At 46.0% G+C, this 121,639-nt stretch overlaps 1 protein-coding gene across 1 annotated transcript; it reads right to left on the bottom strand.

Moving 5' to 3' along the window:
* Positions 1-34,537: 34,537 nt before the first annotated feature.
* On the bottom strand, positions 34,538-106,315 carry LOC120844742 (nicotinamide N-methyltransferase). Its single transcript, XM_040216672.3, has 5 exons — positions 106,068-106,315; positions 90,016-90,108; positions 76,420-76,580; positions 67,067-67,274; positions 34,538-35,188 (listed from the first exon to the last, which is right to left on the bottom strand). Exons 2-5 carry the CDS (start codon positions 90,102-90,104, stop codon positions 34,762-34,764), a joined length of 885 nt encoding a protein of 294 aa, XP_040072606.2. The 5' UTR covers positions 90,105-90,108; positions 106,068-106,315; the 3' UTR covers positions 34,538-34,761.
* Between the last annotated feature and the right edge of the window lie 15,324 nt (positions 106,316-121,639).

Genomic DNA, 121,639 nt, shown 5'->3' with positions numbered 1-121,639 from the left:
AATAATGGCGTCGAGCACAGGAAAGAACACGTACACACATACGAAGCTCCTTCTTTTTCGTCCCATAGGAACATTCATTTTCCCAAGTTCGGTCAATTTGCCTTAAAATTATTTTTCTTCGAACGTCAGGTGTCTCGACTTCATTCGTCTTGCAAGTCGAAGAAGCTTCTGAAAACATCTTCGCAAAAACTGTTTCATCTGGTCTCATGTTTGGCAGTACCGTTTGCAAATGTCTGACTTCACTGAGTACAGTAGTGCGGTTGGTGTTAGAATCCTGAAGAGCCCTGCTAACCTTCAAAATGAGCTGTAGAACTGGTTGAGTTATTTCCTTGCGTTCTGCTGTCGTTTCCGGGTTCTTCGTTGAATTCACGACCTCAGTGACCGCACCCTACAGTTCAATGTAGCTCTTTCGAAAGACCTGTACAGCTTTAGTACAACATGCCCACCTAGTCGTGGACAAAGACTTCAATGTTTTCAGTTTTGTGCCGAGTCTGACTAATCCGCTCGAAGACAGCATGGCGCAGGACGCTACTTTCAACGAAGTTGTACGGAAGTTGCACAGTGCCAAAAAAAAAAAAAGAACATTATCTTTTTTTGCGTGTGACAAACATCCATCTGCAAGCACCAGGTTTAAGCAGAGGCCATAGCAGTGAACGTACAAATTTTATTGTTCTGTTTTTTGCACTTAGCGCTAACAGGAAAAACTTGTCCTGATATAGTAGGGGCCCCGTCAAAATAGACCGAGCTCACGGAATCCCAGAAAACCTTGAAGTCATGGGAACTGCTTGCAACATGGAAAACACCGAGTCATTGTCTAAAGTAATACGCCATTTCAAAAGCAAGGAGCAGCTTTACTGGCCTGTTCTTGATGTCGCAAAAATACCGCATGACAACGGAGTGGCGCTCGTGATGACCGCAGTCACTCGTATCGTCACACACGAGTGAGATATTTTTTCCCTTGAACGCGCTGGATTATCGAAGAAGCCGTAGCTGCATGCAGTGGCTCTATGATGCCATTTTGTGTTCTGTTGCTGATGCAGGAGGCGTTCCTGGGACGTAACCTTAGGTGATCGCGGTAGACGGGATCATATTTCTTTCGGAGATTAATACCCCATTCACGCGGTCGTAAACCTACCTTTAGCTAAGGGACCTTTATGGCCAGAGACGAATAAGTTCGCGATCCTCACGCGTGACAAGTGTTCATGACCCAAGAGAACGGGTCGATTCGTCGACTGCAAAGGGACTTACATTAAAGGTATTCTTTTGCAGTCCGTGGAAATAGGGTATAACTATATATTAGGACGAGACCCTGTTCAGCCTTTCCCTCATTTGCAGTGTGCCCCCTTTCGCGAGAACTATGTCAGTTAGCCGCAGTGGCGTAACTAGATAAGACGGCGCAACGGCAAATGAAATTTCGCGCCCCCCAAAATGGCAGCGCGTAGCCCCGCTGCCATTTTTTTTCATCAGGCACATGTTGGGTGGGCTCGGCTCGGCGCCCCCTCCCAAGTGGCGCCTGGGGCACTTGTAACCCCTTCCCCCCCCCCCCCCTAGTTACGCCACTGGTTAGGCGCTTCAACATCTCTTGGTTTTGTTTCCGTTTTTCTTCAATTTGAGGCGCTCGTCGTTCAACGCTTTCATCCAGCATAAAAGGAATTGTTTTGCTTGCTTTGGAGCAATTCCAGGAGACGACAGTGTTTACATGACCTTCAGAATTTTCATGCTGATTAAATCTTTCCATAGATTTTTTTCTACGTTCAAAATCCCGTCGGCACAAATGACGGGTCCGGGTTCTCTTTTGATATACCTCTTCCCAGCGGAAATTCTCGACAAGAAAAGCAAAATGCAGAGCCTTTCGTTAAGCTGTAGTCAAGCAAGCAAAACATTTTGAACCAGTGTGCACAAAATCGGCGCTTTCGAATATTGTTTCTGCTTTGGCATAGCTGCTGAGATGAGGCTGGAAAGGTCCGCGGGCTTGCCTGTCTTGCTTGTCTATGTCATTAGTCGGCATTTTCAACAACGGATCTTGGCCCGTTTTAACACTTGCAACCGAGTAGGACCGACTGAGACAAGAGCGGTTTTTGAACCTCTTGCGACGCCGTAGTGCTGGATGCGCTGTTGGGGAGCAGGTCCAGGGCCGGCTGTCAGCCGTTCCGACACGCGCTTCTGGTTGATTGACGGCGATGAAATTGGCACTTGGAGTTCATCTGGTGCGTCACCACCTGTGTCCCTGGACCTCGTGGTACTGTCAACAGCTTGCTGCTTCCAGGACAGCTTTTCCTGGGCGCTTGGTTTGTGTTGTTCTCCGCTTCTGGTAAACTAGGCTGCAAACAGATGAAAGAAAAAGAATATAGAAAACTATCAATCATTTGGTACGGTTATAATCATTTGGTACGGTTATGCATGGCTACTCCACCAGCGACTTCTCCTGGTACACAATAGAAGTGTACCCTTCCCCTACCTAGCCCAAGTGGACGCATCAAAAGCTTACAAACACATCACAAACTATCGGTGAAAAGTCAAACCCTTTCAAAATCTTTCTTTTTCTTTTTATTCTGTTAACCTTCCTTGGTCTTTTCTAGAGTAGTCTTTCCCTTTGCCAAGCGAAGAACCGACGTGTTCCACAGAGAGGGCCACCTTTCTATTCACCCCAAAATAAGACGATTATCAAATTTGAGGCCGAAAACGGATAAACGTCTTATTTAAAAAAGTGTGCTGCTTGTATGCTTATACAGTTTTAATGTTGACACGCCTCAACGGGTGACCTGTTTCTTAGCTGTAGTTGATAAATTTAGCCAGCCCAGTACAACCGCTAACCTGGGGTTTTGGAGATGCATTACGCAGGAGTGATACGCGAACGCGTGCCGGTACGAAACTCATCCAGATCGAAACGGGCAGGGGATGGGGATCGAACCCAGGAGGTTATGCAGCGCAAGCTTTTGCTCAAGGCTCCGAGCCGGGACGCGTTAGCCCACTCGCCCACCGATTCCCCGAAGCGTCATACTTGGCACCATGCGCGGTTCTGCGGAACTACGTTTTTGTACCTTTGTACTTTCGTCAGCCTTACGCCTCTCCTTGGGTATCAGTGGACTGTGTTTGCTTTTTTTGTTTTTTGTCTAAATTTACTATCCGGGATTGGAATGTGCTGCCGGAAGAAGTCATTAGTATTGCCAATGAAGATCTTTACGATACATTTGATATACATTGTAGAGTGAGAAATGAGTTTTTTTTTTGTTATGTGCATGTATATTTCTACGTTTGCAGTCATGTACTCTTCCCGCATATACCTAGCAAATAGAACGTGTAGATTTAAATAAGAAAAATTAAAAAAAGCAGAACGCGAATATCCTTAAATTTGTGTTTCTCAATGAACGAACTGGGTAGTGTGACCAAAAATAACTTTATTACGGTGCCAATATATAGCACCCTGTCCTTGAGTTATCTGCGTTATTTCCAGTTATCGTGAGGCGCACTTGAAATGCCAATCGAACAAAACCCGAAATAAAACCTCTTTTTTTTTCGAATGTGACGCTTAGGGATGCTGGGATCTGTGTAAAGAGACAGACTGCCTGCACGATGTAGGAGTGCGCCGAGGGCGGGGCCGCGGACACATCTAGAAGCCTGAAAGAGATTGCTGCTCGAAGCCCGCGGTTGTTTTCCTGCCTCTCGCAGCTATCCGAGCCGCCGCAGGTTTTCTTGGCGTAAAGATCCGCGTTTCCAGTCGCGGATTAGCGGAATATCCGCTGTGTGGGACACTGGGATAATCTCCTTCGCAGCGTTACAAGGCGGGCTTTCTTGGATACCCCGTCTGACCTTAACTTGGCAAACGACAAGGCGACCGTCCCAGCCAGCCAATCAGCGCGTCAGAAGGAGACACATGACTACACTCTATCTCACTAGTTTGGGCACTGCTGTCCAAGTCACGGCCGAGAGAAGGAAAAACCCTTCTTGTACGAATTTCGAGGGGGACAAAACCGTAGTCTGAGAAACGCAAAAGAGGGTTCGAGTAGGAGGGGAGTTTTTCTTCCCTTCTCCTGCAACTGCTGGGGTTTCGCTATCGCCCCTGCACTCTAGGTAAGTACGGCCGTGTTTTTGATTGGCTCGCGGCGGCCATAGCGTTCGCTCTCTGCCAAGTTACGGTGAAACGAAGTATAGCCGTTCTTGAGACGTGGCCCCCGCGGAGTATTACAGCCTCTGGCGCCTGTGGGCACCCTCGCCGCTTCCTCTTTTGGGTGTAGCTGCGGGATCTCGATCCGCTCGATGAACGAGGATTCGGATCAACCATCCCCACGTGCTCATTCCAATTATGGCCCCTCTTCCGAGTATTTCCTCGTGGTAGCCGCGCTGAGAACTTCTTCGAGTCGATTCGAAAGTCAGACGTCGTTGCCCAATTCGAGGTCGCTAAACGCATGCGCCGACTGGAATGACGTCATGCCACTTAATGTTCTGCTAAACGATCGTTTAAACACCGAGAGGTTTGGCCTACATACTTAAAACCACACGCCAAAGGAACCTCATACACCACGCCTACGCTACACGGCACCGACTTTTCCCTATGCGCCTTCTGACAGCCCCTCTGAACCGTTTCAAAAGGTGTCAATCTATCTAACCTAAAATCCGTGCTGAATACGACATCTACGCCATACTTTTTTGCACATGCTCTAAGATTGTGGGACACCTCGTGAAAATACGGAACCACAGCGTACCTATTCCTGATTTCTTGCGTCTTCCCCCTTTTCTCCCTGCACTGTAGGGCAATCTGCCTTTTGATGTACTCTTTCCCATATCCTCGGTGTTTAAACGATCGTTTAGCAAAACACAAAAGAAATGTTAAAAATAATGCAGCCACTTAATGTGATTGTCCGCAATCTGTCTTCACTATATGCTCGGTCAAATTCCGTTATCATTGGAGATCGGTGAAACATACTGTCACGTCAGTTTCTGATATAGAAAGTTAAATTAGTTGAATATGCATAGTCCTGATTGTCCTTATTACAGTCACCTCACACCCCACGCTGAGACTGTGGGCACTCCTAGAGCTACGTTTAGAGTATCTACGGCAGCACGGCAGCTCAGTACTTATTAGAAGATACGTGGATGACATATTGGTTTGCGTCCGTGACTCAGCCCTTGCTGATTCCATCGAAAATACCGTCTACAGGAAGGCACCGGAGTAGCAGTTTTCTATAGAATAGGCAGCCAACAACGTACTTCATTGTTTAGACCCCCAGCTGAGACTGGACCCCAGGTTGTGTTTATCGTATGGCAAAGTAAAGGCTAAACAACTACTTCCCTTAGTTGCCATCACGGTGTAGGAAGGCTCTTTAGGTGTAGAGACTCCGCTCTCCGCCGCGACCAGATAACGACACCCCGCGCACTTCGCTTTGCGGAGCCGCCCCCAGTTGGCGCCGTAAGTTTCAGGCCATCCGGCAGCGCACCGGGCCGCCTGTGCTAGCTGCCTGCACAGCGTGCAGCTTGCTTTCCGGTGGCCGCCGGTTCGCGTACATTCAACTATCATAACTCTCAGCACACTGAAGTTTTCATAACGCGAAGAATGGCAAACGGACAAACAAGAGTAACTCCCTAATACCAGCCGACGCGGCGGTCTACGAGTAAAAAAAAATCCGAAAATATCCGTTTCCTGTAGCTAATTTCTAGCCTAGCTTACATTCCGTCGTTTTTTTCCTCAGTAGCGCAATACTAACGTCGGTAAGCGTTTGTAAAATGAATAAACTCTGATTGTACCGCAGGTAAACGATAACTTGAGTGCGACCGAAAAAAAAGAGGATGCACAAAAATAAAGAATGATTAACACAAACCTTGTTAACGGATAACACGGAACCGAATTGTTTTAAGCACCGTCCACATGACTTTTCTAAAAAGAAATATTGGGTTCGCAAATTCCCGTTGATCCGACTGGACTATTAAATTTTTTTTCAACATATGGGGTAGCTAACGTGATTATTATTTTACATTTTAAGGCAGCCTTTGAGTCCTGCTAAATTAAACTGCTGGCCGAATTGGTACAAAGTTACACATTTTGCACACAGAGGTTAATGAAAACAGCAATTTCTTGAAAGGTTCACTTTGTTAGTACACTTACATTTGCTTGTAGCAGATTGCTGCAAAAGTTTATAGTAACCACACTCGTCAAGGAAAGCAAACCGGTTTTATTAATGGCGCTTCCGAAGTAAGTATAATAATAATATCATCACAAACTTCAACAAAAAGTTAAAAAAATCGCTTTAAAAAAAACGCTGTTAAAACATTGTTTAAGGCATGACACACTCTATAGTTGCCTTTTGTAGTTCTTTGCCACATTACGAGTCGCACAGTCGGGACTCTTTCTTCTTTTCTCGAGACTGCTTCTTTGCATCTCGGTATTTCCTTTGCGGTACTGTCGCATTCTCATGCAATCCGAACCCTTTTGCACGTTCGACCGAAACCGGAGAAGCGTCAAGCGTCTGCATTCCACGAGAACGCGAGACAGAATCCAACCCTGAACAGATGGGCAGTCTGTTGTGTCTGCGTCTACTGCATGCAAGACAATCCCCTACGAGGCTCCTTCGATTCGGAGAGAACAACGACCGAGCATCGGGGCCGAGAGGAGGTTGCTGAAGTCGAGGCCAGCTTTCGAATGCGGCACTAACCGACCAATGGCATGGCAGCTCCAGAACCCCGAGTTTTATTATATAAGAACCTGTCCTGCTGCCCGTTCGGTGCGCTCCTTTAGCCAATATGTTACACGATATAATCATGTGAGTAAACTAGTCTTCCGTCGATCCTGTTAAGTTTTCCCGATCTGTTTCCCCGACTGTCTGGTTAGGACGTTGTTCGTGAGAGAAGTTGGACGGCAGCGAGATAGCCATGCTACCCGAGAGACCAGGCTGGGCGTCGACTCATAACAAGACAAAACACAGAACGACACGGGCGAAGTCTCAAACGCCGCTACAAACTTTATTTGTGGCCCCCCTTGTTTTTCGCTTCCTTTTCCCAAAACCCCTAACTAGGGTACCTAACCTAACCTAACCCTACCCTTAACCCCTTCCCTCTTCCTTTCCCCAGGCCCTCCGTACATCCCAGTCAACGATAAGCTCAGACGGCGCCAACACAAAGCTGCCGACAAATCCCCTGTCAACACACGCACACCGCGACACCCCTTGGTCATCCCGGTTCTCCCAAACCAGTCAGCCGCAAAATTTTTGCGACCTCTGTATTTAAGTGGACGGACGTGTGACTGATGCATTCGGCAGACGTCTTTATCCTGATCGTCTCTTTTACTAATATTTTCATGTCGTTGTTTTCCGTTTGTAAAATGTTTCCGTTTCCCCAGGCTGGAAACAATCGGTGCATTAATTCAAATGTTTGGCTGTTTCCGAATTCGGATCTTTGGTTTTTACATTTCTTTTATGCTCAATTCACCATTGCAAAAAAAATAAAAATAAAAAAAAAATAAAAAAAAATAGTTGGAAACAATTAGAGGCGGCGTAAGCAATGGGTTAGCGCACGTTCCGGCGGAAAGCCGGCCACCGGACGGCCTGAACGTTTTGGCGCCCTCCAGGGGCAGGCGGAGAAAACATAGGAAAGGAGGGACGTGATGTGTTCGCCGTTCCGACGGGGTGAGGAGAGGAGTCTCCACAGCTAAAGAGCTTTCCTACACCGTGGTTGCCATTCAAAGCATGCCAAGGCAAGATTGGTTCGAAACATGATTAACAACGCGGTTCTTTTCCCCTGTCTTTCTTCTTCGACTCCGGTTCCTTGCTTTTACCACAGTCTCGGGTTTTCTACATTATGATCAAAAGTCACGTTGGCACTCCATTATGACGTCGATTCAGGTTGTGTTTTCCCAGCTTAATGTTGCAAAGCATCCTCAAGAACTTATTTCCAAGCAGCTTTCGTACATTGTTGCAAAAGACAAAAAAAAAAAAGAAATTGGGAAAATGTTTGAGCATGAAAAGTTTGTAGTCGAACCTTTTTTCGATAAGATTTCGCACAGCCTAAAATCAGTCGATGATAAGTTTGGTGTACGCATGGCGTTTAGCACAGATAGCAGTTTGAAATGGTTGATTCCGTTCGCTTCCGCCCAGAAAGGTTTTTTAAAAAAACACAGGGGAAAGTGTGTTTTTTATTACATTTTATTTATTTCGGCTCAGGAGAGACGGGGGTGCGGTAGAAAGGCCGAATGCCCATATCAGATTGCCTGCAACACCCAAACCAGGTAAAAAAAAAAGGGGGGGGGGAGAGGGGAGTAGATAAACAATAAACACTAGTAACAACAAAAGGGGGGTGGAAGGGGGTAGATAAACAATACAACTAATAACTATGCACAGTCGGAAACGGAAAGAAACGAGAACAGCAGGGCGGCGGCCTCCACCGCCACGCCGAAGCCCGGGAGCCGCCAAGGTAGGGCCGAACACATCCTACTCGAATGTGCCCAACCCCAGCCCAGCGCGCCCCAAGCCCCAGCGCAGCGCCGGCGGCACCACGAAAACCGTCGACCGACCACCCGCGCCCCATCCCGCCCCGACTGTACATACACAACAGGGATTATGACAGCGAGTGGCGGAGATGACTGGCCACCTCTCGACAGAAGAGTTCCATTTCTTCACGTGACGTGGGCGGGCACTGAGCGCCAGTGCGCAATGGCCCTCGCCGCGAAAGACTGATGGTGTCCCTCCGTCCTGGCAAACACTGGCTGCAAGATGCCCGACCGGTTTTGACGCAATGAGCCAGGGAGCAGATCCGGTTGAGTTCTGAAAATGTTAGCAAAGAGGCCACCGCTCGTCGTAGACCTAGAGGCTGTCCCGGCAACAGGCTACGTTGGAGTGCGTCTGCCTCTTCAGGATGGCAGAGGCAGCCCGACGTTGCACATTTCCAGCGCCACCAGAAGGTGCAATTGGTGCAGGTTCCATATGGGACTGCAGTAGTCCAGCTGTGGGAGCACGAGTGCAGTGAAGAGCTGCTGTAAGGCCTCGGGTCCAGCCCCTTAAGACACACGGAGACATAAACCCAACTGTCGGCGTGCTTTCGAAGTCACCTCCTCAATGTGAGCAGAGAAGCGATGCTGAGGTTCTGAAGTGACACCAAGCAGCTTCGCACTTGGCTTCCAGCTGATGTTAGCGCCGTTGAAATACAGGTCAGGGGGGGGGGGGGGGGGGGAGGGAGGCAGCGGACGTCGGGCTGAGGAGAGCATCATGAGGAGAGCATCACTTGTCAGCGTTTAGAGGTAGCCTATTCTTGCAGGACCAGCCGCATACCGCCTCAAGGTCGTGCTGGTGCTGCTGCTGGTGAATACGGTCGGGGATGGATGAGCGTGAGTTCGTCTGCCTAGAGCAGACAATTGCACTGCAGTGGTGCCACAACATCATTGATAAACACGTTCAAGAGGGTAGGACCAAGCACACTGCCTTGGGGCACACCAGACAAGACCCCAATTGTATCAGGCACAGCACCACAAAAAAGATCACGCTGAGTACGCCCATCTAGAAAGTCTGTTAATTAGTGAAGGAGTTCCCCACAAAGACCAAAGGCAGAGAGCTTGCTTATGAGGATCTTGTGGTCTACTCTGTCGAGCGCCTGCCGGAAGTCCAACTGTTACATGCGTTTCAGGTATAGTTTACAAGATCCCTTTCGATTGTGGTTTGTGCTATATAGGTTAAACGAAGTGTAGTCTTAATGATAGACTAGGCGAACATAAGCGATGTGTCAAAAACAAAGATCCATATTCCGAGGTATCCAGACATGGGTAAATTACTTTCAAAATGCAATTTAATTACAATTACAATTACTGTGCTTCAAAAGTAGTTTAACTACAATTACAATTACTACTACGTGAAAAGTAATTAATTACAATTACAAATTACTTTTAAAAAGTAATGCAATTACTTTACAATTACTTATTTCTGAGAGAGACCCGACTTGGGCCGTATAACTTCAAACGAGTTGCATAGAATGCAACCTATTTGTTCATTTCTTGCCCCAATGTGTGAGGCATGAATGCCACATGTTGTACTTTCCTTTTACGAATCTTAAATTCATGATGGAACTTGGCAGTTTGGAGCAGTAAAGCACTACGTTCTTATATTCTTTTATAAATAATAATAAATTAGGTTGTTTGCGGTAAGACGCCAGATCAAAAAAAAAAAAAAAAAAATTGGGTTGATAGAGTTTGGTTAGCCCGGAAATAAAAATGCGACAATTGGTCATTTATGAATATTTTACAAATGTTAATATAAAACTAAAATCCACACGCGCTAATACGACCGTATTTACATGCAAACATCATGGTATTGCACATTATTTACATTGAGTTGAAACTACAATGGCTCAGAAATATATAAGAACCAAATCGGGGCTCCCGAATCATTAATGACAATATTCACAGGCGCGAGATCAGTCTCCAAAATGCTAATGCAAAATATACGAAGTTAAACCAACTGGAAATAGACTTGAAAATAATACAAAGATACAAATATGCGACAGCACTAAAAGAGGGACGTAAAAAGTTGAAAAAAAAAAATAGAAAAAATAAACTTCATAGACAATTAAAATTTTTTAGCTCAACTGAAAGCTGAAGCTCAATTTTTTTCTTTCCATATTTTGGCATGTTTACGCTACTGTTTTCTGCTCGCACAGCAGACGGCGGAACACGGCGCCGTTGAGGTAGTCTCTAAAGAGGATTGTCTCTCAGCCCGCAGTGTAAGCGACAAAAAAAACAAACAATGCGACGCCATTTATGTTGTGCGTGTGTGTGAGTGCGTGTCTTTGTGTGAGCGTTTTACCGAAAGCTAGGCCGCTTGGGCGAGCACTGAAGCTTTCAGAGAGGTTTCGTCGGCGCCGCAAAGTTTTGCATAAGTAATTGTAATGGTGCCTGAATTTTCTCGATTACTGACGCTAAAAAGTAATTTAATTACTATTACAATTTCTTTTGGCCGATAGTAATTAATTACAATTACGAATTACCAAGAGAAGTAATTGAATTACAGTAATTAAATTACTCTAATTGCATTACTACCCAAGTATATTCAGGAATGTAGGAATTGCGGGCCATTATGAAACTCGAGAACCACAAATTGTAACAGAAAGAAACGACCACAAGCGCCTGCTGAAAGAGTCAATCGCGGTAACGAAGCATGGGAATGCAGTGAACAAGCCATCTTTGTTTTTAGAAGAGGAATGGAAGCGGTTTCTAAATCTTTAGTGTTAGCTTAAAGAAGCTTTCTTCCTTTTCTTGTGAATGATGTGTTATTTTTGGTGCCGGGAGTTGGGTTGTTGGTTTGGCCCCCTTTTTAGAGGTCCGGTGTCGTATTTTTTGTTGAGAAAGGTGGTGTGAAGATGGGTTCTCTTTCCTTTTTTAGTTTTTCAACCCTATATAAAGGGTTCTTTCCTCAATAAAGATTTAGCTGTCTTTGAGGCGTTGTCCTTCTCTTCCTTGTCGTCGTCTGTTAATACCTCAGTCTCGGGTTTTTTAGCAAAAAGTTTGATATACACCAGCTCACTTGCGCTTTTACGTTCTGCTTTACAATAGTAGTAGATTGAAGGAATATCATAACATTTCGTTTTGTTTCGACACTACAAAGGGGACGACTCTCAAGAGAAGGGCTTCCACGTCGCCGACGTGTTCCGTTTCTCTAATATAACATTAGGTAAAAATGTGATTGCTGGGAAATAATATAACATCACGGTCTGCCACCGAAAAGCAAGTGTACACGCGTTTCTCACCGAAGCCAAGCATGCGACAGAAGTGAGGATTGATCAAGATGTGCCCGCTGTGGTGCAGTTTAACTCTACGATTTTGATGTATGTATTATAATGAAGCGATATTGTCGAGGAAATAAGCTCTAAATGAGACTGGTACGCGCTATTTATCTCGTTATTGAGGTCTTCTGGCGATTTGTAGAAGCCCTCGAAGATCTCAATTCGGTCCTGTGTCAAGACGACGACGATGACGAAGACATAGGACGTGTGTGGACGCTGCTCCAAGACCATCTGTAAAGTAGTCCACTCGAGGCGTCGGGTGCGTCAGGCACGGAGGACCAAGGGTTTATTTGTACATGTACGTTGTGTACATGCTCTAGGTCGAGCAGCCGTAACCGAATGGGGGCACGCGGAAGGAGGCCTGGCTCGCGCAGCAGCCGGCGCTCGCGTGGACCGTCGCACTGTCTCGCGGCCGGCATGCCACCACAGACCAGTACACGACACACCTCCCCCTAAATGTAGTCTCAAAGATACCCCGGACGACGTTGTTCGCGTTGAGGCGTCCTGATGGAGCAGCGCCAGGATTAGGAAGATAGTAGGTCGATGTGGATTGACCTGCCTGGTGTTGCTCGGTTCCTTGGTCAGCAGTCGGAGCAGCTGCTAGACGGACGTCCGGGTCTGCATTCGGGCTTGACGTTGCGGAGCTTGTATCAGGAATCTGGACTTCGCAACTCTGGCTTGGACTGTCACTTGGCATGCTGCAATGCCGCGTACGGATATGGTCTATGTGTCGCCGCCACACACGACCGTCTTCAAGTTGCACTTGATACGAAAGCGGGTCCAAACGGCAAGAGATCACACCTGGCAACCAGCGGTTCCCGCTCGTGCCAAAATTGATTGCAAAAACTTGACTTCCGGGTTCCAATTGGCGAGCGGCTTGCCGATTGCTGGCCTCAAAGGCTTCTTCCTGGCGCCGGGTTACTGCCGCCTGCTGATTTGGATGTAGGTGATCTAGGGCCGACGAATCTGCCGTCCAAAAAATGAAAGCCGTTTACAACTCCCTGTAACGCCGAATTAGAGCGCAGCTCTTGGGGAGGAGGAGGGAAGGGTACTGAGGTTCACGTGTTTTCGGGGGAGGGGGTTAAGTGATCTCGAGGAGGGGGGGTGGTCACGTGACCTTGGTGAAGTCACATGACCCCCTCCCCAAAGTCACATATGGGTCACGTGACCTTGGGGGTCACGTGACCTGGGGGTGTCACGTGACCACGGGGGTCGCGTGACGTCGGGGGGTCACGTGACCCCCAGAGAAATTTTCCCGCTAGATTAAGCGGGAAATTTTGTTCACTAGATTTAGCGGGGAAATTTTTCCGCTAGATTTAGCGGTGAATTTTTTCCCGCTAGATTTAGAGGGGAAATTTTTCCGCTAGACGTAGCGGGGAAATTTTTCCGCTATTTAGCGGGGGAATTTTTCAGCGAAATTTTGCGGGGAAATTTTCCCGCTAGATTTAGCGGGGGAATTTTTCTGCTAAATTTAGCGGGGAAATTTTCCCGCTAGATTTAGCAGGGAAATTTTTCCGCTAGATTTAGCGGGGGGATTTTTCCGCCAGATTTAGCGGCGGAATTTTTCGGCTAAATTTAGCGGGCAAATTTTTCCGCTAAATTTAGCGGTAAAAAATTTTCCGCTAGATTTAGCGGGGAAATTTTTTCGCTAGATTTAGCGGGGAAATTTTTCCACTAGATTTAGCGGGGAAATTTTTCCGTTAGATTTAGCGGGGAAATTTACCCATAATGCACCGCGCGGTTACGCCGACGGCGACGCCGACGCCGCTCAAGCCGGAAACGGTCGTCTAAGAGCTGCGCTCTAAAAGAACCTCTGCGGGGCTCCTTCTAGTGGAAGTACTGGGAACGATATGTTGGTCGAAAAGAAACCTGGCAAGACGGGTTGACCAGTCTCCGCGAATGATTTTCTTCAGTGATTTCTTGGCCTCTTGAACCATCCTTTCGGCTTGCCCGTTCGAGGAGGGATGGTAGGGTGCCGCAAGGACTTGGCTGATGCCATTTCTACGAAGAAACTCTTTAAAATCCCCTGAAGTGAAAGCAGTACCGTTGTCCGACACCAAAACATCAGGCAATCCATGCGTAGCGAAAAGCGTACGTAGAGCTGCGATCACTGTCGAAACTGAGATGGACTTGACTCGTTGAACTTCCAACCACTTAGAGTGCGAATCTACTACGATGAAGAAAACTCCCCCTGGAAGGGGCCCGCGAAATCAACGTGTAGTGGATGGGTGCGCGGGCTGGCGCGCTTCGTGACTCCTGGCACAGAAAGCAGCAACGCACTCGTCGCTCTATGTCCCTTGAAAGGGGCCACCATATATAGCCCCTTGAAAGGCCCTTCATCCTCACCACGCCAGGGTGACCACCGTGAAGTAGGTCCAGAACTTCTTCTCGAAGAAGTGGTGGTACGATAACACGGCTGCCCCACAAGATACAACTGTTGTAAACGGACAGTTCGTCACGGCGATCGTAGTATGGCCAGAAAACTTTGGAAGGTTTCTCAGATGGCCAGCCATGCAGAATCCAACGCAGTACGAGGGCGAGAACGCGATCCTTCCTTGTTAGGAAAACTATCCTCTTTGAGTCGACAGGCACCTCGGGGGTTGATTCGATGAGCAAAACGTCATTAAGGGGAGGTACCTCGAAGTCCTGAACCTTCTGCGGAAGGCGGCTGAAAAGGTCAGCATTTCCCATCTGCCGGCCAGGTCGGTAAATGAGCTCGCAGTCGTACTGCGGCAACATCGGGCTCCAGCGCAAAAGGCGTGGTGACAAGACCTGGGGAATCGGGTTGTTGTGGTGCAGAAACCCCAGAAGGGGCTTGTGGTCCGTAAAAATCTTGAAATGCCGTCCGTACAGAAATTGATTAAACTTGTTCACTCTCGCTATGACAGCCAAAGCCTCATGATCCGTCTGTGAGTACTTTCGTTCTGCTTGTGTCATTGTCCTTGACCCGAACGCTACTGGAGATTCTTGACCCGACGGTGAGACATGGCTCATGACGAATCCTAAGCCATACGAAGAAGCATCACAGGCCGATACCAAGGGAAGGGCGACATCATAATGTGCTAGAACCGCGGACGACTGTAATAGATCTTTGGCTTGTCGGAAAGCTGTCGCTTCTTCCCTTCCCCATTTCCATGCAGCACCGTTGTCCAGCAACCGATGAAGAGGCTCCAAAACATGAGCGGCCCCTTTCAGAAACCGACCATAGAAATTTAAGAGGCCAAGAAAAGACTGCACATGCTGTTTGTCTTCCGGTTCAGGAGCGGTCTTGACGGCCAGAACCTTGTCGTCCGTAGGATGTATGCCTTCCCTGTCAACTTGGTACCCCAGGAACCTCACTTGAGGCACTCCGAACTTGCACTTGCCCTTGTTCAGGCGGAGACCATCATCACTGATTCTCTTCAGCACGGCGCGGAGGCGGGCTTCGTGTTCTTCACTGTTTCTACCACCAATCACAATGTCGTCGAGGAACACTAGAACACCATCATGTTCGGCGAGTCACTCCAGGGGGAGTGACGAACAGGCTCAAATATTCCTTGTTCCACCAGTTTATCGATGGCCTCGTCGACCTTTGGCAGCAGCGGAAGTGGCACCTGGCGGGCCTTAAAAAACTTGGCACTCACGGCGGGGTCGATATCTACACGAACCGGCGGCCCCTTGCTTCTCCCGAGTCCTGCTTGGAACAGCTCAGAAAATTCGTCCATCACATTATGGACTGTGGCTGCCTGAACATGCTGCAACGAGGCGTCGACATGGTTGACACCCTCCAGGGAAATGCCCAAGGACCGGAACCAGTCGCGCCCTAAGAGACTGACGCCAAATTCCTTTACAACCAGAAGCTTCAATTCCACGCTTTTGCCCTTGAAGGAAACGTCCGCTGTTGCTTTTCCGAGAATCCGAAGACTCTGCCGTGTATAAGAGCGCAGTTGGAAGATGCACGGCCTGAGGCTGCTTTTGGAAATGCGGAGCTGGCGCATCACACGCGGGTTGACAACCGTAAAAGCCGACCCGGGGTCAACTTCTATCCGCAGATTGCAGCCGTTGATTACCACCTCGCAAAATACGGGTGGCTCCACGGCGAAGACACAGTAGTCTCTCTTCAACCGGTCCATCGTCTCCAGCCTGTTGTTGCGGATTGCTGACCGTCGACGTTTGGCTCTCTCCTTTTGGCGGCACGCAGCGACAATGTGGCCCTTGTTATTACAGAAGTGGCACACCGCCCCAACGAAGACGCACGTTTTTGCGTCATGCGCTCCATTGCAACGCCAGCATGTACCTCGAACCTGGCTTCAGGCTGCCGTCCATGGTTTCAGCTGTGCAGCTGGATTCGGTAGGCGGAGAGCTTGACGCGCGCGGTGCGGTGCTTCCACGCGGCGACCTTGACGTTGCGTCGATCCCCACGCGATAGGTTTCTAATACCGCCGTAGGCTCCGCTTTAACAGAGGTACGGATTTCGATGGTCTGGAATTTGGCTAGTTCCGCTGCCTTCGCCATGTCTAGGGTATTGCACAGTGTTAGGTTCGGCTCGGCGAGTAGACGTCGCTGCAACGCGTCGTCTTGAACGCCGCAAACTACGCGGTCACGAAGCATGTCGTCAAGCATCTCACCGAACTCGCAGTGCTACGACAAACGTCGGAGATCTGCTACAAAGTCTGCCATAGACTCCCCAGAACGCTGGCACCGCTTGAAAAATTGGAATCGCGCGAAGGTTACCGGCGGCAGGGGAGCGAAGTGCTCATGAAGCTTGAGTATGATATCCTTGTATGGTGTTTCAACTGGAGCTCTTGGCGAACAGAGAGAGCGCAAGATGGCATATGTGGCTGAGCCACAGACGCTGCAGAGAACGGCTCGTTTTTTCTCTGGCGTGGTGATATCGTTCGCCAAGAAGTAAAATTTCAGGCGCTCGATATAACGTGGCCAGGACGCAGGGTCATATGGCGTAAACTCTTCGAAGGGTGCATGCGCAGTCATACTTGCTGCGGTGGAGCGCTGTCGTTGCCGAGACCTCACGTTTACCTCGTCGCCAGTGTAAAGTAGTCCACTCGAGGCGTCGGGTGCGTCAAGCACGGAGGACCAAGGGTTTATTTGTACATGCACGTTGTGTACGTGCTCTAGGTTAAGCAGCCGTAACCGAATGGGGGCACACGGAAGGAGGCCTGGCTCGCGCAGCAGCCGGCGCTCGCGTGGACCATCGCACTGTCTCGTGGCCGGCAAGCCACCACAGACCCGTACACGACACCATCCATGGACGGCAGCAATATATTGCGTGTACTGGGACCTGCAACTGCCGGTTCCACTGCAGATGTATGAATATTTCCGCTGCGGAGAATGAACTTCTCGTTCAGAACGGAGTCAGCACCTATGAGTGCTACGAGTGCACCAAACTGCCCGGCCTCGATTCGGCTAAGCTTGGCTCCGACGATGTACCCTGTTGTGTGGATCCCAGTAGTGATGCAGGCGAAGAACAATTTGACAAGGAGGAAGGACTTGGAGACAACGCAGACCTCTGCACGATCATCCTTTAGCTTTGCCGGAAGGTTGATGCTCTCTCATTTGAAGTACAGGCCCTGCGAGCAGACAATGAACAGCTGCACCTTCAACTGGCCCGTGATGCAGTACTCCTTCATAAGTCCCTATAGGCACTGGTCCTCCTCGCTCCGCTTTGTCAAATCAAGAAGCTGCACATGCAAGTCATATGTCAGCGACTCCAAGTACTACAACTAATGTGACGGAGACATCTTGTTCGACTTCCTCAAATTTCGAAGCTAGACCTACAAGTTACGCGTCCACGCTTCGGACCACTACGACTGGTGGCGACATGCAAGCAGGGAGACAAGTACGCCCCCTACCAGTTTAGAACCGTGCACCTAACCTGGAGCATGGGGACCCCTTGGTAGCTTTGACCGCCGGTATCCGCGGCAGTCCATCGACTACTGACGAAGACGGATACACCCTTGTACAAAAGAAGAGGAGGGTGAAGCCCGCCACGGGCACGAATTCTACAAGTAAGCTGACGGCTGTACCTCGACATCGGAGGAGTAGGGCGCTCTTTGTGTCTCGGCTTGACCCTACAACCACTGTTGACGACATCGCAGCAATACTCAGCAACGTCGTCAAAACACGTATCTGTACCCAACTTCCGTCTCGACATGTGATCTATGCATCGTTCCACATCGCTGTAGACTGGGACGATTTTGGCAAGGTGAATGACGCGAGTGTGTGGCCCATTGGCTGTCTCTTTAGGCAGTTTTTTGGGTTTTTGAGGACAAACGAAAAAGATGCATGATGAGTCTACCATTTATTATTAGAATGTACGTGGTTTGAGAAATAAGGACGGCGAGTTTTTTTTCGGAGGCTATGTCAAGCACGTACTCAATCATATGCCTAACAGAAACTTGGCTTTTCGATGAAATTTCTAGTTCTAATTCACCCAAGTATGAAGTATATAGACGTGATCGTGAGTATGTGAAAACTGGAAAGAGCTTGGGGGGAAGTGTATTGATTGCTGCAGATAGGAGCTTGAAAGTTCATCGGAGGAGTGATCTCAAGTGTTTTCCTAAGAGCGTGTGGATTGAAGTACTGTCTACCGATGGTAGAAACTTTCTCATTGGCAATTACTATTTTCCGCCGACGTTTGATCACATCATTTTCTGTGAGCAGATCAACTTCCTGGAAGAAAGAATTGACTTCTATAAATTTCGAGTGCACATGTATGGTGATTTCAACCTTTCTGGTTACGATTGGTAGTCAGGCAGATTGTTAGTCATACGAACACAAGGTTAAAGCTACTTTGTCTGTTAGACTTCGTTCGTTTCAGTGGCTTTGAACAACGTAATACTGTACGCAACTGTTGTGGAAACATACTTTACCTTGCCGTGGTCACTTCGGTGGTTGATATCAGTCTTGCCAAAGCTCTGGTATCTCGGGTGGATAACTATCATCAACCTTTTATTGTATCATTTTTCTTCCCCCTTGCCAAGCGAAGTTTCCATTCACAATCATGGTTTTCCTACTCCAACGGTGATTACTATTCATTGTATCAGTATCTTCGGGACTATAACTGGAGTAGTGTTCTAGCTGATCAGTGTGCTGAATCATCAACTTCCACACTTTTGACTATTGTCCAGGAAAGCATGCAACTCTTAATAGTCTGAGGTGTCTCATAAAAGTGACTATTCCCTAGGGTTCTCGAAGGAACTAAGACAATGCTTAAGGCGCAAGCTACACTATTATTGCCTGTACAAAAACAAAACAAAAACAAAACAAAAAAACTGGCAATGTCGTTTGGTACACGAGATTTAGTCAATGTCGTGCAGACGCGAAACAGGAAAGATGCTCATCACAATGAAGTTTATTGTCGTTACTTTAGATATCGCGCAGCGTTCATCCTGCACACTCTGAGAGGTTGTGGAAGGCTGGAAGGACCTTTGGGGGGGGGGGAGGCAGGCTGAGAACTTCTCGGGGGGGGGGGGGGGGTGCTTTTCTGCGCAATTATTTTTACATCGGCAAGTAGTTTATTTTAGGGGGTACATTTCACAGCATATGTATACCGCAATGTGTCCGTCGCTGTGTGTCAATGTCAATCACCGTGAGAGCATAGCCGTGTGTTCATCGCCGGTACCACGGTGCACGTGCCGACGAGCACAAATATGAAATCTTTAGTAGCGACTCCGTCGGAGTGGCTACTAAACGGACTTTTTGAACAGCTCCGGATGGAGCAGGCGCCCTCCATATGGACTTCCGGTTGTTTTGTTTATATTTTTTCTTTTTCTGGTGGGACATCGCAAGATGGCAGGCTGCTAAGGAAGCAGATCAAGCGGACGTAAAAGCGATCGATGCCGCGTTACCTTCTCGCCAGAACTGGAGATTGAAGCTAACGAAAGCACGCTGGGATTCCATTTCCTATGTATTCTGTCAATAAAGGCAAGGTGGGCGTTATTTTGTTTACATGTCACTACTAGAAGCTTGTTACATGGCACGTGAACAGCGTCTCGGTATGCTCGGTAAGGGTCATGGCCCGGGGGGGAGGGGGGGGGGAAAGGCTCTGCCCCCCTTGATCTCACCAGGGGGGGGGGGGCACGAGCCCCAATGCCTCCCCCCTCCCCCCGTAGTCTGCGCCTATGGGCTGGATCATGCCGTTAATATTTGAAAGGCAATAAATCAAGCCGCTCCAATGCGGTTCCAAAAGACATGTGTTTGCTTCCCCGCGGGGCACGTCATAGCCAGTAGTTCTATTGCAGTCTTTGTTTTTCTATTTGTGTTGTTCGCACATCAACAGTTCCCGCAACCGATCTTGGTGGATTTACAGTTCAAGTGCTGGCAACACTGGTCTTCGCCAACGATAACAAGTCCTCTACAAGAGCCCGCCTACCACGCCGGTCACTTGGGGCACGATGCCACGTCGATGATGGAGCACTCACGCATCTTTCTGCTACAGATCCTGCTTTTGACCACCGCCGGCGACTTCGACGACTACGTGCTCGGAACACTGGAACGTGTCCGAAACGCTACTGGGCCTGCTTTCCATGAGTCAGCGCGGGAAAATCAACAGTTCCCGCAACCGATCTTGGTGGATTTACAGTTCAAGCGCTGGCAACACTGGTCTTCGCCAACGATAACAAGTCCTCTACAAGAGCCCGCCTACCACGCCGGTCACTTGGGGCACGATGCCACGTCGATGATGGAGCACTCACGCATCTTTCTGCTACAGGTTAGTTATTTAGAAACCTCAAAATCAACGAATTCTTTCGTGTTAGTGGTATCGTGCCCCAACGATTGGTTGTGTCGTCTTCGTGCTGTGTGCTTTTGGTGTCGGGCGGCCATGTCCGCAGCTTTGAGAAATGCTCTGTTAACGTTGTCGGGCGATGTCGAATCAAATCCCGGGCCTTTCGATGAAGTCCAATTAGCAAGCATAGACGTCGTCCTCGCAAAAGTACTCGCTACCGTTCAAAGAATAGAGGAAGGGCAGAGCGCCGTGCTTGCCGAGGTAAAGGAACTCCGGGAAAAACAGAAAGCGACAGAGAATGATGTACGGCTGTTATACACGAGGGTTACTGCCATTGAAACTGAAACGTCTAAAAAGTCTAAAACAGTAGAAGCTGGAGCTAATGCCATACCAATTGAGAATTTGACAGCGGTTACATCTAAGCTTAACGACGTACAAGCCCGCTGCGACGACGCTGAAAATAGACTTAGGCGTTGTAATTTGCTGTTCTTCGGTATTGCAGATAATCCAAATGAATCGTGGTACGCACCCGAAGCTAAAGTCATCGAGTTTTGTATGAGGCAACTTGGTATTGATCTTACAACTGATCTTATCGACAGGGCCCATCGCTTGGGTAGGTTTGCACCCGGCAAAGATCGTCCCATTATCGTTAAATTTTTGCGGTCTAAAGACAAAGAAGGTATATTGAGCTCGGGGTGCAAATTAAAGGGCTCGTCTTTCGCCATCAGGGAAGATTTTTCTTTAACTGTGCGTACCGCAAGAAATGAACTGCTTGAATTCGCGAAAGTAAAACAGGTTCCTTTCAAACTTCGCTTTGACAAGCTAAGAATCGATAACAAGGTTTTTGAATATGACCCCGCTTCTGGTTCTGTCAAGGAATCCAGATAGCAACGCAAGTGCAACTCTAATCGCGCGCGCTGTACAAAGCCTTCTTTTTCTGCAAACACACGACGTGGGGAAAGCCTATCTATATCTTTCACTAACATACGCAGCGTTCTTTCCAAGCGAGACGAACTAAGCGCGTTCATAACTGATAGCAAGACAGATATTCTTGTACTAACCGAAACATGGCTGAAGCCAGAACACAATGATGACGAAGTACTCAATAGCAGTTTCAACTCTGAGATTTATCGTCGGGATCGATTAGATAAAAGGGGAGGGGGGGTGTTAATTGCGACAAAGAAAGACCTACGTACTAACAGTGTTCATGTAGATAGTCATCTTGAAATTCTTTGAGTCTCGGTATATTCAAACGTGACGATGTGTCTTCTTGGCGTTTGTTATAGGCCACCCGATTGCGATGGAACGTTTTGTGGTGAACTGCAGAAAGTGTTATCTGTTTTAAAAGCCGATTTTCCCAACGCCGATATTTTTCTCTTCGGCGACTTCAATTTTCCCAACGTCGATTGGTCTACTCTAAGTTCATCCTCCCAAGAAGCGCAGATGTTTGTCGATCTAACTCTTGATTTCAACCTTGTTCAGATGATAAATCAATCGACACGTGTAAACAATATTCTTGACCTTTGTCTGGCATCAGTCCCTGAGATAGTTAAGTCTGTCTCTGTCATCGACGGGTTTAGTGATCACAAGCTGATTCATATGACTGTATCACTTGCACCTAGCAGGAATATTACTGGTTCCAAATTTATATTGGATTACAATAAGGCGAATTTCGATAAGATTAATGCTGGTCTTTTGGAGTTTTTTGAATCTTATGTTATGGGCTTTTCTTGTCGTACAGTTGGTGACAACTGGAGTCTTTTTAAAAATAAGCTACTCGAACTTACTACTACCTTTGTTCCACGTGTTCGCATTCGTACCAACAGCAATAAACCATGGTATAATAAAACTCTGAACACAATGAGTAATAAAAATAAAAGACTGTTTAAGGTGGCAAAAAGTTATAATTCTGAAACTGCTTGGTCTAACTATAACGCCTCGGCCAAACTTTATATTAATAGTTTACGTTTCTTTAAAAACAAATTTTATAGCTGCGACCTCCCAACAATATTAAAGATCAACCCAAAAAAATTTTGGAAGCTTATTTCCCCTAATGAACCATCCCGTTCAATACAGTTGACAAGCATTGACGGTAATATTATCCCCGATGCCGAATGCCCCTCGGTTTTTAATAATTTCTTTTCATCAACGTTTACGAACGAGGATATTTTAAACGTACCTTCCGTACCAGAGCTCAATTTTAGGTATATGGAGCCTATCCTGATAACACCACCGGGGATTTCCACCTCTGCCGGAGTCGACGCAATTAATTCAAAGATATTAAAAAAATACTAAGGAAGTTGCAGGTGAAATATGCAGTCTATTATTCCAACAGTCATTATCCACCGGCTGCATCCCGCATGAGTGGAAAATTGGGAGGGTCGTTCCGATCTTCAAAAGCGGCGATCGTCATTCAGCGGAAAACTACCGTCCCATATCACTAACTAGTGTTGTATAAAAGTTGTTGGAACATATAATATTCTCTCATGTTGCATCACATCTTAAATCTAACAATTTCTTTTATGAATATCAGTATGGTTTCCGAAAAGGCTTCTCGTGTGATAGGCAACTGCTCGAATTCACTCATAACCTTCATGTTAATATGAACACTTACTCTCAAACCGATGCCGTATTTCTTGATTTCTCCAAAGCATTTGATCGCGTACCTCATTGTCGTTTAATATCTAAACTCTCCTTGCTCAATCTTGATTCTCTAACTCTCTCGTGGATTCGAAACTTTCTCTCTCTCCGTTCTCAGTTTACTGTCAATGGAGATTTTCGATCTGGCATTTCTAACGTAACTTCGGGAGTCCCCCAAGGCACCGTCTTAGGGCCTCTTCTGTTTCTTGTCTATATTAACGGCCTTCCTAATTCGCTGTCCTCTAACATACGTTTGTTTGCAGATGACTGTGTGCTATACCGAAAAATTAATCATCCAAATGACCATCTAATCCTTCAGCGAGATCTCGACAATATTCATAATTGGTGTGACAAATGGTTAATGCCCCTAAACACGTCAAAATGCAAATTACTTAATTCTACTCGCAAAAAAACCCCTTTCCTCATTCCCCAATTCTCTTGGTAACACGCCTGTTAGCGTTGCTTCTTCTTACAAATATCTGGGAGTTCACCTCACTTCTAACCTCTCATGGATCACCCACGTTAACAACGTAATTGCTAATGCTTCTCGAACCCTCGGATACATTAAGCGTAACCTCAAGGCAGCACATCCTCAACTCCGTAAACTAGCCTACGAAACTTACGTTCGCCCAAAACTTGATTATGCTTCACCAATCTGGAACCCCCATCAAGTCTACTTAACCAAACGTATCGAAGCCGTCCAAAATCGAGCGGCACGTTTTATAACATCGAGTTATTCGTATAACATAAGTGTTTCTTCTCTAAAAAATCAGTGTTCTCTCCCTCTACTCGAAAACCGCCGTAAAATTGCTCTTCTGTGCCTCATTCATAAGCTCTACTATCACGATAATAATATACCTTTTCTTGAGCCTCCTAACAGATCTTCCCATCGAACCACTAATATCACCTAACCGGTAAAACTAATGCGTTTATTAACTCCGCTGTCCCGCGAGGCATCCGCGATTGGAACGACCTTCCCAACACCATAGTCGACATTAGTGACACCGGCCTGTTCCGTGAGACGATTTCTACATTGTTTTCATAGTTGGCTACCTTATTTTTATATTTTATTATATATTTCTTACTTTGTTTTATTCTTTTAATATTATTTTTTTTGTCGAGTGCTTACATAGACGATATGTTGGTGATTTTTGACCTCATTTGTTTCTGTGTGGATTTTCCCTGCTATTTTTATAGCGTGTACAAATGTATAATTGATGGGTTTTTTTTCGCTTCTTGCGGTGTTTTGTATTTTTGATTTTATATTCTTTGCCCCCCCCCCCCCCCCTTATGTAATGCCCACTGGGCCTTTAAGGGTTGAATAAATGAAATGAACGGCATGCGATTGTCGTCCTGAATTAATATCTGTACAGCAGATATTCACTAAGCTGGAAGTTATGCTTCACGGGTAGAGAAATCGCTTTTCGGTCAACTTGAATACAGTCAAAACCGCGACTTGTGGCAGGTGTTAAGTGAAGAGCTACGCCATGGCGAGCTTGAAAAACGTCTAGCGCGCATCCCAGCGCGCCACTAGCTGTACAGTTTCTCCAGGAACCGTAGTATATTTAAACAACAAATAAAAAAGTTTTTTTTTTATTTTTTTTATTTCACCTATTATCGTTCCATAATGCTAAAATTCCAAACTGTAAATATACGTGCACGGAAACGATATTCTTTTATTTCTCAAGGCTCTTATGCCAAAATCACGCGCAGGGGACCGGTGCGGTCGACGGCGTCAACGGGAACGCAGACGTCAACGGGAGACCTGCGTCTCCCCGTTCAGTCCCCCTCAATCCCATCCGGAGTGGCGCAAACCACTTCAACCCCAAAACGAAATCTGGATCCTATCGCTTTGGGGTCCGTTCAAGCGCAGGGTTCTTCAATACCTTCGCCATCCAAAACCCAGGTGCCTCGAGGTCGAGGACTTCCTTCTAGTCCCTCTGAAGGCGCCCAAAAACCTGGTGAGCCGTCGGGGTCACAGGCCCTTAGAGGTCAGCCCGAGATGGCCCCAGATAGAGTTCCTGTATAGGCTCCCTACGGGAGCCAGAGTTGCGCATTTGTTTTCCCCGGGCCGCCACGCCGCTATTCGCCGAGATCCATCACGTGAGGAGCAATTAAAGCATCCTGCGCCATGCAAGAAAGCCACCTTTACGGTCGCTCCGCCGACGTTTCCCTTGCCCCGGCGTATGTTTCCCTGCTTTCCGCCTCCTTTTCCTCCTCTCCTGTTTTCCATGCACGGCGGCGCGCGCGGCGCCGCTATTTGCCAAATTTAGTCACGTGAGGAGCAAAGCATCCAGCTCGTGCGGGAAAGCCGGCGCTACGGCCACGCGCCGAGGCTGAATGCGCAACTCTGCTACCGTAGGTAGCATATACAGGAACTCTAGCCCCAGACGAGCCGATGGACGAGAGCGGGCCCAAGTCCAAGGACGACAGGCCCCACTCAAGCTCGGAGTCCTAAGCTTCGACCTCCTGTGGTAACACAGATAGGCCGAAGAACACATCTAAAAAGAAAAATACGCCCCGCATCAAAATTGATTTTAAGGTCTAGAATCTAGATGCATGGTCTTTCTTCTAATTCATGCATGATGGCAACATTCCTGCAGTGAAACTGTCAAGGAGGGCTTCGAAACTACGACGACGTGTACTCTCTGATAGACCAGCATCACCCAATAGCATTTTGTCTGCAGGAAACACACTTAAACAATAGTCACTCTAATATCCTAAGGTGCTTTCAGGTTTTTCGCAGGGACAGACCTCTTCTATCTCACAGTTCTGGTGGAGTAGCTACAGTTGTCCAGCCGTGTACTTTATGTGTTGAGGTCCCGCTGACTACCACTCTAGAAGCTGTGGCAGTTCGTGTTCTGCCGGACCGTTTAATAACCGTCTGTTCGCTTTACATTCCCCCAAGCTATCCTGTCTCCCGCAAAGAGCTTGAATCACTTCACGACCAGTTACCCCAACCTGCCCTAATTCTCGGTGACTTCAATGCTCATAATCCTCTTTGGGGTAGTAGAAGACGAGATACACGTGGCTCGATGATAGAGCGTTTTCTTTCCTCGACAGCTATATGCTTGCTGAACAAAGCAGTCTACTTATTTCAGTGCCCCCACTAATTCTTTTAGATCTATTGATCTCTCTTTGCGATCCAACATAATTTCCTTTGTTTTCCTGGGCTGTCGATCCCAATCCCTATGGGAGCGATCACTTTCTTATCATTCTGAACCGACTAAACCCACCTGTTACAGTGCCTACACGAACTCTCCGTTGGAAGTTTGATGAAGCAAACTGGTCTGTCTTCAGCCAGGCAACCCAGCTCGCTTGTACATCGCTTAACGAACTGTCCATCGATGAAATCACCAATTTGCTTAGCGCCCACATCCTCAATGCTGCAATTTTAGCTATCCCTATGACTTCATCTCGCTTACCTCGCCCTCCTAAACCATGGAGGAATGCCGACTGTGAAAAATCAAAAAGAAAGCAGAACAGAGCATGGGGCATATTTAGACGTTACCCAACAGTGACTAATCTCATCAGTTTCAAGCGGATGGAGGTTCATGCGCGATACATCCGCCGCATCTCTGAGCGTCAAAGTTTCTAAGGTTATGCTTCCTCTATTAACAGCATCGCCACCACCAAGGAAGTGTGGGATACAGTACATAAAGTCAATGGGCATTATCGGGCTTACTCAGTACCGCTTCTTCCCGAAAACGGGCTGTGCCCTGAGAGCCTAGAACAACAGGCAGATCTCATTGGAAAACACTTTGAACGTGTTTGTAGCTCTCAGAATTCTTGAGCTGCTTTTCTGAAGCATAAGAGACAAGCAGAACTTCAATCTGTGCGGACATCCGGCGGCACTAGAGAAGCTTACAACTTGCCTCTCACGCTGAATGAACTGGAACGGGTACTTCATGAAACTAAACCTACTGGACCGGATGGAACTCACTACCATATGCTTACTCACCTTCACCCTAACACACTCGAGATAATTTTCTATTTGTTCAATCGCATTTGGCAGGAGGGTACATTTCCATCATCTTGGAAGAGTGGCAACCGTCATTCCTTTCCTAAAGCCTGGAAAGGATGCATCGTGTGCATCCAGTTACCGCCCAATGGCGCTAACAAGCTGTCTTAGCAAAACTCTGGAGAGAATTCTTAACGAGCGACTCGTGTACTTTTTAGAAAAAGAAAACATTCTTTTTCTAAAAAGAACATTTTATTTTTAGAAAATATTCTTTTTAGAATATTTTCCAAAAAATATTCTTTTCCGCTCGTCACGATCTACATTGGACCATGTTGTCCGCGTGGAGTCTACCGTCCGTGAGGCCTTCGTAAATAAACAGTACTGCCTCTCTGTCTTCTTCGACTTAGAAACGGCTTACGACACTGCTTGGCGGCATGGCATCCTACAAGATATGCATAGCCCTGGCATTCGAGGCAGGGTGCCAGCATTCATAAAAAGCTATTTGGCGATACGTACTTTTCGTGTCAAATTAGGCCCTACATACTCTAGAGAGTTCTGCCAGGAAAACGGCGTTCCCCGGGGAGGCGTATTGAGTGTCACCCTTTTTATAATAAAAATAAACTCAATAGCCCGGGCCATCCCATCACCCGTACAGTATTCACTTTATGTTGACGATTTTCAGATATCCGTCTCATCCTGTAACATTGCTTTTTGTGAACGTAGGATAAAATTAGCAGCAAACAATCTGCTCAAGTGGGCTGATCAAAACGGTTTTAGGTTTTCAGCAGAAAAAAAAAACAAAAAACAGTTTGTGTTTGTTTTTCTCGCTTACGGGGAGGTAAAGTAGACCCATCGGTGACCATGCACTCCCCTCCAATACCAACGAAACCGGAACAGAAGTTTCTAGGGCTTATTTTTGATCGTAAACTGTCCTTTTTTTCTCATATTAGGTATCTTAAGGTAAAATGCCAGAAAGCACTAAACATTCTTAAAGTCCTTCCTCATACCTCCATATGGCTCTGATCGTCTCCGTCTTCTCTGAATTTACAGTTCGGTGGTTCGCTCACGCCTCGACTATGGTAGTTGTGTATATGGATCGGCAAGGCCCTTAGCTCTCCGAATGCTTGACACTATTCATCACCAGGGATTGCGACTGTCTACAGGTGCATTTCGCACGTCGCCCATCCCCAGCCTTTATGCAGAGACAAATGAATGGTCTCTAGAAAAGCAAAGGTTTGCTTTGGGGTTTATGTATTCCCTTAGAATAGGTTCATTCACCCTGCATCCTGCACGCGAGGTTGTGGAAGAAACAAGATTTAAGAGCACCTTTGACAACAAGCCCTCTGTAATCCCGCCTTTTAGTATAGGAAATGCAGCCGCAGCAGATTCGGTTGGACTGAGCTGTACAATGCCCGTGACCCCCGTACCTCAAGCAATAGCTCCTTGGGAATATAGCCTCATTTTGTGTGACTTTTCACTGACTAAGCACAGCAAGAAAGACACCCCACCAGCATGCATAAAACAGGAATTTTAGGAAATCCAGAGTAGATACTGTGGACACAGCTCGTATTACACAGATGACACCAAGACGGAAACGTTCGTTGGATGTGCCGTGGTTGGCCCCTCTCTTCGCTATGTGCAACGAATTGCATATACAGCCACTATTTTAACGGCTGAACTATGTGATATTCGCCTGGCAGTTAGTCATGTAGAAACGAAGAGCATGAAGTCAGTTATGTATACTGATTCACTTAGTTCGCCGAGAACGCTCTCATCACTAAATACCTCTAAACACTCAATAATCTTAGAGTTACAGAATAAAATCATCGATGCTTCCAAAAGGAATATTGACATAGTCTTTTGCTGGGTCCCTAGCCATGTTGGTATACCGGGTAATGAGGAAGCAGACCTTGTAGCCAGTTCTGCTGGTGACGAAAAAGTCGAACTACATGACATTCCATATAAAGACTGTCACAGCCTTTTAAGGCATTGTATAAGAGAGAAGTGGCAGCAAGAATGGGACAAAGAAGTAAATAAAAAGCTGCATACTGCAAAGCCACTGCTTAGTGAGTGGGAGGGTGCACAAAACCGTGAGCGCTTTTATGAGGTTGTCCTGTGTCGTCAAAGGATACGACATACGCACCTCACCGATGGCCATCTTTTGTGCAGGGAGAAAGCCCCAGAGTGTGAGCACTGCAATAATCTTTTAACTGTCGCGCACATTCTACTAGAATGCCCTCCCTACGACCTAGACCGACGGAAACATTTTTGTCAGCTATATAAAAAGCACACGCCTTTAAACCTCTCTATTTCGCTTGGCAACGAACCATTAGTTCCTTATCACTGCGTTTTTAGCTTCTTGAAAGCTTTCGGCCTTTTACACCGACTATGATTTTACACCCCAACTTCACGTTCATAACTACTTACAAGTCATACACATAATTTTAATCCATCATCAACTACTAAAGTTCTATCTTCTTCGAAACCCTATCTGCAATAGTGTATGTACCTGGCGCATCATAGCCTAAGATGCTTTTGCGCCATAAAACCCAACCCAACCCATAACTGACGTAGCCATACATGGTGAAGCCATTCTGGAAGGCAGCACCCAACTGCTTCTCGAAAAAGGAATTGGCGTCGCACGAGGCGTAACGGATCTCCTAGAGGGACGTAAAACCGCTCTCGTGACAAACTTTCGAGAGGAGCCGCAACACGTAACGAAGGTACAGCCCTAGGCCACATCGGCGAGCTTCAAACGCAAGCCGTGGTCACCGCAATCTCTGGGGAAACCTTGTCGTCACAGCGGAAGAGCACGGCGCCGCAGCAGTTCGACATTGACCCCGAACTCCCAGGTTCTAACCGCCGGCAACTGGTTGATCTCCTCGCCGAATACAGTGACGGTTTTGCCACATCGTCAAAAGTTCGCCAAACCCCAATGGCGAAACATCGCATTGTTACCGACGATGACGCGCTCCCTGTCCACCAGGCGCCGTATCGAGTCTCCTTAAATTAAAGGAAGGTAATTCAAGATCCGGAAATGCTCGTCGACAACATCATTCAACCCTCAAGAAGTCCGTGGACGTCCCCAGTCGTCCTTGTAAAGAAGAAGGATGAAACTTTGAGGTTCTGCGTGGATTATCGTCAACTAAACGCTGTGACTAAGAAGGACGTCTATCCGCTCCCCCGAATCAACGAAACGTTGGACTGACTGCGCCACTCCCGATATTTTTCGTCGATGGACCTGAAGAGTGGTTACTGGCAGATTGAAGTCGACGAACGCGACCGGGAGCAAACTGCCTTCGTCACTCCCGACGGACTGTACGAATTCAAAGTGATGCCGTTTGGTCTTTGTTCAGCACGAGCCACCTTCCAGTGTGTCATGGACGCCGTGCTGGCAGGTCCGAAATGGCAGAGCCGCCTCGTATCTGGACGATGTTGTTGTATTTGTACCGGACTTCGAAGAACACCTGAAACAACTTCAAGCCGTGCTTCAAGCCATCAAGACCGCCGGCCTGTCACTCAAGCCAACAAAGGGTCGGTTCGCCTGTGGTGAGCTAAAGTTCCTTGGCCACGTCATGAACAACAAAGGTGTTTTTCCTGACCCAGAGAAGACCCGTGCCGTATCTGCATTTACGTCACCGTCTGACCAAAAGGCTGTGAGAAGATTTCTCCGAATTTGTGCCTACTACAGACGGTTTGTTCGGGACTTCGAAAAGCTGTCCGCACCGCTTACGCACCTCACGAAGGACGCCGTAAAGTTTGAATGGACAGAAGAACACCAACGGTCATTCGATGAGCTCAAACGAAGACTCCAGACGCCCCGGATCCTTGGCCATTTCGACCAGTTCGCTGACACAGAGATCCACACTGACGCCAGTAACACCGGACTTGGTGCGGTACTAGTTCAAAGGCAGGACGGAGTAGAGCGAGTCATTGCATACGCGAGTCGGAGGCTGTCTAAGGCGGAGAGGAACTACTCAACAACTGAGAAGGAGTGCCTCGCTGTCGTCTGGGCAATAACAAAGTTTCGCCCATATTTGTATGGAAGACATTTTCGCGTGGTCACGAACCACCACTTGCTCTGCTGGCTCGCGAATCTGAAAGACCCCTCTGGATGCCTCGCCCGGTGGAGCCTACGACTGCAGGAGTTCGACATGACCGTTGTGTACAATTCCGGCCGGATGCGCAATGACGCCGACTGCCTGTCAAGAGCTCCTGCCGAGGCCGGTCCTGCCTGTATCGAAGAAGACGACGATGAGTGTTTTCATGGCGCTTGGGACGTCAGCGGCATGGCAACACTCCAACGAGACGACCCTGAACTGCGAGCGCCCATCGAGCACTTAGAGGGACAAGCGAGTACGGTTCTCCGTGCTTTCTTTAGAATCCTGCATACCTTCTCCATGCGGCAAGGAGCGCTGTACAAGGAGCACTTCGTCAACAACAACACAGCATGGCTGTTGGTTATTCCTGCCAGCTTTCGAAACGAAATCTTCCAAGGATGCCATGACGACCCAAAGGCTGGACACCGTGGCTACGGCAGGACGCTCGCCAGGATTCGAGAAAAGTACTATTGGCCGAGGCTACCGAAGGCTGTTCACCTCTGCATTCGACCATGCCACGAGTGTCCGCGACGAAAAACACCGCCGACGAAGCCATCAGGGCTTCTGCATCCGATTGCTCCCCCGTCCAGGCCGTTCCAGCATATCGGAATGGATTTACGTCGGGAAACCGCTGGATAATCGTCACCACAGATTATCTCACATGGTACGCCGAGGCGAAATCCCTTCCATCAGGTAGGGCTGTGGAAGTCGCTAAGTTTTTCATCGAGTTCACTGTCCTCCGGCACGGTGCCCCCGAAGTCCTCATTACAGACCGTGGATCATCGTTCATGGCCCAGCTGACGAAAGAGATCCTTCGTCTTAGCGGTACCGGCCACCGTCGAACCACTGTGTAGCATCCGCAGAAAAATGGAGTAACAGAACGTGTAAACGAAACTATCCCCGACATGATCTACATGTATGTCGGCGTAGAGCACAAGACTTGGGACGAGGTGTTACTCTACGTCACGTTTGCTTACAACACGGCGGTGCAAGAGACGACAGGAGTAACGCCGTTTTAGCTGGTGCATGGCAGAAAAGTAACGACCATGCTCGACGCGATGCTACCCCACGAACCAGTTGACGATGGGATCCTGAACGCCCTGGTGGTTGCTCAACGAGCCGAAGAAGTTCGCCAACTCGCCCGACATCCGAATTTAAGATTAACAACGTGTCGACGCTACCCGGTACAACTTTCGCCGGATCGACGTTCGTTTCAAGCCCGGAGACCGTGTGTGGGTTTGGACCCCGATACGACGACGCGGTGTAAGCGAGAAACTCCTGAAGCGCTACTTCGGACCCTACAAAGTGCTTCGTCGACTCGGGGATTTGAACTATGAGGCGATGTCCGACGGAACACGGACTGCGTCATGGCGCCCTCTACGACCGGAAGTCATCCACGTCGTGCGCCTCAAGCCGTACTACGCACCATAACACTGTGAACTGTGATCATGTGCAACGCTTGATAGGATTGTGTTCTGCCAGCTCCGTATTTTCCCATTTTTTTGTTCGTCTTGCTCTGTTTTGTTGCCTTTCAGGTGGCATTGAGACGATGCCTTTTTAAAGGGGGGAGTGAAGCCACGCGCGTCGGCGAGCGAGCGCGTGCGTGGCGAGTTACTGTGAGGGCGCAGGGCACGATGTTTTAAATAGGGTTAAAAGAATGCCGGTAAAACCTTATTTTAAGTCGTTTTTCTTTCAATTGCATTGCGGCGTGCTACCTGTCAAACCATGGCTTGAGGGGAAAGGATTTTTTGTGCCATGGTCGATTGATTGTTTCCTTTGTAAAAGGCCTGAAACTATAGAACATGTATTTTTAGAATGCTGGGATGCGGTTTTCCTATGGGACATCCTGCAGCGAACCCTCAAGAAAGTTTTCCTTCTCACAGCGCATGGCATACGGTTTCTACCTGTAGATAACGAAGGCGGTGTTCCCTACGATATATTTATGCTCCTTGGCCTCCACAGTCTTTGGAGGACGAGGACGGTTGTTAACAACGCGGACGCACAGGTTCGGCCTGCACGAGAGTACCTCATTGAAAGCGCCGCTTATATACGTGAACTATGCCGTGCACTGTCTGATCCACCGGGCTGGACGTTAATGTTGGACAGGTTGGTCTGTCTAGAAAGATTTTAATGTTGCCGCGAGGCCCAATTACGGGCCAGCGCGCTTTTAACATTGGTCAATGTGTGTTTGTGCCTTTGTGCTTTTAGTTGTTCTTGTCAAAACAGGCAATAAAGAAGAAGAAAAAGAAAGGGTGCGTGGCCGAGTGGTTACCGCACTAGACTTTCGTGCGGTAGCCCAGGGTTCGATTCCTGAGAGCGCCGCGTCTTTTATTTATTTTGTCAATTTAGATTTCTGGTAATTTCGAGAACCGTGTTGGGCTTGTTCTAGGTTAGAATGATCTACGCGCCAAATTTTCTAGGCCGATTGTTGCAGAAGTCCACGAGTGTACAAAAGGGACCCCGCGTGGATAGCCGGAGTCAGTTTCGCCCCAGCGTTCGACTCTGCTGTCACGCCGACTTGGACGCCCGCGACACTCTGCTTTCTTCTATTCCTTTTTTTGGGGGGGGCACAAGTGCGCCCCATTCAACGTTCAGTTTACTCAGTCATTCACCGCCTCATCACTTCTCATTCATGACCATATCTCTAGACAAGAGACCTGAGAAACGCTGAACTCGGCTGAAGTTTGGCAATGGCCGGACCTGCGGTAAGCCTAATTGGGTTTTGTTCAATGGCGTTAGTTATTGCCAAGGAACTTCTCTCGTCTATGACTTTTATCTAGTACTACAGATAATTTCCAAAGTACTAGACATGAGCACAAAATGCCACTCACCAACAAAAAAACCAGCAGTGGAGGCTTTTTAGGCCAAAAGTTTCCAGATAAAATTGGAAGAACCACGAACTAAGCGCTTTTTTTTTCATTTTCTGGGGAACTGAAGCCCAAACAGGGCAGATGACAGGAGAGTAACCTGGTAGTGAAGCCTAACTGTGGCACTTGCATGGCCATTCCGGGGCCAAATAGCCACACGTACTAAGTTTATCAAGTCAAAATTATTCCTTGACGTTTTGGGGCGTTCATAACCCTAAACTGCCAGAGATCAAATGTTAGCACAAAGAACTGTTCTACCTGGAGTTTGACGAGCATGGTGACGTGGTTACAAATATTAGAAAAACTAAACGGAAAGGAGGTTCGAGAACGGGAATGTAGAGGCTACTGGCCCCTTCTTTGTGTTTTGCGTTTATATTACTAGTTTAATACGTGATTACGGGTATACAAGGTAAAACAATTGGGCACTGAAAACTGTGCCTCCACGTGTGAGTGGAAGGACAAATGAGGCAGAAACTTCGGAAACAGCATATTTACTGCTATCGTAGTCTTTAATATCTGGAATTCTAAAATCAGATATTATTTAATATTCTAAGGACTTTCACATAGAAGGTGATTTTACTTCAACGCGATTTAAAATTAAAGTTGGAATCACTAAATATTTATTTGTGCAGGCACGCATGTTGAGAGTTAAATGGCAACACCTGGCACACAGAATTATCTCGCACAAAGTGAAGCGCATTTTTATGAGCCGAATCAGGGTTTACGAGCCGCCAGGACAAATCGGAATACGTCTGGACTGCCCAGTGTAGCCCCAAACGCAACGAATCGATATAGCTTCATCTGAAAGCCAGCATCTGCTACGGCTTGATATAACGCATCTTTCGTGAGGTTCGCGTGGGGAAAGTCAACGTTTCCCACAGGATAACTCTTTACTCCGCCAGCGCCCACGAGGACAAGCAGGCCGCCAGGTTTTGCGAGATCTCCCACGTTGCTAAGCGCCCTTCGGAACGATTCGTGGTCTGCTGTGGCCGAGTCCAAGCATCCGGAGGAGAGGACGACGTCGAAGGTTTCCCTGTGTTCCTCCGGGAGCACTCCAGGCTCCAGGACGTCGCAGGGGAGAACCTTGCGGATGGCCGAGCGTGTGCGCTCGAGGATTTCCAACGCCCCTTTCTTCTTGTCACTGCAGAGCAGAATGGGGAAGGAGTGGTCAGCTTTTAGGTAAATATGATGGCAGATACGGTGTATAAATTTGTGCAGAGAGCTAAAAAATGAAAGCCGCTTACAACTCCCTGTAACGCCGAATTAGAGCGCAGCTCTTGAGGAGGGAAGAGTACTGAGGGGAGCGCATACCCTCCTCCCTCCTCCTCACCTTCTCATCCTGTCTGCTACTCCTCCCTCCGAGCGGCGTCGTCGTCGCCTCACGAGGGTCACGTGAGCTCACGGGGGTTACGTGACCTCTGTGAGGTCACGTGACAATAACATCACCAGTGACGTAACTGATGACGTCATGGATGACGTCATCAGTAACGTAATTGTGATGATGACGATGAGGATGACGTTATCACAATGACGTCACTAATGATGTCATTATTAAGGACGTCATCAATGATGTCACTGGTAACGTCATCAGTGACGTAACGCGCCCCATAATGCTCCACGGGTTACGCCGATGCCGACGGCGACGGCGATGCCGCTCAAGCCGGAAGCGGGGGCCTAAGAGCTGCGCTCTAAAATGATCAGGGTTTCGGGGATTTTTTTTAGAGCGCAGCTCTTAGGGACCCGTTTCCGGCTCGAGCGGCGTCGGCGTCGGCGTAGCCGTGAGGTCACGTGAGCCCCCCCCTTGAGGTCAGGTGCCCCCCTCCGCCAGAGGAGATTGAAGATTGAAGGGAGGAGAAGGAGGAAGAGGAGGGGTATGCCCTTCCCTTAGTACCCTTCCCTCCTCCTCCTCCTCAAGAGCTGCGCTCTAATTCGGCGTTACAGGGAGTTGTAAACGGCTTTGATTTTTTATGCTGTCCTTAGACCTGTGAGGCCAGATGAGGTCACACACAGCCCGACTTTTTTAGTTGTCCTGCGTGCATTGTGCTTGACCTCTAGCAGAATGGGTAATTCTATATTATAATATAATGACCATGATGCAACAAGTTTGATTGTAGGGTGATTTTAGAAAAGATCGACTAAAGCGTGGCTGGTCGACATCTTTAATTCAACTGATGTCTTTATATGCCATTGTGTAGCCTGTGGTATAAACAAATCCATTCTTAGTTTGGCCGAAAAATATTTGGAGACAGGAAAACTCGTAAGTCATGAAGAGGCGGACAGTTGCATTAACGCGCAGTGATGGAGGGGGCATGTTTGAAAGTGAATGACTAAAATTATAATGTTAGCAGAATTCTAATACTTTTTAAAATTAAACTATGGGTACAGCGTGCTCGTAAATAAAATATTAACATTTATTTAAATTATATTTAGTTTTCTAAAAATTGCCAAACATGCCTGCTTGAACGACAAATGGCGAAATTGGGAGGCCTGTATCTCACAAAAAAATTGAATCATCATATAATTTGCAGGTAATATCCTACTTATATAAGGCTATTATTAAAAAAAAAATAAAATGAATTGCGTTTATTGTACGTTCTGTCAGGTTGTTCAGCGTGGCCTGATGTTTCAAGAGTCCGCCAACTACGTCGCACGCATGTTTCCGTGTCCAGATGCAGAAAATAACCACTGGGCCTGCGGGCAATCATTCTGTGCAAACTGGTGAAGCTGGTACCGATTCTTAAAATGACTGGCGGTCCCGTCACTTACGTACGTCACGTGCGAGTATACCGCAACGTTATCTTCAACCGATTCTTTCACTTTTTCTAGAGCCGAGCACGTGAGAGCGACGTCGTCACACAGGTCCTTCCTGATGATAGCAACGCAATTTGTAGATTTTCTCGTCGTCACTACACATGTAAATATCGCAACCTTTTTTTCAGTGGTATGAGTTAACTTTGCCAGAAAGCACGATGGTCCGATTTTCAGCAAATTCAAAATGAGAGACGATGCTTTTGCGTTGCATGCAGCTGCTTTTCATAGTAGATCGCTTTATCTTGCGTTTGCCGGATATGGTTGTGAAATATTCAACTTTCAACCGTTACTTGAACAACTTTTAGGAAAGTCTCTAAATACAATTTCTTTTTTTACAAGATCGTCGGGCTCCTATGTTGTAAGCACAATCTCTTCATACTCTGGGATATAAAGTTCCTTGAGTGTAAGAGACTGGCCTTTCGGGCAGTGATCACAGTCTCCTTTAAGACACAAACTTGTTAGTGGGTCGCACAGAAATGCTGAGTTCATTTCACCAGCGTTGAATTTTGAGCCTGTAACGTTCTCTACTGCGGCAATACAAATGTAATAATTGGTACTGCGCACACAAGCGCACACTTCCTGGTGTGGAATACATTTGACCCATCTAGGTCGCAAGGAATAAAGTTTTGTTAGCCCAACGCCGGAATGAGGATGCCTGTCTTTGTATACAGGGAAGGCCTCTCGGATTGCGCCAGTCAGGAAGCGCTTTCGCACGAACTTTTTCTGCCCGTCGAGCATGTCAGAGATCGTCCTTCTGGTTGGGACCTTGATGCGAACATTGTAGCTCGTCTTTATAGCGAAGTACTCTGGGGCAGCAGGCACGTTCTCAGGGCTCACCTTGCACCTCATGTGAGGATCCAGCTCATGCCACACGCCATGCTTTTCCTTACCTAAAACGTAAACACTGTCGCATTATTAACGTTTCCTAGGTTAACATGGCGACAGTGTTCACGCTTTATTGCATTTAGGCGGGGCTCGAGTATCTGGGGGTTCTGCTCTCTGTCCGTGTGCCTCTTTGTGCCTGATATTATCGCCCGCGAAGCCAGCGAGTGGGATGGAGACAGGCACGACTGCTCAGTAAACAGGCATCGGCGGTCATATTTTGCTGGTTGAAGCGAACCCCCTCATCCTTGACAGCGAGCGGGGAAATGCGAAAATAAATTGTATTGGCCGTTTTTCCAGAACTAGCGACGAGTGTCGCCTGCTGGTTGCGTCAACTGTTGCGCCATAATCGTGATCTTCGCCGCTAGACACTATTACGCTCAAAGGGAATCCTTGAATATGCTTTTATTCTAGATATAAGTAAAGGATATATAAGAGAGAGAGAGATATGGAGATAGAGGGTAAGAAAGAGGAGCGTATAAAGTCGTAGGCAAATAAAGTAAACAAAGTTCCCAGTGGCCGATGGCTGCAGGATCTTTTCTCGGATCACTAGTTCGTAATATGATAGCTCTTTCTACACAGCAGTTTCTCCTCAACTGAAGTGTGTGAACAATTTTTACAGTTATCAATGGCCTCATCTGAATAAAAATATATAAATGAGTGTGTATTTTAATCATTATTATATTATTTGCATCGGAATTTTTTGTTGTTTTAATTTTTTCCCATGTTTGCCTAAATATATCCTGACTAGCGTATCAGTCAGATACCTTATTTATTTTTTAATAATAGCCATATATAAGTAGAATGTTAGCTGCCAATAATATAATAATGATTAAATTATTTCATGAGATACAGGTCTCCAAAGTTTGCCACTTGTCGTTCGAACACGCATGTTTGGCAATTTTTAGAAACATAAATAAAAGTTAAATAAATATTATAACTTTATATTCCAAGCAAAGTGTGCCCATAGTTTACGTCTAAAAAGTATTAGAATTCTCCTAATGTTATCTTTTCAGTTATTCACTCTGAAACGTGCCCCCTCCATCAGTGCGCGTTAATGTAACTGTCCACCTCTTCATGCCTTGCGATTTTTTCTGTCCCAAAATATTTTTCTGGTGAAAACTAAGTTTGGATTCGTTTATACCAGACACTATACAATAGCACTTAAAAACATCAGTTGATTTAACAATCTCGACCAGCCATCCTTTGGTCCAACTTATCTGAAATCACCCTGTAGAGTCAATCATCCTAAAACGTGTCTTTCTTCCGTATAAGTCGTCATCTCGTATTGTAAGTCATAGTAATCAAAGCAAATAACCGATATGCAGTGTTGTGATTGCTCCACCATTTTCGCTAAATTGCGGCAAAATGATTTATCTGATAGATCCTCTACATTTCGACGAAATGTTATTAATTCGCCCCAACACTCCGCCAAAACACACTTTAAATTTATTATTGGTGAAAATATGAAAGCTGAGGCCCCGAAGCACGGCAGGATCGTTACGGTAGGCTTGTTTATATTTTCAGAACTTTCGATTGTCGCCTTATGTAACGTACTACTCACCACACACAGCCCCACGAGACACAATTGTTTGAGCATTCGTACAACTCGCGTGTTCTTTTGGGCCTAAAACGTCTTAGGATTTCGGCTTGGCTAAACATTGCTGAGCACATACAGTCCCTTGCATGTATTGCAAGATGGCCGGCTGGTCATGATCTCAATAAGGATAAGGCATGTTCTCGTAAGCGGTCATTGATGCAACGGCCTGTTTGTCCCACATATTTTTTTCCACTGAAAGATATCATCAGCAACTCTCTTTTTCGTGCATTTTATTTTACAATTTTTACGTATAAGAACTTTGAGGGTGCACTTTTCTTTCTTTTAAGCAATAACATCAGTAATTTCTTTCTTCTCCTTCTTCATAAACTGTATTAAATGCAGGGTGTCAAACCGAACCCGAACCCGAACCGAAAACCGGAACAAAACCGTTATTTTCGACCGAACCGGTACAAAACCGAAACCGAAATCGAACGCTTTATATTGAACCCGAACCGGGATCGAAACCATATTCTCATGTGGCGGTTACCGGTTCAACGCAAGCGGTTCAGGGCCAATTGTGTCAATAGTTGGTCCTAAAAGGAAAGGTTGCAGGCGTATTTCTTTTTTCTTATATTGCCAAGAGTAATCCTATATACTGTCAGATATTTTTACGTTTCGTTTTTATTGCGAACGTAATAAAAAATATATCATCATCAAGAGCAGAGACACAAAGACACCATGTGGTCAGCGAGCTCTCACAGTTCCCACCTCTACTAAGGCATCTGGAGAGCTTAAACTTTACTTTGTTCCTTGGATAGACCCTGGCGGCGTGGTAGCGGTGATTCAAAGCACCGCTTGGCCTCTTGGCTACGAAATGTCCAAGTGTCGGAGCTGATTGCGCCACTCTAGGCACGGAGTCCTACGCGTTCGCGATGATGATGATGGACCGCAGTTGCAGTCGATGAGCCAGTCGAGCACTGAGAGCGGACCAGGTTACCTTTCGCTTGAGTGCAGCGACACGCTGAAGGAAGGAGGTACCGCGGTGCACCGGCAGTATAGTTTGCAGGGTCGCCTGTGGCCCATTTCAATTAAAACAATCTTTACTTCAATGTGTTCAAAGTGTAGCTTACAAAAAACAAAATAACAACAACAACAACAACAAAAAAAAAAACATAGGTCGTCGGACTCGGAGGCAACGTTACTCGGCAATGATTCGCCGACGCGCCGCGCCTTGGAAGGAGGCCGGGGGGAGGAGGGGAGGGGGGGAGAAGAAAATGTTTCTTTGTATATTTTGTTGTAGGTTTGGCATACTAGCAACGCCAGCATGTCGCCTGTTCAACCATTTTCTCATTTTTGTTTCCTCTTTAATCATTTTTCCTCTTTCATCGTCTTCAACTGAGCATTCGAGAAACGTCGTTCACTGTGGAGGCATTACCGGAACTTTGTTCAGTGGTGGATAGTTTCAATTGTGAGTGCTGTTATAATATTATCGTGGACGTAACGTTCACAATTAATGCTACGTAACTGGTTCTGAGTTCCTCAGACCGGGTCATTTTCATAGAGCGTTGTTTGCAATAAAAAGTCAAAGTAACAAGACAAAGCATCGCCACGAGATCTTTAGAAAAGCGTTTTTTCGCCAACACTCCAAGCGTTGTCAAGATGTAGTCACATTTTTTTATACGTGCGTGCTCACGTGCCCGGTCACTGACAGGTAGGCCAGTCTGGCCGATGTACGCACGACCACTGCGTAACGGGATTCGATAAACTACCCCTTTGTGCACTCGACATACCTGTTTCTGTGTCTTACGGCAGATTTGTTTCCTTTCGTTCCCCTGTCAGCCACTCTAGTACGCAGCTGCAACATCTGACTGGGCACCGAAAACAGGTAGCATGTCTAAAAAAACTTGTGTATTCAGAGTAAAACAAACAAAAACATATAGAGGGTAAGCAATCCAGCTATAATCGGCGACAACTTTTCTTGGCAATGCAGTGGAGAGGAGGAGAGCCCGTGCACAGCTTTATTCAGCGCTCAAAATGACAGAGGAAACGCGTGCATGTACCCTCCACTGCATAGCCAAGAAGAGTTGTCGCTGACTATAGAAACCTTTTTACTGTTTACAAAGTCATAGCAAAGCGTGCGATCTTCACAGCCCGGCACGCACGTTCGTCCCTTCGGAAAGCGAGTAAAGCACGCGCTGTACGTTCGAACACTAAAGATGGCATCGGCCACAAGCTCTTTTTTTGGAAATGTCTAAAAACCCAACCCGAAATTACTCCCTCTTCTGGCAGAGTTTGAAATACTGCACAGCTGCGTGTGCAAAAGACACCATACAAATGGAAAGACGATCGCTTATACATAGTTCTCTTAAGAGCAGTGTCATACAAGCAATAGCCTTGCCACATTGATGGTGTCTTTTGCGCACGTCACTGCGCAGGGGTTTCAGATCTGCCTGAAGAGGGAGTAGTTTCGAGATGGGTCGATTGCAAGTATTTCGTGTTCAAAAAATGCTGCAGGAAGTGCTCGGTCAATATTCAAAAGCTGAGTTAGGAACCGGTTCGAATCGGTTCGCGCTTATTAAAACCGGTAACCGGAGTGATATTACTTGCGCTACTCTAAACTGGAACCGAACGCGAACCCGAATCGAGCCGAAACAATGACCGGTTCGATACCCTGATTAAATGTCAGTTGTCATTAGCGCTCTTCCTGTCTAACTCGTCGTTCCTTCCTTGTTGTTTTGCGCTATTTTATTTATGTATGGGTAGTCTGGGACTGCTGGGGCACTAGGAGCCGGGTCATTTTCTTCGGTTACTGTGATGATTATATCGGGGAAGTCTTTGAGTGCTGGTGCAGGTGGAGGCATGTCGTTGTCCGTGACATGGGATGACGTCTTGGCAGGCAACAAGATTGGCTCCTTTTCACCATCTACCCGCTTGAAACGGTTGTGGTGTACAACTCGCCGATGTCATTTTCCTGTTTTTTTCTGAATACTGTGCACGTTGTTAGGTGGCTTCTTGAGGACTACACATTAAGCTAACCATGGCAAATATTACTTCGAGGACTGTCCTCGCGGCACAGCGGGACAATGTAGAACTCTTTCGCCAGGGTCGTAGTTTTCTTCACTGTTCTTGCTTTCGTAGTGGCGCTTCTGTGCATTTTTTGCTTTCATGTCGTCCGCGATTTCGTGGTCGCGAGCCTTTTCTAATGATCTTATTAGTCGCGATGGGTGTTGTTTGTAACCGGACGTCGACGCCATGTTACTATGGCCGTGCACGTTGAGCAGCATGTCAGCTGGAATATTCCTGTTTCTACCGAAGAGCAGGTAATGAGAACTGTAACCAGTCGGCTCATGCACGCTCGAGCGATAATACATCATGGCGAGAGGGATCTTGATGTTCCCGTCAGTTTGTGTCTTATTGAAGTACGCACTCAAGCTGTTCATCAGCGTGCGATTGAATCGCTCAACCAATCCGTCCGACTGGAGGCGGTAAGGGAGGTCCTTGTCTTTCGGATGCCCAAAATAGAGCGCATTTCTTGAAAGACGTTACTCTCGGAAGTTCTACCTTGGTCAGGGTGTAGTGCTGATGGTATCCCGTAGGCACTGAGGATGTTGTGGGCGAGGCAGTTGGCGACCTCCTTGCTTTCTTGAGTCTTCAAAGGGAACGCTTCAACTCATCGAGTGAAATAGTCGCTCACCCCCAAGATGTACTTGAGTCACTTTCCGTCGTTGGAAACAGACCAGTGATGGCAATAGCCACGCGCTCAAAAGGAAAGGTGACTGCTTCCTGAATCAATGGTGCTCGTGGTCCGGGGTTTGGTGTCTTACGAGCGGAGCACTTAACACATCTCGTGCACCAGTCGGCTACACTGGGTTCTATTCAAATTCAGAAAAACCTTTCTGCGGCCTTCTTCAGTGTCTTGGCGCACCCAAGATTCCCACCCACCGGTGCATCATGAACGGAGTCTAGGGCCAGTGGTAATCACGTCTCAGGAATCGCGGGAACGGGGGTTGACTCTGGTATTTGTGCCCATATGAGGCAGCCGTCGACGAGCCTTAGCTTCTGCCGGTTGCGGAAGAGCACTCCCGCACTGCATCGACGTGTATCTCCTTCCGGCATACCTGCAAGCAGGGTGTCGATGGGCGAAAGCTGCGCGTCACGTAGCTGTTTTTTTCCGAAGGAATTTCATGGCGCAGGTAGACTGCGCCACTTCCACGAGCACGACGTGTTGGCTTTCATTCGCAGGGGAAGGCTGTCGGACAACCAATCGATTCTACCAAGTTGGTTTCCCGGCCGATGCAAAACGACCAAGTCATACTCGCTGAGTCGGTCAATCCAAAGGGCAACTAGGCATTCGGTATTTTCTGTGTTGAGATGCGTGGGCGTGAAGCCAGAGCCTATTAGCCCCAGTGAGTTATCGGGACCTAGATTCAGCTCCGAAGACATTACTTTTGTATTCTTTCTTCTTCCTACTGGCGTATCTTATTTCTTCGAGTTTGGCACCGTCCTCTTACAAGAGGCACCTCTTCCGAGGAAAAATGACACTAAAGGTAACTCAAGACATCCAGCAGAATTTGATGTCGTCCAACAATGCTTGGTGTAGCGGATATAACAAAGGAGGCATTTTCGCGAAATATAAAAGTTTCTTAAAGGGATGCTGAACCGAAATCTAAATTCCCCAAAACACGCAACAAAAGCGTGCAACGGGATGCTACAAACACCAAAACATCACTCATACAGCGATATCTCGATCGAATGACCGTGACCGTATTTTTCAAAAAAAAAGAGCGCATTTGGCAGGAATGTTTACGGCATGTTTCTTCGAGAAGGAGAGGGAACGGCCTCGAGTTTTATCCGCCTCGCGGCCTTTGGGGGAGCGAAGCGAAGAGAGGAGGAAACTATATATCTTGACGGTCACGCGCCTCGTCAGCCTGGTTCAATCTCGACTTTTTTTTCCAAAAATACGACCGTCCATTTGAGATATCGCCTTACTAGTAATGTTGTAGGAATTCTAGCGTTCACCATCCCTTTAAAGCACAAGGGGCCATTACAAAATACAACAGATTTACAGCATAGAATATTCCGAACAAGATCAAGTTCGAAGCGCAGGAGCAGACATCTTTTTGTTGCTGTCCGAGCTTGCCATCGCGCTCCTGACAGTGGCCAAGTCGAATGCCGCTGTGGAGGGTATTCAGTCTTGTGTCCCTCGCAAAGTCAGACCCAAGGAACATGATGTCCCTTCCAACTCTTCAAAACATCCTCCATGTAAAGTTTGTTTTTCTTGGGAAGAACGAGTGCTGTAAGGACATCACCCGTACTGAGGAACTGCTTGCCCGTTTTAACACGGAAATCATGTAAGCGGCGAGTCAGCCGAGCAAGAGCGAGTGTTTTATAACTAAGTGTCTATAAAAAGACGTGTGGAAATGTTTGGGACCTTTTTGTGTTTAAAATAAAACGTTTTCAATACATTTCAAGATGACGCAGATCTTGCAAGCTGCTCCTAAACCCTAGATATGCAGACGCAGTGCCTTCGCCTTGAGCTCGCACATTCATTCAAGCGCACGCTTTTTTGGGATCTGCAAAATGTGCACATGGCTACCCTTGGGCTATTAAATTCTCGCATTTGGCTACTTTTGGGTTACAACGTTAAGCATTTGACGAATTGAGCTACAACCTACCTGGCAACCCTGCTTGGTAGCCGTGCCCCTCTTCGTAGACTCGGAGGAGTCGTAGGCTTATGGCGGCTATTTGTTTTTATGTTTTAGAGGTTTTCGACATTTAAGTAGGCTTCACTCGTTTTCGTGCTCGTACTTCCGTTTCCTTGCGTCTCTAATGTATCTCATATCTCGTGTGTCGTGTTTCGTATCTGGGTTGCATATCTTTTTTTAGGGGTGCGTGGAGTTAGATTTCTTTCTTTGGATTTTTTTTTTATCAGTTTGTTCTGAGTAATATGTACGCAAAGTTGACATTTCGCGAAAACGGAAAAATAAGCGTAGTCCATAAGGCTTTGATTAAGAACTACAATCCTTCGAATGTGGCCAACTTTGAGCGTAGGACTGTGTACAAAGTGTTTTGGGACTGCGACGCGAACGCTCGAGGAGGCTATTACGACGCCGAGATCCTCAAACTAATGGGTGAGTGTGTATTTTAACCACGCTAAAGTGCGACGTAGCCACAAGCGATCGCCGTTTTCTTTAAATTTTATTGCGACTGTGGTTAACAGGGAGTATTGTGGACTGTGCTTGTTTGGGGCACCAAGCTAGGGAGGTGAATGCATGGGCTGTCTAAAACTTCAGTTGAAATATGTGGACTTAACTGCCTTGCACGTGACGTCATATGGCACCCTACCAGCCGCCACTGCTCCTGTGGCTTAAGTCCGCGCTCCTTTACTCGTACTCCAACGTTCCGAGTTTCACACTTCGAGCGAAGCAACTAAACGAAGCATAGCGTTCGGGAGCGCCACACACCGAAACTCTCGACGAGCTGTATGAGCCACTTGCGACCGCACGTTTGTGACGAACCCAGCATATCGCGCATAGCAAATTATTTTGAGGATACATTATGTAAAAGCTGTGTAAAACGGGGAAATATAAGAAAAAAACGCCGCCGTTTGGAAGTTTTTACGAATGTTTTATTATTCCTGAAAAGCTTGAAGACTTGCTTCGAGCACATATGCTCAAAGTTACTTCGACCAGTCTGTTTATTGACCATGCATGCTGGTCAGATTTAGATGAGAAACAACGTTCTTAAACTTGCTCGTGGAATCAAGAAACTGTCAAACTTGTCAGATTTTCCGTGGTTCCGTCTTACTGCGCGAGACGGAACCCGTTTATGTGCTACTACATTACTGGCACACCACCGTTCAAGAAATAGCACGCCAATTAATTTTCAGACGAGATGCATGAACAAAGCTTTTCCGCAACGCTAACTGATGTTTCGGCTTTCCCATCGAAGTATATTTTATTCGCAGGGCTATACATTATACAAAGGGCAGCGATCCGACTGTCTTCTCATCTCGGCAAATTTTCTGTCGCTGTGCTATCATAACGCTACTGTTTAATAGATTAATTGGTTTCAGGCAAGATTTATGAACAAACCTTTTATGTAACGCTAATTGCTGTCTTGGCTTTCAGATCAAAACATTTTTACTTGCTGAATTAAGCATTATTCAACTGAAAAGAGGCAACGGTCCACTGCACTCTTTCTCTCGACAACGTTTCTGTCAGCGCGAAGAAGTCACTTGCACTTCGAGAAATACTTGGTGCACGAAGAGCGCGCTCGAGTGTCAGGCTCTGATGGCGCTCCTGTCCGTTAAGTGAACGGAACGCCAAGCTCTTGCGCTCCGGAGCACGAACTTAACATGTCCAGTCGTGACTGATTCGACGTCAATCTATGCAAGTCAGGTAATATATGACTTGCATTGATGTCGCATCAACTGTCATTGCTTCCTAACCCATTTATGTATTCATGACCACAAATGTAGCTACTAGAAACCCAAGAGGAAATGGCAGCAGAACCGGCCAGGCAAAAACGGGCAGCTGAGGCATCCGCAAGTTCACACAAAGCTGCACCTCCCGAAAAGGTCAGCCCTTGTGACCTCTACCGCAAAGCAGTTTTTGTGGAAATTGTGTCACCAGAATATCATGCTAAGAAAGTGAGGTGGGCTAGTTGGACATGCATGATATAAAAATTAAATAGCGCAAAGGTTAGCAAAGGACAGAGGACAGAACATGTTGAGAGAGAGAGAGAGAGAGATGATCGTTTTATTGAAATAATAATGAAATTCGTAGAGGGTTAGTCTAGCCGATAAGCTGACATTGTTCGCTCCGACCCCACAGGGGGCACCTGTGAAAGCAGGTGTTTGGTGAGTGGCGTCATCACGGACCCCGAGCCATGCGGCCTCGCCCGCCCACGTATGGCTGTGCGTGGCTTTCCCGTGTCTGAGGAACAGGGCATCCTGGTGGTTGAGTCGATCACGGGGTCCGTTTGGACCCTTCGGGGCCCCCCGGGTTAGGCAATACACCACTTCGGCCCCTGCTTCTTGTAGACGGGAGTCCTGGTAAGGCCCAGCCAGGATGATTCAGTCTAGTCGCCAATACTTCTACTAGCCCCTCCCTTCTTTCACCTTTGTCTTTTCCTTCTTTTCACTCTTCTCAGTTCCCTTCTCTCCTATTCAACTCCTTTGGCGGCAAGGGCTAACCTTGGGTGGTGAAAGATACTCTCGTCCAGATCCACACTTGGTTATAGTTTCTGGGTAGCGCATAATCGAGTAATGCTTCCAATAAAGCCGTACTTGTTATGGGGTGTTACCTATACCCTCGTTGGGCTCCGTGGTGGGCGGCGCGCCACAGATTCCGAACACCCTTTGCCTTTTTATGGCGCCCCTCTTTTCCAAACCCAGAGCAGAGCGACCCCCCCAAAAGGGTTCGCCCCGCTCCCCCTACTTTTGCAAAAGCCAATGAAGCCGACACCTTTTCACGTTTTCTTGTACTTCATGCTGCAAACGACAGTCTACCGTTGGCAAAGATGTCAGCTTTCCTTGTCTCTAAGGTCTTAGAGCAGACGAGTGGAAAGAATTACAGGCAAAAAAACTTGCTGGGGACCTACTCGTTGAGGTACAAAATAAAACTCAAAGCACAGCATTACTCAAGTTGACAAGCATAGGCGAACACTAAGTTTGTGTAACCCAGCACCACACTTTGAATACTGTCCGCTGCGTCTTCTCTGAGGATGACCTCCTTCAGTGTATACTGAAAAGAAAATCCTTGAAGGGCTGCGTCGGAGTGCTGTTGTAGCCGTGCAGCGAATCACCCTATGACGAGACGGACAGGAAATACCAACCCGACACCTAGTCCTGACTTTTGGACTCCACTCTCTGCCTTCCGCCGTGAAGGCAGGGTATCTAAACTGCAGAGTTCGTCCTTTCGTTCCGAATCGACAGCGGTGCTTTCGTTGGCAGTGTTTTGGGCATGGCTTCCGAAACTGCCGCGGCCGAGAAACTTGTGGGAAATGTAGTGCCACTGATTACGTCGCTGATATATGTGAAAACGATCATAAATGCATAAACTGTGGTGGACCGCACCGCGCATTTTCACACACAAGTCCGAAATGGAAGGAAGAAAAAGAGATAATTACATTTAAGGTCAAACACAATCTCAGCTACCAAGACGCTGGAGAACAGCTCGCCTTCAAGGCAAGGGGGTTCATTAGCCGAGGCAGTGCGAAGGGGACCCCCCTGTCTATGGCATCCGTGGAGACGCAGACTTCCCCGGAAGACCTCTCATCTCCACAAGGGTCCTCTGACATACGTCCGAAGACAGTGGGCAACCCACCGCCTTCATGCTCCAATGAGGTAGTGGTGCCCTCTAAGGAGGGTGTTACACCCTCCAAGGAGCCAGACGTGCCGTCACCCACACCAGCTGGCCCTTCTGGCCAGGGTCGAGGGCTGCCTCCCCGTGCCTCTGGCAGCTCTTCAAAGCCTGGGCGGTCAGATTCACCTCTGCCGCCCAAAAGACCCAAGGTCTGATTGGATGAGAAAATGGATGTGAGTATCCCGCTCTCCGACGAGGACCTTCCTCTTTCTACAGGGTGAAACAAGGAGACGCCAGGCTCTTTAAATCGACCGGAAAATTCGGTTTCTTAACCTATCCCGTTACGACTTTGTAGAGCGTTGCCCACAGATGGTGCATTTGTTTTGTAAAATTTGCGAAGAGCGAACTTACCCGAGGAAAAAGTAAAGAAAGAAAAAGGCTTAGCCCCTATGGAAACGCAGCGACTCCACCGGTCTGCAAACAACACGGCGCCGTTTCGCACGGGAGACAAAAGATGGCGCAAGCGGTCGCGACGCCAACTGCTGCCTACGAACGAGCAGACGACGCCGAGAGCCGGCCCTTTTGCAGACAAGGAACTACAGTTCCTTGCTGTTACCGCGCCTGTCTTTTTAGAGCGCAGCTCTTAGGGGCTCGTTTCCGGCTTGAGCGGCGTCGGCATCGCCGTCGGCGTCGCCATCGGCGTAACCGCGGGGTCACGTGACCCCCCAGGTCACGTGACCCACCCAGGTCACGTGACACCCCTAGGTCACGTGACCCCCTGAAGTCACTTCTGGGGGTCACGTGACCTAAGGGGGTCACGCGACCCACCCAGGTCACGTGACCTCCCGAGGTCACGTGACCTCCCGAGGTCACGTGACCCCCCGAGGTCACGTGACTTCTGGGGGTCACGTGACCTTAGGGGGGTCACGTGACCCACCCAGGTCACGTGACACCCCTAGGTCACGTGACCCCCCAGGTCACGTGACCCCCTTGAGGTCACGTGACCCCCCTAAGGTCATGACCCTTCAGGTCACGTGACCCCTTCAGGTCACGTGACCCCCGAGGTCACGTGACCCCCAAAGGTCACGTGAGCCACTGAGGTCACGTGACCCCCGAAGGTCACGTGAGCCACTGAGGTCACGTGACCCCCTCGAGGTCACGTGACCTCAAGGAGTCACCTATCCCTCAGTACGCTTCCATTTTCCTCCTCAAGAGCTGCGCTCTAACCGGCGTTACAGGGAATTGTAAACGGCTTTCATTTTTTGTTTCTGCAACTGTCGCCGCCTGCGGAACGCGCGCCGCTTTTGAGTCGAAAAGATCGTCTGCTAAAAAGGCCTGCTCTCGGCACCGTGTGCTCGTTCGTTGGCGGCGTTTGTTGCGCCATCTCTTGTCTTCCGTGCGAAACGGCGCCGTGTTGTTTGCGGAGCGGTGGCGTCGCTGCGTTTCCATAGGAGCTAAGCCTTTTTCTTTCTTTACTTTTTCCTCAGGTAAGTTCGCTCTTTGCAAATTTTACAAAAAAAAAAAAAAAATGCACCATCTGTGGGCAACGCTGCACAAAGTCGTAGCGTGATAGGTTAAGAAACCGAATTTTCCGGTCGATTTAAAGAGCCTGGCGTCTCCTTGTTTCACCCTGTAGATCAGGGTCTTTTTCCTCGGCCTCCTGCGAGGCTGGAGGACGGCTTAAGGACACTGCAAAAAAGAAAACCATCCCACGGATTGTGGCACCAAAACACACAAAAAGCTCCATTTCACAATTTTTGCATAACACACTTATTGAAGATAAATGTCTTTCTTCCTTCAATGGAACTGCAGAGGCCTCCTGCCTAACTACGATGATATGAGCTATCTTTTAGAGGATCACTGGCCCATTGCATGTTGCTTACAGGAAACACACCTAAAGACCACCCACACTAATGTTTTAAAACACTTCCAAGTGTTTCGTAGGGACAGTACACATGCAGTTCACGCAGCTGGAGGTCTTGCGGTGGTTGTGCAACGGTAAGTTCCTTCTAACAAGGTAGCCCTGCAGACTTCACTGGAGGCAGTGGCTACACGCATTTTGTTAGATCAAATAATTACAGTCTGTTCTTTGTATGTACCTCCCAATTATTAGTTACATATGGAGGAGCTAGAAGACCTTGTTAATCATCTTCTTTCACTTTTTTTACTTTTAGGTGATTTTTATGCACACAATCCCCTGTGGGGTAGTGACAGGCGGGATTCTAGAGGGGCACTTGCTGAACGTTTTTTGCTTTCTGCGGGATTGTGCCTGCTAAACACAAATGAATCTACATATTTTAGCTCAGCAACTCACACTTTCACTTCCATTGACCTATCTATTTGTCACCCATCATTATTCCAATTGCTTTCATGGAAGGTCATCCCGAATGCTCACGGAAGGGACCACTTTCCCATCATCCTAGAATTTAACCATCTTCCCATGACAGTCCCAACACGCTCTCCTCGTTGGAAATTCGAAAATGCCAACTGGCCAACTTTCAAAGAATCCTCTCTTTTTGAATGCACATCACTCGACGATCTCGATATCAATAGAGCCACTGAACATATCACTCAGCACATTTTACAGGCTGCCATTCTTTCCATCCCCATGACGTCCTCGCATCTACCCAGGAGACCTAAGCCCTGGTGGAACAAAGATTGCCGTTTGGCCAAAAAATAACAAAATCGAGCGTGGGGTATATTTAGGCGCTACCCTACAACACACAATCTTATTGAATTTAAAAGAAAAAGCTCCCAGGCAAGGTGGATTCGAAGGCAGGCTAAGAAAAAAAGTTTTAGAGGATATGCTTCTTCAATTAACAGCACTGTATCTGCGAAGGAAGTCTGGGATCGCGTACATAAAATAGACGGTTCTTACCGGGCATTCACTGTCCCACTCTTGAGTCGGAATGGAGTTTGTCCTGCAGGCCATGAGGAACAGGCAAACATCCTCGGTGAGCACTTCGAGTATGTCTCCAGTTCCGAACATTACACCCAAACGTTCCAGCGACACAAGATCAATGCAGAAAAAATAGCTGTTATCACATCAGGTGGCACGCACGAACCCTATAATACTCTATTTACATTATACGAACTTCAAATGGCACTTCTTTGTTCCAAAAAAACTGCCCCTGGACCAGATGGTATTCATTATAAAATGCTCGAACATCTTCATTCATTCGATATGGAGCTAATTTTGTACCTTTTTAATAGAGTTTGGCTCGAGGAACGCTTTCCATCCTCCTGGATGATCGCCGTGGTTGTACCAGTGCTGAAGCCCGGCAAAGATCCCTTTTGTGCATCTAGCTACAGAACAATAGCTCTAACTAGCTGTCTTTCCAAGACATTAGAAAGGATGATTAAGAAGAGACTCATGTTTTTTCTAGAACGAAACAGCTGCCTTGATAAGTTCCAGTGTGGCTTTCGTTCAGCACGGTCCACTGTCGATCATCTCGTCCGCTTTGAGAGCTTCGTACGTGAGGCGTTTGTCAACAGGCAACAGTGTTTCTCCCTCATCTCTGATTTGGAAAAGGTATACGACACGGTCTGGCGTTACGGCATACTGCAAGATTTATTCGATCTTTGTTTCCGTGGCCAAATGTTGAGTGCTATACAGAGTTACCTGCAGCACCGCACTTTCCGCGTGAGGCTGGGAAAAGCTCTCTCTAAGGAGTTTTTACAGGAGAATGGAGTCCCGAAGGGGGGTGTGCTGAGTGTCACTCTTTTTATCGTCAAACTTAATTCCATTGGCCGTGCAATTCCTCCTTCGGTGCAATATTTTTTATATGTTGATGATCTCCAGATTTCCCTTTCATCCTGTAATCCCTCAATTTTCAACGTCGCGTCCAACTTGCGGTCATTAATTTGGTCAGATGAACCAATACGAATGGTTTTAAATTTTCTGCCGAAAAAACAGCTTGTGTCAGCTTTTCTCGTCGACGTGGTGCTCTTCAGGAACCGCCGTTGAACATGTATGGTTCTCCTATTGTTGCAAAAAATGAACACAACTTTTTGGGCCTTGTGTTCGATTTCAAGTTGACTTTCGTTCCACACGTTAAGAGCTTAAAAGTCAAGTGCCTTAACTCTCTGAACATCCTTAAGGTCTTGTCACATGTGTCATGGGGCTCTGACCGACTGTGTCTGTTGCGTATCTATCGCTCAGTCATTCGCTCTCAGCTTGATTATGGTTGTATTGTCTATAACTCTGCTGGGGCATCAGTTCTAAAGATGTTAGGTCCTATGCATCATCAAGGACTGCGATTGGCTACTGGTGCATTTCGTACCTCCCCATTGCTCAGCCTTTACGCGGAAGCAAACGAAGTGACACAGAAAGAGAGCCGATCATGTACAAAATGTGAGTGTGGAAAGCAGCTTGGGAATGCCAACACTCAGCAAATGTCATGCCGAGTCCTTAACATTTATAATTCCTTGGGATTGTTCCATTTTACCATTCACGCAAAGCTTTGCAGTTTTTCGAGCCTTCTCCATTTCACAAAAGTCACTAAAGCAGTCGGGTGTTACAAAAGAAACAAAGACTCAACTAAATCGCAAAAAAAATAGCATAAGAAACCAAACTGACGCCTACAACAATGTGTTGTCATGATTTGTTGATGAGGAATACCGTGCTTTCTGCCTTCACCCCAATGCGCATGAGTAATGCTGCTAGGGAGCACGCTGGATAGTTTGTAGAGTTCGTGTATTTGGTACTTCCTAGCTCCCAACTTCAGGACTTTAAGTTAATTACTATTCAGAGCTGGTAGAAACACCTTTCTCTGACTAACCCTTTTTGATCAATTGCAGGACTACATGGGGCTCGGCTTCCAGTCGACGCGGGAGGTGTTGTAGGGCCCTACTGCCTAACATGCAAATCATTATGGCCTGATATTTAGGTACTTGTACGTTTACCAGACTAACAGAACCAATATTTTAGCATTAAAAAGGTAACTTTTCTAATGCGCCTGCAATATATGAAAGAAGTTCACGGTCCGGTGATAGAGCCGAACGTGTAATGTGCGACGCATTGCTTATATCTTGCATAGAGGATATTCATTTATAACGGATAGAACAAATAATGTTGAGAAAGAGGGCATACCGTTGTGGCTGCGCTCTGTTGTTGAGCAGGATGACCGAGGAATGTCTTTCCTTATAGGTATCAGTCTCCACTGAGCGTAAGATGCCCACTCTCAGAGCTACCCATGGAGTGAACCATTCCATTTTGCTCTACGTAACTACAGTAGAACCTCGTTATTTCAAAGTCGCTCGGACGGCGCAAAATATGTGAAATAAACACATTTGAGATTTATATATCAGAAAGAGGTCAAAAATTGTGTGCAAGGCTTTGAATCTTGAATGAAGCATTTTATAGAGACCGAGTGGTCAAACCGAGAGCCGTTCACCTAAAGTAGCTTTCGATATAGGACTGCCGTACTCTGTATTTAGCGGTGCCAACCGTCATACTTTCAGGAAGGCTAACAAGGCGCAAGTTCTCCGACTCGCCGCCGTTACATTCCACGAAGCTGCTGACGACATCTAGCTGCTGTATATTTTCTTCTAGAGCGAGAGCCCGAGTCAGCTCATGCTCATTCGTCTTGGCCGTCGCGCTGTCAGTGATTTCACTCTCAATGTCTGCGTAGCAGGTTTGCCCATTCTTTGAAGCAGGAGAGCCATTCGTTCCTGCACTTTAATTCTTCGCACCATAGTTGCAAAGCGAAATTATTGACCCTCTGGCGTAGGATTGTATTGTTGGCAGGAAGATGTGCTTTAGTGACATTGTGGAGCCAGGCAATCGGGGTGGCATGGATAACCGGGTATGTGGGGAACCGAATCCGCCACCATTCTGCAGAGTTGATCTTGCTGCACGCCTTGAACATCCTAGCCTTGCTCTTGAGAACGGTGCAAAGCGTGATCACTGACGCAGATCAAGAACTCTACGCGAGGTGACAGTAGTGCCTTTGCTAAGCCTGCCCAAGCTAATAAAACAAAGAACATGGGCCAGAGAACAGAACTATAAAGACACGCGCAATGTTCGCTTTCGCTGCCGAATATGGATACCAACTAGCGCCACCTAACAACTAAAAAGGTAAACTGGAAGACCAAATTGGCCGGGTAGGCAAACGTGGAGGGCTCATATTATCGGATCATATTTCCATGAGAAGTTAGGGTACTGTTGAATTATCGGTAATTATCCGGAATTTTGAATCAACCGATATTGAATTACCGAGGTTCTACTAGGTGTTTTACTCCATGTACCACTAGTGAAGTTCTTGCACAAAATATATGCACGCCCCTAGAGTATAGAAAAGTTTGGCTGTTAACATGATCCTGCTTGAATTTGTACTTATGTGCGAATTCAGAAACGTTACACTGTCATTACTTCAGTTAATGTTAATTTTTTTTTTCAGCTGCTGACGAGGACAGCCTTGCGATGAATGATAATGTTGATCTTACCATCGGCCTCCATAATAAGGATGGAAGTGTAAAATAATTGTTTTTTTACTTTCATTCAATATATGATATATTTTAAAAGAGTTTACAATAGTGCAGGAGTGGCCAGAGTGACATGGGGTTAGAGCCGCAGACAAAACTACGAAAGTTGAGAGAGTCGCAAGAAAAAAGAAAGGGGGTGGGGGCTACATTTAACAAAAAACGGCATAGAGGGAACAGTTCTTTCCAAAGAGGAGAAGTATAATGGTCGACTAGAACAAATAGCACTTGGTATCAGAAGGTTTCTACCACCGCTAAGCAAAAAATAATACATTATTCAATAGCCAGTCACTGCCCCCGACAACCGTTTGCGTATGTGGTTGAAAGTCTTTCTAGAACAATAAAGGCAACGGTTACTGGACACATCTACATGACAAAAATAATTCCAGCTCTATGTGCGTAGTGTAGTGCAAGGCTCTTAAGACCGTGAACTTTTCTTTAAATTCTAGGACTCTTTTTGTCTAGGAGACACATGCCTTGGAAACACACTTACCAGAGAGTCACGAGCCGCACTTGAATCCGCGAAGAGCCGCGTGCGGCTCGCGAGCAGCAGTTTGGTCACTGCTGGGTTAATGCAAGCACATTAGATTGAATCGATTGCTATCATAAGTCATTAAAGCTTTTTTTAGCCAGGCTCTTAATTGTAGTTATAGCCAGGACCTGGAAAATTGTCTATTGTCATGCTCACCTGATGCAACCGGGGATGACATACCTCTTTGATGCAAATGCGATTAAGCTTTGTGGGCCCATCAGCTTTGCAGATGCGCATGAAGTTAGGAATTCATAGGTAGTGCTCTTTTAAATTTAAATTTCTAAATTTTAGATGTATCTTCTTGGAGAATACAGTACCACTTTGCGTCAACTAGACTTGTATGTGGGAAACTGTTTATCGCTTTTGTTTGTGACAGATCCATGTCGGACAAGATGTGCACGTCAACCAGGAATCCTGGGGCAACACGTGGAAAACAGAGTGCGACTCCATGTTTTGCAAGATTACGGCTTCTTCCAAATGGCCAGTGGAAGTGCTTTTGGAGAGGTCGGTGGCCGGCACCCTCTCCAACAAGGCAAAGGCGGCAGGGCAAGAGAAGGCGTTTACCCCACTCACTCTGCTCAAGGTGCAGGCTTTCAGATAAGCAAACATTTTCTTAATTTTAAGTTGGAGTATAGAAAAATATTCGTATCACGTGAAATTCGTATCGACAAAAAACAAACAAAGTTTATATTCTGAAGCACAAGAACTACATGGCATTTATTTATGGCTGAAAATATTTCGTATGTAATTTGAAGGTCTCTAACACGCTTCCGATTGTAATGTGCAGTTATAATCAACCCACGATTATAAAGAGTTATGCCAATTTCACCGCGCAGCTAAAATAATGACAACTGAACAACGTACACCTCGTGCAACACATTTTATCAAGTGCACATATTCAGAAAGTGTCCACGCTGGGTGCTATTGAAGCCATACATCGAAAACTTGCGAGGGAAAATTTGGTACTTTTGTCTTTCCAATCAAGCTCACACGTCACCGTAGACCACACGGAAAACACCACCAACGCCACTCGGTTTTTTCTTTTTGCCAACGCAGTTACTTTTGCTTTAAAGGTAGCCTCATAGTAAAATCGGTTTGGCTTCTTCAAGGTTCAAACATCATTCCACAAGATCGCGAGAACAAAACAGCGAATTTGGATTCAGATTGGGCTGGATTTGAAACACGGGTCAATGGCGATGGGGCTGGCCACTTTGCACATTTTTTTTCTTCAATTTGCTTAGTGCCGCTTTTGTGGTCCGATCGTAACGTAAATGTAATTTTGAGCTCATATTTTTGAGAACGAAAAGTGCGGCTCATTTCCGGCAGCAGCTTGGGATCAAGCGCGGGGAGCCTTGGGAGCTTACAGTCTCCTGTCCCTCGCTATCATCGGTCGCGGGGTGCGCATTCGTATCAGCCGCCACAGCCTGGCTGTGTTCCGAATCTTACCCAAATGGATTCGAGTTACTCCACCGGGTCGTGTCACGTGACAAAACAGATTGAAAAACGCTGGGCGCGGATAGGTTTTAGAACGCCAAGGTACAAACCCCTTACCCTGGAGTAAGATCGAGTAAATTTTGGAACACGGCCGTGTCAAGGTATTCGGAACACCCGGAATTTTTCACGTTGCACAGAATGCGCTTCGGCCGTGGAATTTCGCGAATTTGTTTCATTCTGAAATTCGTACCAGCCATGATGACAGAATACCTGAGATTTTACTGTAGTTGGTTGTCTGCTAACAGCTGGACGTGAGACGTGGGTATTGCCGTCACACGTGTTTATCAACCTGATGAAACTGTATTTTCTGAATATTTTGGTTTTACTCTTCCAGGCATGCTATTTAGTGTTTTAAGATTCAGAGTAGCTACTAATAAAATGACACATGAAGCCGTTGCCAAAATCAAGAATTAAATTTTCTCACGCATTACAGTAGCTGGATATCATAGGAAGGCATGTAGGTTGTCTAGGTATTTTGAAACTGTTTTTCGGGCTGCTCAGCGCGTTTTGAAGGGAGCTTCCTTAGCATTGATTTTTTATCATTATGCGTTTTGCAGTCAGTTGAGAGCGAATTTTACAGTCCAAACAGTGAGTCTGAGTCCACCGCTGGCATAACTTCATAAGTGGTGCCCGATTTTAGTCTTAAAGAACGGAGAAACAGAAAAAAAAACGCAATAATTATGCAAAACTATTTTTTTAAAAGACTGTTGTAGTTATTAATTCAGCCGTGCCTATTTATGTATTGAGTGAACCTTGAGGCAAATCTATGACAATTAAATAAATTCGCGTAGTAGCCCTCTAAAGTATATAGTTTGACCTTCACGATCGCTGAACTAATCAATCTGTTTTTATTCGCAGTTATATTAAAGGGGTATGAAGGCTAAGACTTAAATATACAAATTTCGTTCGGAAATGGGTCAAGCCTGACAGACAATAACTGTAATTAATAATCACAGTTTTTTTATTTTGAACGGATGAATGTATTTTTCGTTCCAAGCGGCGAACTCGAGCAAGCGCTTGAAGAGACGCCAACGGAGGCGCGATGCGTCATGGGGTATCCGGCGAAGCTGGCGTGATTACGAGCTTTGCTGTTCGGACGCATAGTGGTGGCGCCAACTTGTCACAGCCTAGCCATTTAAAATACCCGTGGGCTTTCTGTGGACCAACGTGGACTAAGCCTACTAAGCACCCACGTGTGAGATAAGCCATGTCGAGGTCATCGCGTACTTTCAGAGAGCGGCGCTGCTCCGATGTGTACTGCGACTACATTCGGGTTCCTGCTACGACACGACAACGTCACAAGGTTCGCAACTTTGCTGGATTACTTCGTAACGAAGCTTCGGAGGCATCCACCAGGTGCACATTGAAAGACCGTTTAGTTAGTTTCAAATTTAGTTATCTTGTTCCTTTCAACGAAATATTGTTTATTTAGGTGATGCTGCAACATAGCCCACACTTAAGCTAGCAATCGAGCGGTGGAATTTCGTTTCCGAACCCCTTAAAGGTTTGTTGTGAGCTTTATTTTGGCATTTGTGTAACTTCTTTTGAAAGCACACTTTTTCAAAAGTCACCAATTAATTTCTAGGGGAAGTGAACTTCGGCATTACGAAAACATGTTTTGCTTTGTTTATGTATACTTAATTTTTTTTTGTGCAGTGCGGAGACACATTCATCATATTAAACATCAGAGCAGCATATGAAAGTAAAAGAGAAATGTCTAGCAATGCAGCAACAAACATTCTATTGTCTTTAATAGCCCACATTGCGAAAGGCATTCAATTCCATTTGCTGTTAGTTTCAGAGAAGAAAGGCGACATAAACTGGTCCTCCTAGCATTTGCATTTAATTTTCTTATGGTCATAACCAGCTTGCTGACATTTATAATGCAGGTTTGAATCGTACTTTTCGTGACGTATGCCAACTGTAGGGGGCTAATGTTCAGAATTTATTTTAACCATCAGTTTTTCTTCTTTCCTCAAGTGACTCCCAACCTAAGGATTGCTTTGTTATAGAGATGTCGAATCGTGATATCAGTTACGGGGATACTTATGTCTACTGTCATGATAGTGGTCTAGAAGCAAACACCACATTATAAAATAAGTAAAGAAATGACGGCTCGGAGTCTTTTAGAAGATTAACTAAAAACGACGATTGCCATAATATTGTGAGGGTAGCCTCACCTAAAATTCAGAAATTAGGTAAAAATGTAAAGTAATCTACCTCGTAGGGTGTTGCCAAAAGGGTTATAAATACTGTAGCAAGGCCATGGGTAGGAGATTCTTCAAGGAATGTGAAATATTGTTTACATAGAGCTGCCTCATTGTTTCTGCAGATCCTATATTTAAATTCTGTGTCCTGTCTAAGCTGGTACCATAGCAAGGAATAACAACCAAATATAAGCAGTTTCCAGTGTTAGTTGTCTACTTATCTCCGGTTGTAGCTCTTTATTATTACAAAGTCACTGGCCTAGCAGTGAGATTTATAGACATAGGCTACCTGTTTTGTGCTTAAAAGAATCTAACAAAAACCAGGTTGGGCTGTCTATTGGAAGTGGAGCATATGCATCAGGATATTGCGGCACTTTTGTTTTTATGGTAGCCGCTGAACTGTGAAAATTCTAAGAAACTTTGAAGGTTTGTTAGGTACCAGCTGCCACTTAACTACTTCCATCGAGACTAATTTACACTTGGTCTTTTTAAGCTATGACCCTCCAGTCTGTATTTACGTTTGGTCCTCTTAAACTATGACCCTCCAGTCTGTATGTATGATGTTCTATATTGTTTTAAGTCTGAACACAGCAAATAATTATTACTCTGGATTTTCAATCTCTAGGCTGTTTTTGCCTGTTCCCGAGGAAAAAGGGATAGCGCCAGGCTGAAAGGGCAGCCCGGCACCACAAAGTACGGGGTTACATGTCGGAAAGGTTGTCCAATCTCCGGAGATATCGCTAGAAGGAATGTGCTTCTAATCTATAATGTTCTTAATTAAGTAACATACTATTTTGAGTCTCAAGTTTCCAAATATTTGAAATGATGATAAAAAAGAAATATTTAGAGGTTGATATATCTGAAAATATTTATGCAAACAACTTTAAAGTATTGTGTTGATCAGCTGACCGCTTGAAAAAAGGCTGTGGGGTGCTTGGTCGCTACTGCCGCCCTATCGAGCCGCGCTCGCGCACTCCCCGAAAATTCGCATGGTCCCAGAATTACTATGAATGATATCACTCTTACTGTCCCTTAGTCGTTTCTCGGCCCACTTTTCTGTTAACGTATGTCAACGGTCGTCCCATGTTTCATCGCTTGTCACTGAGTTGCCCTTGATATGTCCTGGCTCATCCCTTTGCTGCCTGTCCTTCCCCGATGCGCAGTCCCGCTGCGGACTGTCCATTCTGTTGCTTGTCTGCCGTCGCTTGCACCCCATGTTGTAGGCTTTTCACCCCTCTATTTATTTTGATTTAGCTTAATTTTTGTGTTGCAATTATTAGAAATTGAACAAATGTACTACCGGAGCCAATACGAGTTGAAACGCCACAACGCATGGCGCGCGATACTATGAGAGCCGTCTCGGATTGTTCAGCGAACCTCAGTATCCACAGAGGTAGAGACAAATCGCTCCTTGCGCTCGTTTCACCACTATGCCATTCTGTGTCTGTTACTAGCTCATAGTGGCGCATTGAGCGCAAGAAATAATGTGTCTAAACCTTAGCAAACATGGAGGTTCGCTGAAACATCCGACAGATGTTTCTGATTGTACCACACGCCACACGTCATGGCGTTTCAGCTCTTATTGACCATGATAGAACTTCCTCAAAAGTTTATGGTTGCTGTGTACAACATTGCCATTCCTCCCAATGAAACAATGTAACAGTTCATAACTTCGTAGTAAACATATCAATGCAACGCAGCGTGTTTGACTTTATTCTTATCAGTAGCTCCATTTGTCGTACTCGTACGTCAGGCTGGCGATTACATAATACTAGTGCGCAGTGGATGATATAATTAAATTCTAAGTGTGATATACGCTTCATCATGCTCCAAAAATGGCGTAATTATAAGCGTATAAGTTCTCACATTATGCATTCACTTATTGTCGTGCTTTGCACTAGACCATTTGTTTAAGTGGAGGCCAACTAAAACTTCAACGTTTCAAATTATGATTAGCCATCGAACCACCATATTCAAACCATTCAAAATAGGCACCCCGAAATACGACAGGCCATTCGACCATCAGGCTATAGAACATCAGACATCTCAAAATGCGTCACCTTCAGACCATCAGACCATCAAACCAGCAGACCATCTAACCCATCAGACCATCAGGACTTTTTTTGTGGTCTTTTCGATAGGGAAGAGCCCTGCAGTTCCAAATATATGAGAGTAATGACCGGTCAGAAGTGGCGAATACATCCACGAATTGTTTTAGTCATGAGTAACCCCGATGTATTTCTCCACGCCAGCTCATTGCTTAGTATAGCGGCTCTTTGACACCGTATATAAGAAAAGAAATATGCAGTGTCTTGGATTTGAATGCGAGTAAATTTATTTTACAAAGCCGTGAAAGCATCGCTAATGCGGTTTGTGCAGGTGAGTTATAGCTCTAATGGTAATTGTAACCATAACCAACTGTTTGATTTTTTCGGTACGACTGCCAGGGTTGGAGACCGGCTAAATTGTAAATATTTTTAGTATTACAGTCGAATGTCGTCAATTTAAATTCAAGGGGTTCAAAAATTTGTTTTAATAAAGCAATGTTTGAATTACCGGGAGTTTGCTCCTATACTGAGGCATAGGAGGGGACCTGCATGTTAGTTTTAATTATCCGCAAGTTTGAATTAAGAGAGTTTGAAATAACGAGATTCGAATATATATCCCAGGAGGAACAACTTACAAACAAAATGAGATGTGACGTGCTTTATTGATAGGGTAGTATGACGACGACAAAAGAAGCGGACGAAAGAAGATGACCACGAGAAGGACAAGCATATATTAAACCATATCATCCAAAGAAAGAAAAAAAAAAATACTGATCTTGCGGACCATGCTCGCCGCAACAACCTTTTATATTTTTCTTCCCTGAGGCGTCAAAGAAAAACCAAGCGCAACTCGAAAAAAAAAAAAAAAACAAAACAAAACAAAAAAACTTAGTAACGATATTATTTGTAGTCAAATGGGCGTCCCTGTGACTTCGGTGGACCGTATCCACCGATTAAGACAGAAAAAAAAAAGGGTAACCCCGCGCCCGGTAACCATGCTAATCTGTAACTCCAACGAAAAGACTGCGATTTTTAAACACTGTTCAAAACTTAAGGGATCAATTATTTCAATAAGTGATGATTACTCACGTGAGAGGTTTTTAAAACGCAAGAGGCCTTTGAGAAAGGGCAAGGGAGTGTAAACAAAACGGACCTAAGGGTAAGCTGGTAAAAAAGAATCTGTGGATTTATAATAAACGTTTTTACTGGGATGAAGATAAAAGTACTAGAATAAAAGTTAATACCAGACAAACTATGACTAATCTTGACTGACAGTTTGTCTCTCGCTCGACTCTCCTAAAAATTTCAAGCCCTAATGCAGGAAGTCAAGTAAATAAAACGGTAGACGTTGAGTACCTTTCCTTGTAAACAAACCACATATAGTTGCCATAACAAAAACATAGTTTCACGATGGCCTTCCTGATAGCGAGGTAACGTCCCCTAATTACAGTATCTTTCGGAAAGATGGGGGAGTTCACGGAGGAGAATTACGTTTTGCGTTAGTACAAATATTGATGCAATTCTATTAGAAAAGTCAGAGAATATTGAAGCAGTATGGCTTAACGTTAACTCGCTACTGGGGCCGATAATTATTGGCACGATGTACCTTCCCCCCCCGGAGCCGATCTTTCTTTTCTTAACAAGCTGTCCGATTGCGTCAACGATACTTCGAAACGTGGTTCATCCATTACTTTGACTGGGGATTTTAATCTCTCGCTCATTGATTGACCAAACATGCGCCTGCTGGCTTCCAATTGTCCGAACTCCTTCTTTGTACGAATCACCTCTCGGAAGAATTTTGTGCAATTAGTCAGTAGCCCAACCCGCATCCAAGGAAGTACGGATAACATTTTAGACTTAGTTTTCATTTCTCAGCGCCTCGTTAATAACGTTTTTTTTTGTAGCATGGCAGACGGAATATCCTATCACGAAGTCGTTGTTACCGAGTTTATCATTGTAACAATGACAACAAAAGAGAGCATAACCGCCAGGTGACGTGATTTTTCACGGGCAAATAATCAAAGTGTCCTTGACCTGCTCGAGGTTCGTTTCGACGAGTCTACTCAATTCAGTTCACTTCCTGACACTGATATCGATGCACTGTGCTCTATATTTAAGTCAACCGTGCAAGAATGCTTGCGCAGTTTTTTTCCTACGGTAGGAAAACACTCAAATACACACAACCGACAGATTAATCGAGATATTATTTGCCTAACGCAATACATTTCCCGAACTCGAAAATTAAGTGATAGGAGCAGTCTGCTTATTCTTGAGAAACTGAAGGCACATCTTCGGATGCAAGTGCGTGTTGCGAAGTTAATTTATTGTAACTCCATCCTTCACTACTTCCTAAAGTCTGGTCAATGAAAAGTTTGGAGGCACGTATCGCCTAAAGGTTCCCAAATAACCAAACCTCGTGCCGGAACCGAGATTATCTCCGACACTCTCAAAATGGCTACATTTTTTCTGTCGTTATTTTGACTCCGTCTTCACAGATGATAAAGGTTCCTGTGTCGCTGCTCCGGTAGTCATTGATTTTTGCATTCCTGATAGTGAAGGATCAATTGAAGGCGTACTTTTATTGCTGCCTTGATAATATAAGGTCACAAGACCCAGGTATGTTCCCAAAACATTTTTAAAACGATATGCTGAATGGTGTTCCAAGTGCTTTTTTTGTTTTATTTACGTGATTCTTCTCAGAGGCATATTTTCCCGGTCGGTGGAGGAATGCAAAGGTACTTCTCGCTTACAAATCTGGGGATACGTTATCATTAAACAACTACAGGCCCCTATCGCTACTGTTGACATGTGCAAAACCTTTAGAGCATACTGTGTTTGAGCATATGTCCTCTTCTCTTGAAACACAACTTTTTATTTTCGTGGCCAACATGGTTTCCGGCGCGGCCTCTAAACTACTACGCAATTGGTAGAAACGACACATGTCATTGGTAAGATACTGCACCGACAGTGGCAAGTTTAGGTCATCGTCATCGGTTGCTTGAAAGCGTTTGACCGGGTGTCGAAATCATAAATTTTTGTTAGAGCTTGCGCGCATCCTAAATAACCCCATGGTCACCGCTCGTTGTTTTTCGTTTCGCAGGGCGGAATTTCTTCTGATGCAGCAGATGTTTTGTCAGTGTCTCCGAGAACTCCGTCTTGGGACTACTTTTATTTTTCATCGTTATTAATGATGTTAAAATGTTTGTTGCCGTTGCGATGCGTTTTTATGCCGACGACTGCATCTTGTTTAGCAAAGTTAGAAATGTCAGCGATCAACGATTACTTAACCGCGATCCGGAAAGGCTATCTGAGTGGTGCACGACTTGGCAATTTCCGTTCGATGTGGGAAAGTGTGTGCCAATGACATTCTCTAGAAAACTTTGGCCGCTCACTTTCTCCTATCATATTAATAACAACCCTTTGCAAAGTGTCTCTACGTACAAATATTTAGGTGTGATCATTTCGGCTGATTTGAAGTCGAATGTACATGTTGACTCTGTTATTTGTAAAGCCCATGGCAAACTTTGGTACTTGAGGCGCAACCTAAAGCACTTTTCGTATAATATAAAACCCACTGTATACAAAACCCTCATTAGGCCTGTCTTTGAATATACCTTTGAGGTTTGGGGCCCTTATACGGTATTAAACATTGACAAATTAAAAAAAGCACAACGATTCGCGTTGCAATTCATATACAACCATTATAAACAAACCGATTTTGTTACGCCACTCTATGGGAAAGCTCAAATTGAGTTTTTATCTTCTCGGCGTCGCAAGGCGAGACTCAAATACTTATACTCCTTGCTAAGTTGTGATTTTAACATTGACACCTCAAGGTATTTGCTACGCGTAAACTGTATAACTGGACGCTCATTCCGGTCTTTTGTCATTGCAATTCTTACCAAGTTTATTTATTCCCATGAAGTATTGAGGGGTGCAATAACCTTACTCAAGAGCATGTTAATTCGACATCTGCTGAAATATTTTTAACTGTACTGTGTAGTATTTGAAAAATTTTGTTAAGAGTTCTGCAGTAACCAGATGGCGCCAGTCGCCATCACGTTCACCCTCTCCCCAGGATGCGCAGTTCCATGCATGTTGAACGTATTATATTAGTGCGGTGGGAATTCCCGACGGCGTCGGACGTCTCTCTCTCGTCGGCGTTGTCGCGCCGACCCCGGCCCTCGGCTACCTCCGTCTGTGCCATGTGAGACCCTCTTTCTTTCCGCAGGCCCGCGTGGGCTCTGCGCCTTCTTTGATTTTTACGAGTTTCTCAGGTGTTCTAATTACTACATTTTTGGCAAGGAATAACTACATACTGGAGAGTTGTTCATGAACGGTTCTTGCCTTCGCGTTCTTTGTTTACTGTTTTGTATTTTAGTGTTGCATATCTAAGCGTATTTTTGTTGAGTTTCTAACATACACTTTGTGTGTGTGTAAGTTCTTATGCATCAACTATCCTTTAACCACTCCTGCCACAACCTACAGAAGGAGGTTAGCAGTACGTATAAATAAATAAATAAATAAATAAAAATACTAACAATGTCTGCCCAAGTTCTAGCTTCGCCATGATTTGGCGCCGTTGCGCCTGTTTCATATCGCCACCGCCAGGGGAGTCACCTCCCCATACAATGAGGACGATGCTTATTCGTTGCGAATCGCTACTACAGCAACCTGCACCGCTGCTACAGCAACGTATCTGTTTTGAATACTTTCGAACGCTTATTTTAAAGTGGTTAAGTTAAAGTTTCAAAAAGTGAATATATGTGGTGGACGCTATGTATCCTCCGACAAGAATTACAGGCCAGACGAACGAGCTGGTAAACCCTTACAATGTTGACACATCGAAAACTGAAAGTTGTTATTGATAACTCCAAGGTCCAGGCGAAGAGCAGGAGGGGAAGAGGAATTGCAATGGTCAGGTTCATCTGGGCACAAAACTGCTACAAAGTGCACTAAGCAGGGTGGAAGGTGTTAGCTTTGCCAAGGCTCACGTCTCGTGTTTGACGTACTTTGCCTGTCATCAGTCACCCGTCACTACCTCGAGGGGCGCGCGAAAGAGAGAGCTGGGCACGTATGCCAATGAAGCAGTACCGAAAGAGGCCATGGAATGGTTCATGGGCTGATCCAGCTTTGACGTCAGGGAGGCCCGAACCAACTTGGGCTTTGAGTGAAGCCTCAATCAGCAGTATGCTGAGGCTTCACTCAAGCATACGTTCAAAAAGGCCTGTCAATTTAAAAAAGCCTGTCAACTTATTTTCCCTTGCAAAAAGGCGACTTCTGCCTACGCTTGCGTAGGAGGAGGAGGTAGAATTTGGGTCGAAGTTTTTTTCTCAAAATAAGCTTCGTTCTCTTTCACGATCCCGGGTGTCGGTTGGTGTTTTAGAAAATGACAGCCCCGCACCTTCTTTTTCGAGTCCGCCTAAGGCGCGGCAAAAAGCGGGGTAAAAAAACTAACTAATTTCCTAAGTGTGATCAACAGCTATCAAGCCAAGTAACCAAATTAGTATATAGAATGCGAGAATGTACGAGAGAGGCTGAATTACTTCCTTCACGTCGTTCACAATTGGTCTTGTATGGGGTAGCGACCGCCATTGTGGTGATAGCTGCAAACGGCGATTGGGCAGGCTTTATCAGTATAAAAGATACTATGAATAAACAAGCGATTCCTTAAGGTACATGACTCAGGTATTAATTTCTAGGCTCTTACTTACCTATAGCCTTCCAAGTCAGCTATCTCCTCGGCACGCGTGGTCCAGTCGATGGCATCTTCATCCTTGTTGAGCCACTTCTCAAGTTCGAGCCTGTTGGCTTCTACTATGTCGCTCAGAACGATGTGCTTGAATCGACTGGAGGCCACGAGCGAGCACCAAACCGAAGGACCGCTGCCCACTTCCAAGAGAGTATCGCCTTGAACCAGATCTATGGAAAGCAGACTAGAGTTTGATATTGACCCAGCTTTATTTACACAAATTCCGCTCTAGCATTCGCATCCTATTGTTTAAAAAATCGCCACGATTCACAAACGTATCGTGTTTTGTACCCACAATTGGCTCAGTTTGTGATTACGTCACTACATGGCACTGCGCTCCAAACAAACCGTTGCTAGAGCCGCTGCGAATATCTATCACAGCACACCACCAAATATTCGTTGACACCGAAATTCATGCGACAAACGAGCGGTGAACGCCACCAAAGCCAAAGCATAATGCCAAGGCGTCAGTTGTGTGAGCGTCTTCATCTGCACACAAATGACGCACTTACAAACGCTAAGAAGGAGAGTGCACTACCGCCGCACAGCATTCGCAAATAGGGCGTTCACAACATACGTTTGTATGGTTTGGACGTGGTTCCAACTTCAAAGATAGTCAGAAATCAGAGCCATTTCTTTGACAATATTGCTCGTGCCGCGCGCCGGCCGTTGGCCCCTGCTGGTAGTGGAGGACGATGGGTGAACAAAATCAAGCTCACATGGATCGGCGGCGCTGAGCCCCAGGCCCGAGTAAGACTTGTACAAAATATAAGAAAAGTATTTAAGTCAAGTTACTGAATGCCAGGAGAAAAAGTTACTGATTAGAGAACTAAATACCTACATATAAAAAGCATTTGAGTAGAGTACTATATAGTCATAAAACTAGCTCGTTAATTGTCGGATACTCTCAAGTGTCCAGAGCTGAATCTAGGTCACCCTGAGACTTCTGAAAAAAAGGCGGAACTAGATTACAAGTAACTTGAAGTAAGTACGAGCTACGCGCGAAAAGTTTCTCAGGTACAGTACTGAGTACTGACTTCTGAAGGTTTTTTAAAAACAACAAGTTACTCCCAAATGTATCTAAGATACAGTAACTTGAGTAGAGTATTTACGTTACGTACAAGTCTGGCACGAGCCCATCCCAAGCAGCAGACTTGCATGCGTAGCTGCGGGCATGCAACTTTAATTTTTCCGGAAAAAGTCTGCGCAATCAATGAGGAAAAGACTACAAATAAATCACGGGTAAATGCCCCGGTATCTTTAGAAAAATCAAGCAGCCAATCCTTATGCACCCATTATATTAGTTGCGCCGTACACAATTTGATGTCACATTCTGCTCCCCCCCTCCCCCCCAACTTACTCAACAGCGTTCAAGATAATATTGCCATGGAGTAAGGTAAAAAGGCGATAAATAATGAACTGAAAAGAAAGGTTTCATCGGCGCACTTGTGCCAAACCAAATAAAGAATAAGCGTCGAAACAGCACAAAAGCGGGCGGAGATTTGGCAGCATAATAGGAAGCGAGATGGAGACTGACTCGACAAGGTCACGGGCAGCTCCATATCTAGTGTGCGTCGGACTCGCAAAAAGTCGGCCGAGAAGGTTCGAGCAACGAGCGTTTGGGGGGAAAATGAACGGGAACTTTCGAGAACAAGAAAGTAGGTCGAAGTAATAAAAGTTACACCCCGAGTAAAAAAAAATTCACAGGGTCTTTTATGATATCCCTAAGACGACTTCCAGTCGAAAGCCCAAGCGCCGATCTCGGTGATAGCGAACCTCCGGAGACAGCGTGCTCTCTGACGACGCACTTTTGGCGCCGTTAATCTCACGTCATGTCGCACGCCCGCCCTTCACCGCTGCCCGATCTAGAGCACTATATAGCTCCTTCGGAGCAGAGTACCGCAATCTAGAACGCCATCTCTCGGCGACTTGCGGCGAACTCCTGGAGGTTCCAACTCCGGTCAGAAATGCATGGGGAACGTGGGAAAATCGCTGTTTCTTCAATGTTGTGGGGATGTACGGAACGACAATATTTTTTGACATAATAATAAAACATTTTACAATAATTTACGCTAAGTTCTGTGCCACGTAAGGACGTAATATAAAAAAAAATGCCTAAGCGGCATCATGCAGCAGACGACGCGGCGACGTCACACCGCTCACGCGACCCGCTCCGGCCAACCCCTAAAAAGCCCATCTCCGCTGCGCAAAACAATCGTCTGCTTCAAACGCCATTGCCTTGGAAATTGGCTTCTCACAAATTTTACATGCATCCAATGTTATTAAAACTTTGATAAAGTGTTTAGTGCTGTACCAACTTCACGACATATTAGTTTCAAAAAGTGTGAGCATGCCGTTTATTTTTTAATCAGCCGTGTTGAGTCGATCTCCATGTATTCTCCCATAGGGCGGGCCGCCTGCTGGAAGCCTGAGTACCACGTGACTCGCGCCGAGCTGCTCAGTCGGCCATCTTGTCGGCGAAACACGCGGATCAAAGGATTGCGCAACTCTACTCGGTAGGAGCTATATAGTGCTCTATACTTCGTTTCTGCTTTGGTCCAAGCGCAGCCGATGTTATGAGCCGAAGGGCCAATCAAATACCGAAGGAGGCACAGCGTGATGGCGTGCACTCCGCAGTCGATAGGACCAACCGGTATTCGCAGTATCTCTGTGCGTGCGTGATCCTCCGCCGACTAGTCTTATCAAGCGCAGAGAGCACGCCATGACGTTGCGCTTTTTGCGTTGTTTCATTGGCCCTTCGACTCATAACATTGGTCGCGCTCGGACCAAAGGTGAAACGAAGTATAGCCCGATCGAGAGTTTCCTCCTCTCCCGCTGGGATTGCGCCGTGCGCGCGCATCCGCGGATTGGGGGACAAGTAACGCCATCTCCTGGGCGAGTGGCGAACCGTGGATTTTGATACCTTTCGTGTCGGCGACGTGTTTTCGTACCTTTCGTGTTGCCGACGTCTTTTCGTACTTTTCGTGTCGCCGACGTGTTTTCTCTCAAGGACTTTGACGGTCAACTAAACGATGAGACATATAGGGCTTTCGCTTTAAAAACGCGAATCTCCTAGATTACCGTGACCAAGCACTGCTCGGCCCCGTGTGCGGCATTATCCCCCCTCTAGAAGCGAATCTTCACGATGCAACTTGTAAAGAAAACGAAAGGGGCTAAAAATGAAAAATACAATGAGAAGAAATAAACATGCAGCGTCACAGTCCTAACCCGCGTAGAACGGCTTGTGTGGAACTACGTGGAGCACTTCGGGTCGTGGCTGGTGACATCCTGAAAACCGTGTTCCGTCGGGAAGCAACTCGTAGGTCAAGTCCCCAGGGATGACCTTGTGGGGTCCAAAGTAGCGTTTTAACAATTTCTCACTGAGGCTGCGGCGGAGAATGGGCGTCCACACCCCCATTCAGTCTCCGGACTGGGACTCCACGTCGCGGCGACGAAGGTTGTACCGGTCAACGTCGACACGTTGTTGGTCTTTCATGCGAAGGCAGGCTAGCTGGCGTACCTCTTCTGCACATTGGGTGCCCAGCTGGGAATCGTCGGTGCCGTGTCTGTCGGGTAGTGGGGCAGCATGGCGTCGAGCATCGTCGTCACCTTTCTGCCGTGCACCAGCTGAGAAGGTGTAATCCCACTGGCTTCTTCAACCACCGCGTTGTACGCAAAAGTGACATAGGGCAACGCCTCATCCCAGGTCGTGTGTTCCATGTTCGCGTGCACCGAGATCATGTCGACAATGTTCTTGTTTAGTCGCTCTGTCAGCCTGTTGGTCTCCGGGTGGTATGTCGTGTTTCGACGGTGATCAGTGTGGCTCAGGCGGAGTATCTCTTGTGTCAGCTGCGCCAAGGACGAGCAGCCTCCGTCCGTAATGAGGACTTGAGGAGCGCCGTGTTGGAGGACGATAGACTCAACGAAGAACTTGGCTACTTCCACAGCAGTTCCCGACGGGAGTGCTTTTGTGTCGGCGTACCGGGTGGCATTATCAGTTGCCGCGATTATCCAACGGTTTCCCTGCTTCGACAGCGGGAAAGGTCCAAGTAGATCCATGCCAACCTGCTGGAACGGCGCGGTCGGGGGCGTGATGGGCTGGAGGAGGCCCGCCGGATTCGTCGGCGGTTTCTTCTGTCGTTGGCACTCCTTGCACGATCGCGTGTTGAAGTGAACAGTCTTCGGGGGCTTGAGCGAGTAGTACTTCTGTCGTATCCTTGCGAGAGTCCCGCGGTAGCCAAGGTGACCGGATGTAGGGTCGTCGTTGCAGGCTTGAAATATCTCTTCTCGAAGACTACTAGGAATTACCAGGAGCCACGTCCAGTTGCTGTCCCTGAAGTTCTTTTTGTAGACACGGCGAATCTTGACAGGACACGTGAAAAGGCTCCGGGAATCGTACCCCCTCGTGCCTTCAAGTGGGCGATCAGTGCGCGCAACTCAGGATCGTCCCGATGGAGCGCTGCCAAACCGTTAACGCTCACTGTCCCAGAAAGGGATTGTCGTCGTCGTCGTCTGTGGCACAGCCGGTAGCTGACTCGACGGGGGCTCTGGACAGGCAGACGGCGTCGCTGTGTTTTCGGCCTGATTTGCAGACCACGGTCATGTCTTACTCTTGCAGTCGTAGGCTGCATAGAGCGAGGCGTCCCGATGGGTCCTTCAGGCTCGCTAACCAGCATAGCGAATGGTGGTCGGTGATCACTCCAAAAGGGATTCCGTATAAGTATGGGACGAATTTCGTTATAGTCCGAACGACGGCAAGGCATTCCCTCTGGGTCGTCGAGCAATTTCGTTCCGCGTTCGACAACGTCCCACTGACGTAGGCGATTACGCGCTATGTACCCTCTTGTTGTTAGACTAGAATCGCTCCGAGTCCTGTATTGCTGGCGTCCGTGTGAACTTCTGTTTCGACTTACTGGTCGAAGTGGCCAAGAACCGGCGGTGACTGGAGTCGTCGCTTCAGCTCATCGAATGCCTGCTGCTGTTCTTCTCCGCATTCGAAGTTCACGACGTCTTTCGTGAGGTGCGCTAGCGGCGCAGAAAGCTTGGCGAAATCCCGAACGGACCGCGTGTAGTACGCGTAAAGTCCTAGGAATCTTCAGACGGCCTTCTTGCCGGTGGGCGATGGAAATGCCGGTACGGCGCGAGTCGTCTCAGTGTCACTGCGAACACCTTCGTTGCTCACAACGTTGCCTAAAAACTTCAGTTCGTCGTAGGCGAACCGGCACTTCGTGGGCTTGAGGGCGAGTCGGGCGGTCCTGATTGTTTGAAAAAAAAAAAACCCGAAGGCGTCGCAGGTGCTCGTGGAAGTTGAGGGAGAATACCACGATGTCGTCGAGGTAAACGAAACAGCTCTGCCACTTGAGGCCTGCATGTACGGTGTCCATGGCACAATGGAACGTTGCTGGCGCCGTGCACAGTCCGACGCACATCACCTTGAACTCGTACGGTCCATCGAGCATGACGAAGGCACTCTTATCTCGGTCCCCGCAGGGGGCACCTTTGAAAGCACGTGTTTGGTGAGTGGCGTCACCACGGACCCCGAGCCATGCGGGTTCGCCCGCCCACGTCTGGCTGTGCGTGGCTTTCCCGCGTCCGTTAAAAAGGGCATCCTGGTAGTTATTGAGCTGAGCCCGGGCTAGGTCTGGACCCTTCAAGGCCCCCCGGGTGAGGCATTGCACCACTTCGGCCCCCACTTCTCGTAGACGGGAGTCCTGGTAAGGCCCGCCCAGGATGATTCAGTCTAATCGCCTTTTCTTCTATCCCCTCCAATTTTTCACTTTTACCTTCTCTGTTTCTTTTACTTCTCTCTCATTTTTCTTACTCCCTTTTCACCCCTCTTTGGCGGCATGGGCTAACCATGGGTGTCGATGGACCTCTGTCTTGACCCACACTTGTGTATAGTTTCCCGGCAGCACTGTTAGAGTAACGTCTTCAGCCAAGCACTTCTTGTCATGGTGCGTTACCTAACCCCTTGTTGGCCTCGGTGGTGGGCGGTGCACCGCGGATTCTGAACACTCTTTGCCTTCCTATGGCGTCCCTCTCTTCCAAACCCCGTTTGGGGCAAGCCGTGAAAAGGCGCTGCCCTGAACACAAGACTATTGAAAAAGAACCTGAAGTAGAAAACTCCACGAAGTTTTTTGTTGTTTATTCTCTCGATGAACAGAAACCTGTGTCAAAGCAATCGCCATTTGTCGTAGCCAAAGTACTTGAACACCTTGTAGGGTTTTCCTACAACGCTAAAAACTCCACTCAGGAGACCTCCTAGTTGAGATAAATGACAAAAACCAAAGTGAAGCGCTGCTCAAGCTGAACACCATACTTGATGTGAAAGTGTCGGTGAGCCCTCATCGCACACTTAACATCATCCGTGGAGTCCTCTCTGAGGACGACTTCTTGCACACTAGTGAGTAAGAACTCCTCGAGGGACTCCAAGGTGCCGGCGTTGTCGCCTTAAAACGAATTATGTTCAGGAAAGATGGTGAAGAAATCTCTTCAAAACACGTCATCCTTACGTTTGAGAGGCATACACTACAACAAACAATCAAGGCTGGATACCTCAACTGCCACATCCGCCCTTATGTCCCCAACGTTTTGGTGACGGAACACGCAGCTCTAGAAGGAAGGAGACTTGTGCAAAGTGTGGCAGTCAGGATCACATCTCTGACAATTGCGAGAATGTGGCCCACTGCTCTAATTGCAGTGGACCACACCCTACTTACTATCGTGGCTGTCCCATATGGAAGCAAGAAAAAGAAATCATTGCCATTAAAGCCAAAGAAAATCTCAGCTATAGCGAAGCAAAGAAAAGGTATTCGTTTATTTCGAAGGGATCATACGCCGACGTGGCGCGCAGGGGTCTTGCGCTACACTCGGTTTTGAGGGCTACCCAGGTCTCACCTGGGGTTCTGGAGGCAGCTTTCAAGGCCCCAGACCCCCAGCTGGGGCAGCAGTGCCCCCTCGTCCTGGAGGGAGTGCACAGGCTGCTTCGCTGGTTCTAGACAGGCCGGCAACTGCCGTACCGGTCCGCACGTCGCGGTCCTCCTCTGGGGGGAAAGGGCAAAACTCCCGCCCAACCTCCTTAGAGAGAGCCTCTTCTTCCAAAGAGCGGCACAACCCTCGTGCCGCTCCCCCGGTACCCAAAGGGCTGGAGCGGGCACAGTTGAAAGACACTCTGCCCAGCACCTCCGCTGCGTCTTCGGATGGTCGTGGCCGGGGCATGCCGCCCCGTGCAATGAACCAGCCAAAACCTTTAGGTAAAGGCTCGTCTCCAGAAGTGGAGGTTATGGATGATGCCTTTGAGTCTCCCACTCTTGCATCCGACGAAGATGACATGGAGTGGCAGACCTCTAAGCTTAAAGCGAAAAAGCCAGTGTTTCCTCCCAAATAATCATTCTTTTAATATTTTCAATTTTCTCATTGCCTCTCTGATTTTAATTTTACATTTCACATTTTTAGATAAATGAAGAATTTACATTTTATGCAGCGGAACTGTCGTGGTGTTTGGTCTAATATTGATTATATTAATTATTTTATGAATGATCTCCGGCCTATTGCCCTCGCTTTACAAGAAACTCATCTCCAAGTTCGTCATACACAGATTTTAAGGCGTCATCAAGTTTTTCGTAAAGATCGTTTTAATTCCACTTCCGGTGCGTGGCAGTGATTGTGCCTGTTCCGAGGTCCCACTCTGCACCCCACTGAAAGCCTTAGCGGTACGTCTTCTTTTAGACCGCCTTATAACGGTTGTTTTTATTTATTTGCCTCCGAATGTTCCCCTGTATCTCTTTGAGCTCCAGGGACTCGTGGGACAACTCCCTCGACCCTTTTTTAATTTTAGGTGATTTTAATGCCCATCATCCTATGTGGGGCAGTACTAGTCTCGATTCTCGAGGCAGAGTTATTGAGCGGTTTTTGCTATCATCTCAAATATCTCTTTTGAAGAGGAGGGAGCCTACATTCTTTAGTTCAGCTCACAATTCATTTACAGCTATTGATTTATTTATTACATCACATTTATTACTGCCTTGTTTTTCTTGGCGGGTTCTTAATAACCCTTTTGGGAGTGACCACTTTCCTATTACTTTGGAGAGCGACATTTTTCTTCCCACTCTGTTAAAACGAATGCCTCGGTAGAAGTTAGACAAAACCGATTGGTCTCTTTTTAAGTTAAGCTCCACGCTGGATGCATCCTTGTTTTCCTCCATGACTGCGCATGAAGCCACATTGTATGTGACAGAGCAGATAATTAACGCCGCTCAGCAGTCAATCCCCCAAACTACCGGTAATCTGCCTCGTAAGTGCAAACCTTGGTGGAATAAGGAGTGTGCCATGACGCGCACGGAGCAAAATAAGACATGGGGCAAGTTCAGGCGGTATCCCACCTCAAGAAACCTGGTTGAGTTTAAAAAACGAAAAGCTAAAGCCCGGTGGACCCGTAAGCGAGAGAAACGGAAAACCTGGATTAAATATACGTCGTCTTTGAGCAGCTCTGTAACTGCTAAGGAGGTCTGGGATAGATTCAAGAAAATCAAAGGGGATTACAAGGGGTTCACGATTCCCGTTTCCAACCCTCCATGTGCATCACTAAAAGATACGACCAACGTTCTTGAGAAGCACTTCTATTCAGTGTCCAGCTCCTCTAGTTATTCAGATCCCTTCAAGTTGTTTAAACGACATGCAGCGCAACATAATATAGTTACTACGGGATCAAACGTTGCATCTTATAATCAGCCCTTCACACAGCACGAGCTGAAGAGTGCCCTAGGTATAAAAAGAGGAAGCGAGAGCGACACAGACTCGACAAGGTTACGGGCAGCTCCTTATCTGGTGTGCGTGGGCATCGCAAATATTCGGCCCAGATGGTTCGAACATTGAGCGTTCGAAGTGAGAATCAGCAGGCGCTTTCGAGAACAAGGAACTATGACGAGTTGATAAAAGTTACGCCCCGAGTACGAGTAAATGCGATTCTTCTAGAATTCCGTGACCGAGCGCTGCTTGCTTGGCCCTGCACGCAGCAATAATCTATAGCTTGTTCAACTTATGAATGATGCTTAGATTAAACAGAGCCATGAAGGATTAAAAAAAAATTGTCGTAACTACCGCGCCGGTGACGACAGCACGCTCGCTGTTCACCGACATGACGTCGCCTTGCAGAGCACACTACCTTGGGGCATAAACGTGCCTTATATCACGACGACAAATTGCGGATGCATTTACCAAACTTAGCCAGCAAACCAAGGTGCTCCTCGATCGGTAATTTTAGGAGGCAGAACTCTGAAACACAAACAAACATTGCGAATGCTAAACATTATTTACCTGAGTGAAATATGCCTCGTAGTCGTCGTCCTGCAAGAGCAGCACCTTCCGGAGGATAGTGCGCATACATTTCCATATAATCCTGTACCAGAAAGTTTTTCTTGTATGAGTCCCTCAGAGCCTGGGATGCCATGCTTCCCAAGGTGTCCGAACTGTAACTGCTGAAAGGGTACAATTACAAAGTTTAAGCCTATCTTTCTTGACTTCATAGCGATGTTGCAATGTTTAGGTATTTAAAAGTAACTTTTTTTCTTGTGTAGAGCGATTCACGCTTAGTGGTTTGAGTCCATTTCACGTTATCCCAACATCTACTTTTCGCTCTGTATACACTTTTTGAGGAACAAATACTTTAAACGACCGGGTAAAATTGGTGTGTTTATGTTTATACAGCCGGAAGTTAGTCTGCCGTAGTGGGAGTCTGGTGTCTCAGATGTAGGTGAACAATTTAGCCAGTGCGGTACAGCCTCTACCCTGGGGTCGTTAACCTGCACCACGCGGTGGTGATACACGACCGCACGCCGATACGTCACTCATCCAGATCGAAACTGGCAGGAGAGGGGATTGAAAGCCACTGGGTAGGCCATTAGGGAAGGTCGCTTCCATTGCAACAAGTAGTGCTTTATTTTTTGTTTTAGTTAGTGTACACATACCTAGATGACGTCACCGCCCCATCACTGGTAAAGCCCCTGTATTTTCTTCTCTCTTCTCCAAATGACCCTCCTTACCCCATCTCTAACTTCCAGTTTGCGACAGAGGTGCCCTCTAGAGGTTCCCAAGCGTCTCGACGTCTCGATCAGCTGAAGCGACGCGATGCGGGTCATGTGGACGTTTCTCGTCATATGAGTGTGGCAATGACCTCATTTAGAGCCCGGGTTCGCAGCCGGCCGCCCTGAAGCCGCTCTATATCTGTTTGCCCAACCGTGGATCCCAAAAGTGATTTGTATAATCGTCCCAGTCGTCCCTACCGAGTTTTATTACCGGTCAGTGTACCTGTCTGCCCCTTCTGCTTACATGAATGGCAGATCGTTTTACAGCGCAGCCTGAGGCGCCCCTTTCCGCCTTGAGCGCCGTCGGCGTCGCCGTCACTGTCGCCGTCGGCGTAACCGCGCGGTGCATTATGGGTAAATTTTCCCGCTAAATTTAGCTGAAAAAATTCCCCGCTAAATTTATCGGAGAAATCGCCCCCGCTAAATTTAGCGGAAAATTTTTCCCGCCAAATTTAGTTTTCCGCTAAATTTAGAGAAAAAAATTCCCTGCCAAAATGAGCGGAAAAATTTACCCGCTAAACTTAGCACAAAAATGTGCCCGCTATATTTAGCGGAAAATTTCCCCGCTAAATTTAGCGAAACATTTCCTTGCCAAATTTAGCACTCGTGCCTGTCGCACTGGCTTCGCTCGCATTGTTGGATCGGAGTATATAGTACATCCACGTTGCGTTGCGTTGCAAGCTTATGAACTTTGTGCGAAACAAAGCATGGTACGCGAGCGCGTACGCCACACTTGACGAGCGAGGTACTCCACAACGCCGATGCACCGAGCAGGAGCAGGCCCTCACCTCCGCACGCACAAGTGGCAGCGACACCGATGCTCCAAGGGCAAGCAGGAGCAGGCTGTTTTGAACGACGCTTCTTCCATAGCACGGGCCTCCGTGCATGCCAAGTCACCAGTGTTGCGATCGCAATTACAATGCTCGCGCTTACGGTGGAATGGAGTCTATACCTCATTCTAAACAGCTCTATCTTTGCATTCTGGTGAGCTTCATACAGAGCCCCTACAACGCATAACTTTGCGGCTCCCGTCGGGTTGAAATCTTCTCGACCGAATCAGTGAGGCAAGATCTTCCTCCGAGGTTCATTTTTCGTTCCAGAGGGAACACTGAAACGTTCTCCGGCTAACCTTTCCAGAGGCGCGGCAGCCAGTTATACCCCTGTCAGACGGGCTAGTTTAGTGTCACTACAAGCGAGTGCACTTCGCCCTTAGTGTCATTTCTGTGGTGTGCCACACGGCTCCTTCCTGAGGAACGCACTTCGCTTGGAGTGAGTTTGACGAACTCAGTTCGCTCGATCGTGCGCGTGGAATCAGTAGGAGTGTTTCAACAGTAAAACATAAACACAGAAACCAAAAGCGTGGCGTAAGTTTTATTTTATAAAGAAAAAGAAATTCGTGAAAGCGACGACATGTAAAAGAATGGCATTGCGAAAACAAAATAGTGGGGTGGACTTGGAGTTTAGGCTGATCTGAATCAAGACTAAGCGGAGCGCTGAATTGATAAAAGACGACGACAAAGTCAGTCATTCATGGCCATCTTGGTTCGCAGCGAATGATAGAGCCTACTTTTGTTTCAGCATGTAACTATTCGAGACAACACGATATGATTATGATCTGATTAGGCAGTGTCAGGGCCTCCTCGTAGACTTCCGTGGAACGAAGCGGAACGCCAAAGTTGGATATGCTTCGTTCTTTATCTTGGCTTGCGATGATCGATCAGAATCATCCAATTTGCATAAAAATCGTTCATTATTGTAACGTTGTTTTAGAGCACAGCTCCTAGGCACCTGTTTCAGGGTTGAGCGGCGTCGGCGTAACCGCGCGTTGCATTAAGGGCTATTTCCCAAAATGACGTCACACGTGACGTCACGCGTGTCGCCACGTGTGACGTCACGAGGGTAAAATTTTCCCGCTAAAATATGCGGTAAAAGCTTTTGCTAAGTTTGCCAGAAATTTTTTTTGCTAAATTTAGAGGGAAAAGTTTACCCGCGTGACGTCACGTGACGTCACAATTAAAATTTCAGATGTCCTGTCCTCTAAAATTTTCCCGCTAAATTTTGCGGTATAAGTTTTTGCTAAGTTTGGCTGAAAAATTTTCCACTAAATTTAGAGGAAAAATTTCACCCATGTGACGTCACGTGACGTCACACTTAAAATTTCAGATGGCGTGTCATGTGATGTCATACGTCAATTCAGCGGAAAAATTTCCCGACTAAATTTAGCTGGAAATTTAGCTAAACGTTTACGCTAAGTGGGATGGGAACAGGAGAGGAGGATGGGAGGGTACGGAGGGGGAGCAGCTGGCATACCCTCCCCTTCGGTCCAGGGGCGGATGCAGGAATTTCCTGAGGGGGGGGTCAGGTGTTGGTCAGCGTACCATATGTTTAGGAACCTCCTCCCCCTCTTCCTCGTTTCACGCCCTAAATTTTGCAGATGAAGAAATAAAAGAGTGGGGTCAGGACATCCGGACCTCCCCGCCCCCCCCCCCCCCCCCCCTCTAAATCCGCCCCCGTTCGTACCCTTCCTCCCTCCTCCTCAAGGGCTTCACTCCAATTCGGCATTTCAGAGAATTGTAAACGTCAATTTTTTTAAAGTGTCTTTATTAAGGGGTATCGAAGCCGAGTGGGCTAGCGCCCACCTGATCGGAGTACGTGGAGAGGAAGCTCGCGCTGGAGAAGGAGAACCAGTGATTCTGAGCTCAATCGCCAGCCCTGCCCGAAGAACACACTTCCAATGAAGTGAGTTCGGGGAGCACACTACGCTCGCTCCGGAAGACCGAGTGTGTAATCTCGATAGCAGTGTTCAATGAGTTAAAATAACAGAAGAAATTAACGCTGCGTAAAATTAGTGTTATTTTGATAGGACTAATGCTAGATGCGCACTTGTTTTCTGTTGGCAGGAAAGTAGTTCCATCGTAAACCGGAGACACGGAAAAATAAAAAAACGGACAAAACAACAAGTCTCACAAGAGACTTGTTGTTGTTTTGTCCGTTTTTTTATTTTTCCGTGTCTCCGGTTTACGATGGAAGTTCTTCACCAGCTCGCCTGTGCTTTTACCCTTTCTAGGAAAGTAGTGCATTGTAGAAAAATAAGCGGCTAATCTAGTTTCCAGCCTTGGCCCTTTTGCTACGGCCGACGAAGGCCAGGAGGCACCTGCACGACTCCACCAGGAATCTGAAGGTGGCAGGAGAGACGAGAAAGGCTTTCTTGAAGTAGAACTCGCCCAAATGGGGCAAGGTGTCTTCGAACCACCGTTCGTTCCTCTGGAAAGTCCACCGTTGTCGACTGATCACGGGTAGGTGGTCGGTCATGAGAGTGGCTATGGTGAAAGCATTGGCCTGCAGCTGCTGATCGATGTTACTTGGAATTCTTGCCTGTGCGTCGGCATCCAGGTCCAGCTGCCTCTTATCTGAAAGGCGTCGGGCTCTCACAGAGAACAGTGCCCCAAACATGCGCTTCCACTGTCCAACATCGCGGATATTGCCCTCCGGCTCGTCCTTCACACACTCCATGATGTTTCATTGTGGCGAGTGGCGAGTGGGCTTGCGCACACCAGCTCGGAGCACGTGGAGCGAAGGCTCGCGCTGCAGAACCCAGGAATCCTGGGTTCAATCTCTACTTCTGCTCGTTTCGATCTGTACTCCGTTTCACCTTATGTTGTACCGCAGACAAGGCTAGATGCGCGAGCTCATAGCGTTGGGAGCTACTCTTAACGCACGAGAGCTTGTGCCGCCTTGATATGCACTAGAGCAAAGAGCTCGCGCTTGTAGCCTTTTCTGCGGTACATCATAAGATGAAACAGAGCATCGTACCGGCGTGCGGACGTGTATCACTGGCTTGTAATGGCTGATCGTAATGATGAAATTGGATTTAAATTTGGATTAAAACTCGTGACTTAGCGCAACAATGTGTGGTAACGTGTTTCTAATAAGACGACGAAGTTATTTATGAAAAAATGCGTATGCACTGTAATATGTCGCGTGCCCATTACTTACCCATCGTTATTGCCATCATTTTGGAGTGGCACTAAGTTTTCCCGTGTAGCACCAACACACTTGGAGTGTGTTTCGACGGGTTGAAGTGCACTCGCTTGTAGTGACACTAAACTAGCCCGTCTGACAGGGGTATTAGTGTCGGCGTAGCAACATCTGGGGAAACTTATGGCTACCGGAAGTCCAAAACCGAAAGCAGGACGTAACGTGACGACTGGTCAATAGTGTGCGCTGCGGCTTGTACGAAGAATGGCGCCACTTTTACCAGGATAGAGGGGCTTCAATCACTGGCACCCCTCGCACCAGGGCGTGAGACCATGCCTTATGTTTTGTTTAAACATTTTGGATCTAATTTTTTACCTGTATGGACGTGTCCTTTCTTCTCGACGTTGGCGCGATAGGCCTGCGCCTCGCCTTGTACCGCCGTCTTCGAATGTCAGGTCTTCTTTCCTTCCCGTAGGCCCGCGTGGGCCTTGCGATCTTCTTGCGTTTTTTTAGAGCGCAGCTCTTAGGGGCCCGTTCCCGGCTTGAGCGGCGTCGCCGTCGGCGTCGGCGTAACCGCAATTCTCGTAACCCTCGTGAGGGTTACGAGGGTTACGAGGGTTAATCTCATGAGGGTTACCCTCACGAGGATCACGAGGGCCACGAGGGTTACTTACCCTCGTAACCCTCACGAGTGTTACGAGGGTTAGTTACCCTCAAAAGGGTTACCTTCACGAGGGTTACCCTCACGAGGGTTGCTTACCCTTGTAACCCTCACGAGGGTTACGAGGGTTAGTAACCCTCGTGAGGGTAACCCTCGTGAAGGTAACCCTTTTGAGGGTTACGAGGGTTAGTAACCCTCGTGAGGGTAACCTTCACGAGGGTTACCCTCACGAGGGTCACGAGGGTTATGAGAGTTACCCTCACGAGGGTTACTCACCCTCGTAACCCTCACGAGGGTTACGAGGGTTAGTTACCCTCACGAGGGTCACGAGGGTTATGAGAGTTACCCTTACGAGGGTCACGAGAGTTACCCTCACGAGGGTCACGAGAGTTGCCCTCACAAGGGTTACTAGGGTTACCCTCACGAGGGTCACGATGGTTACCCAGGTCGTGACCCCCCCTGGGGTCACGTGACCTGGGGATACCCCCCGAGGTCACGTGACCCCCCGTTGACGTCATAGGCACTGATGACGTCGTCAGTGACGTCACTGATGACGTCACCGGCATCCGCATCGTCATCGTCATCATCACTGATGACGTCATTAGTGACGTCACTGATGACGTCACCGGCATCCGCATCGTCATCATCATCACTGATGGCGTCATCAGTGACGCTACTGATGACGTCATCGGTATCGTCACGTGGCCCCAGGTCACGTGACCCCCCGACGTCACGTGACGCCCCAAGGTCACGTGACTCCCACAAGGTCACGTGACCCACAAGGTCACGTGACCCCCAAGGTCGCGTGACCCCCCGCCCCCCGAGGTCACTTGACCCACCCCCCAGTACCCTTCCCTCCTCCTCCTCAAGAGCTGCGCTCTAATTCGGCGTTACAGGGAGTTGTAAACGGCTTTCATTTTTTTCTTTTAAATTACTACATTTTTGGCGAACGAGAATGGAATTTATTTTTCCCAATTGGAACGCGCGGCCTGCGATACCGCACAGAATTGCCGTGGACGAGTGTAACTGTGTGACCTACAATAGTTTAATATTTTTTTTCCGTTCAGAGCCATACTTTGCGTGTATGCTCGACGTGTATGTCATGTAAAACACGTTTTATTTAAGTCTTCGCGTCCTCCTTAGAGCTCGACGTTCAAAAAATGGGGCCGCGCTATGTCTGAACCCCCTGGCGTCTTTCCCACACCCGGCGAGCTGGTAATGCCATGGCTCACGTGGATCAGAAGTTTTCTGAAGTAGCTCGAGGCTGTTGACGGCGACAGTTTTCCGCCAAAGAGGAAAAGGGCGGTTTTGTGGCTGCTCCTTGGCCAAGAAGGAAATCGCGTCATCAAGGTTTATGACTTGGCGGGCCCGGCCGCTGGCGCTACGCAGAATGAGTTTGAGTTCCGCTTTGAACGTCCATTTCGCTTCGGCTGAGAACATTATCGTTGAGCGCAGGAGATTTATCACTGAAGGTTGTTTTCACTATGATCGTTCTCCAGGTCGCCAGCTCTGTAACTCTCATTTCAGTATTACAGCAAGTTTACTTCATACTGCACGACAGGTGTCGAGCTGATGCGTCGTTTGTCTTCAAAGGCAACTCCTTTTCCTGCACACTTGACGTGGAGATAAGCTTCTAGAAAGTCAAGATTATTCTCCAAGAGACACTGAGCCTGACGTCGTTTGACCCAACCTTGCCGGCCATCGTATCAACGGACACTTTGAACTACGGCCTCAGAGCAGCTCTACAGCAACAGCACGGGCAGACGCTCACAACGGTGGCCTTCGCAAGCCGTTCCTTGACGGACACCAAGCAGAAGCACTCCGTAGGAGAAAAATAGGACCTGGCGATCCTGCGGTCTTGCGAAAAGAGGCACACCTAACTCTGGAAAAGGCAGTTCACCATCCGCACCGACCACCAGGCACTTAGCGCCCTCATGTCTACGCAGGGTACAGGAGTTTGACCGCTGCGGATCAGTCGTTTGACAGCTCAGCTGTTCAACTACAACTTCTTGATAGAGTATCGCAAGGGAGGCGAAAACACTGTCGCAGGTGCACTGTCCAGACTGCCGGGCAAGGACATCGAAGGCGGAACCAAGTTTCCTGAAGAGGGGGTCTCCATCGTCTGCGCAGCTCAGAAGCAGCGAGACTTCCAGGATGACACAGCTTGCGACCCTATTCTGACGCAGGTAAGGAAATACATCGCATCGACATGGCCAACAATAAACAAGCTGCTTCCAGGATCCAAACCCTACATCACTGTTCGAGAACATCTGCCTCAAGTGGATGGGTTGCTGTTCTAAACAGAGAAGATAGTCGTGCCCACCAGTCTCTGTGACCAAATCTTCCAGATCGTTCACGGAACGCATCGTGGCATCAGGAGGACCACTGGCCAGATCAAAAAGTTTTACTGGTGGCCTTAGGTATCTCTTCACATCAAGTGAAATGTTCGAAATTGCACCCTCTGCCAATTTACAGAGAAACCTGTCAAGACCTACCGTGCACACTTACAGCCAGTCGACTTCCCATATCGTCCGTGGACGAAGTAGGGTATGAGAAATCTAGGTCCGTTTGAACGCGCTCCGCGCTGTGAACGTTTTGTATAACGCCAGTGGACTAACGGAGCGAGTGGCCATAGGTTCTTGATGTCCACAGTTTCACGACTGGGTTTGTAACAGACTTTCTGAAGTTTGTCTTCGCTCGAGAGGGGCTACCCGGGGGATCGTCACCGGTAGCGGTCCCTAATTTATCTTAAGGGGACTACCCGGATTCGTGAGGACCCCCGAATTCGGCATGCAGGGTCCTCGCTGCACCACCCTCAATCAAGTGGACAGGTGGAACGCTTCAACTGCGTCTTGAAGTCCACCATACAGTTGGGTGTTGTACAGCTATGCAATCTTCGAGAAGTCATCACTGAGTACCATGAGGTGTACCGTAGCACTCGTCAGGCCTTGACGGACAAGACTCTTGCGGCTGCACGGCAGGAACCATCGCACACGTCTCCATGCCTTGGGTTTAACAGCCTCCGAACCTCATTCTCCGCGGTCTACTGTGCAAAATAATCATCCACACGCGATCAGGTGATATCAAGACTACATGGCAGCATATTCTGGAAAAAAAAGGCATGCTGTCAGGCCACCAACATTCACCCCTGGGCAGGCCGCCAAGCTTGACTATAAAGGAACTTTTGGACTGATTCTACAAGTGTGTGTGTGAAAGTGTATTGATATGAACTACTCGACTCCTATCATAATGACAATATGAGTTTTTTTTATTGTATTTATTTGTCTGACTGCCTTAGCGCAATGGTTCCGCCCCACGATTTCTTCTATTGCTCACCATGTTTTCTGAATGTTTTCACCCCAACATTTTTCCCATTTAGGTTGCCATGTAGCTTAATATTTCAGTCAGTTCATAAAGTGAAAAGTTAGAAGACATTGTCGTAAGTTTTGTTTTCAGAGCATTTTTTCCATAGAGTGCACCTTGTCGACTGATTATGCCAGCTACCCATGTCATTTTTTTACCTTCAATACCATCGAAAACCATCCATTTTTGTCAAAAGGAATATTATTAAAATAATATTTTAGTCAGCTGAGGCGTGGACTCAAAAAGCCGAGCGCTTTTCTCTCGTAAAAAGTGGGCGAGAACTGACTCCAAAAGCGTTTACTGTGGCAACGACATAAGGTTTTTATTTTCCTATGTAAAAAAACAAAACAAGAATGGTCTATCATTGTGTTTTGTTGGCTTTTGTCTCGCTATTCGTGGTCCCATGCGTAAAAGGAGGTGCAGAAACTACTCCAGTCTGTCACGCTGCAGTTTTCGGCGCTCCTTCAGGTCCATGTCAAAATGCATCTGTCACACTAACTCTTGAACGACATGATCTTTCCTGCACACTCATCCGACCTTTCATTTTTTGAAAGGTCGGATGAGTGATTTTTATTGTCACAACCCTCTATGGGGGAGCACACTTCGTGACATCCGAGGGAAACTGATCGAGACTGTTTTATTCTTGCGAACACTTTGTCCTTTTAACACTGGTGAGCCTACCTTTTTTATCTGTCAACACCTTTCTTCATCATGCATTGACCTCTTTATTGGGACTGCCACAGTTTTTCCTAACTTTTCATGGCATGTGCCTGCTAACCCATATGGTAGCGACCATTTCCCCATTATTTTAAAGTGCACTGCTTGTTCATCCTCTCTCATGACACCTCCGCCACGTTGGAAAGTAGACCAGGCAAACTGGGTTATGTTTGAAAGTTCATCTGAATCAAATCCTGAAACTTTAATTGGCTTCAACGTGAATGGTGCCTGCGAATGCCTTACTGCCTCTATTATTGAGGCAGCTCACAAAGCTATTCCGCAGTCTTCTAGACGCCTTCCTGTTAAGCCAAAACCTTGGTGGACTAAGGAGTGCAGTGAGACTGAAAAAAAAAAATTGTGCATGGGATGTGCTACGCCGGTACCCGACCCCTTCAAATGTTTTAACCTTCAAACAGGCTCGAGCGAAGGCTCGATATGTTCGTCGTCAATCAAAAAAGACCACATGGAAGAAATACACCTCCTTCGTTAATAGTCACACCAGTGTAAAAGTTGTCTGGAAAAAAGTGCACAACATTAATGGGGATTATCGAGCCTTCTCGATACCACTTTTTGTTATGCCAGGTGGTTCACTGTCTAGGCTTGAGCAGCAGGCCAATATTCTAGGGGAGCACTTTGCATCTGTATTAGGTTCATCGCATTACTCGGCTGCATTTTAAAGCACAAAAGTGTTATAGAGAAGATAAAATAAATTGCTCTGGAAGATTACGAGAGCCGTATAATAGACCATTTACTTTTCGAGAGTTACAGGCAGCGTTAAATAAAAGTAAAAATACTTCCCCGGGACCAGATTGAATTCACTACTGTATGCTCAAGCATTTGCATTCCAATACCCTGCAGGCGCTTTTAAACATTTTTAACCAGATCTGGAGAGAAGGTGTCTTCCCAGATTCTTGGAAAAGAGCTGAGGTTATCGCGCTCCTAAAGCAAGGAAAAGATCCATTATTACCCTCAAGTTACCGGCCCATAGCCCTCACAAGTTCCTTGGGGAAAACCTTTGAACGGATGGTAAACCCAAGATTGGTCCGTTTTCTAGAGGAAAATAACCTCCTCGACAAGTTTCAGTGCGGTTTCCGTGCCCACAGATCAACGGTGGACCACCTCGTCCGACTTGAGAAAACTATTCGTGATGTTTTTGTTAATAGACAGCATTGTGTTTCTGTCTTTTTTGATACAAAGAATGCTTACGACATAACATGGAAGTATGGAATTTTGAACGATCTTGTCTCGTACGGAATTCGTGGCCGAGTGCTCTCACTCATCAAAAGTTTTTTTGGAAGAGAGATACTTTCATGCGAAGCTTGGTACAACCTTCTCTCGTAGTTTTGTCCAAGAGATTGGAGTTCCACAAGGTGGTGTGCTTAGCGTAATACTATTTTTAATGAAAATGAACTCTATTGCAAAGTCTATCCCACAATCACTTTCCTATTCTCTTTACGTGGATGACTTGCAGACCTCTTGCTGTTCGTGTAACATTTTGGTCAACGAAAGACAACCTCAGCTGGAAGTTTATAGTCTGATCAGGTGGGCTGATGCCAATGGGTTTAGTTTTTCACCAGAGAAGTCAGTATGTGCCAACTTTTCATAACGTAGGGGCATGATCCTAGAGCCTAGTCTGCCCTTAAGGGGGCAGGCAATTCCTGTTCGTAATGAACACAAATTTCTAGGAGTGATATTTGATAAACAAGTTGAATTTCCGTAGTCATGTACTTTACCTGAAACTGAAATGCTCAAGGTCAATGAACCTCCTAAAGGTGTTTTCACACAAGTCTTGGGGTAGCGATCGGGAATGCCTCCTTCGCCTCTATCGCTGCTTGGTTCGTTCGAAATTAGATCACGGATGCGTAGTGTAGGGATCCGCACGGCAAATTACCCTTCAGGTGTTCGACACGATCCACCATCAAGGTCTGAGGCTTTCCACTGGTGCTTTTCGGACGTCCCCAATTCCTAGCCTATATGCTGAGAGTAATGAATATTCACTTGAAAAATACGGTTTTATTTAGGCTTCCAGTATGCATTAAGAATTCGCTCTATCCCTTCTCATCCGATCCAGGAAGAAATTCTGGATTCTCGCTATGAAACTACATTCCAGAACAATCCATCTGTCGTACCCCCTTTTACGCAGAGAATTAAAGCATATTCACAGGCTTACAATCTTGACAGGTTCAGCCTAGTTGCCCAACTTCCACTGGCAGTGGCTCCTTGGGAGTGCGTAGCACCCATAATCAATTTGACTCTGATCAAATATAATAAGCGGCAAACTCCTATTGCTGCCCTGCAGCAGGAGTTTTCCCAGGTTGCTTATACGTACAGTGACTGCAGGAGTTTCTTCACAGATGGTAGTAAGAGTGATTCTGTTGGTCGTGCTGTTATAAGCGAGACATGGAAGGTTGTTAGGCGTCTTGATGTCAGAGCCTCAATCTTTACTGCAGAATTATATGCTTTAATTTTAGCTGTTGAATTCATTATAGAAAACGCTATCCAGCATTCTGTTTTCTACTCTGACTCTCTCAGTGCATCAAAGGCGCTTGCGTCTTTGGAAGTACCGAAGAATACCTTCGTTTGTAGGCTCCGGAGCAATGTGCAGACCGCAGTAAAATCACAGCTACATATCAATTTATGTTGGGTGCCTAGTCATGTCGGTATACAGGAAAATGAGGATGCTGATAGAGCTGCCAGTACGTGCATTGAGGGGCAAGTGGATATCAAATGCATTCCATACACTGACTACAAACACAGTCTTGAAAGGGCAATCCAGAAAAACTGGCAGTTAGAATGGGACACGGAAATAGACAACAAGCTTCATTGCGTGAAACCTACCCTACGGGAATGGGCAAGTTGCCGACACAGGGAGCGCTTCTTTGAGGTTGTGCTCTGTCGTCTGAGTTTGGGACACACCCCTCTCACGCGTGGGTACCTCACACGGGAAGAGGCAGCTCCGAAATGTGAACACTGTAACGAGTCGTTGAGTGTCATGCATATTCTTATCACATGTTGTAAGTACCATCACGAACGCACCATTTTTTTCTCTACCTTTTTCCGCAATCACGTCCCGTTTCACCCGGCATTATTATTGAGTGACGAACCGCTTGTGCCGCACCGTCAAGTGTTTACGTTTTTCGATAGCATTGGCATACTACATCGGCTATGAATTTTAATTTGTTTTCATTTCTATTACGTTTGCCTGAAGATTAGCGGTGGCAAAGAGCCGGCGATCTTCTATCGTTAGCACATTCTCCCCAACTCCCTAGTGTGAATGAAATTCATTTAGAGTGCCTCTGGTTAGCAGAGAATCGGTTAAATATTTCTGGAGGCCTTAATAGGCCTGTATCTTACAAAGCTTTTAAACATTATTTCCCCATATTTTTAATGGAAGCACATACTATAGGTCTTTTCAGTACTGCCTTTAACCTACCCTGTGTTTGGCACACCATGGCCTTAGTTGCCGCTGTTCCATTAAACACCTAATTTTCTTCTTCTTCTTCCGTAGTCTTTGTTAAAAGCGCAAAGAATAATTGTGTCGTTTGCCTGCCGTTCATTCAGTGGTAGTCCATGATGTGGTACCGTTCAGAAATTGTCAGGCCGTACAGGATCAAACTGATTGTCTCGTGCGTGGCAGAGAGAAAGAAGGTGAACCCCTACACGAGTCGCGGACGCGTGAGGAAGTGCTATTTTGGTGTGGACTTGAGCGCTTCATCGCGAGTCCATGGTGCCGCATTTCCAATATCTGTACTAATAATTAGATGTGTATACTTCATAGAACTAAATTGTGCAACGAAATATTTGAATACATCACCATTCGGACTTTATTCAATTCGTCCCGATCCCATCCTCACTGAAGACACCAAGGCAGGAACTAGGCCTGTCTGTACCGAGCGGCCATTCCCAACTTCAAACGACTCTTTACTGACATTAAGCCATCATCGGCACAACGTGATTGAGGATGTATTCCCGGCGATGCACACATTTGACACTCGTCTGACAGTGGACGTGTTCGTCATGCCTCGGTGTCTTGATCTACGAAGAGGCATTTTAACCTTTCACGCTTCTAATGTTTGCTCGCAACAAGAGAAGAAATTGAGGTCTTCTAACCTTGTCTTTGGTGAAAAAGCCTTCGGTCTGCGCGTTCCACATTTAAAAACCGCAGTGCCGACTTTAAGCCACTCTCTGAGTGCGATCATATTTCTGAAAAGAAATATAAGATGAGCTTTGAGTACTAAAATTACATATACATTTTGTTCTTTAAACTTCGTCAAAACCATTAACGTTAATTATATCGGCCAACATTCCAGTTCTCAAAATACAAGCACACGCGTAAAACTGATATAGTTTTGTAGGGTTTGTCTTAAGATTGAATTCATGAATGAAAGAATGTTTCCTTTTACTCTTATGATAGTAGCAGTGGCTAAAAGCTGACACAGACAATGCATGACAAGTCCCAACTGCATCCTGAAAATTGCCGATGAGGTCCAGTTCCTTAAAAGTGCACTGAAGTGCTTTAAAGGGGTTAAGACACGAAAATTAAACTAATTGGTTATTCTTGAAATGAAATGCTCATACGCTACTTAGTATATACACCAAGTTACGCGATTTTTAGAGCTCTGGTAATTGCAATGTTCAATTTACGAATTTTTATCATTTTCATCTGGCGACAAGGCAAGACTGTCCAAGTTAGTCACACCATGGTTTCCATAAACCACGTGACCATAAACGCTCTCTCATTCTAGGCGCCCCCATGATCGCCCAAGCTCTCCCTCGCCGCGGTACGATCAAAACCACTCACGAACTCGGTAACCCGAAAGCTATTCTCGCTCTCGCCCCCGGCCCGTTGATCTTCCACCCTGCATGCGCCTGCGAGATGTGCCCGGACGACGGCGACCATGGTTAGTTCGTCCGTAACTCGTCGTCGCTGGAGCTGGTCGCCAGCGGGTCGCAGTCAAAATGAACAGCTTCCAACATATATTGATAGCAATCACTCTCATCGCTGCTGCGATGAATGACGAATACTTTGACAAGGCAACCGATGCCATAGACGTAATCGTCACCGACCGCATGCTCGAAACGCGGAAGGTAAACGAGGAAGCTGAGGCTCGAGACGCCAAGAAAGCCACGTCTGTGAGTGCGTGCAAGGAGACACCGCGGTGGAGGCTGGCTATGTAGCCGGCCTCCAGCTCCGCCCGGTCCGCCCCTCCGATGGACCCGCATATAAATCGATTTATCCACGAAACTGTCGCGCCATTTTCAAAACAAGTTTAGAGGAATTATAGGAACGTACAATGGGTCCTATCAGTATAGTTATCTCATATTTTATTTTTGGCGTGCTGTGACCCCTTTAAGTGTTTTTGGTCAAGTCGATTTTGAGGGTTTTACGCGCCAAACCAACGACGGGCGCCTGGCAAGCCCCAGCGGAGGACTGAGGATTAATTTGGACCACCTGGGGATCTTTTGACGTGCAACCGAAAGCTCGGTTACACGGCGCATCCTCCGCAATAATCCACCGTCAGATTGCGGGCACCTCGGCCGGGATTCGAACCCGCCACATTGGGATCCGTAGGCCAGCGCTCTCGCCTCGGAGCCACCGAGGCGGCTAATGTGTTTTTGGTGCTATACTGTGTAATAGCTATCATTTATGAACTATATCTAGTTCCAGATTTCAATACCGTTTTTTTTTATCATACGGCAATTACGAAACCAAAGACATGCGGACCCTTTTTGCTTGCGTTTTTTCCCCTGGAACAATGGAGATTACGGAGTTCAATACATATACTTAGTTTTTGCATGTTGTGAATTTTATTGTGTTAAAGGCAAAATGTTTGGGAACCTACCTTCTTGTTTATGCTTACCTGAACCTACCCTTCTTACCGTGTGCTGTCCTCGTGTTCCCCTCTTGGGGTCCATTTTTAACGTTCGTGCGCTCTACTGGGCGAGTGCGTGCGTGGACCTGGACTGCTCCGAGGACGCGCTACCTCCGAGAAGGTTCGTAGGCCTAACAAGTCGGACGCACATGCAAGCTGTGCCGGCAAAAGCTGGATGCTCGATGAACCACCAAAGGGGGAGTTAAAAGTATGCGTCATGACGTAATGCGTGTGCTATGATCATATGCTAGTCGTGCACACCGGCAACCGTTCCCGATCGAAACAAGCGCCGTCGAATCTACGGGAACGACGAACCCAATGAAACATCAGAGGCCAGACTCACGAAGAGCTTCTTAAGCTACGGGAACTTAGCTAAGAAGTTCCTAGGTTACGAACACCGGAAGGGGAGGAAAAATCGGTATTCACAAACGCGTTGTTAATTGAGAGGAGGAAGCTGACGTTCACGTCCGGGAAAACTCGAACTTCCGGCATCCCGGAAGCTCTCAATCTCCGCGAGAGGGATCTGTAGCTATGACGACAGCCTCATCTGCAACACGAACGACCAATCGGAGAGGTCGGCAGGTTCGGAAAACGTAAATAATTAATAATAGTAAAAGAAAGAAACTCGGACTGGGTTTTCACTTACGCCTGTCTGGGAAGCGTGTCCGCAGGGAAATTTATTTTTATTTTTAAATACTGCGACCTCAATGGAGGTCATTGCTTGAGTGGGTAAAAAGAACAAAATAATGTAAAAAAGCATAAAACATGCAGAACAATTTACAGACAAAATCACCTTAAAATTAAGAAACATAAAAGGAAAGTCGCATATTAATCAAAAGTTAATTGTGGAAATTGAAGAAACAAAAGCATCATAAGGCAGCATACGAATTGACCCGTCTGGGTTATTCTAAAGTGCTATTGTGAGTGTGCAAAATGATTTTGAAAACAGATCGCGTGAGGCAGGAATGGAATAGTGTTTAAAGGATGGGAATGTGTTGTGGTCGTTAACAACTCAACGTAAAAGTTTTAGTCGCTCGACAGTACGCCTGAAGGAAAGATAATCAGGCCCTAACGATGACATGCAGGTTGTCAATGAAAAATTGCAATAATACCTTCTAAAAATAAATCGAAAAGTGGCATTACGCTGCGATGAGGCGCTTCGATTTTTGGAAGTACTCTATTGTAGCGTCGGCTGTGGTCGGATTTGAGCGTACCTATGTTGGACTAAGTATGACTCGCCGTAAACAGTCGCGTGCTACAGCAGATGACCGCCAGTGGCAAGTCATACACTAGAAAAAAGCCAGGGCGGCTACTTTCCCGCACAAAACTCGTAGAGTCAATTACCGCAACTTACGAAGGCAGCTCAGCGAACTACAATGCGGAAACATATTTTAATCTTAAAAAAAAAAACGCAGTTTGAGTTGTGAAATTAAGCAATGCAAGCGTGACGTAATGCATTGATTAATGTCACAACTCGAGTGCGGTTTTGGGTTTAAACATATGTTTCAACATTGCCATTCGCTGAGCTGCCTCCGTAACTTGCAGTGATTGGCTCTCTGAGTGTTGTGCGGAAAAGTAGGCCCACTGGCTTTTTGTTACAGTGTGCTTAGTGCAGCAGTTTGCGCTCTCGTTCACCACTCGTGGCGCCGCTTCTGACCTCCAATGAGAGCGGATGGAAGTATTGCGAGCACTGATAACGGTGCGTTATCGGCCTCTCTGGACCGAGGAAGCATCAATAATGCGGCAGCAGCGGTGATGAGCATCCATATTTTGCTGACCGGTTTTCCGGACGGAGCGATGTGCAGGAATTCTGTTTTATTGCACGCTGATTTAAAGGGCTACTCCACCGATTTTTTCATCGTCTCCGATTTGCTTGAAATTTTGCTAAACTAACCAACAAACATCGCGAAAATAGTATCCCAAATATTAGGTCAAAATATTGTTTTTCCGCGAAGTTATTGAATTTACAGTTTTGGTCCTCACCGTGTTTTTCAAGCTCGAAGTCTCTACTGGCAACAATGAAAAAGTGACGTCAGTGGAAAGCAGGGGTTCACTCTTTGGGCTGTAGATTTTGTTTTAAACTGATTCGAAGCAGTTTCATGGTGTCAAATGAATGCTTGGGAAGCTCGCTGCAGTACCCGCGCTCCAGCACGGAACAAATGATTGGCATATTCTATTTTTTGGCTCCTTGCTCGACTGGCAAGCCTGCCTGCCACTGACGTCACGGCCCTGAAAAGCGCGCGTATATTTGAATGTTGGTTTTTGCATCATTTTCATTTGCCGATTTCGCAATAACTATTATGAATTTCGCGATCCTAAATAGTATACCGGAGAGAGTAAAGGCCGGGGAGTCAGAAAATATAGTTAGTTGAGGTAGCTCAAAAAATCGGTGGAGTACCCCTTTAAGGAACGACCGTACCGAGCCCTTGAATTACGAGACGGACTCAAGGACATCGTCCGCGTGGGCGAAGTAATCTCAGTCGCCCAATTTCAAATGAGCAATATCTGGATTGCCATGTTTGCAAGCATGGCCGCCAAGACGAAGGTGAAGCAATCTGGGCAGCTCAAGGTTAAAGGAAAGAAGTGCCTGGTGTTGGACCCCGAACTCCGAGGACATCAGTGCAAAGGTCATTGGCTTGCGAACCTACTTAGAAGAGAGGCGTGCCAAGGAGGCCATTGAGCCGTTCGGCAAAGTCCGAAGCGTCGTCAGGAAGAAGAGGCGAGACACCATGGAAAACATGGAAACCATGAAACGAGAAGTCAGTTTGACGCTACATGACACCGTCACTACCTCGGACCTGCCCCAGATGATCGCGATCTATGGTGTGCAGCCTTTTGGAAGTATGCTTCGGGGAGGGCCATGTGCCCACCGTATAAAGAGGTGGGTTATATTTAGGGCTCCGTGTTTTCGGATAAATCTGAAAAACTCCGAAAAACATCCGCCGGTAAAATTTTTGTCAATTCGGATTTATCTGGTAAACTCCGAATTGTTATGTGCCCATGCCACCCGCCCCCCCCCCCCCCTACACACACACACAGCAAACAACGTAAAAGATTTTTTTTTTTTTTTACAATTTGAGCAGGGCAGGGTTAGTGATCCTGGGAAAATGACACCATAATTATCTTTCAAGCCTCGGACCATTGTCAAAAAGGGAGTCTTGCGGCTTGTCTCGTCAAGGTTGATTCAGGGAAACAGGTCATCATACCATTCCAGTCACGACAAAAGCCACTCTTTTGGTTTCCAGTTTGGGCCATAGGATTTGGGATTTAGAGAAAGGAGAGGGTATATGTTTCTGGGGGAAACAGTGAAAACTATGGACCATAGAGGTTGTATAAAATAGGGAAGAGGGGCAGTTGAAAGTTCTCTATTATATCCTTAACCACTCCACCTCGCGCTGCCGCGGGATAGATTGATGGGATGACGACGAGCTTTCCTGCGGCTACCTCGGGCAGTTTATTGATTTTAAGGTATCGACGTTTATTAAAGCCACAGTTGTGTGCGACTTTTGTCGTGGGACAAATTAGTATTGCCAATGGCACGAACGTCAAAATCAACTGAAGAAATCTTAATTGATACAAGCGCGTTTTATTTTTTATCTGGTGTACGTTTGCATCCGGTTATTATTTATGATTTCTTAAATAGAAAACACTGCGAAATTAATCTCCGAATTTCGGAGAATTGGGGATTTAAGAAAAATAAACACCAATTAATACAGAATTTTTGCTAAAAAATGGACTCCGAAAAACGCCCTCCGAAATTCACGAAAAATAAACTCCGAAAACACGAAGCCCTAGTTATATTCGAAGCAGGGATGGTAGTAATTACATTACTGTAATGAAATTAGAGTAATTAAATTACTTTTTGGCGTGCTTCCGAGGAATACGTAACAGCGATAAGAGAAGCTAAAGCGGAGTATCTTCAATATACTTTGCCAGCCATGCTAACAACTGACAAAAAAAAAAGTTTTGGTGTGTTATTAACCCAAAAGATAATAACGATATCACCCTCGTCAACAGGGATGGTAATGTCATTCCCTCTAATCAATGTACCATCGTTCTTAATAATATATTTTCACGCAATTTTTCTGTAACTACAGACGTCCCATTGCCTAATATAAACTCATGTGATTACCTTGCAATGTTTCCTGTTATTATTGATCCCAGTGGTGTTGAAAGCATAGTTAGATCACCAAAAAAATCTTCTGCCCCTGGTTGTGACTTAATTTACCCAAAATTTTTAAAAAGTACCAGTGTTTATTCTTCTATTATTTTATCAAAAGTTTTCCAACAGTCCCTTGACGATGGTTTTCTCCCTGCTGAGTGGAAGGTGGAAAAGGTTATTCCACTCCACATATCAGGTAACAAGAATTCTCCCCTTAATTATCGACCCATTTCGCTCACAAGCATCCCATGTAAATTTTTAGAGCACATTCTGTTTTCTAACCTCGCCAACTTTCTTGAATCGAATTCATTTTTCACACCTTCACAACACGGCTTCCGTAAAACTTATTCGTGCGAAACTCAATTGGTATCCTTCACGCATAAACTAAACGCCATTCTCGACCAATCATCACTTGCCGACTGCATATTTTTAGACTTTTCGAAAGCATTTGATAAGGTGTGTCATAAGCTTTTACTTCTTAAACTAAGTCAGCTTAATCTCTATCCCAAACTTCTTATATGGCTTGAATATTTTCTCGTTAACCGTTCTCAGTTCATTTCAGCTAACAGCCTCACATCTCCCCCTAGTGGCGTCCACTCCGGCGTGCCCCAAGGCTCTGTGCTTGGCCCTCTCCTTTTTCTTATCTACATTAATGACCTCTCTTCTTGTGTTTCTTCCCCTATTCATTTGTTTGCAGATGACTGTGTAATTTTCCGGAAAATGTTATGTGATAACGATATAACCACTCTTCAATCTGATTTTAACGCCATCTCGATATGGTGCAAACCATGGTACATGGAACTAAACATTAACAAATGTAAACTTATGCGAGTCTCTAGAAAAATATTAACTCACCCGTTTACTTTCTTAATAATGTGCCTTTAGACGCCATATCTTCTTATAAATACCTTGGTGTGCACATTTCATCTAACCTAACTTGGGGCGTTCACACCTCGTACGTTATTAATAACGCTAACCGCATGTTGGGTTATCTTCGACGTAACTTTGCAAAAGCACCTTCGTCCCTAAAACTACTACTATACAAGGTCCTAATTCGCTCAAAACTTGAATATTCCGCTTCAGTTTGGGATCCAAGCCACGAAAATTTGATACACTCACTTGAAATGGTTCAAAATAATTCTGTTCGTTTCATATTGCCTAACTATAATAGAACTGCAAGCATCAGTACAATGAAATCTAACCTTGATCTGCCATCCCTAACATCCCGCCGCAAAACCTCTCGCCCTTGTCTTTTTCACAAACTGTTTCTTCATCCCTCCTTGCGCGCCCAACATATTTTACCCCCCCCCCCCCCCCAATACATTTCATCTAGATTAGATCGTGTTCATAGAGTCGGGATTCCATCGTGTAGAACTAATGCTTTTTTCAGTCATTCTTTCCTCGCACATCAGTGGAATGGAATGGCCTTCCCGCCCCGACAGCAACAATCAAAGATCCCCAGCAGTTCAAGAACGCCATAGCTAACATTGTATAAATAAGAGTCAATTTACTGTACTAATAACCACTGCATTTTTTTAAGCTTTATACTTATACATTGTACCCACTCCCCTCTCTAATGCCTTTGGCCCTGAGGGAATATGAAATAAATAAATAAATAAATTCTATAGGCTAGTAATTTAGCAATGTAATATGAATTACTTTCAGGCAGTAATTTCGAAAAAAATTACTTATTACTTTTTGAAATTACTTGTGTCCTATATGAGACAGTTCGTTTTCAAGCTTTAAAAAAGATGAGAAAAGTCATTTTGCATGTCGAAATATTGTGAAAGAGCATCAGAGAAAATAAACGACGGCCACCTGAGCCCAAAGCACTATACAAGGAGCTGGACAGACGCACAAAGGAGGGCTGGAAAGGCGAAGGAGAAACACGTGTTCACATCGCTGGAAGGCAACGGCTGACGAACTCGAGGCACGACAGATTCACGGCGTCGCTTCGTCACGACGATACCATACTTCGTTCATTCCTAAGCTGACAGTGCGGTTGGAGCTGCAAGCTAACCAGAACCAATCAAACACCTTCCTTTAATCACCTGTCCCGTCCCTCCCTCTGCGCGTGGGTATGAATGAGAGCGTGGTTACGTGACGAACGACAGACATGTGACTGCTCCAACGAACAGGTAGCTTCCACCGTTCATCCCCAAGCCGACAATGCGTCAGCTTAGGGATGAACGGCTCATAGGCTACAAGGCGACGGGCGCGTAATCAGTGAGTTAAACATAGTATAAACCCTGAAAGGACAGGAGGAACAGATCCCTAGCCTTGTGCTTTCGTCAAGCAAGGTCAAACCGTAAGCTTCGACCCTTCTGAACAAAAAACGATCCGAATAAATAGTTCATTCCAAATGCCTTGTCAAAGACCCAGAACGTTTCTTGAGTCCTCGAGCATAGCAGGTGCCGCTCGCAATATGTCTCGCTGCATTCCCTGGGAAATTTTATTCGGGAACAAGCCTACGAGCAGATATTGCCCCTTGTTTGTTGGAAAAGTACACAATTTAGGGGGGAAGGACGCGCCATTCCTCAACTGGCGACGCTTCTGCTTAGCAATTATTCGCGCCTTTTGTGTGACAATGCGCAATTGCTTGGGCTCTTCGGGTGTTTGGGAGAAGTGCTCCTTGAAAGGAATGACCGAGAATAGGTCAACTATACTCGGCGACCAGTTTTCTTGGCAATGCGGTAGAGGGTACAGGCACACGTTCCCTCTCCCATTTTGAGCGCTGAATAAAGCTGTGCGCGGGCTTTTCTCCTCTTACCTGGAATGCACGAAAAGCTGTCACCGAGTATAGTGCTCTTGGGATAGTAGAATTAGATTACGTCCGAGGCCGAAGGGAAACGTTTCACGTGACGACTCCTTGTAAGAACGATCGAGCTGCCATTGCCCGACTTAAAGGGGTTATAACACGCGAAAAATAAAATAGGAGATAACGATTCTGATAAGATTCATTCCATGCTCCTATAATCCTGGTAAAGTTGTTCTGAAAATCGCGCAATAGTTTCGTGGATAAATCGATTTATATGCGGCATGCTTGTGCAACATACTCACTGAAAGTATTTAAGTTAAGTTACTGAGTACCACGAAAAATAGTAACTGAGTGGAGCACTAAATACTCAAATTTGTAAAGTAACTGAGTAAAGTGCAAAATACTCAAAAAAGTAACTCGTTAATTTCAAGATACTCGCAAGTTACAATTTTCTCTGCAATTCATTGTCAAGCACATCCGAAGTCAGAAAGCATTCTTCCTCCCAGCTACTATGGAATCTCCTGGAAATCTCTTAGGTAGACTTCGGCTGGCCCTCGGGCTTCTACGAGGTACCAAGTAACTACGCATGAACAAAAATGTTTTTTTTTTAGACTCTTGCTATGGCGAGGACATAGGCGAGGGCAGCGCGGGACCCGTTCGCCTGCGGCGGGAGTTTCTACACGGAGACTCAACTCCGACTCTCCCATTGTGTCAGGTGTTCATTTTCGCTTCCCCCGTCAGTGCACTGGCGGTGCCGTGCATTCGGGGGTCGGAAAGTCCAGGCTAGGGGAGAGCGGGCGCCACCGTGGTGGGCACCGGCAATCATTCATGCTACCGAAGACAATAGCGAGTTTTAGTAGACCGCGTTTCCTTCTCCGCTAAGCCCCTCGGCTACCCGGAACTCTAAAGCCAAGGCCATCGGCACACAGGCGCAGTGGCGGTTTCTTTGTAGCGGAGTGTTAGCGGTGGGGGGAAACACGGTCTACTAAAACTCGGTAATGCCGCGTACGCTGCGAGCGATGGGCCGCCGGATTGGAGCCGTGTAGTCGCGCCTTACGAGTCTTCTGTGCGAAGAGAGCCTAGTGAAACGAACGAGCGGTGTGTGCGACTGCGTGCGGATGCAAAGGAATTTCTGAAGCTGGAAGGCTTTCTTTTATATGCTTTCACTCCATAACATAGAAAAATAAACTCCGGTTTACTGTCGACTCTTACCACACACCTTCTCTCCGACACAAGTGCCCTCCCTATGGCTTGTAGCCTTGTACACATCTTATGCTTTCACCCGCATGCCCTTCTTCTTCAAAATCTTTGTTGCTCTTGGGCTTGGCCACAAGCAAGGTGTAAGAAAATGTGCTTTGACGTTTTGCCCAGTTAGAAGACACGACACGCGTGCGCTCGGCTTGAGGCTACGACACCTGCTTCTCCGTGTCACCTCTTTCAGCAGAAGCACGGAAGTGCACTGTATTACCTGGCACAAAATGTATCTGCAAGGGCAGGGCGCCTAGCCAAAGTAACTGGAGTGGAATATTTTCCAAGCTTCCCGCCTCTAAAGAAAATAAAAAATAGAAAGCAACTTAAAATAACTTTAAAATGAGTACAAGTTACTTGAAAAAGTATTTAAGTTAGAGTACTAAATACTGACGTTCGAAAGTATTTGCAAGATACCAAATTACTCACAAAAGTATTTAAGATAGAGTAACTTGAGTTACGTACAAGTCTGATATGCGGGTGCTTCGTAGAGGTGGATCCGGGCGGAGCGGGAGGCTGGTTACGTTGGCAGCCTCCCTCGCGGTGTCCCCTTGCACCCACTCACAGGCTTGGCTTTCTTGGCGTCTCGAGTTTCAGCTTGCTCGTTTACCTCCCGCGTTTCAGCATACGGTCCGTGACGATTATGTCTACTGCATCGCTCGCCTTGTGAAAGTGTTCGACATTGATCGCAGCAGCGATGAGAGTGATTGCTATCAAGAGATGCTGGAAGCTGCTCATTTTGACTGCGACCCACTGGCGACCAGCTCCAGCGACGGTGAGTTGCGGACAAACTCGCCGTGGTCACCGTCGTCCGGGAATATCTCGCAGGCGCGTGCACGGTGGAAAGTCAACGGGCCGGAGGCGAGAGCAAGAATAGCTTTCGTGTTACCGAGTTACGTGAGCGGTTTTTATCGTGCCGCGGCGAGGAGATTTTCGGAGATCATGGGGCACCTAGAATGAGAGTCCGTTCATAATCACGAGGTTTATGGACACCATAGTGTGACTAACTTGGGCAGTGTTGTCTGGTCGCCAGATGAAAATTATAAAAATTAGTGAATTGAATATTGCAATTACCAGAGCTAAAAAATCGCGTAACTTGGTGTATATAGCAAGTAGCCTATGAATATTTGATTTCAAGAATAATCCATCCGTTTAATTTTTGTATCATAATCCCTTTTAACGGACTGAAACGAACTACATCTAAATCGGGAAGACGGAAACATATCACCCTTTCAGTAAGAACCTTGACCATTGAATGAACAGTGAAACCGGTTGGTCGACTGTCTTTCTGAGTCACATTTAAAGATGTTATTCGTCATGTTTAACACTTCTGTCGTGTGTGCCAGCAAAAGCACTGTTCAGTACGGTTCACTTTCAGGCACAGAAGTTTGTTGCGGTGTAAACGGGAAGATCTGAGTTTTGATACGTAAAGACCAACTTAGCTCCTTGACGTCACATTTCATTTCATTTTTCATTTCATTTATTTACCTCAAGGGCGTCTTTTGAGGACGCATTACATATGGGGGGTGGCAATAAATGGGAATAAAATATAAAAAAGAACGTAAGAACACTAACACAGCCACATCTCGTCTAACCACAAAGAAAACAAGATATTTATATATATATGCAAACAGAGATTCCCTACTAAATTGAACAAGAGCACGCACATTTCTTGAAACGTTGTAATATCTAAGTTGGTTACAAAATAATCTGGCTAGTTATTCCATTCTGTAATACACACTATAGGGAGAAAACATGAATGAGTTAATATCAGAACGGTATTGAAGGATTTTACATCTGTTGCCGTTTTAAGAAGAAATATAATGGACTTTTTGACAATAAATATTTCTGAACTGTGAATTACTGTGGTAAACTTTATGGAAGAAAAACATGCAGTTAATTTTGCGTCGTGTGGCTAATGAAGCGAGACCAAGTCTTAATTTTAAGGCGGAGACACAACTTTCTGGAGAATAATCGTTTAGAATGAACCGGTTGGCTTTGTTTTGAATTGACTCTAGGTTTGATATTAGATAATTTTGATATAGATTCCACACAACGCTTACGTATTCAAGTTTGGGTTGAATTGCTGTTTTAAAGGCGAGTAATTTTGTCGCAGCAGGGGCCAGAAGGGCTTTCCGCCTTAAAAAAGCCAATGATCTCGTTGAGCTGGCGATTATGTTGTCGATGTGTTCATTCCACGATAATGTTTCGGAAATATGGACGTCTACGTATTGTATAATGAGACGCTTACTAATTGTGTTGACAGTAATGCATATTCGCGCGATGATTTGATCGAGTTAGTGGCAACGGTCATATGTTTGCATTTTCCGAGGTTAATATTCATCTGCCAAATTGTGCACCAGGAGCTAATGATGTCGAGATCGTTTTGAAGAATGTAATGATCTGTTGGGTCATTAATTTTTCTGTATACAACACAGTCATCAGAAAATAGCCGAATGGTCGAGTTAATTGAGGGAGGAAGATAATTAATATAGATACAGAAAAAAGGGGGCCGAGGACGCTGCCTTGGGGAACACCGGAAGTTACTGAGACGGATGCTGATGAAGAACTGTTGACTGAAACTGACTGCTCTCTGTCTGTTAGAAACGAAGCTATCCAACTGATGACTGAAGGATGGATGTGGAGGAGAGAGAGTTTAAGAAGTAGTCGTTGGTGCGGAACGGTATCGAAAGCTTTGGCAAAATCAATTAAAATATCGTCGGTTTCTGCTGAGGAATGATTATTAAAGTGAAGATCCGTGGTAAATTTAAACAGTTGGCTGACAAATGAATGATGTTTCCTGAAACGGTGCTGGTTGGGGAAAAAAATCGCGATGGTCCAGGTACGAAATGATGTGAGTGTAAACTACATGTTCATGAGCCTGCACGGTACACTAGTCAACGAGATGGGTCGGTAGTTAGATGTATTGATTCGCTGCCCGATTTTAAGATGGGTCTAACTTGGGAGAAACGCCAATCTCTTGGTACCTCACCAGAATTCAGACTTTGTTGAAAGAGTATGCTGAGTATGTTGGATGCTCGATGATCAATTAGCTTAAAAATTTTTGCCAATATCCCATCGTTTCCAGGGGCGCTATTGGAGGACAAATTTGATATAGTTTTAAGAATTCCTTCAGGAATGAAAGTAGTTGAAGGTATCAACGCTTCATGATAAGGTGGGCAGTATGAGGGAAGTGAAGAGATTTCGTGCGTAAAAATGCTGGCGAAGAATGAATTCACTGAATCGGCAGCCTGGTCATCACGGAGTGTTTCACCTTGGTCATTTATGAGCACTGGGTTCTCTTTAGGTTCTTTTGGATTTATTATCTTCCAGAATCGCTTGGCGTTTGTAGATAAGATCTCCGGCAAAGTCACCGAAAATAAAACCTTTTTCGCTTTCCTAAGTTCGCTTTTACACAATTTTGTGAAAGTGTGGTATGATGACCAAACATCAAAATTATTTGTTTTCTTTGCATTTGGGAATAATTTTTATATTTAACATACGTTTAAATTTTTATTATTCCAAGGGGACGTACGATCACATCGAACGGAAGTTTTGGGAACACATTTTTCCAGTAGTTTTATGAAAGTATTTTAATGAGCACCCAGTTTTCACTTGCGGATCTGTCACAATTTGGTGAGATGTAATACCTTTCCAAGTTCGTTATGGCAACTGCCAATCCTTCAATATGGGTTTGTGAAAATGCGAATATCTTTTTCGGCGTATTTCGGAGCGCGTCACTCGTAACCATGTTTCGATTTAATTAAAGCATGATCACTTATGTGCTCGATGACCGTGGCGGACGTCACATATTCGGGAAAACCGATCTAATATCGCGACACGACGGGTTGCCGAGGTGATAATTTGTTGGAGACCACACACACCAGTTATAGAAAGGGACTCCTGTAAGGCCGCGGTAAATAGCGTGCATGTTGCGGCTGCTTCGCCGGCGGGTGTGTGTTCTCTTAATACTTGTTTTTGCTCCTGACGCATTCTGCTCGAGTGTTAAGAGCGCGTGGCGTATATGATGTGGCTGCCGCGCCGGCGGTGGGGTGTTCTTTTATTATTTGTTTTTGCTCCCGACGCGTTCGCTCAGTGTTCGGAGCGCGCGTGTTACCCGATCCGGGCAGTCGGCGCTCAGGCGCCGGCCAGGCGGCGAACAATGCACGGGCCGATTAGACGAGGAATTCGGTTTTGGCGGTTAGAGAACTGACGTTGTATTATATTTACTTTCGAGCGTTTATTGGACAGGTGTATACCACGTGGTCTTCTTCTGTTTTTAAAATTATTGGTCGGGGGTGGCCAGAGGGAGAGGGGGACCTTTCCTACAAAGGCCCGTGTCGGGCGAGAGAAGGGGGATTTTGGCGTATGAACTGGACGCGCACACAGACTTTGAGGTGCGCAGCAATATGATGTCGGGTCCCTGACTTGTTGTAACAAGGTACAGAGTCAGTAATAATTCGGAAAAATAAACACCTTGGAAAACATCCACCATCTAACGGCTCCTGGATTCGGCGGCAGCAACAGAAGACGCCGAAGATCATCTTCATCAACTCCGTACACTGTCGAGATTTTTGCACAGTCAGGGAGCGTCAATATGTTTGACCAGTTTGTTTCGGGATAGTTAATATTAACACCAAGAAAGAAATAATCAGTAGGAAATTCTTTTGTGACAGTTCCAAGGGCATGGTATATTGAAACGTTGAAATCAGCGATTAAAATGGGGTGGATGATAACAATCACCTACGATGACACAGCGAAAATCCAGTTTACTACGAGTCCACAAAATCTCGATATCAGAACAACATTCTACTTGCGAGCATGACACATGTTTTTTGACAGCGATGATTACGCCACCGCCTCCAGCCAGCAGTCTATCTTTACGAAAATTATTGTGCGATCTGTTTCAAAGGAGCTCATCATTTTTTATATCGGTAGTTAACCACGTTCCCTTTCCAAGAATGACGTCTGGCTGGCTAGAGCAAGTGACGTTCTCAAGTTCATTCTGTTTTGACAAAATGCTTCGAAAATTTGCTACAAAAAAAGAAAGGTTAAAAGAGACAGCGCGATTTGAACATTGTTGGTTTGATACTCTGTCTTGGTGGGGCGCACGAAGCAGAAAAACTGAGTCACTAGCTGCATCGTAAACACATGTCGCTGTTCCGGAATGTGGTTTATTGTAAAGAATCTTATATTTTGCCCCACTATTTCTAAATTGTTCAGCAAATTCCCACAAATCCTCCCTCGCTATACGCACATTATCAGAAAAGTCCTTCAATATCCTGATTTGTGGAGACACGTTTTTTTTTAGTTTAAAACGTTTTAAGAACTTATTTACTTTTATAACGCAGGAATTTTATGATTATCGGTCGACTGGATTCTGGTCGTTTCTACCCAATCGATGAGCTCTTTCATTTTGCCCATTTCTATGCCAAGAATTTCTCGGGCGAACCCATTGACGATGGTTTTAGCATCATTCCACGACTCATTTTCTATTTCGGGTAAGCTTTTGAATATTAGATTGTTTCGTCTCATTCTGTTCTCCCTGTCGCCGCCAACACTACTTATTTCACACAGGCGGTCCCGAAAAGAAACCGAGTCGGATTTAATACTATGTACCGTTTCTTCAACGGTGCTCAAATTCGCCCGCATATTTGTGATTTTATGCGCTTCGAGCTCAAGATTTGTTACCCGGACTGCAAGAGCAGCGATGCCGCTGCTGAGTTGGTCTAACTTAACAGAATTTCTCAAGCTGATTCTGGGCGGACGCCGTAACCAAACTCTCAACAGTTCTTTGCAGCTTATCAATTTTTGCGGCATTCGGGGGGGGGTCCGGGGTTAATGTCGACGTCACTGGCGGAGGTCAAAAGCATGAACATGACAATAGCCACAGTTAGCAACTTCACTGACCCGAACATAGCTCTGACATGAAGGGGTAGAACCTTTGTGTATAGTAGCGAGGTCGTTCTCTTTCTAGGTACAAAGCGGCCGATACGGGCTCGGTAGGCAACTATGACAACGGCCATCACAACAACCAGGCGTTAAAACAGTAACACAATTTGGGGGATTCACAGCCACTATAAAGTAGAACAGAATCTCGCACAGGAAGCTTAGCGCTCACCTGCAACGATATCGACGGTGTGAGCGTGACAGTGTCAGGGCCGTGAATTCCACGCTGTTCTTCGCGGCGCTGGCTTATGTAGTCCCGATGCTTGCTGCAACGACGTCCGTAGCACGTGTCTGGTCACGGGGTTGGCCGACTCGCTGAGTCAAGCTGGTCTAGTTGGTGTTTTCTTCGGAAGGTGTGAATGGGCCGATCGTAGACACCAACTTCTGAGTAGCGTGTTCACGGCAAATCTGCAACGACATCGACGGTGTGAGCGTGACAGTGTCAGGGCCGTGAAAGAATAGCTCTTTGACGTCACATGACTGCGGTGGCGCTGCTGTCGATACTGCGCATGCGTAGCGCCTCTCTTCTCCTGGATCTGGTTCCTGCACACGCGCTGCAAGGGTGACCGAGGGCGTATTTTCTAGACACTGTGCTGGTGTATACGGTGAATAAAATGCACACGAATTACTGCCTCAAGGTATTCGAGAGTAATGACAAAGTAATTTCAAGTAATTTCATTACTTTTGGAAAGTAATTTTAATGTAATATTATTGCCTTTAGTGTGCTGTAATTTGTAATTTAAATAATTACAATTTTACAGTTTTCAGAAAAGTAATTAGTAATGTAATTTAATTACTTCTTAAAAGTGATTTCGCCCTCTCTGATTCAAAGATAGTGTCGAGCACCAAAATGTGGAACGTGCATCAAACTCCGGCAAGATAGTAGCGAGTGCTATTCTACTAATTCGTCCGCACTGAAGGTAACTGCAGAGGAAGCAAACTCCAACCTAGAACAGTTCATGGATGTATCCGAGGTCGTGGAGCCCGACGGTGAAGTGGGGACAACGGTAGGTGCTCCTACCGTCAGCATGCTCTCCCTAACATGCGGTTCCGGAACAGAAAACGACAAGCAGCCGCAAATCCAGGAAAAGGACAGGCCTGTCATGACCAAAAAAATAAGGCGGAACCAACTGCGAACGAGAGCACCATATGCGGCGAAGGAGCCACAAAGAAACTGACGTCAACAACACCGGGTGAAAAAGGGACAACGGAACCAGGTCAAGAGAGCAAGCTCCTGAAAGACCACGAAGACAACGAGGACATGCGCATCGATATCGTGGCAACGGGCAGCCTCAATGCAAAACGAAACCAGCTGGACCCTGTCAGCACATACGCAAGTAAATGCTCAAACTCGTTTCGAAAGCCACTGACACGACAGAACCGTGAAACGCAGCCACCTTGAAAGTATGAATGGCGGCCTTTGCTTAGCCAGCACCAATGTAAGTGGTTTTCACTCCTGGAAGTAGCAGTTTCAGTTGCAGCGCTTACTTGAGGATAGGTATATTGATATATTTGCAAGGCACGAAACAAAACTGCCGAGAAAGTAACAAGTGCATGGATCGCGCCTTAAGTCCTTTCTTGAGCAAGAACAAGCTATGTGTCAGTTATGTTGTAGGACTTTCGGGGTAGTGGTAGGTTATTTTTGAAAAAAAAAATCTTTCAGTTATGTGAATGATTTCTCGTGGTTGATTGGCAAGGACTATTTGTTCTGAGCGACAGGACTTAAAGTGAAGGGTGATTTTCATATATGTTTCGAATGATGCAAATTCCCGTGTTCATTTTTTAATCATCCCCGCAGGAGGTACCTGTGAAAGCAGGTGTTTAGTGAGTGGCGTCAACACGGACATGTAGGTTCACCCACCCACGTCTGGCAGTGCGGGGCATTCCCGTGTCCGTTGAAAAGGGCATCCTGGTGGTTGAGTCGAGCCCGGGGTGTGTTTGGATTCTTTGAGCCCCCGAGCGAGGCATTACACCACTTTGGCCCCCGCGTCTTGGAGACGGGGGTCCTGGTAGGGTCCGGCCAGGATGATCCGGTCAGTCGCCAATTCTTCTACTGTCTCTTCTTATCTTTCACTGTTTTCCTGTATTTTTCCGTCCTTTTCTTTCTTCTTCGGCGGCGAGGGACAACCTTGGGTGGCAATGGATTTTAATATCTAGAACCAGACTTGGGTATTGTATTTTTGCGAGCGCTGGTTGAGTAGCAGTCTCAGCAAAGCATTCGTTTCTTATCAGGTGCTACCTACCCATTTGTTTCACTCGATAGTGGTGGCGAACCACACACGCTGAAGACCTTCCCATTTCCTATAGGTCCAATCAAATAAAAAAACCTGATCAGCCCTTGAAATAATTCTGGACCGAAACAACGTTACTTGATATCTCATCTCCTGTCCAATATAGCTCACTCGTTTATCTTTGATACATTCTGAACAAGCAGTAATTGTTTTAGAAAGGCTCTCACCATTCCTGATTTCCAAGACTCTTGAAAACCTAATCGACAAATACTTCAAATAAAAAAAAAAAGCTGTCATGTGTTGACTTACGCGTGAAATTCTTCTCCCTTAAGCTGAACAAGATCTCAGACTGCAAGGTGTCTGTAACCTCGCACTGTCCATTGAATTTATGTCAGGCCGTTATCCCTGGGGACGACCTGCTTTAGTAATGTCACGACGAGTTCTTGGAGGGCCTGCCTGGTCAAGGAGCCACTGCGGTGCGGCGAGTTTGGATACAAAGAGTCGAAACCGAGACACACGTAAGAAGCATGCAATTCTCACATTTTCTTCTACTTTGTTACCTGTTACCTCACAGCGTCAAGGCTGGCTATCTTCACTGTAAGGTTCGTTCCTACTTACATCCTAGACGTTTAAATTCCAACGATTTGGTCATAGTTAGGATGCCTGTCGAGAGAAGACGACATGCTCAATGTGTAGAAGTGTACACCAGCCAGCTGACACATGCAGGAGTACTGCTCTGAAGTGTGTCGACTGTTAAAGGGCCTATCCTACATACTTTCGATGAAAAGAAAAAGCTCTACGTGTCACTGCCACAACTCATCTGACTTAGTTTGCGAGCAGTTCGTCAGTGCACTAAACGCCACATTTCTGAATTCACATTAACTGAGCTAAATAATGGGCCATTTTAGTTTTATGAACTGGAACTGTCGGGGTCTCCTACATAATATTGATGATATTAATTACTTCCGTAGTGATTTATGCCTAATAGCTATGGCATTACACGAGACTCATTTGACTTTCAGACACACACAGGTTTTACGGAACGGTCATATTTTCCGCAGAGGTTGAGCGTCATCTTACTTTTCTGGTGTTGTGGCAGATGTTATGCAGAGGGGAGTAGAGTGTTCAGAGGTCCCTCTTGACACCCTGCTCGAGGCTGTGGCTGCGCGAGTTTCGGTGACCGTCTTATCACTGTTGTATTGTTGTACCTCCCACCGCACGATCTCACACACATGAATGACCTGCAGAAGCTCATTTCCCGACTTCCACAACCCGTCTGAATACTTGAAATGTTAATGCTCATAACGCTATAGGGGGAAGTGCACTCTTCATTCTCGTGGAGGAGTTACTGAGCGACTTTTACTGTCACCAATGTATGTCTTGAACACAAAAGCACCCGCCTTCCTCAGTTGAGCACATAACACATTTACCTGTATTGATCTATTGGTTTCAGCACCATTATTGTTTTCATGCTTTACTTGCAGGGTTTTGGGCAACCAATTCGGGAGTGATCACTTCCCAATTCTCTTAAAAAGCTCTACTGATCTTCCCACCCGTTTAAAACGGTTGACTAGGTGGAAACTCGACAAAACAGACTAGGAACGTTTTAGCAGATGGTTCTGTTCTAGCTGCACTGTCCCCTGATGAGGCAACATTACACGTTACCGACCATATAATGCATGCTGCTGAACAATTTATATACCACGTACTTCTGGGAATCTACCCAGAAAATGCAAAGCACGGTAGAATTGTGAGTGTTAACACACACTTGAAAAGCAAATTAAAGTAAGGGACAATTTTTTAGGTACCTTACGGTGGAAAACAAAATCGAATTTAAAAGGCGAAAGGCGCAAGCTCGTCGGACCAGAAAGCAGTTTATGAAGGAATCCTGGATCAAATACATCTCCACTATAAGTAGATTTTTGTTCGTGTAGAAAAAATTAAAAGTCAACTACCGTGGTTTAACTATGCCAGTTTTTATTTTGCCTTTTGGGTCGGTCAAAGATGTTTCCAACGAGCTCGCCCAGCATTGTCTAATTGTGTCGAGCTCCAGTAACTACAGAGTAAAATTTAAAGAGTTCAAATGTCGATCGGCAAGCCATTCGATTTGCATGTCGGGGGCAAGTTTTGAGCCATATAGGGTGACTTGTACGATGCGTGAGCTAGAACAAGCTTTAGAAGCCAAGAAACAGCCTGCTCCAGAGCCTGATGCACTGCGCTATAAAATACTTTAAAAGCTATGGGACGAATCCCTCGAAGCTCTGCTTCGTTTCTTTAAGTCGTTGTGGGAAAAGGCATGTATTCCCGAAGCGTAGAGGCAGTCTCACATTATCCGCCTTATGAAGCCTGGAAAAGATTCAATAGTGCCTTTCAGTTATCGACACATTGCGTTGTCCAGCTGCCGGGGGAAAACGCATGAAAGGCTAAGTTACATGCTTTTAATATACATTTTCGGAAAAGAAAATTTGTTCATAAATACTCAGCGTCGTTTTCGTGAGCACGGTCTGCTGTGGACCACTTAGTTTGGTTAGAAACAACAAACTGTGAACCCTTTATGCACAAGCAACTAGGCATTCTGTTTTCTTTTTTCTCAGAAGAAAGCGTATGATACAACACGGAGGCTTGAAATCCTCAGAGAGCTGTGCGGTTATAGTATTAGGCGGCGTATCTTGAAATGTATGTGACTTTTTAAGAAACAGGGCATTTCAGTTTAGACTAGACTGTACCGTATCGGATCTGTTTATTTAAAAAAAACGTAATTCGTCAGGCGGGGACGACAAACCCTGCCTCGTCCATATTACCGCCATCTATCACATACACGTTTTTATGTTGATGATACTCATATTTGCCCCTCCTCCTGTAACATTTCTAGCTGTGAACACCAGCTTCAATTAGCCCTAAACAAATTGGGTACTTGGGCAAATTAAAACGGTTTTAAGTTCTCCGCCCCCCCCCCCCCCCCCCCCCCCCCCAAGGAAGAACAAAACGATCTCTTTGCCATTTTGTTTGCACATGGGTTGCGTCTTAGTCCATAACTTCAATTCAAAGGAACACGTTTGCGTTTTATCATCGAGCATACGTTTTGAGGAGTAATGTTTGACGAAAACCTAATATTTATTTCACACATTAAGTCCCCCCCAAAAAGTGTCTCAAAATATTAATATTTTAAATGTTCTAGCTCACAAGCATTGGGAATCAGTCACCACGTGTCTCTTACGACTATAAAATGCACCCATGCGATCCCGCCTTGATTAAGGTGCCTCGGTACATGGATCAGTGAGACCGTCAGACGATAAACTGTTAGACCCAGTCCACCATCTAGGATTTCGACTCTCGATAGGTGAGATGCCATTAAAGAAAAGACGGCAGTATTTGAGCTTCACTTATGCGTACAAGGGTTTAGACAACCCCCACCATCCCAAACATTTTTCTGTAAAGCGTTCAATGTCCTTTCACTTGTTTGAAAATAAGCCGACCATTGTAAGATAATTTAGTCTGAGCCTTGAAGGTTGCCGTTGTTTTCTCCAGCTTTGTTTAAAAACGGTAAACCTCTTCAAAGCTGTTGATGATATCTCCCACTTGTAGAAAATGCCAATTGTATGTGACTGTCCCCTTTCAAGGTTCAACAAGCGCAAGGTCAGTTCTGTACTCATTCTGCGCCAATGTCAGCAACTACAAGCAAAGTATTTTGACCGTGTACATTTGCATACTAATGTTTCCAAAACTCATTCTTTCGTCGAATGCGGTGTACACTCTGGGAACTTCACTAGAGTAAAACCCATTAATCCTATGGCCTGCGTTTTCACCGCAGAACGTTACCCAGTGTTTTTAAAAGTTGACCGGATCACTTCGAAGAGATAGCGGGGTCAATTTTATTTGTAGACTCGCAGAGTGTGATTACAGCAGTCTGCTCTCTCAAAGACACCAGGGATATGCTTGTGCAGATGCTGATGTGGTTAGGTGTATAATAAGAAGTTTCTAATTCCAAACGTCTAAACACTATAAAATCGCAACTGCCAAAAGCGGGTTTTCAAACACTTTCTGCCGGTGCCATGATTGGAGAGTTCTGAAGCCTAAACCAATGGGCTACGTAGTCTCTACAACGTTAGAAATGTCAAAGTATAATATTATATAACATTAGGGTAAAATACACTTCCTATTAGAAACCTTGGTTTTTAAGTGTGAAATTTTATAGGCTTAATGCAAAATTCATGTTGATAACAGAACAAAATCATTTTGTAGCATATCTGGAGGCTTAGAACTCAAAACCAGCGCATATACCTCTAACTAAATGTATCCTGAGTAAAAAAAAAAAAATTTCTACTACGTGTTTAAATTGAACGAAAAGTGAAAACTTTCTTTGTTTCATAATTTATTTCTCAGTCTCGAACATGATAAAGGCACAAACTTTGTTTCATCTGGAAGGCAAGGAAAGGTTCTACATGCAGTATTATTTTAAAAGCAAAACTAAACATAGTCGACTAAAAAAAAAAAAACAACAACCGCAGTTTAGGGACAGTTCGCGGAGGAATGTTTGAGGATTTTTACAAAGATTGGATCAAGGAATATTAAATAGTAGTTGGAATGTCGTTTTACCGACTTACATATATAACAATAAAAATATAGAAGCTCTCTTTTGAATACTTTGAGACTGAGAGTGATTCAAAAACGATACACACGACAATCGTCAAAACCCACCATCGGCACCTGCCCTTTTTTTAGCGTATTTAGAGCTTTAAAACTCAAAACCAGTGCATATATTTCTACCGGAATGTATTCTGGGTAAAAAAAGAATGTGAAGAGAACGCAACAAAAGAAAAAACAATAAATTAATTTTTTTTATAGAGCGTGCTGATTTTGATCTAAAAGTGAAAACCTCTGTTTCATAATTTATTTCTCAGTACTCGTACATTATAAAGGCACAAATTTTAATTAATTTGGAAGGCAATGAAAGGTTCTACACGTGGTAATATTTTTAAAGCGATACTAATCTGCAATTTAGGTCACAGATGTACGCGGAGGCATGTTTGGGGATTTTTGCAAAGAGTAGAGCAACGAATAATAAATAATAGTTATAATGTTGTTTTACCTAGTTGCATATATATCACACAAAAAAAATATAGATGCTTTCTTTTTAATACTTTGAGATTAAGAGCGATTCAAAAACGCCATTTAATTTAACAAAATCCCGATGTGTAGCATTTATTTATAATAATGAAATATATAAGAACTAAGAATATTTTAACATTTATACATGTTTAGCACTCTGCCCATCGCACGAGCCTTGTAATGACTACTATATTTAATTGACTCAGTCACAAATGACTGAACCGATACCACCGCTACCTACTTACATCTATCCAATTTCCACGGTGTATTTTCTTAGATGACCAATATGCAAACCAAAAAGTAAACTTAAAGTAAAAGAAAAAGTATTCCTGCAGGATAACGTAACCCTCCGAGGCGGACGTGAAGGCACGAGCGTACAGTCACAATTAGTTACTTAATGGGCCCGCTTTATAACTAACTTGATTAATCTTGTATTGTTTTTAAATCTCATAGAAGTTTATTAGTCAGCTTATTCCGTAAACAAGTACAAACTTGCAAGCAATCCGTGATATATGAAAAGGGACGAACAAACTGTTAAACAACTGAGAAGATTACTAAGCAAACAAGAACCGTGTGGGAGTCTTAGGTGGTGCCTATTCTCCCAGCAGCCGGCAGAAATATTTCCACGAAATTCCACTGGCAGTCGCCATTCATTCATCGAACGATGTTTCATCGACAGTTCTGATTAGCTTTCCTATATTAGCTTCTCTTTTCATTTTCTTGTAATGAGCTGCCCAAGAATGTATCCGCGAAGTGACGTGTACGGGTGGGACAGGTGGGTTAACATTTTTGTAATGAGTCGCCGCAGATTGTCGCCACGAAGCAGCGTGAACGGGTGGGCTGGGTCGATGAGCACGCGCCTCAGAGATACACGCGCGACAAAATGTCCCTACAGCGTGCATTTTGCGTAGCGAGTGACGATGAAACATTAATGTCGGTGAAACGTGTCTACAAAACGTATATCAACAAAAACATTTTTTCACAAAACGCCGGGAGAATAAGAAAGTCAGTATTCTACCTGCCGTTGTCACATGATAGTAGAACGCTAATGGTAGGCGACTGCCGATAGAATTTCGGGGAAATTATTCTCCCGGCTCCTAGAAAATAGACACTGCCTAATTCTAGAGGCCATCCGAAACGGAACGGTAAATTGTTGCGAAGGAGTAGGTTGCAGTGCACTTACGATGAAAATACCGGACTTGAAATATATAATTTCAGAGATATGTCGACACGGGCACTGCAGAACCCCACAAACGCAAAAACGAAAAGAAAGGGGTCCGTGAAGGTTCAACACAATGTGGCAGAATCAGTAATTTTTCGAACCGAACACTAAACGAATCACAGGAATTTCTTGGGCTTTTTTGAAGAAATCGCTTGTTGCCGATATACGCGTAGACTTTTCGAACACTAGAAATCTCGGTACACTCGAATACGTTGTCGCGGACGAAATCTACGGCAGCCCCACTGATCGCAGCACAGCACACAAGGAACTATGCCAAGAAGCAGATATTCCGAGGTCGAAAAAAGCTACTACGTCATCCGTGAAACCTTGACCACATGATCACGCTCCTGCCGTTACCGACGCCCAGACAGCGGATTTGAGAGATAAAAAAGGCTCCGGTTCATTGGTCCGGCGACTGCGCACCTTCTTTCACACTTTCAGCTTAGGGAGAGAAAGAAAAAGAGTGGAATAGGAAAACAGCAGCTCCTTCAAGGCCAAAAGGGGGGCGCCTCGCAAAGGCTTATCTTCAGGAGCAACCCAACAATAAACACAACGAGAGGATTGGCCACTTATATGATTATATCCTCTTCAAAGTTCGGCCTAAAGTTAATGGTGCAGTAGATGCTATTTGTGGTCTTGACCTTCAGGCAGGTGCCGTGCTCTGCCTTATTTCTAGCTTTGAGACTAAAGTCACGTGATCCTACCCGGAGACCCGATTGGCCTAAAACAAGCACAGCGTCCATTCTACTGTCAATACCGAGTGAACAGGATAGCTCCATACTTCCTAACAAACTGGCCAAACAAAAAAGTGACCCCCAAAGGGAAATCCAAGCACAAGTTGGTCGGGGCGCGCGGCTAGCGTGGCGGTGCACTGATACACCTAGATGTTTTTAAGGGAGAGGAGGATGCTCACTGTCGGTGTACAAGTACACTGGCTGGGTGACGGAGGGTGCATCTTTCAGGAAAAGGGTGCATATGCGCCTGATGCACCCGACTACACACTTTTTTTCTTAGAGTGTAATAGCTGTAATAGCTCAACATTAGTGCATATTTTTTCCCTAGTGACACTTGACTGGCAGCTTGGAATAGAACTGTAGTCATTAACAGGTCAAGAATGCTGGAATGAAAGGACTGAGCTAATGGCCCTGGCCTCAACTCTTCATACTTTTAGCACATGTAAAGTTGGTAAGGAGAGGAGGAAACGTGGAGGTTTCCTATTTCTTGTTTTCTATGTCACCCTAAAGGGGGGTCTGGGGGTGGTCAGAGTGATGTGGCACCAGCTAGGGTCACTCTACTTTCCCTGAGTACCGAAATTCCTCAGCTTCGTTTGAGAGCCACGTTGTGGCACAGCAATTAGACATAAACATTATAGTAAACATGGCACCCTGTGCTTTCAAAGCAAAGCTTGTACTGCGGAGCATCCATACTTGAGCGAGCTCTTCAATGCGCTATCTGGGCCTGCAATGGCACTGGTTTGTTTTTATTAAGGCCTGTTCACACATGCAGCGGAGCGCTACAAGCATAGCGCTGACCTCGCGCTAAGCGCGTGCTGGCGTGACCTTTCCCCAGCTTTGTATCGTACTGTCAAAACTGTTTTTCATGGTAGACGATACTGCATTTTCTGTTCACCATAAATACATAAAACATCAGCTTCATGTGTGCTCTCAATTACCGTTGCTGTGAGTCGCATTAGTCTTGTAGTCTGGCGCAGCATGGCCTTCGTTGCTTTTGCGCCATTAAACCATTAATCATCACCATCATGGTAGACGATAGCTAGCTGACGACACGTGAGAAGCGCTACATTAGCGCTTCGCTGCATGTGTGAACCGGCCTTTAATTGTCTTTCCTTTTTTCGCTCTCTCTCTTTACTTTGAACTCACTTAAAAGAACACTGACACCCCCCTCCCCCTAAACGTTTTTCATTTTTCGCCAGGCGATTTATTATGGCGTCGAAAGACTACCCAATTAATATTTTGCAACAGAGTCACATATATTTTTATTAAAGCAAAAAAACGCAACTGCTCGAAACCGAAACAGAAACCCGCGCACAGATGTCAGAGCATTGGAGAGGAGAGAGAGTGGCGTGAGTCACGTGCCTACACCCGACCGTGCACTTTTTCCCCCCCTCCAATTTTTTTTTTTTTTTTTTTTGCAGCAGACGACATACGTGGCTGGACTTCTTTACCGTGCGATTCCTTTGCATTTATGTTTGTTCAGCTCGCTGTTCTGTACTTCAGGAAGGGTTGTTCTGTACATTGAGGAGTTGGAGATGAGTAGTGAGTGCTTGTGGTGAATTTCCGTGATCGGCTCCGAGAAGAATACCCCCAAGATTTTGCGTGAAGAGCTGCCGCACATGTCATGCGTTCGAAAAAAGTGGCATTGTGCGGCATACGTCAGCACAAGTTTCAAAAAGATCAACGAGACCGCGACCAATGGCTGGCTGCAATCCCTGTAGAGCATTTACGGGCACCTCGGAAAGCGGACGCTACCCGATTTATATGCTCCTTGCATTTTGTGGAAAGTGAATACATTGAGTTCGCAGGTGTCGAAAAGGCAATCCCGTACCATTTAGTTCAGCGACGGTTCGTCCACTGTTTTGTTTCAGTGATAATTGTAAAAAAAGAGATGTAAATATCGCAAAATGTTTGAAAGAAAAAGAAAACAATACGCCCACATTGGGGATTGAACCCGGTTTCGCCTCGTGTTAAGCGAATATCTTTCCACTCGGAGTACGCACTTTGAGCTTGACGTTTGCGCGAGCGATGTCTTCAGCCACGAGAAGGGGGCGACGGCTCGGCGACGTCTTCGTGCAAATCGTCTTGGTAGCCGGCGTGTCGTACGCGATGAATCTCCATTTTTTTTATCGGTCCAGAATTCTCTTTCAGAGGCAGACGAAATTCGCCGGTACCGCGAACGACAGTTCTGAACTAGAGGTCCCACGCCGGTCGTCTGGTGCTATCGCCGTCCCCGCGAGTCCCACGATACGCGAAACGACGCCATGTTGAGAATTACGCAGTGAACGCACAGAATGCTTCCGGTTGTCTGTGCAACTTTTTTTTTTTCAATCAACCTACTTGCAGTTTTTTAGAAGCCACAAAAAAATGAGTTTCACATTTTTTTTTAAATTTTTTTAGTATTGACTGTTTGCCTTCAATGACCGACAACTTTGATTAAATTTGGTGGTTGTGGATAAACCTGCCGGTGACCGCAGAAAAGAGAGTGAGCGCGACTCATACCGGCCAGTTCTTGATCGACGGTTTTCGGGCCGAAAGAAGCCGAATTTTGGGCCGCAAATTGTGTTCTGGGTAGTTGGGCTCTCATATGTCATGCACAACGAAAAACCTCAGCGAGCATAAATACCCTGTCAGTGTGTCTTTAAAAGGAAGATAATGTGGTTTTGTATCTGAGAAAAGAAACACACAAATCATCTATCTACTTTTGGTTCCAGAATAATGAATATCAAAATTATTTCTTTTTATTTGGTGCATGGAGTCCCTAGAAAATCGTTTTCAAAATAGCGTCGAAGGCCCTTTTTCCCGGAGCGTGACGTCATACCCAGAGTTCCCAGGAACCCCACACTCGCACTTTCTTTGCACCCATCAAAGCTAAGCCCATGCATTCTTTATCTTTTCAAAAAGGTCAGCAAAAGATGTCAAAATTGGTCTCACAGGCAGGCGAATGTACCTGGCAAGCTTTGAATTACACATGATGTCTATATGGAAACCCCTTACAGAGACACTGACATTGTATTTATGCTGGCCGAGGTTTTTATTTGTATCTGACATATGAGAGCCCAGCTACCCCGAACACAGATTGCGGCTCGAAATTCGGTTTCTTTCCGCCCCAAAAACGCCGATCAAGAAGTGGCCGGTTCAAGTCTCGCTCACTCTCTTTTCCGTGGTCACGTGCCGTTTTCTAAGGCTTAGACACAACCACCAAACTTAATCAAAGTCGTTGGTCATTGAAGGCACACACTTAATATTAAAAAATGAAACCCAATTTTGGGGCTTCTAAAAAGCCGCAAATACGTTGATTGGAAGAAAAAAGTTGCACTGAGAACCGGAAGCATTCTGCGCGTTGTTTCGGGTATCGTGGGACTCGCGGAGACGGCGATGGCAGCGGACGGCGGGCGTGGGGCCTCTACTTCAGAGCTGTCTTTCGCGGTACCGGCGAAATCTGTCTGCCTTTGAAGGATAAATTTGGGACCGATCAAAAGAATTGATATTCATCCCGTATGACACGCCACGCCCGACCACCAAGCCGATTTGCACAAAGACGTCGCCGAGCCGTCGCCCCCTTCTCGTGGCTGAAGACAGCGCTCGTGAAAACGTCAAGCACGAAGTGTGTACTTCGAGTTGAATATGTACGTGTACGATTTCTTTACTAGGTGCGAAGATATCCAATCCGTGGTGCTTCCCGACTTTGAACCGTCGGCGTTGCCGTCGCCGTCGGCGTATCCGCGCGGTGTATTATGAGACGCGTGACGTCACTGATGAAGTCATCAGTGACGTCACTGAAGAGGTCATCGGCATCCGCATCGTCATCGTCACTGATGACGTCATCAGTGACGGCACTGATGGCGTCATCAGTGACGTCATTGATGATCTAATCGGCATTCGCATCGTCATCGTCATCAGTGATGTCACTTATGACGTCATCTGTATTTGCAACGTCATCGATGACGTCACTAGTGATGATGACGTCATTGTAACGTGACCTCATGGGGGTCACTTGACCCCGGTGACGTCACGTGACCCCCTTAAGGTCACGTGACCCTTGTGAGGCAACTGCGACGCCGGTCGGAGGGAGGAGAAGCAGACAGGATGAGGAGGTGAGGAGGAGGGAGGAAGGATATACCAAATATTTTACTAGGGGGAATATAGGACACTCCGCTCATTTGCTTTGCACGGTAAATGCTTTGTATATATATATATATATATATAGTGATATATATATTTCTTTTCTTTTCCGATGGCAGATCCAAATGTAACTGAATATTATGAGAAAACATCTTTTAATCTTTTTGTACAGGATACTTTTTTGCGTGAATGTGATAGGATGTCAATTTTCCATGTAAATATAAGAAGCTTACAAAATAAATGGTTCGACGTAGAAACAGCCTTAGGTTCGTTAGATCACAGATTTGATCTACTGGCATTCACTGAAACATGGTTTTCAAATGAAGAGGTGATGTGGTTAATTTTTCAGGGTATAAGTCTGAAGGTGTTTACAGGAAAGACCATAGAGGAGGGGGTACTTCAATTTATTTTAAAGATAACCTTGACTCCTAATGGTCATTAACATGTGTTAACTCCTGTCGGAGTTAACACATGTTAATGACCATTATGAGTCCATTGTTGTAAAGTGCCTTGGGTCACTGATTGCTTCAGTTTATCGCCCCGTCGGGTGATATCAATGAATTTCTTAAATACGTAAATGAAATCCTAGAATACATGTCATGTCTCAATTTACCATTTGTTTTAATTGGTGACTTTAATATTGATTTGCTAATATCAAGTCGTTCCTGTCGGCGTTTCCTTGACGTTGTTGAATCATTTGGTTGCTCAAACGTTATTATTCACCCACGAGAGTGACGTCGGAAAGTGAAACCCTGATCCATATGTGTGTTACTAGCTATGATCCGAATGATGTTATTGCGAGTATTCTTACTTTTGATTTAGGTTATCATTTGCCAATATACTGTTTTTTTACCACTAATTAAGAAGCGAAACTGTTGTTATCGTGATCCTCCTGTATTACGACGAAATTTTGGTATAAATGCCGTCGCTGCTTTCTGTGACATGATAGAAGATACGAGCTGGGATGACGTCTATAATGAGAACGACCCAAATTTGAGTTATGAAATTTTTTTTCAGAAGGTAAAGCAAATTTACAATGAAGCATTTCCTCTATGACCGATAATAAAATGCAAAAAATCTAGGAAACCGTGGGTTACACGAGAATAGTATAAAAGGATTAACGAACGTAACAAACTATACGACAAGTTTATCCGTCTAAGGGACCGGGCAATACTACTGGAATATAAAAATTAAAGAAACAAATTAAGTAAGGACATTAAGAAACCAAGAGAAGGATACCATAAAAACAAGTTCGCAGCTGTATAGAATGAAGCTAGGAAACTTAGGAGTACACTCAGAAGCCTATTAGGAAATCCAAACAGTAAGATACCTTGTAAAATAACGTTTGATGGTATTCAGTACAGTGATGCCTTTTTGGCGGACAAATTTAATTCATATTTTATAAGTGCGGGTTGGTCACTGCAACCACGTGGGTCAAAAGATAGCCTAGACAAGTATATTTCATTTGCAGTCAAAGACTCTTTTTTCTTGACCCGAACTGATGAACAAGAAATACACCTAATTCTTAAATCTTTGAGTATAAATACAGCAGCCGGGGCAGATGATATTAAGGCCATACCAATCATAGCTGTCGCTCATCTTTTGTGTTCTCCTCTGCAGCATCTATGTAATATTGCATTAGCAACTGGTACTTTTCCGGATGGCATGAAAATTTCAAGAGTTGCTGTTTTGCACAAGGGAGGTTCTTTTGACAACATTAATAACTATAGGCCCATATTCGTAGTTTCTTTGTTTTCAAAAGTATTAGAAGATCTGATAAAAAAATGCTTCAGTAAGTTTTTGAATTATAGAGATGTTTTTGTGATGCAGCAATACGGTTTTCAAGAAAAAACGTCAACAGAAATGGCGCTACTTAATATCAAAGAAAAATTAATCAGTAATTTTGAAAATAAATTATTTACCACTGGAATATTTTTAGACTTTAGAAAAGCGTTCGATTCCATTAAACATGATATATTGTTTTATAAACTACCGTGTTATGAAATTCGAGGTGTCGCTTTAGATTTGGTAAGTAGTTACTTATCTTGTCGGTCACAATATACATGTTTTAATGGATACCGGTCCAAGTCAGAACAAATTTCGCATGGGGTTCCACAGGGGTCGGTCCCCTGTTTTTTATTATTTATATTAATGATATTGTGCGTATACCAAACACTCCCGAAATAGTTTTGTATGCCGAAGGTACAAGTTTATTTTTTTCTGGTCCATTTTTACGTGATCTAGAAGTTACTACTAACACGTGGCTCAACGAGTTATCAGATTGGCTTGACTCTAATCAACTTCAGTTAAATGCTACGAAAAC

Source organism: Ixodes scapularis, unplaced genomic scaffold (genome assembly GCF_016920785.2).
Source record: "Ixodes scapularis isolate PalLabHiFi unplaced genomic scaffold, ASM1692078v2 PGA_scaffold4__175_contigs__length_147842914, whole genome shotgun sequence".
In the NCBI taxonomy this organism is placed as follows: domain Eukaryota; kingdom Metazoa; phylum Arthropoda; class Arachnida; order Ixodida; family Ixodidae; genus Ixodes; species Ixodes scapularis.
This window is presented reverse-complemented; position numbering and strand designations above follow the sequence as displayed.

Bases quoted from the DNA above. Each gene is read 5' to 3' on its own strand.
- LOC120844742 (XM_040216672.3), bottom strand. From the start codon at position 90,104: ATGATCGCACTCAGAGAGTGGCTTAAAGTCGGCACTGCGGTTTTTAAA. The intron at 67,275-76,419 runs GTAAATAATGTT...TGCTTTCCATAG, and splicing joins ACGAGGCATATTTCACTCAG to ATCTGGTTCAAGGCGATACT. The intron at 35,189-67,066 runs GTAAGTAAGAGC...TCTGCTCTGCAG, and splicing joins GCTGACTTGGAAGGCTATAG to TGACAAGAAGAAAGGGGCGT.